Here is a 144,179-nt window from a genome sequence, read left to right on the forward strand (position 1 = left end):
GCGGGCTTGAAGTGAAGGAACCTGAGCGACAGCCTGCCTCCCCAACCCCGACACCCGCCCCCCGCCCCCCGCCCCTCGTTAACACACTGACGTAGAATCCCACAGTCTCTGGGGCTTCCCTCTCGCCCCGCGCCTCCGACGGCTCCACTCGGATGGAGCAGCGCTCACGCCCAGGTCCCAGTGCGCCTCCCGGGCCCCACCCCGCAGCCTTTGCACTTCCTGCCCGTCCGGGGCTGCGCCAGGGCCGTCCCCCGCGCTTCTCGGGGAGGCCGGCGCCGGCGAGCTCCTCCCAGAGCAGCAGCGAGAGCGGCCACTCCCTGTGCGCCGCGGCGGCTCGTAGGGGCTCGGCTCGTCGGACTGCAAGTGGCAGTCCCTCAGCCGCCAGGCCTCGGCCCCCCTGAGCTCCCTCGGCTGGACGGGCCAGCGCCTCCGGTATCATGCTGCGCTGGCTGCGGGGCTTCGTGCTGCCCACGGCGGCCTGCCAGGACGCGGAGCCGCCGACGCGCTACGAGACCCTCTTTCAGAAACTGGACCGCAACGGGGACGGCGTGGTGGACATCAGCGAGCTGCAGGAGGGACTCAGAAGCTTGGGCATCCCCCTGGGCCAGGACGCCGAGGAGGTGGGTCGCTGCGGGGCGCGGCCCGAGGGCCGGGAGGGCTGCGGGGACTCTGGGCGCCCCAGGACTAGGGCGGCGGCCCGCGGCCCTGCAGGAAGAGGCCGGACTAGAGGCGGCCAGGTACTCCGGAACGGATGCTCGTGGAGATCTGAAAGGCTACTGGTGTTTTTCCAGAAAAATGAGTGCGGCGGATGCTCTAGCTCGCTCTTAACAGTTCAAAATCGTGTACGCAGTACTTTTGGTACCTCCCACCCCCTTTTTGTAGCTCTCAGCCTCTGTAAACATTTAATGAAGTTTTTTTTTTTTTTTTTAAAGCTCTCACACGTCTGTGGCCCCAAATTGTGTAAAAAGGATCACATTTTGTATCTTTCTTCGAAGCTGCTTTCTTAAATCAGATAGTTTGCTGTTTTAGAACTGTTTGAAAACCCATTGTATTTCCCCCTCAACTTCCCGTTGAGGAGAGGCAACATTCCATTGTTTAAGACATTCTTAATACCCAAAGTCCACAAGTTGACCTAAAGGGTTGGCCCGTCGTCTGAGCAATTTCGGCTTCTCTGAGTCATAATTGTGTCCCCAGAGCAGCTCCTATCAGCAGGGCGGAGATACTTGGAACCTCTCCAGCCCCACTAAAACGTAAGAGGACACCGGCTTTCTTTATTCCAGAGGGAAAGTGAACACGTTCTGAGAGCAACTGTTCTATAGTAGTTGTATTTTAAGCTACTTATTCCATGCCTGTAGTAGTTACAGGCCTCTTCAAGTGGCTATTTCTTCTTGAGTCAGATTTAGTAAGCTACAGCTTTTAGGAAACTGCTCATTTTGTCCAAGGTTCATAGTACTTATATTCACTTACAGTTTTAAAAAAGTTCTGACTGTATCTGTAGTTGTTTTTTTCTTCCCCTCACCTTCAATCTCACCAAATCTTTTTTTCTTGCCAGTCCTTCTCCCTGTCCCCACTGCCCCTCCCCCCCAACCCCCATCTATACTATTCATACACCGAAAGAACCAACTTTGGTATTTTGTGCTGATTGTCTCTGTTTTTAAATTTTCTTCCGTTAGCTTTTGCTTATTTCTTTCTACTTTCTTTAGGTTTACTCATTTGCCCCTTTTCTGATTTCTTGAGTTGAATGTTTGATTCATTAACTGACTCTGCGACCCCATGGACTGTAGCCTGCTAGGCTCCTCTGTCCATGGAATTCTCCAAGCAAGAATACAAGAGTGGGTTGCTATTCCCTTCTCCAGGGAATCTTCCTGACCCAGGGATCGAACCTGGGTCTCCTGCATTGCATGCAGATTCTTTACCATCTGAGCCACCAGGGAAGCCCATTTTGAGCTACAGTATCCCTTTGATCACTTCTTTTGTCTCATCCCATAAGTTTGTATTTTTGTTGTAACTTAGCTCCCAGCATTTTCTAATGTCCAATATGATTTCATTCCTGACCCATGAATTATTTAAATGTGTGCTTTAAATTTCAAAATATATGCTTTCTTTGTTGGTTCTTTGAAAGTATGAATAAAATAGATAAACCTCTGGCAAGATTGCTTAAGAAAAAGAGAGAACTCAGGAATAAAAAATGTCTTCAGTTTTCTAAAATTTATATAAGAATATATTATAAAGTAAGTTGTATAAAACTATGTGTATGCAAACATATAGAACAGGATGGCATGTATTTGTCACATACCTAAAATATGTATCTTATACATAAATGGCAACCCACTCTGGTATTCTTGCCTGGAAAATCCCATGGACAGAGGAGCCTGTGTGGGCTATACTCCACAGGGTAGCAAAGAGTCAGATACAACTGAGTGACTTCACTTCAAAATATATTTTACACATATATACATATACATACTATCACTGTCTGTGCTCATGCCAGATATTAACTATTCTCAGTATTCTTTTTTGATTCTTCAATAAAAGTTTAATAATGATTGCTTTTGGATGGTAGGAGTTAAATTACCTTTTTACTTCATAATTTTTGTATTATTTCAGCTTTAAAAAATGATCATACATTATTATTTTTATGATTAGGAAAAAATGGAAGATTTTTAAAAAAAATTAAATATCATATCTCTGGGATTAGCTTTTCCGGACCACAAGTTCATCACTGGTCTCTCCAAAAGGTATTTTTATTTATTGACTGTGTCCTCCACTAATACCAAACATCCTGAAGATGAGGATTGTGTCTCATGATCTAAGCACAGTGATACAAAATGATTTAAGGCTTGTGATTTGAAATACCCTAAACAAGGCAGTGGCTCACTTGAAATAATTAAAAGTTGGTTATTAAAAATTAATCAATTAAAAATTCAACTGCAAAGCAGTTGTTAATGTTTTATTTCCAGCATATGTAGGACAGAAAACCAAAAGTTCTCCTGTTGTAAGATGCCCAGAAATGCTGTATAAAATAAGATAAATATGTAAAAGTATTTTTTAGAGCAGTTTTTGGTTTTCAACAAAATTGAGAGGAAGGTACAGAGATTTCCCATACACCCTCTGCCCCTGGACATCACATACATAAGCCTCCCCCACTGTCAACATCTTTTAACAGAATGATACTTTTTTTTTTTTTTTTTTAACCAAGGATGAACCTACATTGACACATCATTATCACTTTAAGTTCATAGCTTACTCTAGGGTTCACTCTTGGTATTGTATATTCTATGGGTTTGGACAAATGTATAACGACATGTATTCATTATTATAATATCATATAGAGTGCTATTACTGCCCTAAAAGTCCTCTGTGCTCTGCCTATTCATTCCCACCCCCAACCACCTATCTTTTGTTTCCATAGTTTTGCTAGATAAACATCTTTTTACACACATAGATCAACTTGTAAGAAAAGTCTCGCCAAACTATCTGGGTTAAATTGCGATTGTGCTACTTACTTGATAACTTTGGGTCAAATTTTAAAATCTCTCTAGCCTCAGTTTCCACATCTTTGACAGAGGTGATATCAGTACTTATTTCATAGAGTTATTGTGAAGTATAAATGAATTAAAATATGTTAAATACTTAGAATAATACCTGGTACCTAATAAACAATCAACTAATTATAGGCTTTAAATTATCTAATACTGTTATTATAGTCACTATTAAAAAGAAGTGTCAGAATCTCTATAATTGTAGATTTGCCAATTTTATAATTTTGTCATTTTTCCCCTTTTATATTTTAAAACTAGACTATATAGTGGACTGTACTACTGGTGAATTCAGATTTAGCATTGTTATATCTTCTTGATGAATTGCTCCTTTTATCTTTATGGTTTCTTGCCTACCCTTGTAGCCTGGTTCCCCCTATATTTGGCAAATGCCTGAATCATTGCACTGACCAGGCTGTTTCCCACAAATAGGTTGTCTCCCAGGTCACCGCAGGAAAATCTTCAGAGTTTGGGCTCCCACCTTGTACAAGGCATCATCCTTGCCCCAAATTCCACTCAGGGCTCTTTGCCTTCTGGGTGGTGAATGAGCCAGTTCCCAAACCCCATGTTCCCACCTCTTGTCTTGGGCTAACCGTGATGCCAACTGCAACTGCATCACTTCTGGCCTTCCCTGGAGTGGAAACCAGGATGGGATTGGGTGTGCAGAAGAAGGGTAAGGGAGAGGAGACAGGGGTGAGCTGAGGGGAGTCTGCAGACCACGATGCAAATTTAATCCCTGTTACAAGAGGACAAGAAAGGAGGAGGTTTAGGAGGAACTTCAGACCCAAGAATGGTTCTTACAAAGTCTCAGCTAGGCTAAGGAGAATGGCTGAGGAAAGGCAATCTGTTAGGAGAGCTCTGTGCTGGCTGCCCCTTCTGTGCTAGTCATCGGGTGGAGCAGCCCGGGGCGCCTTGGCGTGAGTGCTCAGTGGGTCCAGAGGTCCACAGGTGTGGAAGTAGGCTGGCAGTCACCTCTGCTCCTATAGCAGGTCCCTCATAGGCATTCTGACATGGTGTCCACAGGCCACTCCTTGGCCCCCATGGAGCTGCTTCTTAGCCTAGGTTTGGGAAGCGCACCTCACTGTTCTTGGCCTCTCTTCCTCGGGGAGGATAGTGGGACAAGCTACAGTCCCCATTGCTTCACTTGGTCACAGCTGCCACTCCTGATTTCTCTTCCTGACTGTCTATTTTAAACACCACTCTCACTCAGCTGGAAACTGCAGGTCTTTGTAACTTTGCTGGTGGTATGACTTGAACTTTCCTTCCTGTGGGGCCTGAGCTTCTCAGGCCACTGTGGTTGCCTGTGCCCATTCACAGTCCTCAGTGAGCCAGGGAGTATTCAGTGGCTTTCCTGGTGTCCACGTGGGTCATCTGAGTTCCATAAACATTCCTCTCTGTCTCTGCGGTGTAGAAGCAGCCCTTCCTCCTGCTGATCAAGGCCAAGTTACACCTATTCAGAGGCTGACTTCTTTTCATGCCTGTTGTCCCTGAACACAAGAGCCAAACGTCCAGATGGAAGTTATAGCTTGTAATTCAGCGGGATCCTTATTGTGTTCCCTGACAAGAGTATAGCTATCCTGTTTGGGGACCAGAAGCTAACCCAGCAAAGCCCAGAGCTGTGGGGACAGGAAGCAAAAAGTCCCTAGCAAGTCACTGGGAGTGAAAGAAAGTGGAACTGCTGCTGCTTCCCCCTCTTAGTTCCTGGACTCAGGTATTCTTCCTTTAGGGGGCACAGAGCCACGTGGTAGGTCTCTGATTCAGTGTATATACTGCATCCCGTAAGGTGGCAGCCCATTTTTGCCAAATAATTGTCTCCTAGGGGTTGATTTGACTCTGCTTTCAGTAGGCCATTCCAGCATTCTGTGAAGTTGGCTGCTTCCGGATGGTGTGGATCCCATGGTCTTGGGCCCACTTCTACACCTCTTGCACTGTGAAGGGATCCCCTGGTCAGTTGCTGTGTTAGGTAGCGATTTCATGCTTGTGGATTAGGCATTTCACCAACACCCAGATAGTGGTGCCATCTGAACCACTGTGGGCAGGAAAGGGAAACCCCTACCTTCCTTCTTCCAGGAAGACACATTGTCCCTTCCATGACAGGCAGCACCCAATATAACTGACTTTCCACTGAGTGACCCATTGGTCTTCTTGAGGAATAGTGTCATATCTGGGCCAGGCAAGCATCAGATCATGAAATGAGGCATTGAGGACCTGCTGGATGGTTTGGATTTTTATCATATGAGTGATGGGAACACTTGGGAGGTTTTAAGCAAGAGGAGACACAAGCAGATTTATGATTTAGGAAGAGCACGCTGGTGGCCGTGTGGAAAGCAGATGGAGGAAGAGAGGGTGTGGAGGCAAGCCTGGGTCACAGCAGCCAATCAAATACTTAGGATTACATGGTCAGTCTTTATGGAGGAGAATTTCAGAGGCTTACATCAAGGGTCTGTATAATGTTACAGCCTGGGGAGATAATTCATTTGAGGATCTAGAAATGAGAACTATGGGGTGACTCTTCAAGGGAAAGGTTTCAAGATAATTTGCATCTATCACAAATACTCAACCTGAAGTGAAATCTCTATAAATTTCCCCCTGACTTGATTTCTTCTCCATATTGCCAAGCTTTTGTGATGTAGAAGCATGTAGAAGAGAGCAGATGTCTATTGAAGTTCCTTCAAGCCTTAGATGGAAAGATTGTGAAATATAAGAGTGTAGAATGCAGAAAATAGGTGTAAGGAATATGATAATTTAGGAATATTTTAAGGAACACAATAACTAATCATTACTACATTTTCCAAAAGTATCCAGGGAAAGGAAAAGACATCAAGACAAGTCCTGGGACAAAGAATTAACCAGAGGTGAACTTGGGCTCCCCAAGTGGCACAGTGATAAAGAACCCGTCTGCAATACAGAACACATGAGAGACTCAGGTTTGATCCCTGGTTTTAGGAAGATCTCCTGGAGGAGGAAATGGCAACCCACTCCAGTACTCTTGCCTGGGAAATCCTGTGGCTAGAGGAGCCTGGTGGGCTACAGTCCATGGGGTCACACCGTGGGGTCACAGAGTTGGACGTAACTGAGCAACTGAGCATGCTGCAGGCACAGAGCCTGACACACAGGACAGAGTGAATGCACTTCAGTTTCTTCTTCTGAATGACCCTGCTTTTACATGTCTCCAAATTGCCTCATTATGAAATTAGTGTTTTAGAAGAGATAAAATTCACACTAAGTTCTTCTAGGACTCAGGAATTGTTTGTAGAAGGTAGTATGAGAAACAAAGAAATACAGTAGTTATTACTAATATTTCCATAAGAATCTAGTAATCCTGTCTGCTTTTTCTTTTTTCTTAGAATATCCCTCCTCCCTTTCCCCCTTCCCCTCTCCTCCTCCCTCTCCTCTTCCTCCTCCTGCCCTTCCTCCTCCTCCTCGTTTTTCATCAAAGGCCACATTAGAACATTCTAAAAGGATATTAATATTTGGATATCATCTGAGATACTCTGAGGAAAAAAATTTCAGACCATCAAACAGGAAGAGAAATAATCTGAATTTTAATTTACTGAAATGGAAATCAGAAAAATAAACTGATGAAGAGTCAGCAATTTTAGCTAGAAGTTCTTATTTTGATTCAATTTAGGCTTGGAAGACTTTGTAATAGTATAGGACCAAAAACAAACAAACAAACAAACCTAGATATAGAATGAATAAGGCAATAAAATGAAAAAAGGAAGATCTTGACTTTTTAAATACAGATTTTTACAGATTTTTAAATTTCTCCTCAAATCGTGGCACCATTTAGTAGTAATTCTTTTACTAATAGGTGGAGGGAAAATGGGGCAGACTGTGTAGCATATGAAGGTATTCCTGTTCCCATGTTCACAGCTAACTGATCTGACAATTGTGTTCAACTGGCCTCTGAAGTCATGGACAATTTTAAAACTTAAGTTGTCTGCCATGTATTCACAGGCACAAACTCTTACCGTAACTTTCTTAGGAGAGACTTAGAATCATAAGAGGCCTAGGACTCTTAGAGCTGAGAGGATTCCCAAGAGCTAGAAGGGAAGCAGCTCAAAGAATTTCATGTTCGTTCTGGAGCCACTGCAGAAACCCAGTGAAGATAATGTCCTGGCCTCGGGGTGCGGGGGTGATCACAGAAGGAAAGGCCCACACTGGCAGATTTTCATTCAGGCTCCAAGCATCATTACAATAATTCCCAAGTTCCTTAACCTTAGAAGAAGGAGTCTTAGAAAGGTGTAACTAAACAACTTAAAAAAAAGAAAAGTTGGACCAACACCACTAGTCATTACGACTCCACAGTCCATGTCTCAAAATTCCTCTACCCACTTTTCTCTAAAAAGAAGTTGTACCTTTAGAGACAGACCTGTGCAGAAGTCTTTCAGGAAGCTTCTGGAGAAAAGACTCTTCCTGGAGTGAGGTGGAAACAGGCTTTCTGATTAGGGAGTGAGGCGGAAACTCGGCGACCTGGCCCCCAGCGCCACGCGCACCGTGAGCCTCTGCTCTGGAGCAGTTGCCTGCACGGTCGCCTTCCTGTTCCGTACCTGGCAGAAGGGCTTTGGCTTTGGTAGCAGAGAGACAGCTGCTACTTCAGGTCTCTTCCAACTCGGCCTGCAGTGGGCAGAGATCGCCATCTTGCCTTTCACATCCACCTCGAGACGCATGGGGTCACAGCGTGGATCACTTGAGTCGCTTCTCCCGCCAGAGACATCCCAGATGGACACCTCCTATGAAAAACTGTTTTCTCACCTAATGAAGACGGGACCCGGGACATCTTTGAGCTTCAGGAAGGTCTCCAGGGTGTAGGGGTCATTCAGGATGGATGGAAGGAGGGCTTCAGAGGGGCTGTGGTCAGAGAGATGCTGGGGCTGAGAGTTCTGGAGGAGCCTTGGGCAGAGAAGCCTACAGTCAAGTTTCCAGGTTCCTAAACTTGATCTGCAAGGAGATCGAACCAGTCCATCCTGAAGGAGTTAAGTCCTGGGTATTCATTGGAAGGACTGATGCTGAAGCTGAAACTCCAATACTTTGGCCACCTCATGCGAAGAGTTGACTTGTTGGAAAAGACCTTGATGCTGGGGGGGATTGTGGGCAGGAGGAGAAGAGGACGAGAGAGGATGAGATGGCTGGATGGCATCACCGACTTGATGGGCATGAGTTTGAGTAAACTCCTGGAGTTTGTGATGGACAGGGAGGCCTGGCGTGCTGCGATTCATGGAGTTGCAAAGAGTCGGACACGACAGAGCGACTGAACTGAACTGACCTGAGACTTGATCTGGGTTGCCACTGTAGTTTTCAGGTCAATAACCAACCTTACTGTAGGAAGACTGACAGTGTTACTAATAGTCTTCTCAAGCATTTTTCTCAGTTTTCCCCTTGGCTCTAATATGATAATTTAGGAATATAGTGAGGAATACAATAACCAATTATTACTAAATGTTCCAAAAGTATCCAGGGAAGGAAAAAGACATCAAGGCAAGTCCTGAGACAAAATAACTAACTAGAGATAAACTCAGGCTTCTGAATTCAAATTGTTCTCAAGATATTGGATGCAAACTGGTTTTTGGAGTCACCTTGTTCAAGGTACTCACCTGTTATTAGTAGCCTATGAGCATCAATCCCAAGAATGCTCCCTCCCCTCTTTAGGGAACTGGCATAATCACTATGTGTGTGTTTTGAGAGTTGTGTGTTAGTTGAAACTTCTCTAATATTGGATTTCGAAGGAGGGCAATCAGTCTGAATGGCTTGTAGTCTTGGGGTCTCACCCAAGCTAATATGTCCTTATAACTTGCTTTAATCATCATACTTTTAAAAATGAGCTTGGGCATTGTTTGCCTTGCAGATCTTTCCCCCAGCAACCTAGGTTAGAGGCTCCTTCTCAGTATGTGATGGCTCATGCATTTCTACCAGTGTATTTCCAAGTAATTTTCTGTTTGGAAGTTATTATTGAGTATAATTATTGTTTTCCAATTATATTTTCTCTTTGGATGTTTAACTCAGAAGACTGGGAGATCCACGAGAGGTAAAGATTGGCAAATTCATTTGAAAAATTGGCACTTCATGCTCAAAAAACTGTCAGTTGAGTTCTGTCATGTTAAGATTTGGTAAAACTCTTCTTCTAATAAGCTGTGTGAACTTTGGAAGTCTATATTTTAATCATCCATTCAGTCATTGGTCAGTTGTATTTTGAGCATGTTTTATATGCCAAGCACTGTGTCTTGATTTCTTCATTTGTAACATCAGAGGACTGGACTGGATGTTGTCTATAGATCAAGACAGTGCAAAATATTCTCTCTGTAAATTTCACTTGGATTTTTAAGTTGTGTTTTTCTTTTTAAACCTATTGCCCTTCATGCTTTTTTAAAGCTTTTCTTGTACTTAGATTTTCAAGGGTGACTTTTATTTATTTATTAGGAATAAACTAACTTTTCAAAAGAAATTCTAGATTATGCCATAAACAAGTTCAGTCTTTGAAACACATTACTTTTTTATCAAAACAAAATTTTTTCCATACTATTGTTCTTGGTAATAGATGGTATGAGCTGTATAAAAAGGCTTTTTGTGACTGATGAGGGCTTACTTATCAAAACTCCAGCGGACCCTGCAGTACCACATCAGTTCAGTTCAGTTACTCTGTCGTGTCTCACTCTTAGCGACCCTATGGACTGCAGCGCACCAGGCCTCCCTGTCCATCACCAACTCCGGGAGTTTACTCAAACTCATGTCCATTGAGTGGGTGATACCATCCAACCATCTCATCCTCTGTTGTCCCCTTCTCCTCTCGCCTTCAATCTTTCCCAGCATCAGGGTCTTTTCAAATGAGTCAGCTCTTCACATCAGGTGGCCAAAGTATTGGAGTTTCAGCATCAATATCAGTCCTTCCAATGAACATTTAGGACTGATTTCCTTTAGGATTCACGTGTTGGATCTCCTTGCAGTCCAAGGGACTCTCAAGAGTTTTCTCCAACACCACAGTTCTAAAGCATCAATTCTTTGGCTCTCAGCTTTCTTTGTAGTCCAGCTCTCACATCCCTACATGACTACTGGAAAAACCATAGCCTTGACTAGGTGGACCTTTGTTGGCAAAGTAATGTCTCTGCTTTTTAACATGCTGTCTAGGTTGGTCATAACTTTTCTTCCAAGGAGTAAGTGTCTTTTAATTTCATGGCTGCAGTCACCATCTGCAGTGATTTGGGAACTCCCCCAAAATAAAGTCTGCCACTGCTTCCACTGTTTCTCCATCTATTTCCCGTGAAGTGATGGGACTAGATGCCATGATCTTTGTTTTCTAAATGTTGAGCTTTAAGCCAACTTTCTCACTCTCCTCTTTCACTTCCATCAAGAGGCTCTTTAGTTCTTTGCCTTCTGCCATAAGGGTGGTGTCATCTGCATACCTGAGGTTATGGATATTTCTCCCAGCAATCTTGATTCCAGCTTGTGCTTCCTCCAGCCCAGTGTTTCTCATGATGTACTCTGCATATAAGTTAAGTAAGCACGGTGACAATATACAGCCTTGACATACTCCTTTTCCTATTTGGAACCAGTCTGTTGTTCCATGTCCAGTTCTAACTGTTGCTTCTTTACCTGCATACAGATTTCGCAAGAGGCAGGTCAGGTGGTCTAGTATTCCCATCTCTTTCAGAATTTTCCACAGCTTATTGTGATCCACACAGTGAAAGGCTTTGGCCTAGTCAATAAAGCAGAAATAGATGTTTTTCTGTAACTTTCTTGCTTTTTTGATGATCCAGCATATGTTGGCAATTTGATCTCTGGTTTCTCTGCCTTTTGTAAATCCAGCTTGAACACCTGGAAGTTCAGGTTCACATATTGTTGAAGCCTGGCTTGGAGAATTTTGAGCATTATTTTACTAGCGTGTGAGATGAGTGCAATTGTGTGGTAGTTTGAGCATTCTTTGGCATTGCCTTTCTTTGGGATTGGAATGAAAACTGATCTTTTTCAGTCTTGTGGCCACCGCTAGGTTTTCCAAATTTGTTGGCATATTGAGTGCAGCACTTTAACAGCATCATCTTTTAGGATTTGAAACAGCTCAACTGAAATTCCATCACATCCACTAGCTTTGTTCATAGTGATGCTTCCTAAGGCCCACTTAACTTCACATTCCAGGATGTCTGGCTCTATGTGAGTGATTACACCATCATGATTCTGGGTCATGAAGATCTTTTTTGTACAGTTCTTCTGTGTATTCTTGCCACCTCTTCTTAATGTCTTTTGCTTCTGTTAGGTCTGTACCATTTCTGTCCTTTAATGTGCATATTTTTGCATGAAATGTTCCCTTGGTATCTCTAATTTTCTTGAAGAGATCTCTAGTCTTTCCCATTCTGTTGTTTTCCTCTATTTCTTTGCACTGATCACTGAGGAAGGCTTTCTTATCTCTCCTGGCTATTCTTTGGAACTCTGCGTTCAGACGGGTGTATCTTTCCTTTTCTCCTTTGCTTTTGCTTCTCTTATTTTCACAGTTATGTAAGGCCTCCTCAGACAGACATTTTGCTTTTTTGCATTTCTTTTTCTTGGGGATGGTCTTGCTCTGTCTCCTGTACAATGTCACAAACCTCCATCCATAGTTCATCAGGCACTCTGTCAGATCTAGTCCCTTAAATCTATTTCTCACTTCCACTGTGTAACTTTTAGGGATTTGATTTATGTCATACCTGAATGGTCTAGTGGTTTTCCCTACTTTCTTCAGTTTAAGCCTGAATTTGGCAATAAGGTGTTCATGATTTGAGCCACAGCCAGTCAGCTCCCGGTGTTTTTGCTGACTGTATAGAGCTTCTCCATCTTTGGCTGCAATGAATCTATCTATCTGATAGATTTGAAATCTATCTGACTTTGTGTTGACCATCTGGTGATGTGCATGTGTAGAGGCTTCTCTTGTGTTGTTGGCAGAGGGTGTTTTGACCAGTGCGTTCTCTTGGCGGAACTCTATTAGCCTTTGCCCTCCTTCATTCCATACTCCAAGGCCAAATTTGCCTGTTACTCCAGGTGTTTCTTGACTCCTACTTTTGCATTCCAGTCCCCTGTAATGAAAAGGACATCTTTTTTGGGTCTTAATTCTAGAAGGTGTTCTAGGTCTTCATAGAACTGTTCAATGTCAGCTTCTTCAGCATTACTGGTCAGGGGATAGACTTGAATTACTGTGATATTGAATGATTTGCCTTGGAAACGAATAGAGATCATTCTGGCATTTTTGAGACTGCATCCAAGTACTGCCTTCAGACTCTTTTGTTGACTATGATGGTTACTCCATTTCTTCTAAAGGATTCTTGCCCATAGTAGTAGGTATAATGGTTAGCTGAGTTAAGTTCACCCATTCCAGTCCATTTTAGTTCGCTGATTCCTAAAATGTCAACATTCACTCTTGCCATCTCCTGTTTGACCACTTCCAATTTGCCTTGATTCATGGCCCTAACATTCCAGGTTCCTATGCAATATTGCTCTTTACAGCAATATCGTAACCACATAGAACCTTATATTTCAGAGAAAATGATGTGGCTTTTCCTCAGTTAAGGTGACATCTCTAGGAAGTTTTGATGTGAGTTTTTTCTCACAAGTCTCCAGCCTCCCTAGTCGAAAGTTTATTTATACAGATTTAGAATTCATTTAATTTTTTACATATAGAAGTGGTACTTATGTGATGCTAAGAAAGAAAAGATACAACTTTTTATTCTGGTAACTAACAGATTTTTTGAATGATATTTTGTTTTTGTTTTTGTTTTTTTTGCTATGAAAAGTGAGAGACTGAACATGCAAATGGTGGTTGGACCATATTTTAAAACTGAACTTTGTATTTCATAATATATGCAAGTGTGAAGTCACTGTGTTGTAAACTGAAACTAACATAATCCTGTATGTCAACTATATTTCAATTTGAAAAAATCTGAACTTTGACCTATGACCTGCTGAGAAGACGACCCTTTGTTTATGAGAAACAGTCCATGAAGCCAACCTACTATATGTCAGATTTTACTGGAAGACAGGATGCTATCTCTGGTGACAGTCCAAGAAGCTAAACAATAACTTTTGTAACAACCACAAATGGCCAGGAATTGATTCATTACCGACAGTTTCCCCAATTTTTGTCCCTGCTTCCAACTTAGGACCAACCAGAGATAACTGAATATGTCCCCCAACTAATCACACAGGATGACCCACTTAAGTCTGGACGTTTTCCCAGGCCAGCTGTCTTCAGTCAGGCCACACTGGAAAACTTCTTTTTTCCTACTATAAAGTTTCTCACTCTTCTTCCTGCCTTTAAGTCAAGACACAAGTGACATTCACTGACTTCCTTGCTATAGTAAGCCCAGAATAAATACCCTTTCCTTTTCTCCTTTGATTGGTCTTTATTTTCACAGAACAATAGACAAGAAAACTAAGAATTCATAGTCAGTAGACAGTTGTAACTCTGGAAACCTTTATTTACTGTTCATAAATAATCTGTATTTACTGTGCATGCATCCTTAGTCACTCAGTTTTGTCTGAGTCTTTGCTACCCTTTGGATTGTAGCCTGGCTGTACTGTCCATGGAATTATCCAGGCAAGAATACTGGAGTGGGTTGCCATTTCCCTGCCATTTCCAGGGAATCTTCCTGACCCAGGGATCGAACCTTTGTCTCTTGTGTCTCCTGCATTGCAGGTGGATTCTTTACAGAAAGGTTAATGAAATAGTCAAAACTACGGTTTTTTCCAGTAGTCATCCACAGTTGTGAGAGTTGGACTATAAAGAAGGCTGAGTGCCAAATAACTGGACATGGAACCACAGACTGGTTCTAAATTGGGAAAGGAGTACATCAAGGCTGTATATTGTCACCCTGCTTATTTAACTTACATTCAAAATATGTCATGAGAAATGCCAGGCTGGATAAAGCTTAAGCTAGAATCAAGATTGCTGGGAGAAATATCAATAACCCCAGCATGCAGATGACACCACACTTCTGGCAGAAGGCGAAGAAGAACTGAAGAGCCTCTTGATGAAAGTGAAAGAGGAGAGTGAAAAAGTTGGCTTAAAACTCAACATTCAGAAAACTAAGATCATGGCATCTGGTCCCATCACTTCATGGCAAATAGACAAGGAAACAATGGAAATAGTGAGAGTCTTTATTTTGGGGGTTCCAAAATCACTGCAGATAGTGACTACAGCCATGAAATTAAAAGACGCTCCTTGGAATAAAAGCAATGATCAACCTAGACAGCGTATTAAAAAGCAGAGACATTACATTGCCAACAAAGGCCTGTCTAGTCAAAGACGGACCAGTAGTCATATATGGGTATGAGAGTTGGACTGTAAAGAAAGCTGAGCTCTGAAGAATTGGTGCTTTTGAACTGTGGTGTTGGAGAAGACTCTTGAGAATCCCTTGGACTACAAGGAGATCCAGCCAGTGAATCCTAAAGGAAATCAGTCCTGAATATTCATTGGAAGGACTGATGCTGAATCTGAAATTCCAATACTTTGTCCACCTAATGCAAATAACTGGCTCATTTGAAAAGATCCTGATGATGAGAAAGATTGAAGACAGGAGGAGAAGGGGACGACAGAGGATGAGATGATTGGATGGCATCACCAACTTGATGGACATGAGTTTGAGTAAACTCTGGGAGTTGTTGATAGACAGAGACGCTTGGTGTGCTGCAGTCCATGGGGTTGCAAAGAGTCAGACATGACTGAATGACTGAACTGAACTGAATATTGAAGAACTGATGCTTTCAAATTGTGATGCTGGAGAAGACTGTTGAGAGTCCCTTGGACTACAAGGAGATTAAAACAGTTAACTAAAGGAAATCAACTCTGAATATTCATTGGAAGGACTGGTACTGAAGCTCCAATACTTTGGCCACCTGATACGAAGAGCCAACTCTTGGGAAAGACTTTGATGCTGGGAAAGATTGAAGACAGAAGAAGAGAGCAGCAGAGGATGAGATGGTTAGGTAGCATCACTGACTCAATGGACACGAATTTGAGCAAACTCCAGGAGATAATGAAGGACAAGGATGCCTGGCATGCTGCAGTCTATGGGGTTGCAGAGTTGGACATGACTTAGCGACTGAACAACAACAACAAATGAAATATGGGTAAAAAGAAAAATCAAGCTGTTTAAAGATTGGGTTAGAGATGTCCTTTAATTTGTAATTTCTAAAATGACAGCTCTTCACTGTTACTTTCAATGATCAAAATATAAACTTCATAGTTGAAACTTCAGAACTGAAATGGGGCCCCAGAATGCTGTGACATTTTCTCATGGATTATGCAAATCTCAGTGTCTGCATTGAGTAATCAGAAAATAATTTCTAGATGAAAATCATCCTCAATCTAATTTTGAAAGTGATTAAAGAGCAGTAATTATTTTTCAGTGACAATAAAATGCATTTGCTTTTAAAATGTTATGATTGGTGGCATTTGAATCAAGACTATTTAGGTTGCAGATAAGAGAATTCTACTGATACTAGTTTAAACCAAAAAGGCCAGAATTCTTTGTAGAGACCCTTTATTAGTTTGAGGAAGCACCACTCAGAGTTTTTGGTTTGCTCAGGATTTTTAGTCATAAAGATGTAGAATCCATAAAAAAATTTTCCACATTTACTAGGGTGATCATGTGACTTTTTTATTCCGTTACTGTGGTAAATTATAAGATTTAAAAAAACCATGTTAACCTGACCTGACATTACAGGTATACATTTATCTTTTGTATATAGTATGTCCATATATAGTGTTATGTATATACATATTAGGTATGATATATATATAGTATTATATGTGAATATATAGTATCCATTGTATGTTGTAATCATATAATTATATACATAGTATATATATTATATTATTTTATCCATGTACATTATATATATATAATGTATGTGCATGTATATTATTGTTTGTGAAAAAATATTTCTCAAAACAAATGATTTTTCTTGATAGAGATAGACAATTTGATATGACAGCTTTTTATAAGGATCATCTTTAGGAAGAGGTCGTGTAATTTTGGAAATTCAAAGGGAAAAAGACTATTTTAAACATTTAAATCTAGGTCAAGATTTTGTCTTCTATCTTGGAATTTATAAAATACATTTCTTAATAGGAAAATAGCCAATTTGCTTAAAGTTTTTGTACAAAATATTCAGTATTTTTAACCCATATAAAATATTTCTAATTCTTTTCTTTTTTGCAGAAAATTTTCACTACTGGTGATGTCAACAAAGATGGGAAGCTGGATTTTGAAGAATTCATGAAGTACCTTAAAGACCATGAGAAAAAAATGAAATTGGCATTTAAGAGTTTGGACAAAAATAATGATGGTTTGTCTTTCTTTTCTGTTTATCAACAGCTATGAAGAAGCACTTCTTATGCTTCCAAAAGTCGAAAAGAATGTATATTTTAGTCTGTCTTTTTTTGATGATAATTATTACTTGTGCTAATATTTGTTTTTCTTAGTATGATTTTTATATAGAACATTTTTGTGAGGAAAAGTTTTATGTAGCTTTGTGCAATGAATCATAAACTGTGAGTAGGGCCTTTTGTAAAATATTAATTATGGAACCTTATACTGATTTGGCTTAAAGTTAGAAAACAATATTTTATATTATTTATATTTATATAGAATAATAAGATACAAATATATTTATATTAGTATAAAATAATATATAAAATAATATTTATGTTTTCTTGCTCTTTGAGCAAGAGAGATTTATTTTTATTCATACTAAGCACAAGTGTTTTATATTCTAAACTTTAAGCAACTTTCAGATTATCTTATATTTGATAAGTCTTTTGAAAGAATTACCCGTGATCAGAGAAGATACTCTCTGATTATGAAAGTTAGAAAAGAAACTAGCAGATAGATATGTTTAAATATATACCTTCTGATTGTGATTATTATTTTTCTATTTATTAATAGCTTGGAGTTAGAGTCTCAGTTATGTACAGCAAAAAGCAAGGGCCACAGTAGGAGAAAGGAAGCAGCTATCAAACCCTTATCACCAGAGGCAACCTTTGATAAGAAGAGGGAGTTTATTTTAAAAATGTATAATGTAGCCTCAGACCCCTCCCCATGCATAAGTGGTCGAGGCCATTCTATTCACAGACTTATTATTCAAGAAACAAGTTAAACAAATAAACAGAAAATATGGTTCATACCAGGGTAGGCAAACTTTTTTTTTTTAATAAAAGGCCAGGTAGGAAATATTTAGCTTAGTGAGCCATGTGATCTCAGTTGCAGGTACTCATCTCTGCTGTCATCCTGCAGAAACAGCCTTAGATAATATGTAAATGAGTGGGCATGGCTGTGTACCAATAAAACTTCATTTGTAAAAGCAGGCAACTGGCCTTATTTGGCCAGAGGGTTATAGTTTGCTGAAAAGTGAAAGTGAAAGTCGCTCAGTTGTGTCTGACTCTTTGCCACCCCATGGACTGTAGCCCACCAGGCTCCTTTCTCCATGGGATTCTCCAGGCAAGAATAGTGGAGTGCATAGCTGTTCTCTTCTCCAGAGGATCTTCCCAACCCAGGGATTGAACCCAGGTCTCCCATATTGCAGGTGGATTCTTTACAAGCTGAGCCACAGGGAAGCCCAAAGTGAGTCACTCACTCACTTCTGATTCTTTGCAACCCCCTGGACTATAGAGTTCATGGGATTCTCCAGGTCAGAATACTGGCGTGGGTAGCTGTTCCCTTCTCCAGGGGTCTTCCAAACCAGGGATCGAATCCAGGTCTCCCACATTGCAGGCAGATTCTTTGCCAGCTGAGCCAAAAGAGAAGCCCAAGAATACTGGAGTGGGGCTATTTGTTCTTCAGCAGATCTTCCTCACCCAGGAATTGAACCAGGGTCTCCTGCATTGCAGGTGGATTCTTTACCAACTGAGGTATCAGTGAAGCCCTGGTTTATACTGAACCTTAACTTTAATTATATTCAACTTTAAGCAAACAACTAAATCCTTTGAATGGTTTTGATGATTGTTCAAATCTGTGACTCTCAGCTAGGAAGAGCTAAGTTTGTGGTGGAAAGTAGTACTGTTAGAACATTTATTAGCACCCATGAACTTTACATTATATGCCCCAAGTCTACCTTAGTCTAATCTTATAGCAAAATTCAATTCTTACAGTCAACTTAGTTTCTTCCCATAAACTTTCATCCCACCCTGAACTCTCTGCATAGAAGGGACTGTCTATATAGTGTTAGGTCAGGCAGTTGCTGGGAGATGGAGCTAACTAAGGATCATCTCCAGATAAGCAGAGGCTGATCATCCAGTACGTATGGTGTGCACATATCAATGGTTAATTTCAGAAAGTTCTAAATGAACTAGAAGAAATAAAGGTAAAGTCTTTCTATTCTATTTTTATTTGAAGTATAGTTGACTTAAAATGTGGTTATAAAGGTGAAACTTATGATACATTTGTAGTAGATCAAGCAGTTTCCCCTCAACTTATCTTGTTTGTATATTTAAAAACACTTTCTCATTATAGGTTCATATTTTTGTTTATTAGACTTTCATAAAGGAAACTGGGACTTCCCTGGTGGCTCAGTGATAAAGAATCTGCATGCCAATACAGGAGACACGAGTTTGATCCCTGGGTTGGGAAAATTCCCTGGAGAAGGAAATGGCAACCCACTCCAGTATTCTTGCCTGGGAAATCCCATGGACAGAGGAATCTGGCAGGCTATAGTCCATTGGCTTGCAAAAGAGTTAGACACAACTTAGCGATTAACCAACAACAAAGGAAAGCATGTATAATCTATCCTAATTATTCGTGAATTCTGTATTTGAGAATTTGTCTACTTGATAAAATTTAACTCCAGAAGTAACCCCCAAATTGCACTCACAGTACTTTTGCAGTCATTCATGGATTTGCATAGAGAAGCCACAAGCTTCATTTGCTTGGTGAGAACATTTCTAGCTGAGACAGAATAAGGTGACGACGCTCTGCTTCCCTGTTGTAGCTTTTGTACTGTAAATAGGTCCTTCTGCAGCCTACTTGGTGCTGTGTCTTTTGCAGTTTTGTGTGTTTTTTTTGATGATTTCGTTATTTACAATGGCCCCCAAAAGCAGTGCTGAAATGTTGGTGCACATTCCTAAATGTGGGAAGGCTGTGAAGTGTCTTTGTAGAAAAATATATGTGTCAAAACACTTTACTCAGACAAGAGTTATAGTGCTGTTGACCATGAGCTCACTGTTAATGAGTCAACATTAACATATATATATCAGAGAAGGCACTGGCACCCACTCCAGTACTCTTGCCTGGAAAATCCCATGGATGGAGGAGCCTGGTGGGCTGCAGTCCATGGGGTTGCTAAGAGTCAGACACGACTGAGCGACTTCACTTTCATTTTTCACTTTCATGCATTGGAGAAGGAAAAGACAACCCACTCCAGTGTTCTTGCCTGGAGAATCCCAGGGACGGGGGAGCCTGGTGGGCTGCCGTCTATGGGGTCGCACAGAGTCGGACACGACTGAGGTGACTTAGCAGCAGCAGCATTTATGTGTGTGTGTATATATATATATATATATATACACACACACACACATACACACACACACACACACACACACACACATATATATAAAACAGGGTGTATTTAAACAGAAACACACAGCAAACAAGCTTTTGTATTGATCAGTTGATGAGAAAATTGGTGAGAACACCAGAGGCTTACAGGAACCTATCCCCATATTTCCCTTAGGAACGATGGTTCCGTTTCCCTCAACTCTGTGTTCACAGTGACCTTATAGAAAGTAACCAGCGTGAATAATGAAAATCAACTGTATTTCTTTGAGAGGGCAATTATAAAGGTGATTATTCAGAGTGGTGTTTGAAGACTTTCATTGCTGAAAAGTCTGGCTATTTCTGAAAGCCTCTGACTGTTCTTACATTGTCCAGATTCTCATGCTGCTCCTTTCTTCTCCCTAGAAAGTTCTCTCCCAATCCTGTCATCCCTTCAATGTCCTTCTCTTAAATGTAGTCTTTTCCTCTCACCACTAACAGTAGTTTTTGTCTTCCTCTTTTCCTGGAGAACTTTGCTATTAATCCTGGTTTGGCATCAGACCCTCTCTTATTTTGTTTTGTTTCATCCTTTTCTATTCAATAGTCTTAGGATCATCACGAGTCTGTGAACTGCTTCAGGGAAATGCAGTCTTAGAATTTATTGCTTGTATTTTCTCTTTCTTCTTCTCTGTTTCTTCTCCTTTCCACAGCATGCTCTAATTGCTCTCATCATAATAATTTTCCTTCTCCCATCATCCTGCTATCTCTGCTTTCTTCACTTTTATTGCCAGATCTCTCAATAGTCCACACTCTTTGGCTTCATTTAGTCATTTTTCTACTTTCTTTTAACTCAGTGCAGCACATCTTTATGCATAATAAATGCTTCATCATTTAGTAAATGCATACTTTATATTTAAGAGATCCTACCTTAACTGAATTTCCTTCAAAATTTGAATGTCTTGATTTGTACCTCATCTCTGTTGCTTCTTAGTGTGGTTTCTTTATAGGGCCATGTAAGCTCAGCCTCTTCTTTCGATGGGATATCATTATTTACCTACACGGCTGTTATGATTTTTGGATGAAATAATATATGTGTACTTACTTAATATATTTGTTAAAATTTGAGTTGGTGTTGCAGTATGTATTTAAGCAAATCTGTAACTCATGTAAATTCATAATTTTACCTTAATCAGTTCAAGGCTTTTCCTTACAAAGTAAGGCATTTGAAAGTCCTATTTCTAAGGTCCTTGTCAGTTCTGAGTTTATAATTTTTATTTTTTAAAGGAAAAATTGAGGCTTCTGAAATTGTCCAGTCTCTCCAGATACTAGGTCTAACTATTTCTGAACAACAAGCAGAATTGATTCTTCGAAGGTAAGCTCTTCATCTATTGACAACTGTTTTTTTTTTTTAATTTTAATATCCTGTAATAGAGATCTGCATTTATAAGCATGGCTTAAAGCAATTGTCTGCACCTTATCATTCCTCACAACATCTTCCCCCACTTTTCTCCCTTTTCATTTTGTGTGTGCTCATGCACCTAAAGTGTAGGAATGGGAAAACTCTCTCAAGGCCTCCAGGACTGGTGGAATGACAGGAAGGTGCTAAACCTCTACAGAAGGAGCCTGAAAGTTTTAGTGCTGTCTCTTTTCCTATTTGGTTTTTATTTTTTATTTTTTATTTTTTTCCTATTTGGTTTTTAATGTGACAGTAGAACTCATTGTTTCAAGATGAGGAGTCAAGCAGATTCATCACTTCTTTATCTTATGCATGACATGACTAGATAAGAGGGAAATCCCAAAGGTCTCCTCACTGACTGACAAACACTGATTTAAAAAGAACAAACAAGTCAAATAAAAAGAAATGGCAGAAAAACCGAACAGACATTTTTCTAAGAAAGATATACAGGTGGCCAACAGGAACATGAAAAAATGCTCAAACATTGCTAATCATCAAAGAAATGCAAATCAGAACCACAGTGAGGCAGCACCTCACACCTTGAGAATGACCATCATCAAAAAGACCACAAATAAGGAATGTTGATGAGGATGTGGAAAAAAGGGAACACTTCTACTTCTTTGGTGGGAATGTAACTTGATGCAGACACTGTGGAACATAGTATTCAGGTTCCTCAAAAAGCTAAATATAGAACTACCGTGTGATCCAGTAATTTCACTCCTGGGTATATATCCAAAAAAAAAGAAAAGAAAAAACTATTTCAAAAAGATGCATGCACCCCAGAATTCATAACAGCACTATTTACAATAGTCAAAAAGAAGCAACCTAAGTGTCCATCAACAGTTGAATGGATAAAGAGGACATGGTAGATATACATAATGGAATATTACCCAGCCATAAAAAGGGATGAAAATTTTCCATTTGCAGCAACATGGATGGACTTAAAGGGATTATGTTTAGTGAAATAAGTCAGACAAAGAAAGATAAATACTGTATATTATCACTTATATGTGGATTCTAAGAACCTAGTGAACAGAAGGGAAACAGACTCATAGTGAACAAACCAGTGGTTACTAATCAGGAGATGAAAGTGGGGAGGGCAAGACAGGGAGATGAGAGGTACTATGTGTAAAATAAATAGGCTACAAGGATATATTGTGCAGCACAGGGAATAAAGCCAATGTTTTTATAAACACTAAGTGGAGTATAGTCTATAAAAATTTTGAATCACTATTGTACACCTGGAACTGATATATTATAAATCAGTTGTACCTCAATTTAAAAAAAAGAAAAAAAGAAAAAATATCCCCCGCACATAAAAAGAAATACCTTTTTCTTTCAGAAAATAGAGATACAGTTTGAATATTATTGCCCAGGGCAGTCATATTTAGTGTGTTATTTCACAGGATAGAGTGATAATTTCTGAAGTCTAAGTGTCCTTGAAAGCTTTTTTGTTACAAATACAATACAGTGACCAATTAAAAAAAAAAAGGTAGCAAAACAGAAAAGGATGGTTACATTTTATTAATATTTTTGTCAGTGTTTTCAGTCTTCAACATTACCTAAAAAGTTTCTTCCAAATGGCTTTATTGTCTTGTTTATCTCCTTTTGTATCTGCACTGGTAGCATTTTCCTCCTTTTTGTCTATTCAGAATTTCTTCTGCAAGCAACTGCTTAATAGGAAGGCTGCAAATCTCAGAGCTATGCATTGGCATCACTTTTGTTAACATTCGATCAGAACGGTTTTCCTGAGGAAATGTAAAGCTAAAACATGAAAAGGAGATAAATTGCGTTTTTAAAATTTTTATTTTTGTCCTCACTGTGTGGTGTGCGGTTTCCCAACCAGGGATCCGACCCATGCCCCTTGCAGTGGAAATATGGAGCCCTAACCATTGGACCACCAGGGAAGGCCCTTCAGTAGCATTTTTAAAGTGGAATATAGGGTATGTAATGTTCTGCCCCCAAAGCCACATTTTCCCAGGAAACTGAGAGTATTTCTCTGATTTTTTGGCCAGAAATCCTATTTCTGTATTCCTTTTGATAGCTTTAGGACCAATGCAAATTCCAGCCTAAGCTCCAGAATAAATCACAGGTAATAGAGAGGGTGGATTTTTAAATGATGCTATGTAATTGTATATATAAATATTTTATAACAACTTTATTGATAAGTAGTTCACATGCAAAAAATTCACTCTTTTAAAGTGTACAGGTCACTGGTTTTTACTATTTTCAGAGAGTTGTGCAACCATCACCATTATCTAATTTTGGAACATTTTCATCAGCCCCCGGAGTAACTCTGTATCCACTAGCAGTCATTCCTTACTCCTTGCCCTGCAAGCTTCCAGCAGCCACTGATCTTTGTCTGTTCTGGACATTCATAAAAAAATGGAATCATTCAGCATGTGACATTTGTGTCTGGCTTTTTTCCCTTATCATGTTTTCAAGCTTTATCCATGTTGTGGCATGCATCAGTACTTCATTCCTTTTTTAGACCAAGTTATATTCCATTTTATGTATATATCACTTTATTCATCCATTCATCAACAGATGGACATTTGGGTTGCTTCTACTTCCAATATTTTTTGCTTCAAATATTCAGCTATCATGAATATTGCTGCTATGAGTATTTGTGTACACATTTTTATGTGAACTTGTTTATAATTCTCTTGGATATATACCTAGTGAAGAATCGCTGGGTCATATGGTAACTCTGTGTTCAACTGGTTGAAGAACTGACAGACTGTTTTCCATAGTGACTGCACCATTTTACAATCCCAGCAGCAGTGTATGGAGGGTCTGAATTTCTCCACATCTTCCCTGACATTATCTTTCTGTCTTTTGATTTTAACCATGGGTATGTGGTTTTGAAGTGGTATTTCATCATGGTTTTTTTTTTTTTGTTTCCCCAGTAGCTAATGTATATTATTTTGCACTCCTAGGCTATTACTATTATTATTAGCATTTATACTTTTTCAGTAAAAATTTTAGAATATGTTTGGGTTAGAGAAGAAGTTTCATTTTCCATTTTATGAGACTCCTTTGTTACTTGCACAAAACACTTTACTTCCGAAGCTCTGGTCACCAAATATGTGGGTTTTCCTCCCACGAGAGGCAATTCTCAGTGATGCCAGCTGGATGTCATACAGTGTAATTCAGTTCTAACATTGTCGACCTGGAGGTGGTGTCAGATCCCACACGTTCAGGGCTCAGTTTCACAAGACCGCTCTCCACTTCAGATGCCAATCACAAGGAGTAGGAGGTCCCTAGGTTACCCACAGATTCTGTCTGACTTGGCTACAGATCAGAGGTTCCCATGACCTTCTCCCCACTGGATTCAGTTACTTGCCAGACAGGTTCACAGAACTTGCGGAAATGTGTACTTGTGTTTATCAGTTTATGAACAGATATTATAAAGGATACAGGTGAACAGCCAATAAAAACATACACACAAGAGGAGGTCTGGGAGGGTCCTGAGCACACGAGTTGGGATGTGTCACCCTGCTGGTGTGTGGATGTGTTTATTAACCAGAAGCTCCCTGAATCCTGTACTGTTTGGATTGTTATGGAGGCTTCTTCATGTAGGCATGAACAGTTATTAACTCCATTTTCAGTCCCTTTCTCCTCTCTGGAGAATTGGGGGGTGGGATTGGGAGGGAAGGGGCTGAAAATTCCAAGCTTCTAATCATGGTTTAGTTTTTCTGATGACCATTCCTCATCCAGGTGCCCAGCCAAAGTTGCCTTATTAGAACAAGAGATGCCCTACAGCTTTTATCACTTACAAAGTAGAAGGGCTGTAGGGACTCTGAGCCAGGAGCAGGGAACAGAGACCAAATTATACATTTTCTATTATCTCACAATTGTGTTTTCGGTAGTAGAAATCACAGATTTCCCCTTGAGGGCTCAGCCATCAGTGTGACTCATATACCTCCAAATGTCAGTTTCTTTTCTGCCATTTCACTGTCTCTTACTGTTTCCAAGACTGAATTCATGGAAAAGAAATGTGAAAGGTGCTGTTTGAAGCAGCTGTGGCTGAATCATCAGAGTATTAGACAGGAACCATAGCCTACTGAAATATAGCCTCCTCGTTCTCCTTTTTCAGTAGAAGATATGGTGGGGAGTAACTGAAATAGGTGTCTCTCCCAAATATGTGTGCTTCATGTATCTTTATCTTCTGCTCTCAAGTAAAAAAGCCACTTTCCTTTTAGGCTCTTGACTCCATCCATCTTTCCTCTCATATCTTTACCTCTAGTTCCTTCTCTACATTTATTGAGGACATTGGCACTTGTCAAATTGTCATTTTCTCTTTGTCCAAAGTCCTATGAAACCTCAGTATTCATGCTGGCAGCTCCCCTTACTTTCTAGCATTAATATTCCTCACTTTCCTCAACACCTGAGCCTTCTATTTCATTTTGCTTCAGTAGCCCACTCTCTCTCCAACTGTATCATAACTTGAAGCTGCTCCTCCTCCAAAGTCTTAAATACCTGTATCCTACCTTATGACCCCTTCTTCCTTTAGATTCTACACTGTCTTGCTCCTCTGGTACTTGCATTTTGACTTACAGACCTCAGGCCCCTTCATTTCCACCAGTTCATCAATCTTCTCTTGATTCTTTCACCATTCCTACTTGCTTTCTCTCAATCCTGAGAACTATCCTCTCAATTGTTCTCTTTGCCCCAGCATTTGGACTATGAAGTATTTCCAGAGAAAAATGAAACTGTGCAGATCCAGCAATAACCAGAACATTCTTGGAGAACCATAAGGAGCCGGGGACCTGCTTCATCAGATTATCAAAAGTTGTTATAAGCTATAATTAAGATATAGTGAGTGGTGTTGCTGCACAGATAGACAAGTTGACAAATGGAACTCACCCTCCAGTAACAGACCCATCCATGTTTGGGATTTGTCACATGAGAGAAGTAACTTTGCAAATCCCTTTGAAAAGAAGAGACTATGCAATAAATGGTACTGGTGCTTCTGGTTATCCATGCAGGCAGAAATGCAGTTGGATACCTGCCTTACGTCATGCATAGAAATCACAGACATAGAAGGCAAATTATGGTTACCAAAGGGGAAAGGGTAGGGGGAGGGATAAATTAGGAGTATGGGATTAACAGATACAAACTACTAAACATAAAATAGATAAGCAACAAGGATTTATTGTATAGCACAGGGAACTATATTTGGTATCTTGTAATAACCTATAAGAAAATAATCTGAAATATATAAAACTGAGTCAATTTGTTATATACCTGAAACTAACACAATATTGTAAATCAACTATATTTCAATTTAAAAAATGAAACTAAATGTGAAAGTTACACTGTAGTACCTCTAAGGGCAAAAGAAGCAGATGTCTATGTCTCAGTATAGGGAAGAGTTTATTTTAAAAAATACAGAAGTCAATAACCATAAATGAAAAGATTGATAAATTCAGCTATATTAAAATTAAGAGCATCTAGGAGATCAGACCAGTCAATGCTAAAGGAAATCAACCCTGAATAATCATTGGAAGGACTGATGCTGAAGCTGAAGATGCAATATTTTGGCCACCTGTTGCAAAGAGCTGACTTATTTGAAAAGACCATGATGCTGGAAAAGAGTGAAGGCAAGGGAAAAGCGGGCGGCAGAGGATGAGATGGTTAGATAGCATCACTGACTCAGTGGACATTAATTTGAGCAAACTCTGGGAGATAGTGGAGGACAGAGGAGCCTGGTGTGCCACAGTCCATGGGGTCACAAAGAATTGGACATAATTTAGTGACTGAACAACAGCAATAATTCATGGATACTATACATAAAGTGAAAAGACAAAGTACTTGCTAATTTATAACTTGAAGGATTAAATCAATTTTATAAAGAACTATACACATTTAAGAAAAGGACACAGCCCATTAGACAAATGGGCAAAAATATGAACAAACATTTCACAAGAAGAAAAAAATGAATAGCAGGTGAATAGGATAAGTTGGTCAACTGCATTAGTAATTTGAAGAGAAATGCAGTTTAAACCCACCACGGGACTGTCTTAAGTTTGTTGACACTGAGTGTTCTGTGGCTGTAAGCTAGAGTTTGAAATTCATTTATTCATTCAGTTAATAATTTGCTCTGTGCCAGGCACTGTTTTAGACACTTTGGCCATATCAGTCAATAAAGAAAAACCCTTGCCTTGTAGAAGGACGTTTGCATGTGGAAGGTTGAGGGGTAGGATCAGACAATAAGAAATTGCATTAAAATAGAAAATAGTACTAAAAATAGAGTAATAAATATAGCAACCCTGAAGAATAATGTTATAAACATCAGTAGTAACTAGGACTCTTAGGCAAATATGAAATGTTAATACCTGTGTGCTAGAACAAATGAAAATTTAAGTGTAATTTCATGTATGCAGATCAAAGTTAAAAGTGGAACCAGAAAATATAAAAAATATCTGAAAATAGCATTTTATTTGTCTGTCATCTTTATGCATCACTTTCACACAAGTCATAGAATAAATAAAAAATCTGGAGGAGATGCTTAAGTGTTTTTTTAGACATATTCATTAATTAAACAAATAATTGAGCACTTTATTTTTGCTGACCATTTTATGTACTGGGTCTCACAGTAGTGAACAAAACAGTCAAAATCCTGGGCAGTTTAGAGTCACTTTTAGGGAAAAAATAGGTACAAATGACATTATTGCTAAGAAACTTCTAAAACAAGCAAAAAGTTAATGAAAAATATTCAAGGCTACAATATATTAACTGGAAATATTGAAGATAGGTACTAGGATTTCAGCTTATTTTTAATTGATTGATGATTGCTTTATAATAGTTTTTTTAATATATATAATCACTGCTGGTGTTCCTAGCATAGAGAAAACTGGAGAAGGAAATTGATAGTGTATTTTGAGTATATTCCAAAGTTACACCCAAATGTTAAAATAAAACATTAAGAACTATCTTCCTGAGCCAGTGTAAGAAAAATAAATCATTAGTTTATTCATTACTACCCACCCCCAATTTTAAAAAAAATTTTTTAAATTTATTTTAATTGGAGGCTAATTACTTTACAATATTGAGGTGGTTTTTGCCATACATTCACATGAATCAGTCATGGACTATCCCCCAATTTTATCTTTATTAGTTCATTGACTTGGAGTTTGATGCAGCACCAAAAATAGCTTTTAGTGAGATCTATAAACTTGGAGTCCATTTTTATTTAAAATGGTTAAAACTAACAGATCATCAAATGCTTGTTGCCATTTGCCATTTCCAAAAGCCTTAGAAGAATATTAAGCTGGAAGAAAAATTGTAATTCTGCAACATGGCCAATAATGTTATTTTTATTAAAAATTGTATTTTATTCTTTAATCAGCTTCTTTTTATTTTCAGCATTGATGCCGATGGGACAATGACAGTGGACTGGAATGAATGGCGAGACTACTTCTTATTTAACCCCGTTACAGACATTGAGGAAATCATCCGTTTCTGGAAACATTCTACTGTGAGTCCACTTTGTGTATTAGTTTACACTTATTTGTAGCTGTAAGCCATTGGTATAGTTATTATCCAGGAGTACTCTGCAGCACTTGTGGGTCAGGGTGCCTAAGTCTCTGTAGCTAGCTCATTGACTTGTAAGAATTCTACATACTCTTGTTAGTTGTAGGGACTTCCCTGGTAGCTCAGACGGTAAATCATCTGCCTACAATGCGGGAGACCTGGATTCGATCCCTGGGTCAGGAAGATCCCCTGGAGAAGGAAATGGCAACCCACTCCAGTATTCTTGCCTGGAAAATCCCATGGACAGAGGAGCCTGGTAGGTTATAGTCCATGGGTCCGCAGAGTCAGACACAATTGAATATCTTAAAAAAAAAACAAAAAAAACCAACCAAACCCCAAACTTCATAAAGATTGCAGATGTAGTTCCTATGTTTACTATTCACAAAACTTGGAAGAGCTACTGCCTTCCAGAAATCTTGTGAAGATAAGCTGCTCAGCTTTTATAGGCATTTAAGGATTCTGACTGGTGACAGAAGCAAGGTCTGATGCTGTAAAGAGCAATATTGCATAGGAACCTTTAGGTCCGTGAGTCAAGGCAAATTGGAAGTGGTCAAACAGGAGATGGCAAGAGTGAATGTTGACATTCTAGGAATCAGCGAACTAAAATGGACTGGAATGGGTGAATTTAACTCAGATGACCATTATATCTACTACTGTGGGCAGGAATCCCTTAGAGGAAATGGAGTAGCCATCATAGTGAACAAAAGAGTCTGAAATGCAGTACTTGGATGCAATCTCAAAAATGCTAGATGATCTCTGTTTGTTTTTAAGGCAAACCATTCAGTATCAAGGTAATCCAAGCTTATGCCCCAACCAGTAACACTGAAGAAGCTGAAGTTGAATGGTTCTATGAAGACCTACAAGACTTTTTAGAGCTAACACCCAAAAAAGATGTCCTTTTCATTATAGGGGACTGGAATGCAAAAGTAGGAAGTCAAGAAACACCTGGAGTAACAGGCAAATTTGGCCTTGGAGTACAGAATGAATCAGGGCAAAGGCTAATAGAGTTTTGCCAAGAGAATGCACTGGTCATAGCAAACACCCTCTTCCAACAACACAAGAGAAGACTCTATATATGGACATCACCATATGGTCGACACCAAAATTAGATTGATTATATTCATTGCAGCCAAAGATGGAGAAGTTCGACAGAGTCAGCAAAAACAAGACTGGGAGCTGACTGTGGCTCAGATCATGAACTCCTTATTGCCAAATTCAGACCTAAATTGAAGAAAGTAGGCAAAACCACTAGACCATTCAGGTATGACCTAAATCAAATCCCTTATGACTATACAGTGGAAGTGAGAAATAGATTTAAGGGACTAGATCTGATAGACAGAGTGCCTGATGAACTATAGATGGAGGTTCATGACATTGTACAGGAGACAGGGATCAAGGTCTTCCCCATGGAAAAGAAATGCAAAAAGGCAAAATGGCTGTCTGATGAGGCCTTACAAATAGCTGTGAAAAGAAGAGAAGCAAAAAGCAAAGGAGAAAAGGAAAGATATTCCCATTTGAATGCAGAGTTCCAAAGAATAGCCAGGAGAGATAAGAAAGCCTTCCTCAGTGATCAGTGCAAATAAATAGAGGAAAACAACAGAATGGGAAAGACTAGAGATCTCTTCAAGAAAATTAGAGATACCAAGGGAACATTTCATGCAAAAATGAGTTCAATACAGGACAGAAATGGTATGGACCTAACAGAAGGAGAAGATATTAAGAAGAGGTGAGAAGAATACACAGAAGAACTGTACAAAAAGATCTTCACAACCCAGGTAATCACAGTGGTGTGATCACTCACCTAGAGCCAGACATCCTGGAATGTGAAGTCAAGTGGGCCTTAGGAAGCATCACTACAAATAAAGCTAGTGGAGGTGATGGAATTCCAGTTGAGCTATTTCAAATCCTGAAAGATGATGCTGTGAAAGTGCTGCACTCAATATGCCAGCAAATTTGGAAAACCCAGCGGTGGTCACAGGACTGGAAAAGGTCAGTTTTCATTCCAATCCCAAAGAAAGGCAATGCCAAAGAATGCTCAAATTACCACATAATTGCCCTCATCTCAAACGCTAGTAAAGTAATGTTCAAAATTCTCCAAGCCAGGCTTAAGCAATATGTGAACCTTGAACTTCCAGATGTTCAAGCTGGTTTTAGAAAAGACAGAGGAACCAGAGATCAAATTGCCAACATCTGCTGGATCATAGAAAAAGGAAGATAATTCCAGAAAAACATCTATTTCTGCTTTATTGACTATGCCAATGCCTTTGTGTGGATCACAATAAGCTGTGGAAAATTCTGAAAGAAATGGGAATACCAGACCACCTGACCTGCCTCTTGAGAAACCTATATGCAGGTAAGGAAGCAACAGTTAGAACTGGGCATGGAACAACAAACTGGTTCCAAACAGGTAAAGGAGTACATCAAGGCTGTGTATTGTCACCCTGCTTATTTAACTTATATGCAGAGTACATCACGAGAAACGCTGGGCTGGAAGAAGCACAAGCTGGAATCAAGATTGCCGGGAGAAATATCAATAACCTCAGATATGCAGATGACACCACCCTTATGGCAGAAAGTGAAGAGGAACTAAAAAGCCTTTGATGAAAGTGAAAGAGGAGAATGAAAAAGTTGGCTTAAAGCTCAACATTCAGAAAACTAAGATCATGGTATCTGGTCCCATCACTTCATGGGAAATAGTTGGGGAAACAGTGGAAACAGTGTCAGACTTTATTTTTTTGGGTTCCAAAATCACTGCAGATGGTGATTGCAGCCATGAAATTAAAAGACGCTTACTCCTTGCAAGGAAAGTTATGACCAACCTAGACAGCATATTAAAAAGCAGAGACATTACTTTGCCAACAAAGGTCCGTCCAGTCAAGGCTATGGTTTTTCCAGTGGTCATGTATGGATGTGAGAGTTGGACTGTGAAGAAAGCTGAGTGCCGAAAAAATTGGTGCTTTTGAACTGTGGTGTTGGAGAAGACTCTTGAGAGTCCCTTGGACTGCAAGGAGATCTAACCAGTCCATCCTAAAGGAGATCAGTCCTGGGTGTTCATTGGAAGGACTGATGCTGAAGCTGAAACTCCAATACTTTGGCCACCTCATGTGAAGAGTTGACTCATTGGAAAAGACCCTGATGCTGGGAAAGATTGAGGGCAGGAGGAGAAGGAGACGACAGAGGATGAGATGGCTGGATGGCGTCACTGACTCGATGGACATGAGTTTGAGTAAACTCCGGGAGTTGGTGATGGACAGGGAGGCCTGGCGTGCTGCAATTCATGCGGTCGCAAAGAATCGGACACGACTGAGCGATTGAACTGAACTGAACTGAAGGATTCTGCCTTAGGGAAGTGTAAAGGTTACAGGCTGTTACTTTGTATAGATAATATATCCCCTAGATAATCTCAGTACTTCATGGTTGATATGGCCAAAGATCCCTTCTGAAACTTGCTTGTTCAGATTTATCTCTGGAATAAGGCATCTATCCTAATAATCATGGAAAGTTAAACAAATGTTTGGCTCATCTGCTCAGCATTGCACACCTATCTCTCTGTATTCCTCAAAACTTTCAGATTTTAATTAAGTTCCATTAATTTCCTGCTGAAATATCTTGACATAAATAAAATTCTTTTCAGTGTGCAATCTGTTCCTGGAAACAATGGAAACTCTTTGAGAGAATTTTAATTTTTCTAATAGGCTTGACTTCTAAACTTATTCCTGGATTTCAGTATATTTTATATGTACTAAATGAAGCCTAGCATTCAGATTGCCACTAGTAACAATGCCTAACCTTACCTAGAAAATTGTAAAATTAATGGTGACTAATGCCGGCAGAGGAGGAGGTGGTTAGATAGCATCCCTGACTCAGTGGACATGAGTTTGAGCAAACTCCAGGAGATAGTGAAGGACAGCAGAACCTGGTGTGCTGCAGTCCGTGTGGTTGCAGAGTCAGACATGACTTAGCGACTGAACAACAACAGAAAATGATGCCTTTTCAACTACGAGTATTAAATAATACTATATTAGTAGTTCAGTTGCCTTGATAAAATTTATGCTTAGGTGAAATATATTTACATAATCAAATTATTATTTTATCTTTGGAGATAGTTAATGCATGCATGCATGCTAAGTGGCTTCAGTCGTGTCTGACTCTGGGTGACCCTATGGACAGTTGAGGCTATAATCATGTATTCATTTTTTTGATAGTAAAAATAAAGAAGTAGAGGGTTTGTATTGTAGCATAGCTTCTTATCCTGACACTCTTACCTATAAAATCTTTTACACTAGAACTATTTAGATAATAAAGCTGTAAAAATATTATTATAGAATTTTGTTTCTTCCAAGTTATATTTGTAATCCATTGTAATGTTTAGAATAGATTGAAAGGTAGATAATTTTAAACAATACCTCCTTGTTAGCTAAATTTTTAAATGGCAAATTAGATTTATAAAAATATTTATAGACAGGAAATGAGTTTAGGAGTATTCACATTATAGTTTTAATTTAATTTTCATTTATATATATAGAGCACATATCATGATATAAAATATAATGTGGATATAATTTTGAGATAAAAGGAGTATCTTTGAAGAACTGACAAAATAATTCTTTCTATAGCTAGTAAGATTCTCTACGTCTGATAAAACACTGCTCTTTCATTCTAACTGAGACCTGGAAAAGTTATCCTGAATCTGTTAAGAAAATTTGTAATTATTGGTATTGTAAATTTGTAATTACTGTCAATTTTCATTTCTTGTGGACTGGTACTGTACTTTATTTAGTGTAAATAGGCTACTTATAACCCCAAATGCTCAAATTGGTTCAGTATAATACTTTCTAAGGATTGAAACTGATCTTTATAAAATGACACATAATTCTTCTCTAAAAGAAACAAACCTGGAATGATCTATCTTTAATTGAAGCAGCCTGGGGATTTTTCTTCTATTTTAACAGGGTATTGACATAGGAGATAGTTTAACTATTCCAGATGAATTCACAGAAGATGAAAAAAAGTCGGGACAGTGGTGGAGGCAGCTTTTGGCAGGAGGTGTTGCCGGGGCCGTCTCTCGGACAAGCACGGCCCCTCTGGATCGTCTGAAAGTCATGATGCAGGTGAGCTTTAGGACCTTGTGTCTAAGTGTGTCCAAAATATTCTGAAATAGTAAGAAATGTGGTACTTTGAAAAAAGATAGAAGACATCTCAGTAATAATCATACCTTTAAAAAGCAGTCTCAATTTTATTGCTATTAATCCTGAATTCAGTCCATGTAAGTATTTACTTTAAATTGTTGGTACATATGTATGTGCTCAGTCGCTCAGTTGTGTCTGAGTCTTTGTGACCCTATGGACTATAGCCTGCAAGGCTCCTCTGTCCATGGGATTTTCTAGGCAAGAATACTGGAGTGGGCTGCCATTTCCTTCTCCAGGAAGGTGTGATGAACATGTGTGGGATGAACTTTTAATCTTGGCATCCTGTGCCTATTCAAATGTTTAATTAGAAAGGAAAATCTCTAGCCATTGTTGTAGTACTCTCCTTAAACTACTTATATTTTCCTTCTATTTTATGTACTTTCTTAAAAGAGGGTTTTTGCCTGAAATCTAGACCCTTGGAACAAGGATGTAATTTAAAAAGTTATTCTAAATCTGAGGTTAGCAGAAAGGACCTGGTTTTATTGATTGACTTTACTGTTTACTAGCAGTGTAACCCTGGCTGGTCAGAGTGGAAAGAAAGAAGAAAAGGAAAGATTAATATTTATTTGTGCTCATTATGGTAACCCATTTAATCTTCTAATAATGCAGACAGGGGGATTTTATCCTCATATTATCTGGCTCAGAGAGTGGAATAACTTTTCCTGCACAACGAATTAGACAAGGAATGGAGTGTTTTTGACTGTATTTCTTATACTGCGTGAAATGCCTGAGGCTTCATTTTCTTTCATTCTAGAATGGGAGTAAGACTATCTAACAAGAGTGGTAAAAACATTAAACAGTGGAAGTTAGGGGAGAATGCCTGGTAGGCTGGGACACTCCACTAGAATATAGTAGTTGCTTTAAGAAGGTTTTTAAAAGTTGTGTTATTATTCCTGTGGTCAGTACTTTTGTATTTGTCCTTAGATTTCTGTACAGAATGATTTCTGACAATATTTTCAACTAGAATTCATCTAGAATGTATCTACATCTCAGAATATATTTAGGGGTAATGATACTGCTTTAAAGAAAAAGAAGAGAGAATGGGCATGTATTTTTGTTTTTAAGAATGGTAGTAAATTGACTTTGAGAAATTTTGAATAAGCATTCATCTTTCCTTTGTCATATTTTCCTGTGCAGTTTATTTAAAATAAAATGGATATATTTCAGATTTATTTCCTACAAGTGCAGGAAGTTTCTCAAAGTACCTTCAGATTTAGCAATTCACAGAACTCACTGGAAGCTTTTATATTTATGGTTATGGTTTATTACAGCTAAAGATACAGATTAAAATCAGCCAAGGAGCAAAGAGCATAGGGCTGAGTCCGTGGAAAAATCAAATGCAGAACTTCTGTTGTCTTCTCCCCGAAGAGTCACAATGTGTTATTTCTTGGCATCAGCCTGTGACAGCATGCCTAGAGTTGCACACCAGTTAAGGAAGCTCACCTAAGTCTTTGGTGTTGAGAGTTTTTCTTGTGATACATCACATACTGCCCTCATGACTAACTTTTTAATCTTCAGCCCCTCTGATCTTTTTTTTTTTTTTTAATGTAGTAGTGACTCATTTTGTGTGAGCGGAAACAATCAGAAGAATAGCTGACTTTTGACAGAGAAGGAGAAATATTGTATGACTTCCCTTAAATGTGGAATCTAAAAAGAAATGATACAATGAACTTGCTTACAAAACAGGAAGAGATTCACAGGCTTAGAGAACAAACTTAAGGTTGCCAGAGGGAAGGGATAGTTAGGGATCTTGGGATGAACATGTGGCACACTGCTATATTTAAAATGGATAGCCAATGAGGACCTGCTGCTCCTGGTAGCACATGGAATTCTGCTCAATGTTATGTAGAAGCCTGGATGGGAGGGGAATTTGGAGGAGAATGGATACATGTGAATGTATGGCTGAGTACTTTTGCTATTCACCTGAAACTATCACAACATTGTTAATTGGCTATATCCCAATGCAAAATAAAAACAAAAAAGAATAGCTGACTTCTTTATCTGGGGTTTATTATATGTAATCAGTTTTAGATAGAGGCGAGCATAAGGTCTAGTTTATTTAAACAACTATGAGATTGGTAGTATGAGTCAGGTAATTTATCAATGCTCACTGGGTCAGGAGTTTACACATGATACCTCCAGATAAGCCATAGAATGTACAGGTTTGTTTTTGGTGTCAGGCTATGTATACCCTAGTCTCTACGGTTCTGATAAACATAATATCCAAATTGTTTTCAGCCCCATTTATATTTCATGTCTGTATTATTTCTCAGGGAGGAGGAATAATATATTGCCTTCACTATATTTTTCTAATTTTTCTTACATTGAACTTGCTCATATGCCAAAGGGTGTGTCATAGCCTAGTAAGTATTAAGTTGGCTCATTTTATCTTATGGGTGCTGTTCATGATTTTAATTTCGATCATGTCGTCTCTGCTTTCCCACAACGAGGATATCAATTTTTCTTAGAGTCAGGCTTCTACAATGGTGGTAATAGTTCTTCCCATTATATGTTTTCTCAACCTCTATATTTAAAAAAAAATCTTTTTGTAGTAATAAATAGTATTGAAGGAAAGAGCGTGGTTGTATTGCTGCTTTAGAAATAGTAATGATAACATCTCATCAGTATTTTATATCATTTTGCTTTATTTTAAGGTCCATGGATCAAAATCAGCAAAAATGAACATATATGGCGGCTTTCGACAAATGGTGAAAGAAGGAGGTATCCGCTCGCTTTGGAGAGGAAATGGTACAAATGTCATTAAAATTGCTCCTGAGACAGCTGTTAAGTTCTGGGCATATGAACAGGTAATAGTTATCACCTATGGAATTTGTTAACAAGGAGGAGTCAAACTGATTGAATAACAATTAAAATACCATGCATTTTAGATTATTATTTTAATACCTGATATTTTTCCACATATACTCCATGAAGAATTTCTGTTACAGGAGATTAGATTAATTAAGAGATTCCGCATGACTAAATTCTGGGATTCTAAATTTCATATTACTTAAATCAGAAAGGTTTTTGTGTTTTCTAAGTAGCTCTTAAAGAAAATGCAAGATTTTAACTTACTAATTTTTGAATTCAGAATAGAAGTTGCACATGAACATAAGTTTTTCTGAAAGTGTCCCCGTCCAGAATCTGAAAGGAAAACTTAAGCTCAGGTCCTTTGTGTAATCTGACATTGCTATAAAACTGAGTTGGATGTAGAATGAAAGCTCCATCAGGCAGGGGCTTGGCTGCTTCTCCGTGCACTCAAGCACATGGACAGAGCCTGGCATGTGATAAGTTTTCAATAAGTATTAAATGAGTGAGTGAATGAGTAAATGAATGAATGCGATTTACTTCTGAATTAACCTTTCTATTGCCTTAGGCTGTTTAGGATGTTTGGATGTTAGGATTCCACATCAGCATAATTTGATGTTAAGAGGAAATACACTAGTGGATTTTAGAATTGGCTTCTCTTTATGGTCAGTAGCAGAGTTGTCTAGTTAAGCATGCACAAAAGTATTCTTTCCATGATTTCTTTTGTCATCGTTAACCATAGATAATAAGAACCTTGAAATTTAACTCCACCTTATATGTTGTATTATTTCAAATAAATTTTTGATTATTTTTGATTGTGTTTAGTTTTTTTAGTGTTTAGTTCTTGAGCAACAGAATACTCTTGAGAAGTGTCTTTTCTTGGCTTAAAAGATAGAGAAGCAAAGAAAAAAAAAGAAAAAAAAAATCTAGCCTCTATGACTTAAATTATAGCCTGTCATTGGGAAGGATATTTTCCCTCTATGAAATCATGAGTTATGGCTTGCATTTTAGATACCTATAGGTTATTCTGACCACATACTGGATTTTATGATTGGAAAGCCAGAGCCTAAAACAAATATTGAAGTATATTAATAAAACCATTATTCCATAGGCAGGAAGTCCATATTTTTGGAAGCTTGTATTATTGTAAGCAGATATGTGTATTACGCTTTATGCTACTTGGCTAATTCTTACCTTGGACGCCACCAACAGGCATCCTCTGCTTCCATCCAGCCAGACTCCTTTCTGGGTGCTCTTCACAGTATTCTAATTTCTGCATGATAACTTTTCTTAGAGATCAGGAGACAGCTCTCTGCACAAGGTGGCGCAGTGTCCTTGTGGTCTCTGGGGCCTGTTTTACCTGTTTATTTTCTCTCCTTGGTGTAGGTCTGTTTATCCCCCAAGGCTCTGTTAAGCCCAGCTTCCTATTAGAAGCCATTTCCTAAGCATCCCAACCAAAACTGATGCCTCACCTGCCTGATTTCCTTAGAATACTATATTATGGAATATTCAGTTTTCCACTAGATAATAGAAAACCCATTCTTTTCCCTAGTGAATTGTAAACTACTTTGGGATAACTATTATGCCATACGTACTCTCAGATTTCCCAGAGTACCTAGCTAACTCCCTTCTGGATTCAAATAGGTTTTTTTTCATTGAAAAACTAACAGTTTAGAAAATAAATAAAAGGATAGTGCCAGCCTGGGTATGTAGATCTCTTAAACACATCAACACAGGATAAAGCGGTGGTCCATTTGGGTTTTCACTGGCATAACAGTGCTGTTTTATCAGGATCAGGGAGGCAGTGTGGTGTCGTGTTCTCTTGGTTTCAGCTGCCATCTGTATTCTAACTGCCTTCCCTTCTAGCATTTCTCTATTCATCCTGGTACCTACACATCCACCTGTGCACTGCATATCTGTGCATCTCCACTTAGATATCCCAGGGGTACTTCACAGCCATCCCTCTACCACCCCCACTCTAGTCAAACAGACAGACACACGCAGACACATGCGCACACATCCTATTCCTCTTTCTCTAGGTCTTATGGTGGTAAACATGCTTCAACACTTTACTGGAGAGTTATTTCCTCCAGGAAACCTTCCTTTTGTTTTCCTCTGTTAGCACTTTCATCAGCATTCAGTATTGAATTCAGGACTGTAAGCTTCCTTAGGCAGTATTTGTTTTCAGTGTGTGTTCGCAGTGCGGAAAATCCCTGTTGAATGAGTGAAATCAAAGAACTGCCAGAGCTGGGTTTGGAGCCTAAGGTTGCCCTCAGTCTTAAGTCATTAAGATGAAGGGAAAGAGGAAGACATACAGATGGCTAACAAACACATGAAAAGATGCTCAACATCACTCATTATCAGAGAAATGCAAATCAAAACCACAATGAGGTACCATTATACGCCAATCAGGATGGCTGCTATCCAAAAGTCTACAAGCAATAAATGCTGGAGAGGGTGTGGAGAAAAGGGAACCCTCTTACACTGTTGGTGGGAATGCAAATTAGTACAGCCACTATGGAAAACAGTGTGGAGATTTCTTAAAAAGCTGGAAATAGAACTGCCATATGACCCAGCAATCCCACTTCTGGGCATACACACCAAGGAAACCAGATCTGAAAGAGACACGTGCACCCCAATGTTCATCGCAGCACTGTTTATAATAGCCAGGACATGGAAACAACCCAGATGCCCATCAGCAGACGAATGGATGAGGAAGCTGTGGTACATATACACCATGGAATATTACTCAGCCATTAAAAAGAATTCATTTGAATCAGTTCTAATGAGATGGATGAAACTGGAGCCCATTATACAGAGCAAAGTAAGCCAGAAAGATAAAGACCATTACAGTATACTAACACATATATATGGACTTTAGAAAGATGGTAACGATAACCCTATATGCAAAACAGAAAAAGAGACTCAGATGTGTAGAACAGACTTGTGGACTCTGGGAGAAGGTGAGGGTGGGATGTTTCAAGAGAACAGCATTGAAACATGTATATTATCTAGGGTGAAACAGATCACCAGCCCAGGTTGGGTGCATGAGACAAGTGCTCAGGCCTGATTCACTGGGAAGACCCAGAGGGATCGGGTGGAGAGGGAGGTGGGAGGGGGGACTGGGATGGGGAATACATGCAAATCCATGGCTAATTCATTTCAATGTATAACAAAAACTACTGTAATGATGTAAAGTAATTAGCCTCCAACTAATAAAAATAAATGGAAAAAAAAAAGTAATTGACATGAAACTAACAAAATGTTTCAAAAGTAAAAATAAAAAGAAAGGGAATCACTCCAAAAAAAAAAAAAAAAGATGAAGGGAAAGATGGGTATTTTGAACAGAAGTGGCTACTTGTGGGCAGAAATGTAGGCACAGGAGAGCATCATTCACTAAGAAAGCTGAAGTTTCACTGGGCTCAAGTGTCATGGAGTGTATGTCCAGGAAGATGATGATGATGAAAACAGGCTGGACAGATAGGCAGGAGCCAGATGTGGTGGGATTCTGGATTTTATCCTGAATGTGGGGAGGACACTATTGAAGTGTCCTATGTAGGCAAGTGGAATGAGTGTATTTGCATTTAAGATCAACCTGGAAAGTAGAGAGGTGTTGGAAGAAAGTGAGGCTCAATTGGAGGCAGGAAGACTCTTTAAGGAAATAATTCAGGGATTCAGGTAGGAAATAATGAGTATCAAAGGCAGTGGCTGCAGTGATTGGAGACAAACCGATGTGAACTGAAAAATATTTGGGGAAATAGAAACAACAGAACTCACTGAGTGGATGTGGAGGTGAAAAAGGAGAATTAAGAATGATTTCTGACTTCTAACTTGAGCAACCAAATACACAGAAAAGACAAACAGAAGAATCAATTTTGAGATCAAATGACAGGTTGCATTTTGCACAGGCTGGGTTTGAGCTCTTTCTGTAACATGTAGAGGGAGTAGTCCATAGGACCTTTGATGTCTGATAAGTTGTCACTGAGGTGAAGGCTTTGGAATGGGTCACTCAGGAAGATTTACAGAATGTGAAGAGTTCTGGGGATATGCCCAGGGAGAAGTAGAAGGAGAAACCTGCAAAGGTGACTGAGGAGGAGCAGCCAAGGGGACAGAAAGGAATTCATAGAAAGTGATGGCCCAGAAGTCAGAGGAAGGAGAGACTTTCCTGAAGGGTAGTCAATATGATAAAAAGCTTATCTTTTAGGATTTATCACTTCAGGGATAGGAAAGCTTGGTATAAATGTTTTAGGGAAGTAATGAGGTGAGAAACCGATTGAGATGAGCTAAAGGGGACAGGAGGCGAAGAAAACTGGATGGTAGACACCTTTGTTAGGAATTTACCTTCAATGAAAGGAAGGAGAAAAGACAAGGGAGAGAGTGACAGAATGGAAGGATTTTGGGTTCTGGTATTTTGTTTTCATGGCATGCCTGTGGCTGAAGGAAGCATGTCAGTAAAAGGAAGGAAGTTAAAAAATATAAGTGAGAGAGTTAGACAGGTGTTGCAGGTATTCAGGGAAAGTATGTGTGTGGGGTAGGGAGTGGAAGGGCGGGGGAAGAGATGTTATCCAGACTGTGGCAGGGTTCACCTTTGACTGCATGGAGAACTCTTCTCATGTCCGCTTAGGAAGAAGTGAATGTGGGTGATTTTGTGGGAAGTGGACAAAAATACCAAGATTATCTTTGCCTGATGGCCTCTTTGTTCTTCCTTGAGTTCCCAAGGAAGGACTTTTTTTTCAAGAATGAGGGAGGAAGGTACTGGAAGCTGGAGGAGAATGGAATGGAGAAGGTTGAAATAGATATTCTGACAAATGGAGAAAGAGTTGACATGGATGGGGTGGATGGAAAGAAAAACAAAATGGAAGAAAGAAAGGAAAGAAATTGAAATCCTGAAAAGGTTTTCGATCGCTTTGAGAGCCCATCTAAACCTCCTTTGAAGAAAGTCAAATTCTGTGGCCTTGAGCAAGCAAGCCTCTGTGACCTGACACCACATCCCTGGGGTAGAAACTAAGCTTGGTGACATAGGGTTAAGCCCTTGTCACTTTGCCTAACCCTGTACCTCTGTCCTCAACCCTTCCCTTTGTGCATGGTATGTTTTGGGGTGCAAAAGCCCCAAACCCGTACTCTTAAAATATTTATTCTCTACCAGTCACTAAGTATTTACTGAGTTCTTTTGATGGGTGCTTTGGGTTGGGGTACAGTATGTAAAAGATAATGTCTTCAAGGTTCCTATTCATATGCAGGATGGTTTTCGATAAATTGTATTTAATGATTGTGATGATCTAACATATAGGAAAATTAATAGGGCCTATGCAGAAGAGGAGTTTTGGTTATTAACATTATGATGTAGTTCAAGAAATAGAGCCCATGGAAACATTGACTTTGGGGGAGGCAGATATCTGCCATTTGGGGAACTTTTTGAAATTGTATTTAATTTTTATCACGAGCAGAGAAGCACAACTTTACTAGGACACAGTATTCCTGTAATTTTGCACTAAGTTCCTCTGATCTTAAGGAATGAACTCTGACTGGCTCAGGAAAGCCAGGTGGAGGTGGCGGTAGGGGTCACTGTGGGGATGCCTGGGGCGTTAAGGGGAGGAGCCTCAGGGCATGCTGAAGTGGAGCCTCGCTGACCTGTCCCTTCTCCTGTGTCTGCTGCTTTGTCACTTTGTCCGTTTCCCCTGCTGGTATCAGTGCCTAATCACACGTATAGACCCGTGTCACTATTCTAGGAGAAAGAATCTGATTTACTTGGCTTCTAATCACAGTCTAATTGGGGCAAAGGTTTTCTCTCCAAGCTGTATAAAGATGATTATGATAATAATAACAACAACAATGTTTATTGAACATGTGCCCAGCACTGTGCTGTGTTATATGTATTATCTAATAATTCTTTCAACAACCCTGTTTGGTATAGGTCTTGTTATCACAGATGAGGCACCTGCAGTTTGGGTATGTTTGTGAACTTACTCAGAGCCATATAGTCCTAGGGTTCCAGTTCAGGCCTGCCTGCCTTTGGAGCCCATGATATTAGCATCCCGCCCCATCAGTATTTTGGCTGCACTTGTGCCAGACTTCCGCCTGTGGCCAGATCAGCCTTGTCACTTGTTTTAGTTCTGGCAGGTCGAGGGGTCTAGGGTTGATTTGTTACTTTAATCATATGTATTATCTACAAAACCTTTTTCTAAGTTGTTTTATTATGTGTTTGTTACTGATTTGATTTATTTGTACTGGTGGAAACCATGGGGACAGTATCTGAAAGCTGTGAGCACTTTATTAACCTGTGCACCTGGAAAAGAATGCTATGATTCTGTTTCAGCAAAAGAGCTACAGGGTCACCTCTGTGGACCATCTGTGTTTTGTGGAATTCTAACTTGAAAATCACTCTCCAGTAAATGAGTCTATTAGCATTCAAGCCTTGATTTTCTGTTAGATACTGTTAATGCAGTGTGTGCATTTTGAGAAACATTGCGTTGTCAATTGATTGATTTCTAGGAGCTGATTTGTGTTTTGGTATTGTCTAAGCTTGGGCTGACATAACCACCATACGCTGGGTGGTTTAAAAAATGGAAGTTTATTTCTCATGGTTCTAGATCTGGGGAGTCTGTCATCAAGGTGCTGATCAGTTTGGTTTCTGGTGAGGGCTGTCATTTTGGCTTGCAGATGGCCACCCTTTCACTGTCTGTTCACATGGCCTTTCCTTGGTGGATTCATGTTGGGCGAGGGGGAAGATAGAGCGAAAGGAAGAGGCAGAGAGAAGTGAAGGGGAGGGAGGGAGGACGAGATTGAACATGTATGTGAGAGTAAGGGAAAGAGAACTCTGATGTCTCTTGTAGGAACACTAACCCTGTCGTGAGGGCCCTATCTCATGATCAGACCATAATTTCTCCCAAAGGCCCCATCTCCAGATACCATGCATTGGAGGTTAATACAGTTTCAAAATATGAACCTGTTGAGGGTGGGAGGGAGAAGTGGGGGGAAGAACACAGTTCATTCTATAGCAAATATTAATGCACATTTAAAACTTCATTTACACAGTACAAGAAGTTGCTTACTGAGGAAGGACAAAAAATAGGAACCTTTGAGAGATTTGTATCTGGTTCCATGGCTGGAGCAACTGCACAGACTTTTATTTATCCTATGGAGGTAAGTACTATTGTGAAGTCTGTTTATTAATAGTGTTTGTATTTTTATCTATTGCTGCGTAATAGGTTATCCCAAAATTAACAGTTTAAAACATATTTATCATCTCACAGTTTCTGTGGGTCAGGAATCTGGCCTCTGGTTCAGGATTTCTCACAACCTGCAGTCAGGGTGTCAGCCAGGGCTGCAGTCCCTGCAGGTATCAATGGGGGATGGACCTCTTTTTAAGTTTATTCATGTGTGTATTGCCAGGGCTCCATAGCTATTGGTTGAAGATATCAGTTCCTTATTGCATGGGCCTCTCCATAGGATGCTTGTGTATCCTCATAACATGGTAGTTGTTATTTTTTTCCAAATCAGTTATCAAAGAGAACACCCAAGATGGAAATTGCACTCTTTGGTCACATCTGCTCTACTCTGTAGGTTGCACAGACTGCCCCTGGTAGACTGTGGAAGGGGATACACATGGCATAAATAGCAGGAGGCTGGGAGAGTTGGGATTTATCTTGGAGGCTGACTGCAATAGTGTTAATAAGAATTAGAACACCCAATTCACTCTAAAGAGTTTCTGTACCATAAATTCCAAAATGGAACCTTAGATTAGATTAGGTGATGGTAATCCTAGCTGGGCATCCTTCCATTAAAGCGTAGATTAGCAAACCATGGATCTGTGAACTATTTGGTACAGCCTTTTTTTTTTTGGTTTTTGCATTTTTGCCTTTCTAAGATGGTTTAAAAAACAAAACAACAAAATACAAAACCAAGAATTTGCAACAGAGGCCTGGTATTTTAGTCTTGCAGAAACTAAAATATTCTTTATAGAAGAAGTTCACCAACTCCTCCTTTAGGGTAAAGATAATATCGTAGATGTGGCTATCTTTATTGATACTACAAAGTTTTTTTTCATAACGGAAAAGACCTAAGAAATACCTTTAATTTCCATCTTTATGGTATGTATGTTAATATAGCTTTCCTTTCAAGCATCTTAATATTATTGTTCATATTACTCCACACACCCCTCAAAAAATATCCTAATCTAAGCTTCCTCTTACATCCTCCATCTCAGTTAATAGCATCACCTTCCCTCTATCCTGCTGGCCACATCCTGAGTTCCATGCTAGAAACTCTTGAGTCATCCTTTACACTGCCATTTCCCCCACCCTCCATATCTAATTTGTCACAGTTTTGTTAAGATATCAGTAGATTATCTTCTGTTTCCTCTGCCACTGCTCTAATTCGGATTCTCTTTACAACTAAAGCATTTTCTTGACTCTGGTCTTAGACCCTCAAGAGAGATACTGTATAAGAGTTTCTTACACATCAACAAATTGGACAGTCATTTGAGTGACAATATATGCTAGGTATTTGTTCTTTGTAAAATTGCTTATTTCAAATTCTATGATGATAGCATTAGTGTGAATAATAATATTTGTTATATTCTTTCATAACCAGGTTCTGAAAACCAGGCTGGCTGTAGGCAGAACTGGACAATACTCTGGAATGTTTGATTGTGCCAAGAAGATTTTGAAATATGAAGGCATGGGAGCTTTTTATAAAGGTTATGTTCCCAATTTATTAGGCATCATACCTTATGCAGGTATAGATCTTGCTGTATATGAGGTGAGTTTGTAGCAATCTTTTGAATCCAACAATATAGTTAAGTAGTTCTCATTGTTAGAATTTGACTTTATATAGAGAAGTACATGTCTGCCAGGAAACAGTTTGCAAACGAAAATAGATTCAAGGGTGTATTCTTTGATCTTTCTGAGACCCTATATGCCTGTGATCTTTTGTGTTAGATTTCCCTGTTAATTATTTTTATTAATGAAGATAATAGACTCACATTCAGATATAGTTGTTTAATTCTCTAATACCATATACAAAAATAAAATAAAAATAGATTAAAGTGCTAAGGGCGGATACCATAAAACTCCTAGAGGAAAACATCAGCAGAACAACTCTTCAACATAAATCACAGAAATATTTTTTTGGACCCATCTCCTAGAGTAAGGGAAATAAAAACAAAAATAAACAAATGGAACCTAATTAAACTTAAAAAGCTTTTGCACAACAAAGGAAGCCATAAACAACATGAAAAGACTATCTGTAGACTAGGATAGAATATTTGCAAACAGTGCTACCAGTGAGGGGTTAATTTTCAAAATTCACAAACAGCTTAATATCAAGAAATAGCCCAATCAAAAAATGAGCAAAAGGCCTAAACAAACATTTCTCCCAAGAAGACATATAGATGGCCAATAGGCACATGAAAATATGCTCAATATCACTAATTATTCGGGAAGTGTAGATCAAAGCTACAGTGAAGTATCACCTCACAGCAGTCAGTTGGCCATCATTAAAAAAGTCTAAAAATTAATAAATGCCAGACACAGTGTGGAGAAAAGGGAATCCTTGTACACTGTTGGTAGGAATGTTAGTTGGCACAACCACTATGGAAAGCAGTATGAAAGTTCCTTAAAAAAAAATTAAAAATAGAGCTACCATATGCTTCTGCAGTTCCATTCCTGGGTGTGTATCCAGAGAAAACTTTAATTTGAAAAGATACATGCACCTCAGCGTTCATATCAGCACTATTTAGCCAAGACATGGAAGCTACCTAAGGTCCATCAACAGATGAATGGATAAAGAATATGTATTTATACACAATGGAAACTCAGCCATAAAAAATGAAATAGTGTCTTTTCCAGCAACATGGATGGACCTTGTTTTGTTTAGTTGCTCAGTAGTGTCTGACTCTTTGTGACCCAGTGGACTGTAGCCTGCCAGGCTCCTCTCCCCATGGGATTTCCCAGGCAAGAATACTGGAATGGGTTGCCACTACCTTCTCCAGGGGATCTTCCCAATCCAGGGATCAAACCCATGTCTCCTGCATTGGCAGGTGGATTCTTTACCACTGAGCTACTGTATAGCACAGGAAACTGTATTCAATGTCTTGTAATAACCTATAATGGAAAAGAATCTGAAGAAGAAGACTGTATAACTGAATCACTTTGCCGTATACCTGAAGCTAACACAACATTGTAAATTAGTTATACTTAAAAAAAATTATTGCAGATGTAGTTGTTCAGCTTGGAAGATGATACTAGGGATTTTGAAGAGAGAGATAATAAGTAAAAATGGCATATTTTCTTTGGTTTGTAAAAATTTCATATTGATAAAGCCAAGAGACTGATGTGGGTAGTACAGATTTATTCTTTGTACTTGCCAGCCTGAAGAAACCTAGGAGGAATGAAATAAACACAAGTCATTTATTTGGGATCAAAGAATTGCAATTCAGTGCACCTGGATTTGGGTAGCAATCTCAACAGTGTCTGCTAGGGAGTAAAAGGGGTTTTTAATGGCAACAAAGGGAGGTCTGCATTACAAAGAATTTTAGAGGGAGCTGAAAGCAGAATTTAGTTGGCTAAACATGGTTGATGGCTAGGCTATCACTGGAGGGAGATAAGAATTCATTACTGTGACAAGTTGTCAGTGTTCTTGCAGAGTCCTTGGACTGTCTGTGGTGTGGCCCAGTTCTTAAGTTCATGGTTCCACTTGGTGAGACGTACATAAGGCCTAACTCTTGAATGGCCTTTTGGCTTAGTTTTAAAACCCCTTGACATAAATGACTCCATTTTATTCCACAGATTGTCCTTTTGATCAAGATCGTTCTCTAAAAGCATTGCCAAACAACTTAGAGGTTTGCTTTGTCTCATATCACTGGGATTGACCTGTGATAAAGTCCTGTTTCTTGTTGGGGAGAATTTTTATTCTTCAACGCTTACTTCAAAGAGTCAGTGTCATAGGGTTAGACAACATTTGAGCAACAGGGAGATATTCAGGAAATGACTCTTGGGCAGATTTGGTGACTCATAAGGAAGTTGTCCTTGTGGCCTGATCAACCAAGTTATTTCCTTTGGTTTCATCTGAATTTAAAAAGTTTTTTTTTTTTTTTTAATTAGAGGATAATTGCTTTACCGTGTTGTCATCTGAATTTAATTTTGGATGCCCAGGTACCCTAATGGTGGTTAGGACAAATGGAAGCTGGATTGATTCCAGCAGTCTTTTGACCCAATTTTTATTCTTAATCTGGCTTCTCCCTAGGTTAAGAATCCTTTTGTTTCTAAAGCATACCGAAGCCAAGAACTACCCTCATGGCAAAGTGACTATCTGTATAGGTATTCATAGTTTTAGTTTCTGCTAGGGTGCAATCTCCAGTTAAAGCAGGGATTTCTGTCTGCTGGGCTGAAGTAGTGTTCAGCAGTGGCACTGCCTCAGTTACTTCAAAGGAATAAATGACTGCATACCCCGCACTATTTTCTTTGCCATTTTTGAATCTAGAACCATCAGTAACAAGGATTTCTTGTAAGTCACTGCTAAGGGTTAATAACTGACCAGTTAGGATCAGACAGTCATGAGTAGTTTTGCCACCATGTAAAGGGAGAAGAGTTGCAAGGTTGAGGTTGTTGTAGCAGGGAAGAGTTATGTCACAAGTTAGTAATGACATTTCATATGGGGTAAGATGGCTTGCAGAAAGGTATTGAGTGCGATGAAATTTGAGCAAACCTCCTGTTGCATGGGGAACATAGATGATAAGTGGAGAGACTGTAACCATTTCCTCAGTTATGTTGTAAGGGCTGCTGCTTCTGAAATAACTGTTATGCTTGGAGGCAGACCTCTGGCCACAGATCCGATTGTTGAGTGTCATAGCCAAGGGATTGGTGTTGACCTCTGTGCCTTTGAATAAGCAATCCTAATGCATTTCTCTGCTCTTGTACATGAGGTAGAAAAAGGGAAGCTGATAATTAGAATGTCCTAAATGGAAAATCCCATGGACGGAGGAGCCTGGTAGGCAGCAGTCCATGGGGTCGCTAAGAGTCGGACATGACTGAGCGACTTCCCTTTCACTTTTCACTTTCATGCGTTGGAGGAGGAAATGGCAACCCACCCCAGTGTTCTTGCCTGGAGAATCCCAGGGACGGGGGACCCTGGTGGGCTGCCATCTATGGGGTCGCACAGAGTCGGACACGACTGAAGCGACTTAGCAGCAGCAGCAGCAGCAGCAAAGCAAGAGACAACAAAGTCTACTTCTCAGGTTCTGGAGCTATAAAGATGTTTTCTTCCTAGTCTCAAGGATCTTGTCTTTGAGCTTTGAGCAATGAATAAAGAGGCTGGGCAACTAAAAGTGTTTGGTCAGCTCAAATGTCTATAGTGTTTGGTCAGCTTAAGATGTTTTATTTATTTATTTTAGGCTGCTGGACTTTATTTTTTAAAATTAATTAATTTATTTTAATTGTAGGCTAGTTACTTTACAATATTGTGGTGCTTTTTGTCATACATTTACATGAATCAGCCATGGGTGTACATGTGTTTCCCATCCTGAACACTCCTACCACCTCCTTCCCCATCCCATCCATCAGGATCATCCCAGTGCATCAGCCCTGAGCACCCTGTCTCATGCATCAAACCTGGACTGGCAGTCTGTTTCACATATGATAATATACATGTTTCAATGCTATTCTCTCAAATCGTACCACCCTTGCCTTCTCCCACAAAGTCCAAAAGACTGTTCTTTACATCTGTGTCTCTTTTGCTGTCTCACATATAGGGTCATCCTTACCATCTTTCTAAATTACAAATATATGCATTAGTATACTGTATTGGTGGTTTTCTTTCTGACTTACTTCACTCTGTATAACAGGCTCCAGTTTCATCCACCTCATCAGAACTGATTCAAATGCATTCTTTCTAATAGCTGAGTAATATTCCATTGTGATATGTACCACAGCTTTCTTGGCCATTCATCTGCTGATGGACATCTAGGTTGCTTCCATGTCCTGACTATTGTAAACAGTGCTGTGATGAACATTGGGGTGCACGTGTCCTTTCAGATCTGGTTTCCTCAGTGTGTTTGCCCAGCAGTGGGATTGCTGGGTCATATGGCAGTTCTATTTCCAGTTTTTTAAGGAATCTCCACACTGTTCTCCATAGCAGCTGTACTAGTTTGCATTCCCACCAACAGTGTAAGAGGGTTCCCTTTTCTCCGCACCCTCTCCAGCATTTATTGTTTGTAGACTTTTGGATAGCAGCCATTCTGACCAGTATGAGATGGTACCTCATTGTGGTTTTGATTTGCATTTCTCTGATAATGAGTGATGTTGAGCATCTTTTCATGTGTTAGTTAGCCATCTGTATGTCTTCTTTGGAGAAATGTCTGTTTAGTTCTTTGGCCCATTTTTTGATTGGGTCACTTGTTTTTCTGAATTGAGCTGCAGGAGCTGCTTGTATATTTTTGAGATTAATTCTTTGTCAGTTGCTTCATTTGCTATTATTTTCTCCCATTCTGAAGGCTGTCTTTTCACCTTTCTTATAGTTTCCTTCGTTGTGTAAAAGCTTTTAAGTTTAATTAGGTCGCATTCATTTAGTTTTGCTTTTATTTCCATTGCTCTGGGAGGTGGGTCATAGAGGATCCTGCTGTGATTTATATCAGAGAGTGTTTTGTCTGTGTTTTCCTGTAGGAGTTTTATAGTTTCTGGTCTTACATTTAGATCTTTAATCCATTTTGAGTTTATTTTTGTGTATGGTGGTAGAAACTGTTCTAGTTTCATTCTTTTACAAGCGGTTGACCAGTTTTCCAAGCACTATTTGTTAAAGAGATTGTCTTCTCTCCATTGTATATTCTTGCCTCTTTTGTCAAAGATAAGGTATCCATAGATACGTGGATTTGTCTCTGGGCTTTCTATTCTGTTCCATTGATCTATATTTCTGTCTTTGTGTCAGTACCATACTGTTTTGATGACTGTAGCTTTGTAGTATAGCCTGAAGTCAAGCAGGTTGATTCCTCCAGTTCCATTCTTCTTTCTCAAGATTGCTTTGCTGTTCGAGGTTTTTTGTATTTCCATACAAATTGTGAAATTATTTGTTCTAGTTCTGTGAAAAATACTGTTGGTAGCTTGATAGGGATTGCATTGAATCTATAGATTGCTTTGGGTAGTATACTCATTTTCACTGTATTGATTCTTCCCATTCATGAACATGGTATATTCCTCCATCTGTTTGTGTCCTCTTTGATTTCTTTCATCAGTGTTTTATAGTTTTCTATATATAAGTCTTTTGTTTCTTTCAGTAGATTTATTCTTGAGTGTTTTATTCTTTTTGTTGCAATGGTGAATGGGATTATTTCCTTAATTTCTCTTTCTGTTTTCTCATTGTTAGTGTATAGCAATGCAAGGGATTTCTGTGTGTTAATTTTATATCCTGCAACTTTACTATATTCATTGATTAGCTCTAGTAATTTTCTGGTGGAGTCTTTAGGGTTTTCTATATAGAGGATCATGTCATCTGCAAACAGCGAGAGTTTCACTTCTTCTTTTCCAATCTGGATTCCTTTTATTTCTTTTTCTGCTCTGATTGCTGTGGCTAAAACTTCCAAAACTATGCTGAATAGTAGTGGTGAGAGTGGCCACTCTTGTCTTGTTCCTGATTTTAGGGGAAATGCTTTCAATTTTTCACCATTGAGGATAATATTTCCTGTGGGTTTATAATATATGGCTTTTATTATGTTGATGTATGTTCCTTCTATGCCTGCTTTCTTGAGGGTTTTTATCATAAATGGATGTTGAATTTTGTCAAAGGCTTTCTCTGCATCTATTGAGATAATCATATGGTTTTTATCTTTCAATTTGTTAATGTGATGTATTACATTGATTGATTTGCAGATATTACAGAATCCTTGCATCCCTGGGATAAAGCCCACTTGGTCATGATGTATGATCTTTTTAATATGTTGTTGGATTTTGTTTGCTAGAATTTTGTTAAGAATTTTTGTGTCTGTTTTCATCAGTGATATTGACCTGTAGTTTTCTTTTTTGTGGCATCTTTGTCTGGTTTTGGAATTAGGGTGATGGTGGCCTCATAGAATGAGTTTGGAAGTTTACCTTTCTCTGCAATTTTCTGGAAGAGTTTGAGTAGGATAGGTGTTAGCTCTTCTCTAACTTTTTGGTAGAATTCAGCTGTGAAGCCATCTGGTCCTGGGCTTTTGTTTGCTGGAAGATTTCTGATTACAGTTTCAATTTCTGTGCTTGTTATGGGTCTTTTAAGATTTTCTATTTCTTCCTGGTTCAGTTTTGGAAAGTTATACTTTTCTAAGAATTTGTCCATTTCTTCCAAATTGTCTTATAGTTGCTGATAGGAATCTCTTATGATCCTTTGTATTTCTGTGTTGTCTGTTGTGATTTCTCCATTTCCATTTCTAATTTTGTTGATTTGATTCTTCTCCCTTTGTTTCTTGATGAGTCTGGCTAATGGTTTGTCTATTTTATTTTTCTTCTCAAAGAACCAGATTTTAGCTTTGTTGATTTTCACTATGGTCTCCTTTGTTTCTTTTTCATTTATTTCTGCCCTAATTTTTATTATTTCTTTCCTTCTGATAACCCTGGGGTTCTTCATTTCTTCTTTTTCTAGTTGCTTTAGATGTAGAGTTAGGTTATTTATTTGATTTTTCTCTTTCTTGAGGTAAGCCTGTATTGCTATGAACCTTCCCCTTAGCACCACTTTTCCTAAATCCCATAAGTTTTGGGTTGTTGTGTTTTCATTTTCACTCATTTCTTTGCATATTTTGATTTCTTCTGTGGTTTGTTGGTTATTCAGTAGCGTGTTGCCTAGCCTCCATATGTTTGTATTTTTAATAGTTTTTTTCTTGTAGTGGACATCTAATCTTACCACATTGTGATCAGAAAAGATGCTTGGAATGATTTCAGTTTTTTTGAATTTACCAAAGCTAGATTTATGGCCCAGGATGTGATCTACTCTGGAGAAGGTTCCATGTGCACTTGAGAAAAAGGTGAAATTCATTGTTTTGGGGTAAAATGTCCTATAGATATCAATTAGGTCTAACTGGTCCATTGTATCACTTAAAATTCGTGTTTCCCTGTTAATTTTCTGTTTAGTTGATCTGTCCATAGGTGTGAGTGGGGTATTAAAGTCTGCCACTATTATTGTGTTATTGTTAATTTCCCACTTGAAACTTGTTAGCATTTGCCTTACATATTGTGGTACTCCTATGTTGGGTGCATATATAATTGTTATATCTTCTTCTTGGATTGATCCTTTGATTGATTCTTTGGAATTCTTGAATTGATCCTTCTTTGTCTCTTGTCACAGCCTTTATTTCAAAATCTATTTTCTCTGATATGAGTATTGCTACTCCTGCTTTCTTTTGGTCTCCATTTGCATGAAATATCTTTTTCTAGCCCTTCACTTTCAGTCTGTATGTGTCCCTTATTTTGAGGTGGGTCTCTTGTAGACAGCATATATAGGGGTCTTGTTTTTGTATCCATTCAGCCAGTCTTTGTCTTTTGGTTGGGGCATTCAACCCATTTACATTTAAGGTAATGATCGATAAGTATTTTCCCGTTGCCATTTACTTTGTTGTTTTTGGGTTCAGTTTTATACACCTTTTCTCTGTTTCCTGTCTAGAGAAGATCCTTTAGCATTTGTTGAAGAGCTGGTTTGGCTGTGCTGAATTCTCTCAGCTTTTGCTTGTCTGTAAAGCTTTTGATTTCTCCTTCATATCTGAATGAGATCCTTGCTGGGTACAGTAATCTGGGTTGTAGGTTTTTCTCTTTCATCACTTTAAGTATGTCCTGCCATTTCCTTCTGGTCTGAAGAGTTTCTGTTGAAAGATCAGCTGTTATCCTTATGGGAATCCCCTTGTGTTATTTGTTATTTTTCCCTTGCTGCTTTTAATATTTGTCCTTTGTGTTTGATCTTTGTTAATTTGATTAATATGTGTCTTGGGATGTTTCACCTTGGGTTTATCCTGTTTGGGACTGTCTGGGTTTCTTGGACTTGGGTGGCTATTTTCTTCCCCATTTTAGGGATGTTTTCAACTATTATCTCCTCAAGTATTTTCTCATGGCCTTTCTTTTTGCCTTCTTCTGGGACTCTTATGATTTGAATGTTGGGGCATTTGACTTTGTCCCAGAGGTCTCTGAGGTTGTCCTCATTTCTTTTAAGTTTTTCCTCTCTGCTTCATTTATTTCCACCATTCTATCTTCCACCTCACTTATCCTGTCTTTTACCTCAATTATTCTACTGTTGGTTCCCTCCAGAGTGTTTTTGATCTCAGTTATTGCATTACTCATTATTGATTGACTCTTTTTTTTCTTCTAGGTCCTTGTTAAACATTTCTTGCATCCTCTCAATCCTTGTCTCCAGACTATTTATCTGTAACTCCATTTTGTTTTCAAGATTTTGAATCATTTTTACTGTCATTATCTCAATTCTTTCTCAGGTAGATTCCCTATCTCCTCCTCTTTTGTTTGGTTTGGTGGGCATTTATCCTGTTCCTTTACCTGCTGAGTATTTCTCTGCCTTTTCATCTTGTTTTTGTTGCTGTGTTTGGGGTGGCCTTTCTGTATTCTGGCAGTTTGTGGCTCCTCTTTATTGTGGAGGTTCCTCCTTGTGGGTGGGGTTGGATGAGTGGCTTGTCAAGGTTTCCTGGTTAGGGAAGCTTGAGTCGGTGTTCCAGTGGGTGGAGCTGGATCTCTTTTCTCTGGAATGCAATGAAGTGTCCAGTAGTGAGTTTTGGGGTGTCTATGGGTTTGGTGTGACTGTTGTCTGCCTCTATTTTAATGCTTAGGGTTATGTTCCTGCGTTATTGGAGAATTAGCTTGGTATGTCTTGCTCTGAAACTTGTTAGCTCTTGGGTGGAGCTTGGTTTCGGTGTAGTTATAGAGGCTTTTGGATGAGCTCTTGTTGATTAATGTTCCCTGGAGTTAGGAGTTTTCTGGTGTTCTCAAGTTTTGGATTTAGGCCTCCTGCCTCTGGTTTTCAGTCTTATTCTTACAGTAGCCTCAAGACTTCTCTATCCATACCGCACTGATGATAAAACATCTTGGTTAATGGAGAAAAGATTCTCCACAGTGAGGGACACCCAGAGAGGTTTGCAGAGTTATATGGAGAATAGAAGAGGGAGGAGGGAGATAGAGGTGACCCAGAGGAGAAGAGGGGGAATCAAATGGGGAGAGAGCAATCTAGCCAGTAATTAATTCCCTATGTGCTCTCCACAGTCTGGAATATGCAGAGAGAGAGGTTCACAGAGTTACACAGAGAAGAGAAGAGGGAGGAAGGAGATAGAGGTGACCAGGAGGAGAAGAGGGGGAATCAAAATGAGAGAGACAAATCTAGCCCATAATCAGTTCTGTAAGTGTTCTCCACAGCCCAGAATACCCAAAGAGATTCACAGAGTTGGGTAGAGAAGAGAAGGGGAGGGAGGAGATAGAGGTGACCTGGGGGAGAAAAAAGCAAGTCAAAAGGGGGAGAGGGCAATCAAGCCAGTAATCACACTCCTAAGTAAAAACGGGTACTGAAGATTGTATTCTTAAAGGTACAAAATTGATAACCAATACCAAAAAGCAAAGATTAAAAATCTAGAGTAGAGGTTAGACTCTCAAAAATACAATATTAAAACACAAAGCAAAATCACACAAAAATTATTTTAAAATATATGAAATTTGCTTTAAAAATAGGGTTTTTTTTTTGATAAGGTTATAAAAGTAGGTTAAAAGTAAAAATGAAAGGAATAATAAAGAATTTAAAATTTAAAAAAAATTTTAAATGATAATAGTAAAATATATCTAGGAATTTCTCTGGAGCTGTTGAGGGCAGTGTGGAGTCAGTTCAGTTTCAGATAGTTCCTTGTTCCAGGTTATACTTCTTCTCAAGGTCTATAGGCCTTTTCCAGTGTAGTTGGTGCTAACTACAGAGTTTTAATCTGTTGTACCAGTCACTTCCAAAGCGGTTCCCTCTTTGTTTATTTTGGCTTCCTCTGTTTGCAAGTCTCTACAGTGTCTAATTTCTGCCCTGACACAAAGGGGTGAAGGTGGTCACTTATTTAGGCTCACTTGCTCAGTCGTGCTGTGGGGAGGGAGGAACAGTGCAAACAAATATCACTGGCGAGTGTTGGGAGCGCTCGCAGTGTCTGGGCCACGCTGGATTTGCCTCTGCTCATGGTGTGTGTGCTTTCCCAGTCTACACTGCTCAGGCTCCAGGTTGCTCTGCAGGACAGCTGTCTAAAGTGGGCCCTGGGTTGCATGCACTTCCCAGGTCTAAGCTGCTCAGGTTCAGGTTCTCGGGTACTCCACAAAGGCACAGACTTGGTTGGGCCTGAGTTTTGTGCCCTTCCCAGGTCCAACCAGCTCAGGCAACCAGGTGCTTGGCGAGCACACTCTCCCCAGGTGGAGGGTACATCTTTTCACCTCTCCGGTCCCAGCCGCTTGGTTTCTTGGGTGTGCAGTGGGAGTGCATCATCTCAGGTGTGCCATGTGTCTCCTCTGGGGAGCTGATCTCTGGCTGCGGCCCTCCCGGCGGATGTCAACCATTCAGGATCCCAGAAGATTTGGTTAGCAACTGGGAGCCTGCTCGCAGTTTAGTAGAGGATGCTGTCCCTGGGGCTGAGATTGCCCCTCACCTTCTGGCTCTGGGTGTTGCCCACCTGCCTCTCTGCCTCCAGCAGGGGATGGGCTGGTCCACACCTGGCTAGCTCTCCTCTGGTATTCACTCAATCCTTTGTTCTGTGAGCCGGCCTGGCAGTGCCTTAGTTTAGAGCTTTTCGCGGGAAAGTTCTCTCTCTCTTTTTTTTCTCTCTCTCTGGCTATCCCACAGTTTGGGTTGTTATCTCAGGTTAGCTCCCTCAGATTGTCCTCAGGGCACTCAGGCCCGGTCCTTACCCTAAGCAATGCAGCCTGTGTCTCCCTGTTCAGCCCTCGCTTGCTGCTGGCAGATGCGAGCCTCTGAGCTACTTCTCTGCTGGGAGTTGCGGTTAGGCACGTAATCTGTGGGTTGTTGTTTTTTTTCCCTCCCAGTTATGTTGCCCTCTGAGATTCCAAAACTCCCCACAGACCTGCTGGTGAGAGGGTTTCCTGATGTTTGGAAACTTCTCCTCCTTCACAACTCCCTCCCCGGGTCAGGTCTCTGACCCTAGCTCTTTTGTCTCTCTTTTTATCTTTTATGGACTGCCCTGGTAGCTCAGTCGGTAAAGCGTCTGTCTACAATGCGGGAGACCTGGGCTCAATCCCTGGGTCAGGGAGATTCCCTGCAGAAGGAAATGGCAACCCACTCCAGTACTCTTCCCTAGAAAATCCCATGGCTGGAGGAGCCTGGTGTCCATGGGGTTGCAAAGAGTCGGATGACTGAGCGACTTCACTTTCACTTTATATTTCATCCTACCTCCTTTCGAAGAGAATGGGCTGCCTTTCTGGATGCCTGGTGTCCTCCGCCAGCATTCAGAAGTTTTTTTGTGGAATTTGCTCAGTGTTCAAATGATTTTTCAATGAATTTTTGGAGAGAACGTGGTCTCCCCATCCTATTCCTCCACCATCTTAAGACTGCCCCCTCCAGATGTTTTAAAGTTGTCTTTTGGTCTGTGGCTGTGGGAAATTTAAGACACTTTGAATCCTAGTAGGGTCTAAATGATGTCCTTAATCTGAGATCAGGTGTCCTAGGTGTTTGACCTGTGTTTGAACAAGTTGTAATTTCTCTTTGGAGACCTTCATGACCTTCAGTTGCTAACAGCTTGAGAAGATGATGCTGACTTGCTCACTTGCTTCCTTGGAAAAGAAGAAGAGAAGAACATATTGCAAAGGGTGGGCACTTATGGAAAAATGACAGATGCTAAATCTGCTTTTAGGATCTGTAAAAAGTAGGGCTTTCAGTCTAGACTTCTGACATGTCCAGGTGTATTGTCCTTCCCACATGAAAGCACATAACATTTGACTTTCACAATCCACAGAGGTGCTGAAAAAGGTGCTACAGAGATCAATTATGGTGAAAAACTACTCTGTAGGAATTGCCATTAAGAGAGCATGAAGGTCAAGGGTAACTGGATAGCAGTTAATGACAGTGTTATGAATAGCTTTCAAATCTTGGGCAAATCTCCATTCTCCTCCTTGGGGTTTCTCAATAGGGAGAATGGGTATATTACAGAGACCAGTGCAGGGGACTCTGAGGTCTTTTGTCTTATATTCTTGTATGATTGTTGAATTCTTGCTAAGGCTTCAGGATTTAAAGGACATTGTTTGATGTTAGGGACAGGCTTATCATGGTCTATTTGAATTTGAATTGGGGAACTCAGATGAATCTGCCCAATGTGGGTTGTGGATTTTGCCAAGTCTCTCAAGGACTTCTTTGAGTTTCAAGTTTCTGTTACCTTCCAAACTTGTCTTAAGGACAAAAACTACTGACAAAGTTGAGGAATTTGGAATGCCATCCATTGTTGAGGGGTTGAATTAATTTCAAGGATAATTTCCCATTTTGAGAAAAAGGGATACAAATATCTCTTCAAGTCCCAGATTTCAGTTTGTTTGGGTGTATACCTATCAGTAGAATTGCTGGGTCATATAGTAATTCCATGTTAAACTTTTTGTCAGTTCAGTCACTCAGTTGTGTCTGACTCTTTGGGATGCCATGGACTGCAACACACCAGGCTTCCCTGTCCATCAGCAACTCCTGGAACTTGCTCAAACTCATTTTCATGAAATCGGTGATGCCATCCAACAATCTCATTCTTTGCTGTCCCCTTCTCCTTCAATCTTTCCCAGAATAAGGGTCTTTTCCAATGAGTCAGTTCTTCGCATCAGGTGGCCAAAGTATTGGAGTTTCAGCTTCAACATCAGTCCTTCCAATGAATATTCAGGACTGATTTCCTTTAGGATGGACTGGTTGGACCTCCTTGCAGTCCAAGGGACTCTCAAGAGTTCAAAATACCATGGTTCAAAAGCATCAATTCTTTCATGCTCAGCTTTCTTAGTGGTCCAACCCTCACATCTATACATGACTACTGGAAAAACCATAGCTTTGACTAGACGGACCTTTCTCAGCAAAGTAATGTCTTTCCTTTTCAATATGCTGTCTAGGTTGGTCAAAGCTTTTCTTCCAAGGAGCAAGCATCTTTTAATTTCATGGCTGCAGTCACCATCTTCAGTGATTTTGGAGCCCAAGAAAATAAAGTCTGTCACTGTTTCCATTGTTTTCCCCATCTATTTCCCATGAAGTGATGGGACCAGATACTATGATCTTCGTTTTTTGAATGTTGAGTTTTAAGCCAGCTTTTTCACTCTCCTCTTTCACCTTCGTCAAGAGGCTCTTTAGTTCCTCTTTGCTTCAGCCATAAGGGTGGTGTCATCTGCATATCTGAGTATTGCTATTTCTCCCAGCAGTCTTGATTCCAGCTTGTGCTTCATCCAACCCAGCAGTTCACATGATGGACTCTGCATATAAATTAAATAAACAGGTTGACAATATACAGCCTTGATGTACTCCTTTCCCAATTTGGAACCAGTCTGTTTTTCCATGTCCAGTTCTAACTGTTGCTTCTTGACCTGCATATTGATTTCTCAGAGGCAGTTAAGGTAGTCTGATATTCCCATCTCTTGAAGAATTTTCCACAGTTTGTTGTGAATCACACTGTCAAAGGCGTTACTGTAGTCAATGAAACAGAAATAGATGTTTTTCTGGAATTATCTTCCTTTTTATATGAGCCAATGGATGTTGGCAGTTTGATCCCTTGTTCCTCTGCCTTTTCTAAATCCAGCTTGTACATTGGGATATTCTTGGTTCATGTATTGTTGAAGCCTAGCTTGGAGAATTTTGAGCATTACTTTGCTAGCATGTGAGATGAGTGCAATTGTGCAGTAGTTTGAGCATTCTTTGGCATTGCCTATCTTTGGGATTGGAATGAAAACTGACCTTTTCCAGTCCTGTGGCCACTGCTGAGTTTTCCAAATTTGCTGGCATATTGAGTGCAGCACTTTCACAGCATCATATTTTAGGATTTGAAGTAGCTCAACTGGAATTTCATCACCTCCACTAGCTTTGTTCGTAGCAATGCTTCCTAAGGCCCACTTGACTTCATATTCCATGATGTCTGGCTCTAGGTCAGTGATCACACCATCGTGGTTATCTGTGTCATGACGATCTCTTTTTGTATAGTTCTTCTGTGTATTCTTGCCACCTCTTCTTAATATCTTCTGCTTCTGTTAGGTCCATACCGTTTCTGTCCTTTATTGAGCCCATCTTTGCATGAAATGTTCCCTTGGTATCTCTTATTTTCTTGAAAAGATCTCTAGTCTTTCCCATTTTATTTTTTTCCTCTATCTTTGCATTGATCACTTAGGGAGGCTATATTATCTCCTCTTGCTATTCATTGGAACTCTGCCTTCAGATGTATGTATCTTTCCTTTTCTCCTTTGCCTTTCAACTTCTCTTCTTTTCTCAGCTATTTGTAAGACCTCCTCAGACAACCATTTTGCCTTTTTGCATTTCTTTTTCTTGGGGATGACTTTGATCATGACTTCCTGCACAGTGTTACAAACCTCCATCCGAACCTCCATCTGTAGTTCTTCAGGCACTCAGATCTAATCTTCAGTCTATCAGATCTAATTTAAGCTTTTTGGGGAACAAACTATTTTGCAAAGAAACTGCACCCTTTTTCATTCCCACTAACTGTATACTTTTCTGCATCTTCACTAATATTTGTTAGTTTCTGGTTTTTTGATAGTATCCATCCCACCAGTTGTGAAACAATATCTCATTGTGCTTTTGACCTGCCTTTCTCTGATGATGAGTGTTGTTGAGGATCTTTTAATATGCTTGTTGTCCATCTATTTATTTTTTTGGAGAAATGTCTATTCAAGTCTTTAGCCCAGTTTTTAATTAGGTTTTTAAAATTATTGTTGTTTAGTTGTAGAAGTTCTTTATATATTTTGGATATTAACTACTTATCAGATATATGGTTTGCAAATATATTCTCCCATTCCATAGGTTGCCTTTTTTTCTCTCTTGTTTCCTTTGCTGTGCAGAAGTTTTTAAGTTGATGAAATCCATTTGTCTATTTTTGCTTTTGTTGCCTGTGCTTTTGGTATCATCATATCCAAGAAATTGTTGCCAAATCCAATGTCCTAAAGCTTTTATTACCCTGAGTTTTCTCCTAGGAATTGTATACTATTAGGTCTTATGTTTAGACCTTTAACTTATTTTTGAGTTAGTTTTTTGTGTATGTTGTAAGATAAGGGTCCAACTTTATTTTTCTGCTTATGGATATCCTGTTTTCCCATTTGAGAAGAGACTGTCCTTTGCCCAATGTGGAGAAGTTATTTCTGGGCTCTCTATTTTGTTCTATTGATCTATGTAGCTGTCTTTATGCCAGCATGGCACTATTTTGATTACTGTTGCTTTGTAGTACACATTGAAATCAGGAACTGTGAGGCCTCCAACTTTGTTCTTTTTCAAGGTTATTTTGTCTAGCTGGGGTCCCTTGAGATTCCATTTGAGTTTTAGAATTTTTCCTTTTTATTTCTTCAAACAGTATGATTGAAATTTGAATAGTGATTGCATTGAATATGTAGATTGCTTTGGGTAGTGTGCTAGTTTGTTTGGACTGCCATAACAAAATACTAGATACCAAGAATTTTGAGGTGGTCCCGTGGTTGGGACTCTGCGCTCTCACTGCCCAGGGCCCCAGATTGAATCCCTGATTGGGGAACTAAGATCTCACAAGCTGTACGAGATGGCCAAAAAAAAAAAAAAAAAAAAAAAAAACCCAGAAAAAACAAAAACCAGAACACAAAAACCCCCCAGAGACTGGGTGGGTTAAACAACAGAAATTACTTTTTCACAGTTATGGAGGCTAGAAATCCAAGATCAAGGTTCTGGCTGATTTGGTTTGTAGGGAGGCTGTCTTACTGGCTTGCAGACTGCTGTCTTCTTGCTATGTTCTCAGAGGGAGAGAGAGTGAGTGAGTGAATTCTATGGTGTTTTCTTCTTATAGAGACACTAGTCCTGTTGAATCAGGACCCTGTTATGACCCTGATGTTGCCAGAGAATCTTCATAAGGTGACAGAATTTTGAGGGGTACAGAGCTAATGAAGGAGAGACAGACAGAAATAAAAATAAATAAGTAAAAAAATTTAAAACATATAGTGAGACCTGAGAGAGAGGGAATGATTATGGCTCTTAGCATGAGAAGAAAATGGATTATGGAATAAACAGAAAGGACTTGGAAGATCATATATATTTTATAGAACTTTAATTGTTTCAAGAGTATGCTTTCCTCTCTTTTTTCCTCCTGTTCTAGTCTTCACAGTGTAAACAGTTGATTAGTTTCTAGTCAGTTACTTCTCTTATTTCTGCAGTTCAGACATGGTTGTCTTCATGACTCTATTTATTATCGTATATTACAGTACTAAGTGAATATTAAATAAACACTTAAATGTAATTTTTGCTTCCAAATATATAAAGCTATTTGTGTTATATAATTGTAAGGTCCAAGTATGCAATTAAATTTTTCATTAAAATATTTAAAGTAATGTATGATTTCCCCCATATATTAGCATATATTTTGATACTTAAGATATTTTTATTTAAAAAGTAAATTAGCATATATATTTTATATAGTTTCTCTCAGTTATGGCCTGCTCATGGAAATACAGGGACCCAGGATAATAAGGAAGAAGCATGGCCTGGGGATCAGTACACTTGATTCTACACCCTTGTTTAAAAAACTCCACTGAGTCATTTCTAAAATCAGAAGAATAGCTCCACCTTTTGTAGAGCTTTTGTAGAAGAACTGAATGAAATAACATATGTGTAAAGAAAAAACAGATGCACTTCACAGTATTATGTTATTTTCATTGATACTACAGGAAATGTTGTTTAGATCCTACATTGGTGTGCAATTGATCCTCACCTTCACTTAGAAGGAAGGGAGCACCCAGTGCAAGTGGTCGGTGTTTTGAATCCCTTGTGACTTCCCTGCTTCTCTACAGACCTGTTGCCTCTGCAATCGCTGCTGCTCCTGGGAACGGGTTGCCCAGCATTGCAGAAGTGTAGCCTGTTGATCCTATCAGGATGAGCGTTGCCGTGCGAATGTCCCTGTTGAGTGCAAGCAGTTGTGAGTAGCTGTTTATTATTTTTCCTTTCTGTTTCTCTGGCAGCTCCTAAAGTCTCATTGGTTAGATAATTTTGCCAAAGACTCTGTGAACCCTGGAGTCATGGTGTTGCTGGGCTGTGGTGCCTTATCCAGTACCTGTGGCCAGCTGGCCAGCTACCCCTTGGCTTTGGTGAGAACACGCATGCAGGCTCAAGGTGAGTTTTGAATGAAAGCAGGACACTGATAAAAAGTATGGCATCAATAACGTGCTTCTGGAACTCTCAAGTTCCACTGAGACAGCAGAGTGTGGTTTTAAGATAATATTTCTTAACTATTTTTTTACATATTGTCTCCCTAAGGAAGCTTTTTAGAAATTCTTTTCTAAATCAGTTCTTCTTCATGAAATCTTAATAGCACAGATACACTATGCATATACTGTATATGTATCTGTGGTTTTTGCACAAATAGAGTAAGATTTTCTTGCTTATGTTGAGAATGCATGCCTTAAGAGTACAGTTGGCTGTCCCCATTTGTGGGCTCTGCATCTGAGGACTCAACCTACCGTGGATTGAAAATACTCAGGGAAAAAACTCCCAAACATCCAAAAAGTAAAATGGGAATGTGCCACGCAGTCTACTCTTTACATTGTATTTACAAATCATCTGCATTGGAAGTGTTGGTTATGTAATGATTGACTGCTTGGTTGGGGGAGGTGTGGTTGGTACTTGGAAGAGAGGTTGGGGATAGCGGTGCAGATGTTCAGGGTGTACTGTTTAAAGAAATGATAGTGGATGAGATAGGCCAGGGATAAAACAGAACAGAGAGGCACAGAATGCATGCTATTTAATATAGCAATGCAATGCATTCATGCATGTGTGCTCAGTCGTGTCTGATTCTTTGTGACACCATGGACTGTAGCCCTCCAGACTCCTCTGTCCATGGGATTCTCTAGGCAAGAATACTGGAGTGGGTTGCCATTTCCTTCTCTGGGGGAATCTTCCCAACCCAGGATCAAACCTGCATCTCTTGCATCTCCTGCATTAGCAGGCGGATTCTAGTCAACAAATCATGAACAAAGAGAACAATTAGTGAGATGACAAGAGATCCAGGAGGCATGGTGTAATCAAAGTCAAGGAGACAGTGTAACAGTGGGGAGGAATCACAATTCAAAAGTTTTAGGTCCGATAATTATAAAAACTCTAGCCACCATTTACTGAGAATTTGATAAATGCCAGCTGATTTACATAGTTGTTACTGATTCTTAAAACACTGCACTGTTTTCATTCCATTTGCAGAAGAGAAAGACCATCAGCTGTCAGCTCTCCCACTTGCTGACTAAGTGTGTTGAGACAAGTTTCTCTATCTTTCTAAGATTCCTTACTTACTAGATGGGTATAATAACTCTTACCTTGGAGGATTGGTATATAAAGTAATTAGCCCAACATCTAACACAAAGTGATAGTACCATTGTTATTCTTACCAGAGCACTCACTCTTAGGTGCTATCCAGGAAGAATTATATAAAGGGGCACTTTTTGAGGACCCTTGGAATAAATTTTATCTGTTTATTGTGTTCTAGAGTATTGTTCTGAATCATAATTGTGTATAGTCATAATAAAATGTGTGAATATTAAATTAGCCTGATTTCATTTTTTTTTTTTAATTTTCTAGCCATGATAGAAGGAAGCCCACAGCTGAACATGGTTGGGCTTTTTCGACGAATAATTTCTAAAGAAGGACTACCAGGACTTTACAGAGGCATCACCCCAAACTTTATGAAGGTGCTCCCTGCTGTAGGCATCAGTTATGTGGTTTATGAAAATATGAAACAAACTTTAGGAGTAACTCAGAAATGACATGTTGAATTTTTTGCTTTAGCATGATTACTGAAACTTTCAACTGTCTCCAGAGTGACATTTTCTCCTAGAGTTGAAACAAATCTATGACAGAAAGAAGCTTTATTTATTTTTTTTTCATGAAAAGGAAAGCATATCAATGATAATTTCAGACATTTGGACTCAATTTTATATATTCAGAAATGTCTAAAAAAAATCATAGTTTTGATAAGCTCATACAATTTTGAGAAGGCCACAAAATTATAGTTTATCTTTTCATATTAGTTCTTTCTACAATCTCTGCCCAGAATCCTAAATCTGAAGAAATGTACTTGCTTGAACTAAATTTGCTTTGTGTGCTAGAATTATAAATCTTTAGTCTTTATTTTGGTTGATTCAAGTTTGTGCCAATTCTTTTATATTTAAATATCATTTTCTCAAAAACAAAATGATCAGAAAACTTGGAAACTTAAATTGTTCATATATTTTGAATTTCTTAAAATTTCCTTGTAGGATCATTAATGGAGAATCATTGCATGAAAACATACCTTACAGCAGCCAAATAGGTATAGAGTTTATATTCTTTCTTTAAGCAGAATAAGAATGAGTGTTAAATGGCAGAATTTCAAGGTGTGTGAATACCCTTGTCCACTCATATAATTTTTGTGTAAGGAGGAGTGATAAAATAATATTTATTTCAGTGACCACTTCTCCATTTTGCTTGTACTATTGTTTGGTTTTCAGGACGACACACTGCTTATTAGCGTATCACTGGCAAATTGTTGATGCAAGGCAACTTATTTGAGAGATTCTGTTTATTATCATTGTTTTGAAAAGCATCAGGAAAGAAAACCCCTTTACTTATATCAGTCTCTGAAGAGCGTCTTTCTTCTCTTTGTCCTTTCTCTCCTATTTGAATCAAACTCCTGTTTTCACCAGGAAGGCTTCTGGAGGCCATTCCTGGTTATCTGAAATTTCTTAATTACGTGAAGTAGGTTGATCGTGGGTGAATGGCATTCTCATTACCCCCTCACCATTTATTGGACACTGCAATTCCCAACTTGGGCAGTGTGAACCTAGCAGAATAGTATGTATTAAAAACAGTGTATATTAATTCTGCATATCTGGTGCCTATAATGAAATGGAAGGCCCAGTTTACAAACAAGTACATTCATATTTTCTCTTGCCCCCAGTTTTAGGAACATGTTTTGATTTAGAAAACTTAAAGTGAAGCGAGAGCATGATTTTATTTTACTGAAGCCATTTTTATAAACAACTGTCTTTTCTGATTTGTATGATTAGGACTTAGACAACTATTTAGTAGTTGAAATTATTCTTGCCACTTTTCAGTGTAATTCTTAAACTCAAGTTTGATTTCTAGTAATTTCTGTCATAAGTTGCCAACATTTTAGTGAAAATCTGGTGACATAATTAGGCATTTACTTTATTTGAACCTACCTCTCATGTTTTCTAAACCAAAGAGAAATGTTGAACTTGTGTTTGTGAAATGTATCCTAACATATAGTTTTCATTATATTTGTTATGCCTGATAAGTATCTCAATGTTTTTATAATACATATGATAAGTGTGAAACTCTGTCTTCAGGGTGTTTGTACTTTTGAGTAATGCGTAAATGACAATATTAAGGTACTAGATTAGCTCTTTCTTTCACTCATAAAATTATGGGATGAGTAAAATTTCAGGCTACTGAAAACATTCATTGTTCATTATGAATTTAAGTTGTTTTATATTTAACATTTGTAAGGTATGAATGTGATTTATCTGTGTATCTTGTGTCTTTTGAAAAAATCTTGAATTTTTTGAAAAGAGCCCAGAGTCAAGAATAGTTTATTTCTGGCATTACTGCATATTTGCTTTACATTTATAATTAAAAATACATATATGTTTGTTTTTGAAATGTCTTGTTTCCTCATTTTAAAAAAATAGTGTGAGGCAAAAAAAAAAAAAGACTGTGATATAGTTGTTATCACTGGCAGCAGTTTGAATAATGTTTATAGTATTATTGGGTAAGACTCATTATAGTCTTTCCAAATATTTTGGCCTTTTCTGAACACCTGCAACAATTGTTAAATCTGTCATACATTTTGGTATAAGATGATGTTTTTTGTGATGTCCACATTCCACATTTACCAATAAGGGTGATACCCCTGGGGGTCACAGGCTTCCCTGGTGGTTCAGATGGTAAAAGAATCTGCCTGCAATGCAGGAGACCTGGGCTTGATCGCTAGGTTGGAATGTTCCCTAGAGAAGGGAATGGCTCCCCACTCCAGTATTCTTGCCCGGAGAATTGCATGGACAGAGGAGCCTGGCGGGCTGCAGTCCATGGGGTCACAAAGAGTCTGGTATGACTAAACAACTAATACTTACCTACCTGGGGGTAGCAGTGCCAAGGAGAATCTGCAGTCTTCTTGGTACATTTGGTGGAGTATCAGTTTGTCTTGAAGTTGTGGGAAACAAAAGCGAAGTGTGTTTGTGTGTGTGTTAGTCGCTTGGTTGTGTCCAACTCTTTGCAACCCCATGGAGTGTAGCCAACCAGGCTCCTCTGTCCATGGAGTTCTCCAGGCAAGAATACTGGAGTGGGTTGCCATGCCCTTCTCCAGGGGATCTTCCTGACCCGAGGGATCAAACCCAGGTCTCCTGCACTGCAGGCAGATTCTTTACTGTCTGAACCACCAGGGAACCCCCCAAGTAAGTTTACTGGTAAGTATTTAAAGCAATTATATAATTGAGATGATAAATTTTGCTAAAAAGATAAAACATAAGACTGCAAAGGAATTCTGTGTTCCAACTTGAATGCTCCCCAGCCTCCAGGAAAAACACATTAGCCCTCTTTGACTCTCAGGGACCCTTTATTAGAAAAATGCCACCAGTTTGTTTCCTACCTGTTTGTCTTGTATCGCCATCCAGAGAGTAAGTTTCACATGAACAGACATTGTATTTGGACTATTTTGTCCTTTGAGCTTTACATCAGGTCCCTTGTGTAAAATCATGGCGTGGTTTCCCTATCCCCAGATAAGAATTTCCCTGGTTCTTTTGTTCTCACGGAATTTCTCTGTTTTGCGAAGAGCACCAAGGAATAATTAGGTGTAGAGGGGAGCGACCAACATCCTCCCTTCACCTCTTTTGCCACATGCCCCACCTGGGGGACACACAGAGCAGGCTGAACTTGTTTAGACCATTCTCTGGGATGGCACACCCTGCCCGGTGCCCTCTGCCCTCCTGCTTCCCTGCAGGACAGAGCTGTGCCAAGGTCCATGCTGCCGAGGCCTGGACCTGCTGCTGCCCTCTGACCACAGTTGAAGACACCTCTTCACAACCTTCTGTGCATGAGTTTTTGGTTTTGGTTTTGGGTTTTTTTTTTGCTTGCTTTGTTTGTTTGCTAATTTGCCCGTTCTCTGGTTGTCGCTGGGCTCCACAGCCCTATATTCAGATGCGCGGCCACAGCCCCTGCAGCACTGTTTGCTGTGAAAGCAGAAACGCTCCAGGCCTGGGCCACTTGGCATTTATTCCATCAACATTCACTTGCTCTTTGATGCTTTCTGGGAGTGTTTGTTAACTGCCTACTGTATGTCAGACACTTTTTGGGACTGAGGTCACAGCACTGAACAGGACTTTATACCTTTCCTAATGGAGATTATCTAGTGGAGACAGACAACAAAGTAAGTAAAATACATAATATGTCAGATGGTGTAAGTGCAGAAGGCAGGGCTGAGGCTGAGGTGGTGATTTTGGGTAGAGAAGAGCTTGCTGAGAAGGTGCTGTTTGAGCAAAGGGCTGAAGGGGCACCGGAATGGGCCACACTGATGCCTGTCCAGGAAGGGCATCCCAGGCAGAGCGGACACAGGAAAAGGCCCAGGGTGGAGGAGAACACCCAGGAGGCCAGAGCAGCTGGAGTGAGGGGAGCAGAAGGGAGGGTAGTAAGTGATGGAGCCACAGAGGGCTGGGGGGAGGCCAGTCGGCCGAGCATTGCCACTGCCGCAATGCCGCAGTTCCGTGGTGACGCTTCGTAACCAAGTTTCAGGTGTGTCTCCTCTAGGGGTAGGAGTCTCATTATTGGAAACGTCATTGGAAGACACCTGCACTCTTGTAACCATTGTGTCCATCACACACAGAACGGTTTTCCCTGCAACTGCTGTCCCAGCCTAGAGACCGCTTCCCCAGGTGGCGGGTCTGTTGGCTACTCTCTGCCTTACCCTCTCCAGGGAGGATTCTGATTTTTTAAAAAGAGAAATCAGAGACCTTAAAATGTTTCTAGATGGTTTTCTAAGAGTTAGAGAACTTGAATCTTAGCACTTAGCAAACACACAAGACTATATTGTTGTGTTCACTCCCTTCTCTGACCACCTTGTATCTGCCCAGGATTTGCTTATAATTTGTACAAGCTGTACAATATGCAAATAACCCTTTTATTTTTTGTGAGTTGATATTGTCCTGCTTTGAATTACTTTCTGGAAGTCAAGATAATAGTAACCAAAGACATGATTGGTATTTCGTTACTCTTAAAAGAGGGCCAGGGATTCTAAAGCATTCTAAAGTACTATTTCAAACGGAAACTTATCGCAAATCCTTGGTGTTTGCTAATCAGGTGTGTTTTTGAAGAGTTTACACTCATCTCTTTACACACTGTTCCACACAATGCAGTCATGACCGTGGGTTCAGGATGAATTGGCTTCAATTCCAGCACTTGTGATCAGTGTCAGCCGCAAATATGCATCACTCAGCCTTCATAGGGAGTCCCTACATGAATCTTGGTGTGGCAAAAACTGGCATGTGAAAAAAAAACTGTGACATTTCTGAAGTTTATATAAACTAGCTTAAATACAGCTGGAAGCTCTGTACTATGCAGTGTTGTACCAGTGACCTGGGATCTTGGCCCCTCTAGGTGGCCCCACCAGTTGCTGCTAAAGGGCCCTTTGTTGCAGCCTGCATGGTCCCTTGGATCCAGAGGCTGTGCTGAGCTTGGCATGGTAGTAGTTGGTAAGACATGGGACGTCTGAGCCTGGGGTCTGGCCTATGCATTCTGCAAGGCTGAGGAGTTGCATGTGATTCTTGTTACCTTGGGATCCACCAACCTTTGTCTCCTTCCCAGTCCCTGGGTTGCCCCTTTATCTCTTTGCTCTTAAAAGCACCTATCTGCTCTTCCCCTGGGACTCCTGGCCTCTTATCTGCAGGTAACTTGCAAAAGACAGAAGAGCCTCTGGTTGAAAGTGACTTCTGTTTTCCACTTTTAAAAATCACTGAGGGGAGGTGATACTGAAGCCTGACTTCCTTGTCTGAAATGGGATGAAAGGGAACATACAGGGGGAAATGAATATATATTAATCTCTCAGTTATTTTACCGTAGGCTCTGTAACCGCCTCCTACCCCTTGTACTCTGTCTCAGGAATGAGTGTCATTGTGCCACAGAGTGGCGGGCTCTGCTCACTTGAAACAACACATCCTTTGCCTACTGAGTCTCTAAATCCCCAGAATGTTACTGGTAAGTGGCAATGCAACTTCATGGCCAGGTGGTTCAGTAAACAGTGTGCTAAATGAAAAGCCAATATTATAATTCACAGTTGATACTTTTCAAGGGCTTAGGAGGTGATGGAAAGTAGAGGGCAAAATTAATTGTAATGTGGGAAAGGATGATAAGATCCTTCAGAGTTAGAACTGTTTCTAAATCTGTTTTGTTTCTGGATGATTTAAAATATGAGTGTAAGCCTTCACTTCTGAAGTGGGTGATAAAGTGCTAGTGTAGACTTACCGGTAAGAAAAATGACTTGGGCTTGAGTCTCTTACAGTAGAAGGATCTGCAAGAAAACAAGGTGAGGAGAAGTTTTAAAGTCCATCCACCTGTGATTTGTTCCTCCTCTGATTTTGTTCTCTCCTTCTTTACTCTTTATAAAGATGTCCCTCCTGGACAAATAAGAGAAAATCATCCATAAGATAATAAAACTATATCAAGGCAAGGAGAAAGTAAACAACTGAAGAGTTTTGCTATAGTTTGAAAGTTCTGCTCTTTTGTGTATTTGTCTTCTTTGACTAGTAAAAATGTACAGCTATTGTTTTAGGGAATTCTGACCAGATTATAGGAAATGCTCCTATCTCTGCCAGGCATTAATAATTCCCTGATTGTTCTTACAAAGCAATCAGCACAAAGATTGACAACATCATGAGACATACATTGATTCAGCAAAATTCTATTTTTTTATGGTACAATTAACTAATAATCAGATGGTGACTGCTGGTGAGATATTTCCCTCCCCCTCTCAGAACACCCAGCAGTGGAGTTCCTCTGCGTCAAGAGGGGCAGGAAGAAAGACCTGGAGAGGTTGGTTCAGTACAGACCTGTGGACATGCCCTTAAGGTGAGAAGTGAACCGGCAGCCTTATTTTCACTATGATAATTGCTCATTGTTGTTCAGTTGCTTAGTAGTGTCTGACTGTGACCCCATGGACTGCAGCATGCCAGGCTTCCCTGTCCTTCACCATCTCCTAGAGTTTGCTCAAACTCATGTCCATTGAATCAGTGATGCCATCCAACCATCTTATCCTTTGCCACTGCCTTCTCTTTTTGCCTTTAATCTTTCTCAGCATCAGGGTCTTTTCCAATGAGTCAGTTTTTTGCATCAGGTGCCCAAAGTATTGGAGCTTCAGTTTCAGCAGCAGTCCTTTCAATAAATATTCTGAGTTGATTTCCTTTAGAATTGACTGGTTTGATCTCCTTGCAGTCCAAGGGACTCTAAAGAGTCTTCTCCAGCGCTATAATTCCAAAGCATCAATTCTTTGATGTTCAGCCTTTTATGTGGATCAACTCTCACATCCATATATGACTACCGGATAAACCATATCTTTGACTATATGCATCTTTGTCAGCAAGGTGATATCTCTGCTTTTTAATATGCTGTCTAGGTTTGTCATAGCTTTCCTTCCAAGGAGCAAGCATCTTTTAATTTCATGGCTGCAGTCCCCATCCAGTGACTTTGGAGCCCAAGAAAAGAAAATCTGTCACTACTTCCACTTTTCCCCTTCTATTTGCCAAGAAATGATGGCACAAGATGCCATGATCTTAGTTTTTTGAATGTTAGGTTTCAAGCCAGCTTTTTCATTCTCCTCTTTCACCTTCATCAAGAGGCTCTTTAGTTCCTTTTCACTTTGCCATTAGAGTGGTGTTATCTGCATATCTGAGCTTGTTGATATTTCTTCCAGCAATTTTGATTCCAGTTTGGAATTCATCCAGCCTGGCATAGAAAGTCCTTTATTATGTATATACTTTGAAAATATTTTCTCTCAATCTGGTGCTTGTCTCTCTCTTCTGTCAGTTATGTCTTTGAAGAGAAGTGTTTAGTTTTGATGTAGTCCAGTTTGTCAATTGTTCTTTTTGAATCATAGTATTATATCCGAGAAAAATTTCTTAGATTTTAAGATTTTCTTACAATTTTAAGAACACTGTCTCCTAGAAATTTTGTAATTTAAAGGCTTTGAATTTAGGTCTATGATCAGCTTGGAGTTAATTTTTGTGTATGATGCAAGGTGTGGATCGAAGTTCAAGCTTTTGCATATGAATATTCAATTGTTCCGGTACCATTTGTTGAAACGACTGTTGTTTATCTATTGAGTCATCTTTGTACCTTTGTTGAGAGTTGGTTATCCATATATATGTGGATCAGTTGCCGGACCCTATTCTGTTTTGTTCATCTGCTTGCGTGTTTTAATTCCACACTGTCTTCATTACTGTAGCTTCATAAGTCTTGAAATCAAGTACTGTAAATTATCCAACTTCGTTCTTCTTTTTCAAAGTTGTTTTGGATATTCTAGGTCCTTGGCATTTCCATATGAATTTTGGAATCAGCTTGTCAATGTGTACAATAAAACCTGTTGGAAATTTGACTGGCATTACATTAAATCTGTAGATTAATCTGGGGAGAAGTGACATCTTTCTGACCCATGAAGAAGGTATCTCTTTCCATTTATAAATTTTTAAAAATTTTCTTGATAATATTTTGTAGTTTCATAGCAATATGTGTGAATCTAACAAAAGCCATAATTTTGAGTAAAAAATGCAAGTTGCATAAGAATTTATAGTATATTGCCTTTCATATATGTTTAAAAAACTCAGCACAGTGAGTTACCAGTATAGTATTTAAGGTAATATATAGTTTATTATTTTATTTTTTATTTTTTTATTTTTTTTCATTTATTTTTATTAGTTGGAGGCTACTTACTTCACAACATTTCAGTGGGTTTTGTCATACATTGACATGAATCAGCCATGGAGTTATATGTATTCCCCATCCCGATCCCCCCCTCCCACCTCCCTCTCCACCCGATTCCTCTGGGTCTTCCCAGTGCACCAGGCCCAAGCACTTGTCTCATGCATCCCACCTGGGCTGGTGATCTGTTTCACTATAGATAATATACATGCTGTTCTTTTGAAACATATATATAGTTTAAAATTATAGTTTTAAGAAAAGCAACATTCAGTTTAGTGGTTGTTGATGGGTGGAAGGGGGTTATGATTTAGGGGACATTGTGGATACTTCAGCAATACTGTTACATCTTAGGCCACGTAATGGAGGCACATTTTATATATACAGATATATTTTATATAGAATATTTCATTGGGATATTGAATCAAAACTGTAAAATTGCTGTATTATTTCTAATCTACTTAAAGAAGACCAAAGAAACTTGAGAACCTAACCAGCCTAACAATTGAGCAAAGGGGTTGTAAAAGAAACAGAATGTCTTATGTACATATCACATGTGCATGCGTGTACAAAGCTTGGAAAGGCACAGATAAGGATCTCTATTGAAACAGTGTTATTCTCTGGGGCAGGGAGTATCATGGGTGGGCTTTGCATGAGACTTTCACTATTTAATGTAGACCCGCTTATTGTTTGAATTTGTACAGCTACTATGCTTGACTTTTATAACCTTTAAAACCATAAAATAACAAAATGAGGTTGTGTTCTGTATGGCTGTTTGTCATCTTAATTGTCCTGATCCTGGGCCTGTCTGCCTTCAGATTTATTCCTTGCTCTTCCCCTCCCTTGCTCTATGTTCCCGGGTATGACTCCTTGCTCTCAGGCTGCTGCTCCCAGGCCTAGCTGGCCAGTGGGGGCGCTGGCAGGAGACGGGAGGGCAGAGGAAGGGGGAAGCCAGGGTATTTCTTCTCCTCCCTCCTTTAGAAGCCCCTTTGGCAGCTGCTGCCCAGCACGATACATACCTACAAACACACGCACGCATCCTGACCTGCCATTGCAAAGTTCAGGACACCAAGGAAAATGAGAAAAGATCCGAATAGGTTCCAAAATGGAGAAAGAAACACCTCCATCTGCAAAGGAACAGAACCAAAATGCATCAGACTTAGCAGCTGTATCCCTAGAAAGTAGGAAAGTGATAATTGAGAATCTAAAGCAATACAACCGTTTACTAAGCTGAAGATGAGAACAATAAATTTCCAAAGTGAAAGGAAGTTTACTTCCCACACATTGTTTCTTAGGATATAATCAAGTAAGGGAGTAAATATACCAGGAGAAAAAGGAGAACAGGATATAGGCAACAGTGGATCCAACCAAGGAAAGCAGTGTCAGGGAGTCTGAGGCTGGCAACAGACACAGAGAAGACTCCAGATCGCAGCATCCCCATGAAGGGCACTGCAGAGAAACTCTGTGCAGGAGAAAGGGGGCTGGACAGAACCCCTGGTCCCTGATGAGTCAAAGAGGCTAAGGAGAAACATCAGTAGGAAATAGAGGCAAAGATGCAAGAACACTGAAAGACAGAAACTTCAGGACAAATGAGGAAGACTGAATAAAAAGGAACTCAGAGTGAATACTAGGCATGCAGTGAAAACTACTGTGCAGTCACATAATTGCCCTTTTAAAACTAAACTGAATTCCCAGGACTTAGTACAACTGTAGGACAATGTGACTGAGAAAGCAAATACAATCAGAAGTTGAGAGGTAGGAGACTGCAGGATGGAGTGGGGTCTGAAAATCTGCATCTTAGAGAGCAATGGTCCCCAACATTTTTGGCCCCAGGGACTGATTTCATGGAAGACAACAAATCCCAAGGAAAAGACACACAATTAGTAACTGCTGTAGAAATTAGGTGGGATTTGTTAAGTTTTTAAAACAGTCAGTACTTTACCTACAGGCACTACTTTATGTGCTTGTATAGGGAACTGCTATGTAGTTGTCATTTGCAAGAAGGAACATTTTGTGTCTTGGGTTTGAATATAGCATCTTGTTGGGATTCTCCTGATAATACACCATGTGTCCAGTGGAACCTATGACCCAGGACTCTGTAGAAGCAGTTCGTGTGTGTGTTAGTTGCTCAGTCGTGTGTGACTCTTTGCGACCCCATGGACTGTAGCCTGCCAGGCTCCTCTGTTCATGGTATTTTCCAGGCAAAAATACTGGAATGGGTAGCCATTCCCTTCTCCAGGGTGTCTTCCCTACCCAAGGATAGAACCTGGGTCTCCTGCATTGCAGGCAGATTCTTTGTCACCTGAGACCCCAGGGAAGACGTTCGTGATGCCCCAAAAGTCGCGGCACCAAACTATTACAGTATTATACCATCCCATGGTATAATAGTAAGTGTAATGGCCTCAATCCTCCACCGGGTGGCAGACTTCTCCCAGCCTTGCAGACCTGCAGGTACCTGGAGCCTCAGCTTCCTCTCCCTTTGCCTGCAACTGGAAAATCACTGAGCTGCTTCAGGCCAGATTTGAATTTCCTGCACAAACCATCATTGCCTTGTTTAAAGGAGGGGAGGTAGGTTCGGTTTGTTACCATTCCAGGAGAGAAGGTGACAAAGAAGTTCATTTATGTGTAGCTCTGAAGAGAAAGGCTTGTTTACTTTTTCTTAGGCAATTTTTCAAAAATTGAAAAATGCCATGTTTTGCAAGTCAAATTAGAAGTGATTGAAAAAAAAAAACCAGCATTACTGCTCATACACAGTTATATTTAAATGTTCCAATATGAAAATTGTGACCTTAGAAGATATTTTGGAACATTTGTTTTCATAGTGTGATGAATATTTTTTCATTTGCTTAAAATATTTCAAGAAGTGTATTCATAATTCAAGTTTGAAGTACAAGGGGGTTAACATAAGTATAAAAATAAAGTAAAACAAACAAGTAAAATGCACCACAGATTTGAGTTTTGCCCCATTCTCCTTTGGGTGGTTTTGTTTGTTTTTAAACAAGAAGCTGCTTTCCTTAATTGCCCTTTGGTTGATGTATTTTAAAAAAAATACAGCTTAGGTTTCAGATTAAGACAAGCTTGCTTTGATAAATCCCTGGAATAATTAGCATCATGGGAAGCATTTAATATTACCATTAGACAATTCAATCTGTATTATTGGATTAATCTAAAGTATCCTTCAATTCTAGTAAACAGGGTTTTTTTAATGCTAAAAATTTGTATTTCAATGTTATGCAACTAGATAAATATAAACATTTGTTCAATATACAGTTCTGACATCCATAGGAAATTTCTTAGGGGAAATATGACTGCAGACACTTTATTGCACAGACCTTAACAAACATAAATTTTGACCAGAGAAAAACAGAGATTAGGATGGTGAGCAGAAATACTCAGCTCTGATGCGATGATGGGCCCCTCTCACAGCGTCCACCAGCGGCTCACCTGTTTCCCACATCCCACTGATAACAGGAACTGAGACGTACTGGCCCCACCTCCTTTGCCTCTTCCAGCCTCCTTCCTCTCACCCACCACTTTTTGAGCCGTTTTTCCCTATGATTTTTAAAATTCTCAGTTATCTCTTTCCCCTTGTTTGTTAATTTACTAAAAAACTGCAAGCTGGTCACTCCACAACCTGATGGCTTTGGAGGAAAATGCTCGAGAACTGGAAAAGAAAATCAAGGTAATAAAATTGGCCTTGTTAAATTGTTCGTCTCTCACCCTGCCTAAAATTGAGATGACTTTTTCAGCTCATTTCCCTCAAAATTTGGAAAAATGTTGGTGCTTGAAAAGAAAACACGGAAAGAATCTGGAGCTGAGACTTGATGATATTCTGGTCAATTTTTAGCCAAGGGTTAAATTTTCTCTTCAAATGATCAGGGTTTAGAACTAATAAAACAGATTCTTACAAAAAATGAGAAAGAAAAGATTGTAAATAATTGCCACAAGGCTTGTTCAAGAAGAATAGAACATACTGATAAAGATTCCCAGTTTTAAGTATTATTATTATTTATTTTAATTTGGGGAATATTGTTTTTAGTATGTGACACTGATTCTGAAGTCTACTTGACATTTAAGTAATAAAATAGTACAATTAAATTAAATTAAATAGTGCTTGATTAGTACTAATGATTTTCACCAGATCTCGCTCGCTCGCTCTCTCTTTAAGCCTTAAAACTTGGCTGCACATTAGAATCATTTGAGGGCCAGGGAGTGGTATTTAAAAATCTTGGGCCCCCCCCCCCCCCAGACCAATTAAATGAGACTCCCTGGAGGTGAAACACAGGCCCAAGGATTTTTTAAAGCCTCACCCCTTCCCCATCCTCGATGATTCCAGAGTGCAGTTAAGTTTGAGAACCAGTGCAAACTGGTTTCCTTCTGATCACTGCATATAAAGGACGTTATTAATGGTTGAGAGGAGAGTCCTATAGATAAAGAGTAATGTTCTCCAGCCTCCTACCCAGAGGAGAACTGGACAGAGAGCTGACAGGATTTGTTGACAGATTAGATAGGGGTTTAAAAGAAATTGTTGAGTACAAGATGACTAAGTTTTTGAACCAAGAAAGATAGGACAGTGAATTTGCCTTTTATTGAGATGGGAAGAGTATGTCAACACCAAAAAAGGTGGACTGAGTGTGAAGGTGGAGAATTGGATTTGGAGCATTTAAAATGTGAGATTCCTATGAGATATCCAAGGTAAAATTCAAGAAGGCATATCTGGAATACAGGGGACGTAGACACAGACTTTTGGGAGTCATCAGCATCCAGGTGGTATTTAAAGCCAGGAGATCAGATAGTTACAGAAATGAGTACAGATAAGGAGGAGAAGACAAGGGCTGAAGACTGAAGCCTCCCTCTAGTAAGAGTTCAGAGAGATGAGGAGGAAGCCGTCCAGGTGAGAAGGAGCAGCAGTGGAACCGGAGGGAAATCTGAAACGTGGGCGGCATTGGATGCCAGGTAAGGGGAGGACTGAGGAGGGACGGAGAGCTTTCCCTCCATGAAAGTGGCTTGGGCAGGGAGAGGAGGGAGATAAGAAAAGCCCGTCCTCCCACACTTGATTTTCTCCGGTACTGACATCTCTGATGTAAGCACCAAGACAGCAGATAGCTTGGTTAATTGAGTAGGTGCTATGAAGGCACAGATCAGAAAGGAAGGGCAGATACTGGAGAAGGAGTTGTTGACGTCAGGGTCGCGGAGTCAGAGCAGAGTTAGGGGAGAGGAGGAGACGGAGGCACAGAGGAGTGTGTGGGCTGACGGTCCGGAGGGCCTGGGGAGCTCGGAGAACAAGGTTGGTGGGATGGTTGGTACATAAATTGAGAGGAGAGAGGGTGGGTCACACGGAGATTTTGAGTTATACATCTGGCAGAGAACCAGCTTGGGGAGCTGACAATTTCTCATGCCCCAGCTACCTAAAGTCTTTAATGAATGAGAGCACGTGACCAGGAGATAGAGAAAAGTGTTGACTGCCAAGGGAATGAGTGGTCAGATGGCAGAGCCTTTGGTGGGATGGGGTTTAACAAGAGATGCCTATGTGGGGAGTGGTCTAGAAGTTGAAGTGGACAGTGAGAAGCACACATATCCCACATTTCACTTTGTGGAGGGCAAGGGGTGTGTCCTCATGGGAGTAGGAGAGGGGAGGAAGGGAGAAACTGAGGGTGACCTTAGACCTCGAGGAGGTTAAAGATTACAGGAAACTGATGAAAGGGAGGATTTTAAAAGTGTGGAGAGAGGACTGTGCTCAGAAATGACAGCTGTCAGTCTCCGTGCCCAGTTGTGGGGGAAGTGCTCCTTGAAGCTTCTGCTTCCAGGGGTCCTCCTCTGTGGCCGGAGGCAGGGGACCGCGTGGTGGCGATCACAGAGAGAGGCAGCTCGTCCAAGCAAAATCATCGATTCATGATGCTAAGAAAGTATGGGGCCATGGTACAAACCCCCAAATGCAGGAGTTATGATGGCATGAGAAATAACGGGAGGCACAGGTGGGTGGGGGAACAGTGAGCATCCTGGAGGCAGAGCAATGACCTGCTTTTTCTTGCGGTGACTTTTTAGTTCAATCCCAATGAGGTCTAGTGTGTGTGGGCATGGTTCATTTACAAGGAATAAGATGAGCGGAAGACAGGGTTTTCAAAGAGGGATATGCAGTAATTACTGCACAATGACAAAATTAGAAAGAATGAGAGGAAATTAAACATTGTAAACTATAGAGGCTTTGCCTTTTAAATCAAGAATAGCCAATTAAGCTGTTTTGTTATGTAATATCTCATTCATTTGTTGTTGAATTACCTCTGGCTGTAGGTACTGTTTCCATGAAGTTAATTTTTATACCATTATGAATAAATAAATCCAGTGAAAAGAAGTCTGTCCTCATTGCTATCTATAGGAGGAGGGGCTTGAGCCAAAAGTCTTTCATGGTTTCATATTTTTGGTTTCAATTTAATAAAGAAGAAGAGCCTGAGGGATAAGAAAAGAGGTCAGGTTTTGCCGTTTCCTCTTGAAGTACATAAATAGAACAAAAGGAAGCAGTGAGATGAAGACAATGGTAAAGAACATGAAATCAGCCCAGGACATATTAAATGTTGACGGGAAGCCCAAGGATTTGTGGTACCACTGAAAATAGAGTAATTAATTCAGCACGTTTTTATTGATGTCTACACTAGTAACAGTTTACCAGGGACTATGCTAGGCATTAGACATGTGTGAAAATAAATAATGGGTAGCTTTTGTTCTTAGAGCTCACAGTCTATTGAAAAGGCTGACATGAAAAAACAATTTCAATTTAAAGTGATAAGTGCTGTAACGAGTTTGTACAATGTACAGTGGGAACAACAGATGGGGTGTTGACAAGGCATCTTAGGGGAGATGACATTTTTGCTCAGTCTTTGAAAGATGAAGAGAATTTTGCCACACAGAGAAGGTAAGTAGGGGTGTTTCAGAGAGACGGGGGGAGAGGTAGTGTAAAGACATATAAGCATGAAGTGGTGTGTTTGGGAAATTGTGAGTTGTTCTTTGTGACTGGAGTGTTTGCTGGCGATAATAGCTAGACAGATAGATTAAAACCAACCAGCTATGTGTCATTCTGAGGAGCTGTGTTTAAAAAGACAGCCACTGGAGGAATTCCATCGGAAGGGGGTAACAGGACCTACCAAATCTTTACAGATGGTGGATGGGTGGGAGGGGAGTGAATTGGTGGCAGGTACAGACAAGGCTTCTTTAGTGGCTCAGTGGTGACGAGTCCGCCTGCCAATGCAGAAGATGTGGGTTCATTCCCTGGGTTGGGAAGATCCCCGGGAGAAGGAAACGGCCACCCATTCTAGTATTCTTACTTGGAGAATTCCATAGACAGAAGAGCCTGGTGGTCTACAAGTCTGTAGGGTCGCAAAGAGTTGGACACGACTGAGCAGCTGTCTCATTCACAAACTGAAGGCAGAGAGACTACATTCTCATCTTTCATGTCTGCGTCCCCAGGGTCAAAAACTTTATTTGCCACATGGTTGGTGCTCGACAGATGTTGATTGAAGAATACATGAAGGGAGACAAGGCAGGACTGCTGAGTTGGGGTGTTGGATGCAGGATGTCAAGAAAAGCTGTATACGAGGGTGGTTGTGTCTCCCTTGTCAGATCCTCTCACCCATGCCCCACCGCCCTGCCTACTCGTAAAAGCAGAGAGCCCGTGAGGAGACTGAGGGAGAAGGAAGCACCAAAGAGCTGGCATCACAGAACCTGGGATGAGAGTGTCACCAGGGAAGACATGGCCAACACCATCACATGCAGCAGGAAGCCCAGCACAGACACGTCCTTGGGCATTGCCAGGACTGAGGTCCTGAGTGCCTGGAGAGAGAGGAGTTCCCAGGAGTGGCAGCAGCAGGCTCCAGGCGGCCCTGGAAGAGTGACTGGGGGGAAGGAAGAGGAGAACCTGAGGGTGGACATTTGCTCAGAAAGCTGGTCTGTGAAGGGAGGAGGGGGGAGGGAGGAGCTTGAGGGGCAGGCAGGATTAGAGGGATGCTGTTTTGTTTTGAAAGGGTGGTAAGTTTATGAACTTGAGAAAACCCAGCAGAGAGCAGAGGTTCAAGCTAGTGGGTAGAGACAGAATGAGGCAGATGGATTTGGCTAACTAGGGATAGCGAACATTTTGAGTTTTAAAATTGAAACATGCATTTTTAAAGAATGAAAAATGTCAGTAAGGGCAATAGGCTGGGGTGGAGGAGAGAATGCTGGATGTATGATAGAAGTCCCAGGTTCTAGTCCTTTCTTTGTGACGACCCAACTGTGTGAGCTTCACTAACCTGTCCACCTGCTCTGAGCCTTCGTTTCACTTTTAAAATGAGTGACACTCTGTGGAATGGTCTCTTTCAGCCATGAACTCTACAATTCGAAAGTGTTTTATCCTTGGTTTTATATATATATATGTAAAATAAGGCTTTTCCCCACATAAAATTTGACTCAAGTCTAATTTAGGTATTTTGAAATTTTCACTTTATATTATCTTTAGAAATAAATGAGATTGTGTGTAAGAAGGACTTTTGGAGACATAGGGAGGCCTGGTGAGCTGCAGTCCGTGAGGTTGCAAAGAGTCAGACACAACTTAAAGACTGAACAACAATGAAGTAAAATAGCTAAATTTCTGTTCACTAATAATCATAGTATTCCTGACCCAGGGACCTCACATGTTTTCCCTTTTTTGTATATATTACCCCAGAGTATGATAAAATCTTAGCAGAAGGGGAACTAAAATTAAATTAGCTCCTTATCTAAAAATTTAGATGCCCTGATACAAACCTCTCAAGAATAATAAACTAATAATTTCCCTGTGGATGGTGAAATTATGGTTTGCATAATTATTTCCTCATGATTTAATTGAAAATATTAAAGATTAGGCACATGCATACCAGGGACTCTAATACAGGATAACACATTTCCCTCTGGCTCTGCAATCCTTGCAGCCAATAAGGTTTAAATGAAAGCAGAAATGCTCGTGAAAGACATTTCTGCATTTAGATGTGAGTTGTGCCATTCGAGGGTATATTTAAGCACTTGGTCATGAGCCATGAGGAGGAGCCAACTTCCAGGGTTCTGTGGAGAGCAGAGGCCAGCAGCTGTCTTGTCCAGCGTCAGGCTACAGGGTCTGGTAATGCACCCAAGCGTTCACACCTCAGACCTGGCAGCACAGCCATCGACTGGCCTGTTCTTAAACCGAGCTTGTAAACAGACCTGCTGCATGGCTCTCTCCACCACCACTTGAACCCTGTGTTTTAGAGGTGTGACCAGTCACTGGCTAGAAACCCGATGGCCATCCTCAGCTTCTTCCTTTTTCTCTTCCCCTGTGTCTAATGAATTTTGCCACCTGCGTAGCTTCTCTTCTGGGTCCCTTTGTTCTTACTGTGTTTGTTGCTCTAACTTCAGCTCTATCTCCCTCCTGTTCCTCCTACTTCCCAGCTTTACTCCCTTCATAGCTGCCCTCCACCTGGCTGCAAGGTCTTAAAGATGGCATTCAAGACCTCCCTGTTTGTTTGGGCCTCTGATGCCTCTAGAGTCTTCTCTCTCACCCCTGTGACTGCTTCCATGTCTGGATGCTGGCAAACATTGGTGGTGCCTTTTTCATCTCTTTACATATGACTTCCACTTGGCCATACTGCCCTTATCCTGACTTTTTCTGCCTTTTATTCATATTTCTATTCATGTTTTCTATCATCTTCCCTTTGAAAGCTCTCTCTGTTCCAGTCTCTCCAATGAACTATAGAAGGCATGGCCAGTTTCTCTTGTTGCACAGATTAGAGGTTCTACATGGTATCTACAGATTCAGTGTCACTTGTCTCCACAACTAGATTCTGAGCTTCTTAGTTGCAGGAGACTAGGTCATACTTATCTAGCACATAATAGGTGCTTAATGCATGCAGGTAAAATGAAAGTAAATTTTTTTACTTTCCTTCTTTGCCAGCTATATAACTCTTTCATTTTTATTTTCACAAACATGGTTCTAGTAAAATAGAGAGCTTTTCTTTGGCTTACACACATATCCTAATAATAATAATAGTAATAATAATTGCTTCCAGTTATTGAATGCTTTTCAAATGACAGGCATCATTCTAAGAATTTTATATACTTTCTCTCCTTTATTCTTCACAACAGTCATGTGAAGGAAGCATTACTTGCGTATTTTGTGCCTGAAGAAACTTAGCCTCAGAGATGAAGCAACTTGACTAAGGTCTGGCAGCCGACTTTGGAACGTGCCTGCAGATGTGGGTCTCCTGAGAGCAAGGCATATGTTCTCGGTTACCTTGCATCTGCCTCTTACCAATAGTAATTACCATTTGTTGAATGGGTTTGGGAAACATGATCTTTGTCAACTGTAATTTTTTTTTTGCCAATTGTTTTTAAAAAATATTTTTTAAAATGCATGATATGTTAATACCTTCTCTTACTTAAAAGAAAAACATTGCAGAAAGAGTTCTTCGACCACTGATCCTAAACCCATCCCCCAGCAGGGAGGAAACTATTATAGGCTTTGTGTGTAGTCTTCCAGATCCTTCTCTGTGTTTTTACACACACTGCACATACCCACATTGTACAGTTGACTCTTGAACAATCTGGGTTTGAACTGTGCAGGTCTACTCATATGTGAATTTTTTTTTCACTAAATATGTAGCAAAGAGTCTGTAAATATGTACATAAATCTCTGGATGTTTAACCATGGATGTGAGGTCCTGCAGGGGGAGTGTGCACCTTTAACCCCTATGCTGGTCAAGGGTCAACCATATTAATGGGGTAAAAGCAAGCTACTTCAGCAAAGAGGATCCCAAATATAGCTGATTAAAGAAAACCAGATGTGTATATTCTCTCACATAATAGTTGCAAAGTGAACAGTTCAGGTAGCAAGGTGGCTTTGTCCACACAGCCAATAGCAGACCTTCCTTCTGTTTTTTCTGTCTTCATGGTTGAAGTTAGGTCAGAGATAGCTCCAAATCCCATTGTCAGGAAGATGCCTAGAGGAGCTTACACCTGTGTTCTCAGGAACAGACCTACAAATTTACACCTTCACTTCCACTGATGCTCCATTGGTGGATTATGACCATTCAAATCTAAAAAAAAATTCTGTCAAATAACTTTCTCTTCTGGGGAGCTGTACCTAATTACATGGTTGCCAGCTATATATGAGAGTCTTGTTTCCTAAATTCTATTACCACTTGATACTATTAGATTTTTTAAAAATTTTACCAATCAAAAGAATGAGGAATCTTTTTCTTATTGATTTGTAAGTCTCTCTTCACATTAGACTCTAATCTTTTATAGGGGATATATATACCAAACAGCTTTTCTCTTTCTCCAACTTGCCTATTGACATTGTTTATGGTTGGGTTTTTCAACCTTGGCAGTATTGCCAGATTGGGCTGGATAAGCCTCTGTTGTGAAGTCTGTCTTGTACGTTGTAGATTGTTTAGCAGCAGCCCTGGCCTCAATGCATTTAGATGCCAATATTATCCCACCTCACTTCCCAAGTTTGGGCAGATGAAAATGTATTGCCGAATATCCCCCTACACAATTAATTATTAGTACATTTAAATTGAAAGTGCCTTTTATTATGGTTTTGCTTTTTTGCATCTTAAGTAAGCCTTTGCTACTCCCAAATAGCATAGCTATGCTCTTTTATTTTCCTCTAGTGTTTTTATAGTTTATTATTCTTTGAAGAATAGTTAAGCCTTTAATGCCCTGGAAATTGTGTAAAATGGGATATGGAAGTCTGTAGCAGAGCCAGCTCTGTGCCATTCCAGGTCTCCCTGGCTTGGCCTGGAACTGGCCACCTGCCCCATTTTCCTGGCCAGAGTGACCCTGGTGATGGTGCTCTTTGCTTTTATGGTCATAAGGCCATGGCCACTGAGGCCACAGACGAAGGTGTTCTTACTTGGCACTGACTGAGGAAAGTCCATCATACCTACACCCTGATTAGATGGAACCTGGGAGGGGGCTTGGACTTCTCCAGGGGCTGCCTGGCAGGACATACAACCAGGAAGTGTGAGGGAGTCAAAGCTCCAGCAGGTGGATTTCTACCAAGACAGAAAAGAGAGGAAGGGGAAAGTCAGCCTTTAGATTGCTTGCCCATCCTCCTCCAAGGAGTTCTAAGACACAGTGGTTTCATACTGCCTTTTTGGAGACCTCCTGCAAGACCAAGCAGTGAGATATATTGGTTGCAAAGCTGAGGCTCTCACCACCCTGTATTTGTTCTCTCTTTCCTGAAATACAGAGTTAATGTGTAGGCATTTCCCAGGTCCATCTGAAGTTAGAATTCCACTAGCATTTAATATCCGTAGCCAATTTCCCTACTAAAAGTAGCAGGGCTGGGACTTCCTTGGAGGTCCACTGGTTAAGACTTTGCCTTCCTATGCAAGTGATGAAGGTTTGATCCCTGTTTGGGGAGCTAAGATCCCATATGCGTTGTGGCCAAAAAACCAACACATAAACCAGAAGCAAAACTGTAACAAATCCAGTAAAGACTTAAAAATAAATAATCCATGTAAAAAAATATCTTAAAGAAATAGCAGGACTATGACGGGTGAATTAACTGAGGGACTTGCCTGGGGTGTAGATTTGGAGAGGGCACCAAAAGAAATAATAAAATCAGTAATAAAGAGTAATATCATTTAAATGCAATGTTTTTATTTTGTCTTTTTCACTTCATTTATTTTTAATTAATTTATATATTTTTAATTCATTGGTAATTGGTTTACAGTATTGGTTTTATCTCTGTCTTACATCAACATGAATTAATCATAGGTGTACATATGTCCCCCTCCCTCCTGAATCTCCTTCACACCTACCACCTAATCCCATCCCTCTAGGTTTTTACAGAGCCCCAGTTTCAGTTCCCGGAGTCATACTGCAAATTCCCTTTGGCTATCTGTTTACATATGTTATTGTATATGCATCCTTGCTACCCTCCCCATTTATCTCACCCTTTCCCTATAAAACCACAATGAATAAAATATTGAAATTTTAAATGAAGTCAGAATCTGATCTTACATTTGCTCAATTTACATACTTCCCCTAATCCTGGGAGAATTTTGTAATGAGTAATATGTTTTTCTTTGTGACCGCATGGACTGCAAGATGCCAGGCTTCCCTGTCCTTCACTATCTAACAGTGTTTGCTCAAACTCATGTCCATTGAGTTGGTGATGCCATCCAACCATCTCATCTTCTGTCACTCCCTTCTCCTCCTGCCTTCAATCTTTCTCAGCATTAATGTCTTTTTCAATTAGTCAGTTCTTTCACCATGCGGCCAAAGTATTGGAGCTTCAACTTCACATCAGTGCTTCCAATGAATATTCAGGGTTGATTTCCTTTAGGATTGATGGGTTTGACCTCCTTGAAGTCCAAAGGACTCTCAAGAGTCTTCTTCAGCACCACAGTTCGAGAGCATTAATTCTTTGGTGCTCAGCTTTCTTTATGGTTCAACTCTTGCATCTGTATGTGACTACTGGAAAAGTAGCTTTAACTATGTGGACCTATGTTGGCAAAGTAATGTTTCTACTTTTTAATATGCTGTCTAGGTTGGTCATAGCCTTTCTTCCAAGGAGCAAGCGTCTTTTAATTTCATGGCTGCAGTCACCATCTGCAGTGATTTTGGAGCCCAAGAAAATAAAGTCTATCACTATTTCCATTGTTTCCCCATCTATTTGCTATGAAGTGATGGGACCAGATGCCATAATCTTAGTTTTCTGAATGTTGAGTTTTAAGCCAGCTTTTTCACTCTCCTCTTTCAATTTCATCAAGAGGCTCTTTAGTTCTTCGTTTCCTGCCATTAGGGTGGTGTCATCTGCATATCTGAGGTTATTGATATTTCTCCTGGCAGTCTTGATGCCAACTTGTGCTTTATCCAGCCTGGCATTTCACATGATGTACTCTACATATAAGTTAAATAAGCATGGTGACAATATACAGCCTTGATGTACTCCTTTCCCAATTTGGAACCAGTCCATTGTTCCACATGCAGTTCTAACTGTTGCTTCTTGACCTGCATACAGGTTTCTCAGGAGGCGGGTAAGGTGGTAGGGTATTCCCATCTCTAAGAATTTTCTACGGTTTGTTGTGATCCACACAGTCAAAGGCTTTAGTGTAGTCAATGAAGCAGAAGTAGATGTTTTTCTGAAAGGCTCTTACTTTTTGTATGATCCACTGGATGTTGGCAATTTGATCTCTGGTTCCTCTGCCTTTTCTAAATCCAGCATGTACATCTGGATATACTCTGTTCACATACTGCTGAAGTCTAGCTTGAAGGGTTTAAGCATAATCTTGCTGCCATGTGAAATGAGTACAGTTGTGTTATAGTTTGAACATTCTTTGGCATTGCCCTTCTTTGGGGTTGGAATAAAAACCGACCTTTTCCAACTCTGTGGCTGCTGCTGAATTCTCCAAATCTGTTTTCATATTGAGTGCAGCACTTTCACAGCATTTAGGATTTGAAATAGCAAAACTGGAATTCTATCACTTCCACTAATTTTGTCCATAGCAGATGCTTCCTAAGGCCCACTTGACTTCACACTCCTACATGTCTGGCTCTAGGTGAGTGATCACACCATTGTGGTTAACTGGGTCATCAAGACCTTTTTTGAACAGTTCTTCTGTGTATTCTTGCCACCTCTTCTTAATATATTCTTGCCACCTCTTCTTAATATCTTCTGCTTATGTTAGGTCCATACCGTTTCTATCCTTTACTGTGCCCATCTTTGTATGAAATGTTCCCTTGGTGTCTCTAATTTTCTTGAAGAGATCTCTAGTCTTTCCCATTCTATCGTTTTCCTCTATCTTTGCATTGATCACTTAGGGGGCCTATCTTATCTCCCCTTGCTATTCTTTGGAACTCTGCATTCAAATGCGTGTATCTGTCCTTTTCTCCTTTGCCTTTAGCTTCTCTTCTTTTCTCAGCTATTTGTAAGGCCTCCTCAGACAACCATTTTTCCTTCTTGCATTTCTTTTTCTTTGGGCTGGTTTTTGGTTACTGCCTGCTATACAATGTTATGAACCTCCATCTGTAATTCTTCAAGCATTCTGAAGAACTATTTGTTGAATTATTCTTGAATCTATTTGTCACCTCCACTGTATCACCATAAGAGATTTGATTTAGGTCATACCTGAATGACCTGTGGTTTTCCCTACTTTCTTCTTTGTAAGCCTGAATTTTGCAGACTTAAAAAATCATGATCTGAGCCACAGTCAGCTCCCAGTCTTGTTTTTGCTGACTGTATAGAGCTTTCCCATCTTTGGCTGCAAAGAATATAATCAATCCGATTTCAGTACTGACCATCTGGTGATGTCCATGTGTAGAGTTGTCTCTTGTATTGTTGGAAGAGGGTGTTTGCTATGACCAGTGAGTTCTCTTGGTAAAACTCTGTCAGCCTTTGTCCTGCTTCATTTCTTACTCCAAGGCCAAACTTGCCTGTTACTCCAGGGATCTCTTGACTTCCTACTTTTGCATTCCAGTCCCCTATGATGAAAAGGATATTTTTTTTAATGTTAATTCTAGAAGGTCTTGTAGCTCTTCATAGAACCGTTCAACTTCTTTGGCATTAGTTTTGGGGGCATAGACTTGGATTACTGTCATTTTGAATGGTTTGCCTTGGAAAGAAACCAAGATCATTCTATCATTTTTTGGATTGCATCCAAGTACTGCATTTTGGACTCTTTGGTTGAGTATTAGGGCTACTCCATTTCTTCTAAGGGATTCTTGCCCACAGTGGTAGATATAATGGTCATCTGAGTTAAATTCACCAATTCCCATCCATTTTAGTTCACTGATTCCTAAAATTTTCATGTTTACTCTTACTGTATCTCCTGTGTGATCACATCCAACTTACCTTGATTCATGGACCTAACATTCCAGGTTCCTATGCAATATTGTTCTTTATAGCATCAGACTTTACTTTTACCAGCAGACCCATGAGTAATATAATAATAAGAAATTACTGTATTACATGACAAGAAATCCATAGGAAGAAAAGTGTAGGCTCCAGGCATGTTATAGTCATCAACTCAGTTATGTCATTGAGGCCCCAGATTCCTCTCTCCTTCTATTGTGCTACCATCACTGTCAGCTTCAGCCCAAGGCCAGTGTTCCAAGGGATTGTAATTTGCAGCAACATCCCAGAAATTACATTCAGAGAGGACACACCTGCCCGTATAATTCTACTAAGTTGTTTTTTGGACAAGAAAAGGAGAGCCTTTGTGTAAATTAACTCAATGATGTTTTCTTCCTGATATCTGGCTTAGCTTCCTTCAGGGAGCTTGAGTTTGGGATCAGGAATAATGATGGGAAAAGTAGAGACTTAATTTTGTGATTTTGGGCGGACTCTCCAGAGAGAACAGGTCTGGGGGGCCTCTGGGAAGCTGAAAGTGCAAGAATACTGGGAACTTTGGGCAGGAGACGAGGTGCCAGAAGGAGGGAAGGGAGCGAGAAGGAGGCTGAGGACTGACTGCTATAGAGTATGTAGGACCTGCCTACTCCCTCTTTGCCTTCAGGACCTCAGATAAGGGTCTTGGGTGTAGACAAACTTGACCTTCAGACTGTGGCCACTGTTTCACCTGATCCAGTGAGTGGCTCCATTGACATTTACTTGGGAATCTGGGGACGCTTCCCAAGCTAGACAGGGGCCTGGAAGCTCCTTCTCTGTGTGTGTATGTGTGCCTTTCTGTCTCTGATGGCACTGTGAACGGTATCAGCCTGGTTCACAACATGAAAACCTCATTTTTCTTGTTTTTTGACAGCTGCGGCAGCTCAGGCCAGGTGTGGAGGGCCCTCTCTTGGTCACCTGTCACTCTGAGCTGGGCTGGCCCTTTTTAAGCTAAGCATCATGACCCCAGCCTGGGGTTCACCACATTGTTGGCTAACTGATTGCTGATCTGATGGAGGTGGGTCTTTCCAGGATGAAATCGTGTATCTGGCCTTGTACTTAATCCATGGCTCAGCTCATTCCTCCCCACATGTGGGGAATGGGAGGAAGCAACTTATTTGATTGACTTCAGAAGGAACTGAACATGTTGGCCCCAGCCAGCCTCCCTCCACTTTTACTCTTTTGGAGTTGCTCATCCATAGAATAGGCTTATTCTGATCTGAATTCTGCCATACACCATGTGGCCTAATCCATTCAGGAAGGCCTCTGATTGTTCATCTGGGGGTGAGGAGTGGGTAAGTCTCTGGCAAGTCACTGGTAAGTCTCTTCATTCTGGAGGCCTTAGAAAGTCCATGTAGTTACACATCCACACCCTATGCTCCTGTCCAATTACATCAGAAATAAGGCTGTCTGATGACTTCCCCCTCACCTCAATGGCTCTGAACTATTGACCCCTAAAATCCTAACCCTAAAATGATATTTATTCCAAAAGAGAGGTACATAAAGCATCTTCTTCCACAGGAAACTTTAAATTTGCTCATTCATTCAACAGATACTTATTAAGTCCATACTAGGTGCACAGTGTGGTGCTTGGTGCTGGGTATGTTGTGACGACCAGCATCACAGGGGTAATAACCAGTGTGTGTGTGTGTGTGTGTGTGTGTGTGTGTGTGTGTGTGTGTGTTGGGGGTGGTAAGGGGGATTAAGGTCAGTAAAGAGAGAAATCCCTAAATTAGTTTATGACAAATGCTAAGGAATTTTACTATGAAGGAAAAGTGCTATAAGAGTCACTAGCTCTCAGCCAGATCAGCCTGCCCACACATAGCCTCAAAGACACCCTCTCACACCCCATTTCCCACCAGGCAGAGGGCAACAGACACGCAAGCCCTGGAAATACCCTTGTGTGTCCCCGGGGTAGATACACAAGTTATAGTTGTTCAAGGTTACAGAGGTATCTTTAATTAGAGATGTTAAATTGCCAAATTAAGAGAAGAGGGAACACCCACCAAAAAGAAAAGAGCATTGCATCAAGAAAATAATTGCTTAATCACCCCATGCTGTCCTACACTTTTAAGAATAGGAACATGAATGTTTTTTGGTTCAGAGCAGGCGTCAGTCTCCTCTTAGAAGTCAGGAGCAGTTCTTAAGCTGTTCTTTAAAGTGTGTGGGTGTGGAGTGAGGCCCTAAAGATGCAGGGAGACCTCCTGTTGAAAAATATCTTTCCAGTGTTCCCACAAATGAGAAATTTTTCCTGATTTACAAATAACTGATTCTGAAGGTTAAATATGTTAATAACTTTTTGTATAAATTAAGATAATCTGCATTGGGATACTAGCAATTTTATTTGAGAAATTGAGGCAGTAATAAAGAGTATTGTTTACTGAGAACTGAACTGACTGATTTCCAGAAATTATCTGGTAAGAAGTATTTGAGGTGTGATTATTCCAATAGGTTTTGAGAAGGTAAGTGGCTTGCTGAAGGTTGTACCTCTGTCAATCAGCATAGTTGTGATTGGAACCCAGAACATTAAAAAAAATTTTTTTTACTTGGGTATGCCAAGTCTTAGTTGTGGCATGTAGGGTCTAGTTCCCTGACCAGGAAACAAACTCAGACCCCCTGCACTGGGGGTGCAGAGTCTTAGCCGCTGAACCACCAGAGAAGTCCTAGAATCCAGGACAATCTGACTCAGAGTCAATGCTTTAGTCTCTGGAGCATTTCTGGGAAGGAAGGGAGAGAGTATCTCTGCGATATGAGAGGGAGGTGAAACAGTAATGATAGTATTAAGTCAGGTGTGTGTGTGCGTGTGTGTGTCTGTGTGTTTGTTAGTCACTCAGTCATGTCTGACTCTTTGCGACCCCATGGATTGTAGCCCGCCAGGCTCCTCTGTCCATAGGATTTTCCAGGCAAGAATACTTGAGTGAGTAGCCATTCCCTTCTCCAAGGGATTTTCCTGACCCAGGGATCAAACCCGGGTCTCCTGCATTGCAGGCAGATTCTTTACTCTTTGAGCCACCGAGGAAGCCCATTAAGTCAGGTAGCTGCAGTTTACTGGGTACATACTCTTCTCAAACCACCTAATATATGTAGTAACCTTTACCCTCTCAACAACCCAAAAAGGGGGCAGGGTAGTGTGTGATCCTCACTCTACAGATGAGAAAAGGGAGAGGGAAGAAGTTTGCATGACATGCTCAAAGTTATGCATCTTCTAGATCCAGAAGGCGGCTTGGATTGCCAGATAAAATGGTACCGCTGCATTCCATCCCTAGGGCTGAAAACTGCTGGTGCTTTTGAGAGGACATGCTGTTAGAGGCAGGAATTAGCCTCAGGTTCATGATTCTGGGCATAAAGTACCTTGGGAAGCAATTGAGACCCAAGAACTAGAATTCTGTTGTTTATTTTCCTACTCTGAATGTGTTATATTTATATATGGAATTAGCTCAAAATCACATTTAGAGTTTAATCCATACCTCTTCCATGGGGAACTTTGGGTGTATTGCAGGAATTCAGTTTATACTGGTAGTTCTTAACCCTGGAGGGAAGAGAGGGCGAGAAGTAGCAGGAGGAGGAGATTCTGATAGAGTCAGGTGGTCTCTCCAGCTGCCTAAGAATGGGCTAGTCTGGATACATATTAGCTTTGCTTCATCTTCCCCAAGCCCCTAAGACATATGGAGGGGACCGTCAGTCTCTTTTTAAAAATGTAGTAATCTTCTGGGGAGGAATAATCTGTGTTGTGGAAGCTTTTCATGGGGACTAAACCCAGAAACACAGGGTCAGGGTGGACTCAGGAGTTTGCTGCCACAGGCTGGAGCAGATGAGCTCCTATCACTGTTGCTGTTGAGTGTGTGTTAGTCACGCAGTCCTATCCAACTCTCTGCCACCCCATGGACTGCAGCCTTCCAGGCTCCTCTGTCCATGGGATTCTCCAGGCAAGAATACTGGAGTGGGTTGCCTTGCTGCTGAAAGCTAAGCCCAATTTACATTGCTCCAACTACCACCTCAATCCGTTCTTAGTGAACTCCCCAGAAAGCCCCAGGTGCTTTGTCATACTACTCAAGTCCCAGGAAATGGTTTGGGTTCCCCAACTTCCCTTGGTGTGTAGATGCAAACTAAAGGTGATTCCAGGCCGTATGCACAGATTTAGAAGGTTAATTAACTGTTTCAGGAAGTAGAATTAGGCATGCTAATAAGACCTTAAGTGAAACACAAGTTAGGCTGTCTGATGAAAAAGGGCTTTGCTGACAACTTCATTAAACTTATGTGAGGAAGTGAGTCAAGCATTTCAGCAGAGGAAATCCAGTAGACAGTGGGCAGGAAACTATAGGAACACCAGCAAAGCTTAGAGATATGTGAACACAAAGCATAGTTCATAGGATTAGAATAATTTACTTTGGGATGGATGCATGCCATTACATAGAGTTAATGAGGCTTTGTTTATTCACTCATTTATTTTTTATTTTTATTTTTTTATTATTCACTCATTTAAAATAATTTGTGGAGCTATTTTTTCATCCCAGGTCCTGTACTAGATAAGGAAAAGGGTATGAAGAAAAAGATTTAGAGCCAACTAAATCTCAGTACTTACATAGTTTAATGGGTTAACATTATCAGGAGTTTTTATGAGAACTCTATAGGCTGATGGTCAATTTGAACTAATATTCTTGTTTTTTTGAATTCTGAAACATTTAGTCAAAGTGCATAAACACAAATGTATCTTTTAATGAGAAATAAGAAATATAGGCAGAGCTATGGCCCAGATTAAGGAACAGAACATTACTAAAACCTCAGAAGCCTCCAATACCTTGGGAGAAATACCTTCCCAATTCAGTTCTCTTCTCAGCCCCACCCAAACATACATACTCAAAAATTTGTGTTAAGTATTCTCTTCCTAGTTCTTTTCCTTTTGTATGTTTCTCTGAACAGTATTTTGGAAATCTGTGAAATGTATAAGTGATTCTAAAGGTCATTTTGATAAGAATTATCTTCAGTATGATATTAAATCTTTCTCACTAGGAATAGGGCATGTCTCTCCATTTCTTTAGATCTTTCACACTCTTGCAATAAAGTTTTACATTTTTTTCTATAAAAAGATGTGTATCTTTTGTTAAGTTTTTCCCCTAGCTAAATGTACTTCTTAAAAAAGTATATTAAAATGTATCTATTAAAAATTATGATTTCTGACTGGTTGTTGAGGGTGCAGAGCAATGTGATTGACATTTTCATGGGGATTTTGTCTGGTTTGTAGCTGTTTTTGAATTTATATGTGGACAGTCATATGATATGCAAATATTGGCCTATTTATTGCTTTCAAATCCCTTAAAAAATATTTTTCTTATCTTACCTGTAGTCTAAGATTTCTCAGTTCAATTCAGTTCAGTCGCTCAGTCATGTCTGACTCTTTGCGACCCCATGAATCGCAGCACGCCAGGCCTCCCTGTCCATCACCAACTCCCCGAGCTTGCTCAAACTCATGTCCATCAAGTTGGTGATGCCATTCAACCATCTCATCCTCTGTTGTCCCCTTCTCCTCCTGCCTTCAATCTTTCCCAGCATCAGGGTCTTTTCGAATGAGTCAGCTCTTTGCATCAAATGGCCAAAGTATTGGAGCTTCAGCCTCAACATCAGTCCTTCGAATGAACATTTAGGACTGATCTCCTTTAGGATGGACTGGTTGGATCTCCTTGCAGTCCAAGGGACTCTCAAGAGTCTTCTCCAACACCACAGTTCAAAAGCATCAATTCTTCGGCTCTCAGCTTTCTTCACAGTCCAATTCTCACATCCATACATGGCCACTAGAAAAACCATAGCCTTGACCAGATGGACCTTTGTTGGCAAAGTAGTCTGTCTGCTTTTTAATATGCTATCTAGGTTGGTCATAGCTTTCCTTCCAAGGAATAAGTGGCTTTTAATTTCATGGCTGCAGTCACCATCTGCAGTGATTTTGGAGCCCCCAAAAATAAAGTCTGACACTGTTTCTACGGTTTCCCCATCTATTTGCCATGAAGTGATGGGACCAGATGCCACGATCTTAGTTTTCTGAATGCTGCGCTTTAAGCCAACTTTTTCACTCTCCTCTTTCACTTTCATCAAGAGGCTTTTTAGTTCCTCTTCACTTTCTGCCATATGGGTGATGTCATCTGCATATCTGAGGTTATTGATATTTCTCCCGGCAATCTTGATTCCAGCCTGTGCTTCTTCCAGCCCAGCGTTTCTCATGATGTACTCTGCATATAAGTTAAATAAGCAAGGTGACAATATACAGCCTTGACGTACTCCTTTTCCTATTTGGAACCAGTCTGTTCTTCCATGTCCAGTTCTAACTGTTGCTTCCTAACCTGCATATAGGTTTCTCAAGAGGTGGGTCAGGTGGTCTGGTATTCCCATCTCTTTCAGGATTTTCCAGTTTATTGTGATCCACAGAGTCGAAGAATTTGGCCTAGTCAATAAAGCAGAAATAGATGTTTTTCTGAAACTCTCTTGCTTTTTCAATGATCCAGCGGGTGTTGGCCATTTGATCTCTGGTTCCTCTGCCTTTTCTAAAACCAGCCAGAACATCTGGATGTTCATGCTTCACGTATTGCTGAAGCCTGGCTTGGAGAATTTTGAGCATTACTTTACTAACATGTGAGATGAGTGTAATTGTGTGGTAGTTTGAGCATTCTTTGGGATTGCCTTTCTTACGGATTGGAATGAAAACTGACCTTTTCCAGTCCTGTGGCCACTGCTGAGTTTTCCAAATTTATAGTACAATGTTAAATAGAAGTTATGGTACATAGGCATCCGTGTCTTGGGCCAGTCGGTGACTGAGAGTGAAATGCTGAAAGCAGTACATTTTAAAATTTTATCTTTATTTATATATTTGTTTTTATTAACATATAATTGACTTACAATATTGTATTAGTTTCAGATGTACAGAGTAGTGATTTGATGTCCTTTTACATTACAAAATGATCACCATGATAAGTTTAGTTACCATCTATCACTATACAGAGTTATTATAATATTATTAACCATATTCCCTGTGTTGTGCATCGTATCCCCATTACTTATGTATTCTATAACTTGAAGTTTGTACATCTTAATCCACCTGTTTTGTCCATTGCCATACTATCCCTGCTCTGGCGACCACATCTCTTCTTTGTATCTATGAGTCTGTTCCTGTTTTGTTATGTTTATTAGCTTTTAGAGTTCACATGTAAGTGAAATCTTACAGCATTTGTTCTTTCTTTAAAATTAAAAAAATTTTTTTTTTTACCATACCACATGGCACATGGAATCTTAGTTTCCTGAGCATGGACTGAACCCATGCCCCAAGCACTGGAAGTGTGGCATCTGAACCACTGGACCACCAGGGAAGTCCCAGTATTTGTTCTGAAACCACTGCTTTAAGTGTGGTTGGCTATTGGTTATTTTTAGATACCTTTCAATAAGTTAGAGACTGTTTCTAGTGTCTTAAGGTTTTCAAAAATAATAAATGGATATTGAATTTTATTAAATTCTTTTATCTGAAAGTGAAAAGTATTAGCTGCTTAGTTGTGTCTGACTCTTTGTGACCCCATGGACTGTAGCCTGCCAGGTTCTTCTGTCGATGGGATTCTCCAGGAAAGAATACTGGAGTGGGTAGCCATGGCCTCCTCTAGGGGATCTTCCTGAACCAGGGGTCGAACCCAGATCTCTGGCATTGCAGGCAAATTCTTGACCACTTGAGCTAGTTGGGAAGCCCCTTCTTAAATCTACTGAAATAATATTTAGGTTAATCATATTTAATTTTAGTTCAAACTTTCATTCCTGAGAAAAAATTAACTTGATTATGTTACATTATCATTTTATAAATTTTGGGATTCAGGGTTACAATATTTTCCCTAGGATATTCTTTTGTTCTTAAGTAGAGCCTAACTTGGTGATCAGCTTCCTTTCTTGTACTGTCTTTGTCTGGGTTAGGTATGGAATTATGGTAGCCTGAAAATATGAATTGTGGAGGGGGAATAAATTTTTTTTATGTGCTTTGGAAGAATTAATGTAAGATTGCAATTATTTTTTATAAGAATGTTTGATGGAATTTGACTGTGAATTTCTCTGAATCTAGTTTTCTTTGTGTATGTATTAATCGCTCATGTTCTACACTGTGACCCAGTGAACTACAAACTACAAAGTTTTCTTTGTAGAAAGGTTTTAAAATATTGATTAAATTTATTTGATGATTGTAAGAATATTCAGATTTTCTATTTCTTTAGTTATTATTGGTAAGGACTTTTCCCCGTAGGGCTTGATTTATTCCATATGGTTTTCAAATTTACAAAAAGCTGTTTATCACATTCTCTTTTTGGAATCTGTGTTTAAAAAAATAGCCCCAAATCCCAGGCAAGCACATTATCTTTACCCTGAGCCATTGTTCCAGTGAGAGGATTTATTGGTTATTACACTGCTGATTCAACCTCTGCTGACAACCTCTACTATCATTTTGAAAGTAGTGATGACTAATTCAGATGTCCCTACCTTGACTAGGTATTTGCCCCAAAGCTGAGTTTTAATTGGCCTTTATTGTACCAAGACTTCCTGAATGTTGTCTTATCCCAAGATTGAGAGACACTGTCCAAATCCCTCAGTTTGTGGACTCTGTTCTTTCTTGCCCTTTTCTGCAAACCTGCCAAATTTCTGTGAGCACCTATCTTCCCCTGGCAACTTGTTGAAAGCAGCCAATTGTAACTAAAACATATGACTAACATTTTGCTTTCTGAACTCTTCCCCTAGGGTTATAAATTCACTAGATACATCTTCCAGATTACTTCAGTGACAGTTCTACCAAAACCTTCCCATTGTATGCAACTGATTGCCATTCTAGTTTCTAACTAATTTCCCTGTTACTCAGTTCAGTTCAGTCGCTCAGTCGTGTCTGACTCTTTGTGACCCCATGGACTGCAGCACGCCAGGCCTCCCTGTCCATCACCAACTCCCAGAGTCCACTCAAACTCATGTTCATCAAGTCGGTGATGCCATCCAACAATCTCATCCTCTGTCATCCTCTTCTCCTCCTGCCTTCAATCTTTCCCAGCATCAGGGTCTTTTCGAATGAGTCAGCTCTTTGCATCAGGTGGCCAAAGTATTGGAGCTTCAGCTTCAACATCAGTCCTTCGAATGAACATTCAGGACTGATCTCCTTTAGGATGGACTGGTTGGATCTCCTTGCAGTCCAAGGGACTCTCAAGAGTCTTCTCCAACACCACAGTTCAAAAGCATCAATTCTTCGGTGCTCAGCTTTCTTTATAGTCCAGCTCTCACATCCATACATGACCACTGGAAAAGGACACTACTCAGGAAAGGACATTACTAAGCCAACGTCCCCTATTGAGGGATTTTTGTTATTAGCAGAGTCCTCCTAAGTGGTAGAATACCAATTTCTGTGTCTTCCAAGGTAAGCCTGGGTTGTGCTGTGGTACCAAATGACTTCAAAATGTCGGGCTGCTTCACACAGCTTTGAGAGGTCAGTGTTAGATGGGCAGAGGCTTTCCCCCTCACAGTCACTCCTTGACAGGCGCTGCCAGGATGACAGCGGTCAGGGGAGGGGTGGCTGCCCTGGTCACTTGCATCTTTGCTTGTGGCCCTTTTCTTTGCCCCTCCTCTGTTTTGCTTGCACATAGGGAGCTGACACCTAAGGCCCTGTTTCATGGGTTCCCGTGTCAGCTGGCTTCCTCATGGCTTTGTCGGTGGGAGACACTAGAGAGCAATTCCTGGGTATCTGAGATTCTGAAAGGCAGAGACTACTGTCTTCTTCCACCTCACAACGTGTCATTTTTGCACCAAGATTTGTAGCCCATGAGAGTTCCTCATAGTTACACTCATGCTCGGGTCTGCTTCCCAGCTTTCCACTTGGGTGGGAAATCTTTGGTGGTGAGCATTTGCTAGCATCTTTAGCTTGTCCAATTTAGTTTCAGGGTGAGTTTTGGAGAGAATCAATAATTTCATGATGCTGCCATCATTCTTTTTCAGGAATTCCCCCTGGGGCTACTTCAAATTTGAGTTTTTGGATCACAGAGTTGATGTGAACTTACACTGTGAACCCATGAGAGAGAGCCCTCTGGTTATGAGATCTTAAGCGGATTTTTTTTTTTCCTCTTCCAGCCAGCATACAGGTGGAGGTAGATTGCTCCTTCCAGCAGAGAGAGGTTTGGTTTCATTACTTTTTTCCTGGGGGTGTGGATCTTTGCCATCTCAGCTTGGTACAGAGGTCTTTATTTGATACCCTACCTTGGGTAGTATCTGGGGTTTTCCTTTCCACCATGCATCCTGCAGATTTATTGAATGTGTCTCCAGAATTAGCACAGACCCTCCAGGCAGAGTTTCATACTTGCTTACCACTCAGAGTTCCTGCTCTCATTTCATTTCTGGATTCTATAGACTCTTGTGAATGCCACTCAGAAGCATTCAAAGTATTTTAAGAAACATTTTATCCTGCATTTTAGTTAATTCAATTGTGAGATTGTTCAGAGTATCTAATCTGTCCATAATGCCAGAAAAGGAAGCCTACTTCTAGTCTTTACTTTTTATTCCTTCTGTAGCACCAGAAAGAGGTTGCTGGGACAATGGTCCCCATTTTAAAGTACTCTAAAAAGGCGTGAAAAATAGATGAGTGGGTTAGTATCGATTACTAGTTAAGTAACAAGGTAAATGGATGCATTACATATTAGTCATTTGGAGTTTCTCAGGTCCTCCTATCTGCTAGAAGGTTGGGAGAAATGTTTAATCATCTCAAATTAAAAAGAGAAACACATGCTTGCTACAATAGATCAAAAGATTCTTGGGTGGAGGAGGCTTGCTACATTTAGCAAATAATACACTACTTTTTAAAATATAAGTATGTTTCAGGCAATACTTAAGATATCCTTAGACCAAAAAAATTGTGATCTGAAATTAAAATTTGACTGGGTGTCCTTTATTTTATCTAGTAACCCTGCTTGCATTTCTCCTAGTCACCTCTTGCTTGTACATTCTGCTCACAAATTCTTTCTCTTCCTGTTTTAACTTTCATGAATATTCCCTTTTCTTTGCTCCTGGTTAACCTGAAGGGAACAGTTCTCTGATTTCTTTGAAACATATTGTAGCTGTTTTACTCATGATTTGTAGAGGTTGATGTCAGGTTTGTGTGATATTGCAGCAGAGCTCAGCAAGCGCTTTGAAATAGATATTAGGTATACTTGTTTTTCAAGATCCACAGCTATGCCCACGACCTTGAATTTATACACAGCCATCTGTTCTCTGGGCTTTTGTTACTTTACCAGCCTTCTCTCTCTATGATGAAAGGAAAATCAAAATGGAGTTGGTATTGCTAAGAGAGCTCTCTAAAATGGAGCTGGGAGGCCATTAAAGAAACATTACTTTTGCTCATCTCAGCCGGGATGGAATCGAACCTTTGACCTGATGAAGTCATCTGGAACATTTGCCAGAAACTCAGGACACTTATCAGATCCTTACCCTAAAATTACTTGTGACAGTCTATCTACTTACCGGATCCCTACCCTAAAACAACTTGTGATTCCTTAAGGACAAATATTGATGTTTATTTTTATTTTAAATTGAAGTATAGTTATTTACAATATTGTATTAGTTTCAGGTATATAACAAAGTGATTAAGTTTTATATATATATATATGTACTCTAAAATAATATAACAATATATTATTATTAATATATTTCAGAGCATTTTCCATTATAAATTATTACAAGATATTGAATATAATTCCTTGTGCTACACAGTAAATCCTTGCTGTTTATTATGTAGAGTGGTTTGGGTCTATTGATCTCATATTCCTAATTTATCTTCCCTCTTTCCCCTTTGGTAACCATAAGTTTGTTTTCTATGTCTGTGAGTCTATATCTGTTTTATAGGTCAATTCACTTGTACTATTTTTTAGATTACACATATAAGTGATATCATATTTGTCTTTCTCTGACTTATTTCACTTAGTATAATATTCTCTAGGTCCACCCATATTGCTGCAAGTGGCAATATTTGGTTCTTTTTCATGGCTGAGTAATATTCCACTGTGTCTGTGTGTACCACATCTTCTTAAGCCAGTTATCTGTTGATGGGCACGTGGGTTGTTTTCATGTCTTGGATATTGTAAATAATGCTGTTACAAACTTTGGGGTGCATGTATCTTTTCAAATCTGAGTTTCTGTCTTTTATGGATACATGCCCAGAAGTGAAATTGCTGGATCAAATGATTGCTCTATTTTTAGTTTTTTTTAGGAACTTCCATACTGTTTTCCATAGTGGCTGCACCAATTTACATTCCCACCAATAGTGTAGGAGAGTTCCCTTTTCTCCACACCCTCTCCAGCCTTTATTATTATTATTTTGGGTACACCATGTGGTGTGAGGTATCTTAGTTCCCAGACCAGGGATCAAATTCATGACCCCTGAAGTAGAAGCATGGAATCCTAACCCCTGGACTACCCAAGAATTCTCTGCAAATTTTTATTTGTAGACTTTTTGATGACAGTCATTCTGACCCATGTGAAATGATACCTCATTTTGGCTTTTGATTTAATTTCTCTATTATTAGTGATGTGGAGCATTTTTTCATGTGCTTATTAGCCAGTTGTATATCTTCTTTGGAAAAAAAAAGTCTATTTAGTTCTTTGGCCAATTTTTTGATTGTTTATTTTTCTGATACTGAGTTACATGAGCTATTTGTATATTTTTGGAAACTAATCCCTTGGTGGTTGCATCATTCACAGATATTTCCTACCATTTGGTTGTCTTTTTGTTTTGTTGGTGGTTTTCTTTGTCATTCAAAAGCTTTTAAGTGTGACTAGATTCCATTTGTTTATATTTGCTTTTATTTCTTTTGCCTTGGGAGACTGAGATCTAAGAAAATGTTGCTATGATTTATATCTGAGAATGTTTTGCCGATGTTCCCTTCTAGGAGTTTTATGGTATAGTGTCATATTTATATCTTTAAGCCATTTTGAGTATGATGTGAGGGAGTGTTCTAATTTCATTGTTTTACATATAGCTGTCCAGCTTTTCCAGTACCACTTGTTGAAAAACTGTCTTCTCTCCATTGCATATTCTTGCCTTCTTTGCTGTAGATTAATTGAGCATATGTGTTTGAGTTTATTTCTGGGCTCTGTTATATTGATTTATACATCTTTTTTTTTTTTTTTTTGCCAATACCACACTTTGGATTACTGTAGCTTTATGGTATTGTCTGAAGTATGGAGATGTTACTTCCCCAGCTTTGTCCTTTTCCCTTAGTATTGCTTTGGAAATTCTGGGTTTTTTTGGTTTTGGTTGCTATTCCATATAAATTTTAGTATTATTCTAGTTATGTGAAGAAGGTCATGAGTATTTTGATAAGAATATCATTAAATCTGTAGATTGCATTGGGTGGTATAGCCATTTTAGCAATATTAATTCTTCCAATCCAAGAGCATGGGATATCTTTCTGCTTCTTTGACTCATCTTCAGTTTCCTTTATCAGTGTTTTACAGCTTTCAGCTTATAGGTCTTTCTTCTCCTTTGTTAAATTTATTCCTAGGTGTTTTATTTTTTTGGCACAATTTTGAACATGATTTTTAAAAATTTTCTCTTTCTGATATTTCATCATTAGTATATAGAAATGCAGCAGGTTTCTTTATATTAATTTTGTGTCCTGCTACTTTGCTGAATTAATTTATTCTAATAGTTTTTGTCGGGGGAGTTTAGGGTTCTCTAGATAGAATATTATGTCATCTATGAATCTTGGCAGTTTTATCTCTTCCTTTCCAATTTTGATACCATATTTTTCTTTTTCTTGTTTGATTGCTGTTGCTAGGATTTCCAATACTATGTTGAATGAAAGTGGTGAGAGAGTGCATCCATGTCATGTTCCAGATTTTCATGGGAAGGCTTTCAGCTTTTCACCATTGAGTATTATACCTTAGCTGTGCATTGATTTTTTTATGTTGACATATGTTCCCTTTATGCCCAGTTTGGTGGGAGATTTTATCATGAATGGATGTTGAATTTTGTCAAATGCTTTATCTGAGTCTATTGAGTTGATCGTGTGGTTTTGTCTTTCCTTTTGTGAATGTGGTATTTCACTTTTATTTGTGTACATTGAACCATCCTTGCAACCATAGAATGAATATTTTCTCACTCAAGTCAGAGTTAATCACAAGTCTCACTGGGCACCTTAACATCCTTGTGGCTTTTTGTCTTTATAACCCTGGGTCTTTCTCTTCCTCAGAACACTCTTTTGGGGGCAACCCAAATCAATGCCTCTGGAATTACAGTTTGTAAGAGTCCAAATAAACTCTCTTCCTATTTGCAGCTTCTTGCATTATTTGTTTGGTTGACACCATCTTCATTTAGCTCCTCCCTCAGTTTCTACATTGTTCTCAGACTCCACTCCCTACTCCCCCTTCCACACAAACTTCTTATTACATAGGGCAATTTGACCCTCTTTTCTTCCCTTTTTGCCCATCCTGCACTCATAAGGAATATCTTTCTACAGCCAGAGGCCAATCAAGATGCTATACATATAACATATTTTTCTCTTATAAGGATTCTGCCACTAGTTTTTAAAACCAACATCTTTTCTCCTCCTTCTCCCCACCCTGCGTGGGCTTTAGTGCTTATAGATGTGAGCATAAAAGAAAAGGCAAGAAAGAATAATCTGTAATTAAAGTACTGAGACTAAGCTGTCTTGAAAGGAATTAGGAACACCAAGTGTTGTGAAATTTAGTCTCACTGATAGCAAAATTATTCAAATGCATTTACAGCATTGTTGGGTCCAACAAATGTTTTTATGCCTGCTTGCTAAGTCACTTCAGTTGTGTCCAGCTCTTTGTGACCCCATGGACTATAGTCCACCAGACTCCACTGTCCAGAGGATTCTCCAGGCAAGAATACTGGAGTGTGTCACCATGCCCTCCTCCAATGAATCTTCCTGACCCAGGGATCAAACCTACATTTACTTATATCTCCTGCATTGGCAGGCAGGTTCTTTAACACTATTGCCACCTGGGAAGCCCAAGAATGCTGGAATGGGTAGTCATTTCCTTCTCCAGGGGATATTTCCAACACAGGGATGGAACCCGTGTTTCCTGTGACTGTTGCACTGGCGGGAGGATTCTTTACCACTGAGCCATGGGGTTTCCCATAATGTATTTATATTTTTCTTTTAATTGATATCAAAATAGTGATTATAAATACAACATATAGCATCAAATTTATAGTTGCAAATTTATGAAGACATAGTTAAAATATCTGGTTTTCATAATACTGTATGGTTAAAACATTTTTGTTAGCAATTTTTTTTAGTTATGGCATCAAAAAAAATTTTTTTTTTACAGTACCCTATATACTCTGGTACTTATTATTACCAGTAAGTTTTATTTGGTTTTTAACATGATCAAAATGACAAATTTAAGCTTATTAATTTCCTTCATAAATAGTGCTGAGTAATAGTAGCAAATTGGTGCCTTTACATGAAAGTGATTGTTGTTGCACGCTTCTGATGTTATGGTGAGTGCCTTGCTGAGAGCAAATAGAGCTTCTCCAAGTACCTATGGCCCTTATCTCGGTCACTTTAGTATGACCATCATTCACCGTAGCTTCGAGTTCTAAGAATATCACTTCTTCAACCAGCAGATTTCATGCTCACCTTAATGCTTCTAGGATCAATCTGCACTTCTATGTGAATCTACATTCATAATTGACAAACACCAGTGTCTTACAATGTAGGTAAGAAGTTTTCAGAGTTCTTGGCAACAAAAATTAGAGATTACATGTAATTTTGACAATGATCCTGGATGAGGACCTGTGATTTGTTGCATTTTTATACTCAATTCTTCATCACTTCTTGCTTCTACACTGTTGCCGTAGCCTTATTGTGGCTGAAAGTTGTTTCCCCACTCCTAACTTTGGGCTCAACTTGGTTCTTTTAATGGCTTGTGCACAGAGGTGGTAGTATACTCATTCCAAACTGGGGCAGGGAATTTCCATAGCACCTCTTATACCCTTGTCACTGCCATGAGAAGAACATGCCTGGACTAGGCCACTGTTCCAAGGAGGATAAGGCACCTGGGGAGCAGAGCTTTCCCAATCATGCCTAATCTAGATTAGTCAACATGAAGATGCATTAACAATAGTAAATGAGTGTTGCTTTAAATCTCTGAATTTGAGGGAGAATTTTGTTTTGTTTCCTTACCATTTTTATGGCAATAGATGATGGATCAGGAGTTTCCTAAATTTTTAAAGGTAAAATGTTACAAAGATTGAATGAAGTATGACAGTTTTCAACTTTCCTGTTAATTCTGATTGATGTTACTAGTTGCCTGATGCATTTTTCTGAAAAGACGTTTGAAATTGAGTCTAGATTTAGCACAAAAGTGATGGGATTGATTATTAGTGTCTGCCACAGGAGTTGGGAGGGGAAAGTGGAAGAATGTATGCTATACATCTTCCCTCCTTACTCAGACTCACCTCAAGTGTGACTGGCTATTAATGGCTGACGGGGTAAATGGATCACCAGCAGCTTTCTGAAGTAGATTATAACTTGGCATTGAACCCCACTCAACTCATTCTATTTGTATTTTGTGTGTTGTTAGTCACTCAGTCGTGTTCGACTCTCTGCAACCCCACGGACCATAGCCCTCCAGGCTCCTCTTTCCATGGGGTTCTCCAGGCAAAAATACTGGGCTGGGTTGCCATTCCCTTCTACAGGGTATCTTTCCAACCCATGGATCAAACCTGGGTCTCCTGCATTGCAGACAGACTCTTTACCATCTGAGCCACCAGGGAAGTATTGTATCTATGTGTGTGGAGGATGCTGTGTTTGTTTGGCCTTCTCCATGGCCACTGTAATGTTCTTCTAGCATGCATTCCTGTGCAGTGGAGGCTAGAAAGCTAAAAATCACATTTTTAAGACTCCCTTAAGGTTATGGCTGCAATTTAGATTTTGCCAAACAGATGTACTTGTGCAACTCAAAACTGAGTTAAGTGGGAAGAGGGTCAAGGACTGAAATGTCATTGGGCTGAGCAGGATTGTGAAAGACTAGCAGTGTCTTCAGTCAGCACAGAAATGATTTTCCTTCCTCAATTTCTTCCTGCCTTTCTTCCTGTCCTTCATCTTTGGTTCTGAATGACTCCATTCCACATGGCCTCTCTCCTTATTCCAGTGGCAAGAGGTAGGTGTGTCCTCCTAGCACCTCCTTAGACAGTGACTGGCTTTGTTCCTTCCCAGCCCTCCTTACATTATTGATGACAGCATTCCTTTGAAACAGTAAAGTATATGATTTTCATTTTCCCTGGGAAAAAAATCAGGAGTAACTTAGGTTACATGAGTCATGTAGATGCATTTCTGAAAGGAAGCCACACAATTGAGCATGGTGTTGGAACTGGGCTGCTCTTCAGGGCGGAGTGGGAGGAGGATTGGGTTTCTTGCCTAAGAAAACTCTAGCAGTCTGATCCTGGGACTTAATGACCTTATGTAGGTTGAGGGAAAAAAATCCAATCATCATTGCCCAGTTATATTTACCATTTAATTAATGGGTGAAATTTCTTAGCCTTTAAAAATCAATAATAAAATGAAATATTGGAGGTAGAACATATCAGATTTCAGGCATGAGGAAATCATCAATAGCCACAGAATAATGGCATGTTGAGTTGAAAGTGACTTCAGAAGTAGTTTAATCTAATGCCTTGCTCAATGGAGAAATGTCTTTTTACACCATCCATAAGAGGGCTAATCTCTTCTAAAACATGCCAGCAAAAGGGTAATCACTACCTCATCAGAAAATTCCAACTCACCTCAACATTTCTCAAAGTGTGTTTTATTTTGGGAACTGATACTTTGCAGGAAAAAGTTCTGAGGTCGAACACATTAGGGAAACATTTTATAAAATTGTCCCCTCTTGGAGAGATCATGTAAAGTAGTGTAATAAGAGCTCTGCAAAAACATTAATGGGGAATATTTTCTATTTTGTTTAACTCAGAATTTTCCAAATACTTGGCCATGAAACTACTCTGCCCCCTGCCCTTCACTAAGGTCATGTTTGGGAAAATGCTGCAATAATCATAAAGCTCTTTCTAATGAGACAAGTTTTCTTGTCCTTGTATCTTCTCTCACACTTATACCAATTTGTCTTAATCACAACCTAGAAGCACAGAAACAAATGAATAATCTTATTCCCACATAAAAACTTGATGTACTGTGGTTCTCTCAGGACTTCAAGTGTGTGAGGGGTGGCAGGTATGCATGGAAAGAGAAAGCATCATGAGGAATGGAAAAAGAAGCCAGTCTGTCAATTTTTCTGTCTGGCTTGTGACACATATTCTACCCAAATTTCTTCTTTACTTTACCCGATAGGGTGACCTTTCTAATCTGACCATGTTCTACCTTTTTAAACTTCAGTGCTTCCCATCTTGGTATAGGCTTCCCTGCTGGCTCATCAGTAATGAATCTGCTTGCAATGCAGGAGATGCGGGTTCGATCCCTGGGTTGGGAAGATCCCCTGGAGAAGGGAATGGCAACCCACTCCAGTATTCTTGCTTGGAGAATCCATGGACAGAGGAGCCTGGCAGGTTATAGTCCATGGAACTGCAAAGATTCAGACATGACTGAGCAACTAACACTTAGTTTGACTTTCACTTCTTCATCTTGATATGGATAAATTTCTTTTTTAAAAAAGTTATTAACTTTTAATTGGAAATTAACTTTTAATTGGAGGATAATTGCTTTACAATATTGCATTGGTTTCTGCCATATATCATCAGCATGAATCAGCCATAGGTATACACATGTCCCCTCCATCTGGAACATCCCTCTTACCCCACCTCACCCCTCTAGGGTCAGAGGGGTCTAGCACAGAGCACCACACTGTGCTTCCTGAGCTATTACAACAATTTCCCATTATCTATCTATTTTACACATAGTAATGTGTATGTTTCCATGCTACTCTCTCAATTTGTCTCACCTTCTCCTTCCCCTGCTGTGTCCATAAGTCTGTTCTCTTTGTCTGAGTTTCTGTTCCTGTCCTGCAAATAGGTTCATCATTACCATTTTTCTAGATTCCAAGTATACAAGTTAATATATAGTATTTGTTTTTCTCTTTCTGACTTACTTCACTCTGTATAATAGGCTGTAGGTTCCTCCACCTCAACTAGAACTGGCTCAAATTCATTTCTATTTATGGCCGAGAAATTGAAATGGATAAATTATCCATGCCCCAAGCCAACATCACCATATCTGTAGAGTTTTCGAGTTTTACCTGAATTCTCCCCAACCTAGATCCCCAGTAGAGTTAACCACTACTTGGTACTACCCTTGAATTCAGTGCATAATTTTTATTTCTTGGTCTTATTACTCCATGTTGTAAATATTTGTTTGTATGTTTTTCTCTTATTAGATATGGGTTTCTGAAGAGAGGGATTGTATTAGTTTTCCTAGAGCTGCAGCAAGAAAGTACTACAAACTGGGTGGTTTGAAAACAAAAGAAATTTATTGACTTGTAGTTCTGGAAGCTAGCTGTCTGAAATCAAGGTGCTAGCAGAGCTGTGCTCTGTCATGCTGACTCTTTGTGACCCCATGGGCTGTAGCCCACCAGGCTTCTCTGTCCATGGGATTTCCATGCAAGAATATTTGAGTGAGTTGCCATTTCCTTCTGCAGGGGACCTTCCCACCCCAGGGATCGAACCCAGGTCTCCTGCACTGCAGGCAGATTCTTTACCGCTGAGCTATCTGGGAAGTACTATGTGGCCAGGTGCCAGCCTATATTTTGAGTCTTTATTACTAAGGAAGAGAATTCAAAGAACATATATTGGAGGGAAACTAGCAATCTCCAATATAAGTCCTTCTCTCCCATTGGGATTTTGATGGAATTATATTAAACTTATAGATGAAGATGGGGGTAAATTCAATTATTATGATATCACAATTCGCTAACCAGAATCATAGCCTGAATCTCCATCTATTTGGGTCTTCATTTATATTTTTTCAGTTCAGTTCACTTCAGTCGCTCAGTCATGTCAGACTCTTTGCAACCCCATGGACTGCAGCACACCAGGCCTCCCTGTCTGTCACCAATTCCGGGAGTTTACTCAAACTCATGTCCATTGTGTTGGTGATGTCATCCAACCATCTCATCCTCTGTTGTCCCCTTCTCCTCCTGTCCTCAAACTTTCCCAGCATCAGGGTCTTTTCAAATGAGTCAGTTCTTTGCATCAGGTGGACAACGTATTGGAGTTTCAGCTTCAACATCAGTCCTTCCAATGAACACCCAGGACTGATGTCCTTTAGGATGGACTGGTTGATCTTCTTGCTGTCCAAGGGACTCTCAAGAGTCTCTCCAACACTACAGTTCAAAAGCATCAATTCTTTTGCACTCAGCTTTCTTTATAGTCCAACTCTCACATCCATACATGACCACTGGAAAAACCATAGCTTTGACTAGATGGACCTTTGCTGGCAAAGTAAATCTCTGCTTTTTAATATGCTGTCTAGGTTTGTCATAACTTTCCTTCCAAGGAGTAAGTGTCTTTTAATTTCATGGCTGCAGTCACCATCTGCAGTGATTTTGGAGCCCCCAAAAATAAAGTCTGACACTGTTTCCACTGTTTCCCCATCTATTTCCTATGAAGTGATGGGACTGGATGCCATGATCTTAGTTTTCTGAATGTTGAGCTTTAAGCCAACTTTTTCACTCTCCTCTTTCACCTTCATCAAGAGGCTCTTTAGTTTTTCTTCACTTTCTGCCATAAGGGTGGTGTCATCTGCATATCTGAGGTTATTGATGTTTCTCCTAGCAATCTTGATTCCAGCTTGTGCTTCCTCTAGCCCAGCGTTTCTCATGATGTACTCTGCATATAAGTTAAATAAGCAGGGTGACAATATACAGCCTTGATGTCCTCCTTTTCCTAGTTGGAACCAGTCTGTTGTTCCATGTCCAGTTCTAATTGTTACTTCCTGACCTGCATACAGGTTTCTCAAGAGGTGGGTCAGATGGTCTGGTATTCCCATCTTTTTCAGAATTTTCCACAGTTTATTGTGATCCACACAGTCAAAGGCTTTGGCCTAGTCAATAAAGCAGAAGTAGATGTTTTTCTGGAACTCTCTTGCTTTTTTGATGATCCAGCAGATGTTGGCCATTTGATCTCTGGTTCCTCTGCCTTTTCTAAAACTAGATTGAACATCTGGAAGTTCAATATGTGAACATCTGGAGGTTCACATATTGCTGAAGCCTGGCTTGGAGAATTTTGAGCATCATTTTACTATTGTGTGAGATGAGGGCAATTGTGCAGTAGTTTGAGCATTCTTTGGCATTGCCTTTCTTTGGGACTGGAATGAAAACTGACCTTTTCTAGTCCTGTGGCCACTGCTGAGTTTTCCAAATTTGCTGGCATATTGAGTGCAGCACCCTCACAGCATCATCTTTCAGGATTTGAAATAGCTCAACTGGAATTTCATCACCTCCACTAGCTTTGTTCGTAGTGATGCTTCCTAAGGCCCACTTGACTTCACATTCAAGGATGTCTGGCTCTAGGTGAGTGATCGCACCATCCTGATTATCTGGGTTGTGAAAATCTTTTTTGTACAGTTCTTCTGTGTATTCTTACTACCTCTTCTTAATATCTTCTGCTTCTGTTAGATCCGTGCAATTTCTGTCCTTTATTGAGCCCATCTTTGCATGAAATGTTCCCTTGGTATCTCTAATTTTCTTGAAGAGATCTCTAGTCTTTCCCATCCTGTTGTTTTCCTCTATTTCTTTGCATTGATTGCTGAGGAAGGCTTTCTTATCTCTCCTTGCTATTCTTTGAAACTCTGCATTCAAATGGGTATATCTTTCCTTTTCTCTTTTGCTTTTTGCTTCTCTTCTTGTCACAGCTATTTGTGAGGCCTCCTCAGACAGCCATTTTGCTTTTTTGCATTTCTTTTTCTTGGGGATGGTTTTGATTCCTGTCTCCTGTACAATGTCATGAACCTCCATCCATAGTTCATCAGGGACTCTGTCTATCAGATCTAAAGAGAAAAAATACAAAATGAAAATAATGACCAAAAAAAGAAACCAACACAACAGGGGCATATCATTGAAACTATAGCTTTGAAGAGAGAAGTGCTCTCCTAGAAGTAGCATAGACTTGGACATCAGATGGATTTGGCTTCAAGTCCCAACTCTGCTGGGGCTTCCCTGGTGGCTGAGATGGTAAAGAATCTGCCTGCAATGGTAAAAAATCTGCAATCTGCTTGTGACCAGGGTTCGATCCCCGGGTCAGGAAGATCCTCTGGAGAAGGAAATGACAACCCTCTCCAGTATTCTTGACTGGGAAATTCCATGGACAAAGGAGCCTGGCAGGCTACAGTCTACGGGGTTGCAAAGAGTCGGACATGACTTTCACTTTTTTTTTCCACCCAGCTCTGCTACCTAGTAGCTGGGGGACTTCAGACAATATCTCTGCTTCTCAGGTCCCTCACTCAAAGAATGGGGATGATAAATACATACTCCACAAGGTTGTAAGGATGATGTTCAAGAATTTTGATAATGTCCTCAACAAAACTCCCACTCACCCTTTAAATAACATTTCAAATGCTGCTTCATTTAAGAAGTCTTCCCTGACTTCCCAAGGGTAAGTATAGGTACTTCCTTCCTACTATACTTCCTTCATAGTTCACATACACCTCCAGAAAGCAGCCATTAATTGTATTGTGATTGCACATTTGTCTGTCTTCTAATGTGGCTTCTTGAGGCCAGTGAGTGTCTTTTTCTTGGGTATCTCTGATATCTAGTGCTATACCCCACATTTAGAACATGCTTTAAAATATTTTTTAATAAATGAATGAAGCACTTAAAATTAAAATTTCTGGCACTTAACAGGTGTTAATTAATAATTAATTATATTATTAATATATTTTATATTATAATATATAATTATAATATAAAATATATATTTATAATTTATAATATATAATATATTATATAATATATAATATATAATATATATAATATAATATATAATTATAATTAATTAATAATTAAATTAATAAAGATTAATTTCAAACTTCTTTCCATTGTCCCTTTTTAAATTGTGGGTATATCATTCAAGGGGTATGAGGAAAGATGAAGAGCATATTCAGATAGAGAGGTGGGTTGGGTAGACTTATACATAAACATAAAAACATTTTGGTTTCCCCATCCTTCTGACTGCCTCTCTGGGTCGCAGCTCATCTGCGTGATGAAAGGAAGCGGGGCTTTTCCCTCACTGTCTTAGAAAACAGATTTGATTTCGCTGGGTCTTGCATTCTCTTCCTACAGGAACACTCATTTATTTCTCTAAGGGTAAATATTTGTGGCAGGCACTGAACACAATAAAATACAGTTAATTTATCTACTGATTTATTTTTTGTCTTAGATTCCTGATTTTGAGGTACTTCTTGAATATGATATACAAACAGATGCAAAGGGACGCAGAGTCTTTTGGGGAGGGTATGTGGTTCTATTTGGCAAGGGAATTAGGACTCATGCTGGCTTTCACACTAGACCTCCAAGAGCAGCATCTAGCTGATAACTTGCTCTCTGAAGCCCCTGACCTTGCACGGATGTAAAACAGTTCCTTGCAGTCCTATTTATTGACCCAATCTCTGGGCCTTGCTACTTGCTATAGTGAGAAATGGTGTAAGTTGCTTCTTATAAGGTCAGTGCTCTGGGTTCCTAATATTATAAACAGATGTAAATATGAAAAATATTACAAACTTTTTCTAGGGCAAGTCTTCTGGCCAGTTCATCATCTCTGGAGGATTCCTGTATATCTAAGTACACTGACATCCAAAATGGTTCATTCATTCTCAGTTGATTTAGTCTACTAGGGTTGAATGACTATTTCTCATTTCCAGAAAACTCTTATCGTGAAAGGCATAAGTACTTTCTATGTACTCTTTGACCATCAGGTTTGGCATGATCCAATGAGGAATGTGTACATCTTTGGGAGTAAGAGTGAAGGACAAGGAAGCCTAGTGTGCTGCAGGTCATGGGGTCACAAAGAGTCGGACATGAGTTAGCTACTGAATAACAACACCGAAGCACAAGAATAGAGGGTTTAGTAGTGCTGAAAAGCAGTGGAGGGATTTGGAATGGTGCTAGGCTAGGAGACATGAGACCACAGTTACAGGTTTGCCCCTTCATTTAATAATCAATTGTACTGAGTCACATTTTAAAAACCCATTTCCTTTAAGAATCGTTTTTTTCTCACTCAGATGTACATCCTATTTCCTGACACATTTGAAGCTAGTATCCAACATTTAGGGGATGGGGTAGTGGGACTCACTAAGATATTAGCATATAATCATTTGCCAAATCTAACATTTTTATGGAGAAAGTAATCTTTCTAAAGACTTAGTATTTCTAAATTCTTTGATAAAAGATTTCTGAATAAAACTTGTTCTGAAATATCAGTGACTCAGAACTCTCATGATTAGAAACATATAAAGACAACAAATTTTGGTTTTAAATATCATATGTCTCTAAGTGTTAAAAACAATTCTTTCTTTCTCTGTATCTTATTTTTTAGTTTTTGTCTTTATACTTGCATATTTTTAGATTGTTGTATTAACAGTACACATACTGCTTTGTATCTACTTTTGTTTCAGTGATAGATAAAATAATGGGCAATCAAAACAGAGTTATTTTGAATATAATCATAACTAAAAATATCATTTACAAAATCACACAAGTAGGAGGAAAAAGAAAGAAAAGAGTGTCTTATTTGTAGAACCAGTATTAACAAAGCCACATCAGAACAATATTTTAAAATTTATCCTTCTTGCTCTTTCTGAATTTACACTGCTTGAAAGAAGCTTACACATCTGTTTATGGAACCACTGGGACAACTGGTAGCTGTTTGAGAACCCAGCAAGCTCAGGTGCCTCAGTGTCTGTCTCTGTCCTCTGAGACTGCTGTAACAACGTACCACATACTGGATAGTTTTTAAACAACAGAAATTTATTTTTCACAGATCAGAAGTCTGTGAATTCCAAGATCAAGGTGCAGGCAGATTCAGTGTTTGTTCATAGACAGTTGTCTTTTCACTGGGTCCTGATGTAACAGAAGGGACAAGGGAGCTTTCTGGGGTCTCTTTTGTAAGAGGGTTAATCCCATTCATGAGGGCACCACCCTCATAACCTAATTATTTCCCAAAGGCCTCACCCACAAATGCCATCACTTTTGGGATTAGGTTTCAACACAGGAATTTGGGGAGGTCACCAACATTCAGTGTATAGTGTCCCCAATGCCATTTTCTTCTGTTGCTCTGGATATACCTGCTCAGCTGAAGTTGACCAGCAAGCCCTGGGGAGATACTTCCCTGCTTCTGTGATGCAGGCTCCCACAGCCATCTGCCTCACTTCGTTGGTGTTTTGTTGTGCTGAGGTTATTCACTTGTTCTCGATGAGACAACAGTTCATCTCATTTACATCAAGTGGAAAGAATTGCTTCCCTGACTTGGCATCACCCATTCTTAGCAGAGCCCTAAATCCGGTGCCTTCCCTCTTGTGTTCTACTACCTTCCAATGAGGGCTTCCCTGGAAGCTCAGATGGTAGACAATCTGCCTGCAATGCAGGGAACCTGGGTTCAATCCCTGAGTCGGGAAGATGCCCTGGAGAAGGGAATGGCAACCCATTCCAGTATTCTTGCCTGGAGGATTCCATGGACAGAGGAGCCTAGTGGGCTACAGTCCATGGAGTCGCAAAGAGCTGGACATGACAGATCGGCTAACACAACTACCTTCCAGTAATATCCAGCTTGACACTGGTCACAGACATTAGAGAATGGTTGTCATTCCACATCAGAGAAGCACTCCATAAACACATTTCTGACTCTCAGCTGTGCTTGTACCTTGGCAGCAGAAAAGTTAATTTATGATCATCCTATTGAGTTTCAATCTTAGACTAGTTGGTAAAAACCTTGAGCTTCTCCTTTAAATTATCTGGACAAAGCACAGCTCTGAGCCCTCAGCGATAGAGTTAGGGTGTAAAATAAAAGTCTTGAGGGCGGGTGTGTCAGTAAATGCTGGCTCAGGAACTCAGATTTAGAATTTTGCTGAGGCTTTGAATGCACGTGCATAAATCTTCCCCCACAATGCTCCCAGAAGGGCTGGGGCAGCAGGTTTCCTCTGGGAGCTCCTGTCCCTGGGCTGCCCCTTTTGTCTGTCTTTCCGCAGTAGTGTCACAGTCATGACTTGATTGCTCCCACTCAGACCCCTGAACTTGAAGGTTTTTCATTCTCTATCACTGATGAACCTGGGCTGACAGCAGTGGCAGAGCTATTTTCATCACCACTGCAATTCTATGATTTCCTACATTTTTTTTTTTTAAACTGAGGACCCAGCAGGACTAGTATTTGTCATGGTGTAACTATAAGCTCATATCTCCCAGATGGAGAGCAGTTCCATTCATGAACAGCCAAGGTCTTGCCAATAAAATTAGGTCATATAAATAAACTTTCATACATTTTATGTCATTAATCATTTTATTATCAGTTTCTAGAAAATAGCAGTAGCCCCAAGATCCCTTGGGCCATGCTTTTAAATTGGACCCTTACGAGATAAAGAATACTGTTCTTTATTTATCCTGGTAAGTCTTATGCATTTGATAACACTCACTTCTTAAAACAGTTCTTGAAAACAACTGGCTTCCTAGCATTTGGTCTGGAGCAATCTCAATTTATGGCTTTGGTACACAGGTCTATTTCAGTACATCTATTCAGAATGCAGTAGTTCAAATACCTTTAAATTTTTTCTTGTTTTTTGCAATCACCCGACAGGGCCATATGGACTACAGGACTTAGAAACAATTAGGTGACCATATATTATGGTTAGGATAAAATTAGTACTATAGATATACTAGAGGCTTCCCTGGTGGCTCAGTGGTGAAGAACCTGCCTGCCAAGGCAAGAGACACAAGAGACTCAGCTTCGATCCCTGGGTAAGGAAGATCCCCTGGAGGAGTAAATGGCAACCCACTCCAGTATTCTTGCCTGGAAATTCCCACGGACAGAGGAGCCTCGTGGGCTAGAATCCATGCCATAGAATTGCAAAGAGTCAAACATGGCTGAGTGACTGAGCGCGAGCACACACACACACACACACACACACACACACACACACATTCTGGTTGGTCTAAGGCAAACCCAATTTTTTGGTGTAAATATTAATAGGGTCTCCTTTCATGCTCAAATTATCCTGATCTGGACAATGAAGTACATGTTCGCCCCTGAGATGATGTCATTAACCACTGGCTGTAGCCAGATGTTAACTGAAGGCAGAGCACTCTATCATGTTATTTTCAGAATCAAGTTTCTTATATCTGTCTTATGCTCTTTCCCTCAACACCGATGCTGTTACACTCAGGAAGGACATCACCTTATTCCTTGGTTGTATCCTCCTTCTCAGTTTCTTCCTCCATTCTCTGGGGACTGAAGAGTCTTTAAATCAAAAGGTTTCAAGAATTAAATTAAGTGTCCCAGTTGTGACACTCTCCTTCAGGAGAGGAAACTCTTTCTAATTTTTGGTATAATCTCCACTCAAGATAAGGATGAGAAATATCCAGAAGCTCCCCAGTCTCTCACCTTTAGTACTGGCAAGTCCTTCAGATGGGCTGGGTTGTCCTCTATTGGTGAATCACCCCTTACACACCCATCACCAACCCAGGCATGCAGTTGCTGCTGTAACCATCTCCTGGTTATGCCCACCCCTCTGCAGGAGATCCACCCTCTCATACCAGGAAGAAGAGGAAAGCATTTGGCCTTGGGCATGGAATCCCCATTCATAGCATGCTTCAAATGGGAGGGGCTTAGGTGATCATCAGGATGATTTTTAAATTATGGTCATTTGTCCCAGTTAAGACCTTCAGAATACCAGATCCCTTCTGTTTTTTCAATAGTGCTAAATGCTCCCTTATTTCTCTTGATCCTCTTATAAGGAAACATTTGAGAGCTGTCTGTAATATTCCTTTAACTTCATTTTCAGTGGAGTCCACCCATCACCTCTGAGAGTCCATACTTTCTTCTGTACACTAAAAGTGCATCCAATTGTTCCAAACGTCAAACAGTTCTTCTTTCAGATAGAGTAATTAACATGTAGGGCAAAAGTAAATGGGACAGAGATGCATCATCATTCTAGTGCCCTCCTAGTCCCCTACCCCCATTCTGGTCATTCTCACATTAATAACTCAAAAAGATGATCCCCAGATCCCATTAGCCAAACTAGCAAAAGTCCAGCTTTCCCCAGCCTCATTCTTCCCTCGTATTTCTGGAATTACTGTGGTGGTTAGTGGCACTGACCCTCTAAACTGTTCAATATCTGCATGGAGTTTATATATGCTTCCTCCCTACCCAGAGTTCTGCATCTGTGGATTCAACCAATTAGGGATCTTGGAGTGCTCTAGTGTGTGTGTTGGTCACTCAGTTGTTCTGACTCTTTGTGACCCCATAGACTGTAGCTCTGGACTGTAGCCCACCAAACTCTTCTGTCCATGGGATTACCAGGCAAGAATACTGGAGGGGTAGCCATTCCCTTCTCCAGGGGATCTTCCCAACCCAGGGACTGAATCCAGGTCTCATGCCTTGCGGCCGGATTCTTTACCATCTGAGTGCTGGGAAGCCAGCACTGTAGCAGTTACCATTTATCTGTATATAAGTGGCTCCCTGCAGTCTGTGTATATGCTCAGTCACGTCTGACTCTTTGTGGCCTTATGGACTATAGCCCGCCAGGCCTCTCTGTCCATGGGATTCTCCAGGCAAGACTACTGGAGCAGGTTGCCACTTCCTTCTCCAGGGGATCTTCCTGACCCAGGAACTGAACCCGTGTCTCCTGCACTGGCAGGCAGATTCTTTACCACAGAGACACCTGGGAAGACCCCTTGTAATTCAAACCAGTGTTATTCAAGGGTCACCTGTACCTGCAGGTAGTTTAGGAACTCAGACCCCTCCTTGAGGCTTCCACTGGCTGTAGGAATTAGCCTCCAACTGAGAATAGCTTGCTCTGAAGTTGGCAGAGCCCGGATGTTGGTGCTGCCTGCTAACCCAGAAATCCAAATTTCACTCTTATGGGGACAACTCCTTCTATGATAGACTCAATTTAACGAGATCTGGGTGGTGATAGAGAGAAGCCTTTAAGCAAGGTTGTTTGTGCCCACTGAATTTTGTTTCTGTAGTGAAGTGGCTCTGGCCACTACCACTGGGGCAAACTGGGTGGCCACGACCAGCTTTGTGGAGGTCCTGGCAGCCCTGCAGGAATCTGGTCAGCTGAGCTTCCATGCCCGCAGACCCCACTGCCCCTCTCCGTTATCCACCGGCAGGAGGGAAAATGACAGCAGTGGAACCTCCTGGGAGAAGGACTCATCTTCTCTCTGCCTGTCTTTTGGGTCCTACAGAAATGCACCCTGGGCCCCAAGGGTTAAGGCCCTTCTAACACAAGTCTTCTCCAGGGTAGCTCAGCTGGGGAGGAGTTCTGAGTCAGAGGCTGCTATCCCGAGCCTTAGCCTTAATGCCAAGACTAATCCACTGCTCTGGATTCCTTCCACCTACACGGTTAGTTCCTTTTAGGATTTTCACTACCCTTTCTTAAGTTCAAACTCAGACTGTCTCACTCTCAATCCATCAGACAGTTTACAAATACCTTGATTTTTCTTTTACAATCATTTATAAATCTTTCAAAAAGAGGGATTTGGGGGTCTTTCAGAAGTCTTTAACTCTCTTTCTTAATTTATAGCTACATAAAGATTGTGATCATTCATTAATTCTCAAGCTTTAACACAAATGAACATACTGAGCAAGACATAATGCAAATCAGTCATTTTCCTGAGTCTGGCCCAGGACTTGCCCAGCCAAAGTATCTTGTAAAATATGATCACACTGAATATTCTTTTTTTCCTTTTTTTAAAATAGCTTTCATGTTTTTACTTCATGAACATTCTTCCATGAAAATAAATGTTTTTCTACAGCATCATTTTCATGGCTGCATAACATATTTTGCTAATCCTTTAATATGAGACATTATTTCAACTTTCTCACTATCAAGGACAATGATAAGATGTATGCCCTGTTATAAACATCTCTGTGCACATCCCTGATTGTTTCCTTAGGATGATCTCCGAGAAGTAGAATTTGCTGGGGAAAAGGACACTCCAGTTACACCAACATCAGTAGCTTCAGGGGCTTTGCAAAGGGCTGTCAGTACTCACCTAAAACAATTCAAGAGACATTCTCTGGTGGTTTTTCTTTTAAATGGTCTGTAAGAGAAAGCAATCAAGGCTTAGAATTTTTCACACACACATACATGTGGCTACTATTGAATCTCTGAATAACAAGCTAGGATTGTACAGTTTAGTTAAATGCTTTCTCTCAAAATATCTCTTATTGAATGTATTTTTAATATTTGCTTTTCAGCAAAACGTAATGACAGCTGTAATACTAATAACTTGCCAGGACGGGCTTTCCCTAACTCTGAGTATTTCTGTGTCAAAGGAAGAGCCTTTATATCCTTTCAAAAGTACAACAAATATGATGGGGTGAGGGTGCGGACAAAAGGGCATCTGAAAGGCCTTCCTGTTGGGGAGATGTCTGTGAGAGGCCGGGAAGAATTTATTGGTGGGGGTGGGGCTGGTTTTCTCCCCCTCCGGCCCATCAGATGGTACATAGCCTTAAGAATCCTCTGTCTTAATGAAGAGTGGTGTTTGTCATTGTGGGTTTCAGAGTGTCTCCTGGGACCCTCTCCTATCCTTCTTAGAATTTCTGTAGTATGTTGGCTCTAGAATTGTGACATTTTGTCTTTTTCCCTGAAGGCCCAGGAAGAATGGGGAACCATCTGTGCTTGTCCTCAATGCTGTGTTTAAGAGATAAAGAAGCAATTGCCTCTCTCCTCAGGCAAGCTCTTTTTCTGTCCAGCCTCTGCCTTGATCTCTCTTTAGTAAACAGTAAAAGGCAATGTAGCAATTCCACAGCCAGGAAAAGCCTGTGGCTGGCTGCTGCCCCCAGCTACTTCAGACTGCATTACTAAACATACAGCATATGGAATGAATAAAACACCCATCCCTGAGTGCTCTGCAAGCCTTCATCCTGCAAACATTTCCTATGCAATATGCACTGGTCACTGGGCCAAATGCTGAGATTCACGGCTAGAATGACAGTCCCACATGTAAGGAACTCAGGGGAGGGAGACAGATGTGGCAACAAACAATTGTCATATGAAGATATAATTATTTTAATGAATGTTTGTTCAAAGGGCAAGAGGTAGTTAAGGAGGTGGAACATCTGGACAAATAGCCCATGAGGTCTTAAGAGTGCAAATAGATGGAGGATAAACTGGCCTTGGAGGAGGGAATTCCAGGCAAGGCAACATCATGTGCAAAGTCATGAAACTAGACTGGTTGGAAGGTTGGGTTGTAACGTCAAGTATTCTAGTTTTGCTATGAAAATACTCATATTTGAATGAATGAATGTGCAGGAAATGCAGTTAGAGAAACAGGCAGGGGTAGGTGATGGGTGTGTCTCATGTGAGAGAAATTGTCCCCCAATACTTGTTTTCTCTTCTCTTCAATTAGCTATAGGCATATTTTTCTGGACAGATAGCTGCTAGGATTAAAGGCTACATTTCTTAAGCTCCCTTGAAGTTAGGTGTGACCAGGTAACTAATGCTGTAAACTGTGTCACCTGCCCAGGAAGTCTACTCTTAGGCCCTTAAAGACTGGAGCACATTGCTTTTTGTTTGTTTAGTCTCTGTTCCTTCCTCCATCTAAATTCTGAAAAGCAAATTATGTCACCCATATAGAACAAGATAAATTGGTCCTTGGTTTTCTGATACCATGGAAAACCTTACAGCCCCAGACCACCTATCGAGATGTCTACCTGGGACAGAAATAAATATCTCATTTGTTTAAACAAAAATTATTTTGAGTTTTTCTTCCTGCAAACATACCAAATCCTGACTAACACACTAGGAAAGTGAGTTTAGATTTTGTGCTATTGCTGATGGAGAGGCAGTGGAGAATTTCTGAAGATGAGGTAACAACATAGTTGGAATTGCATGTGAGAACCATCTCCTAAAGACCCAGGGAAGGATGGATTGAATGGGATAGATTTATCATGGGCGGAGCCACATAATTATATAGTGGTTTTATACTGAATCAGCTTAGTTAAACTGGAATTTGGCTTTCCAGAATTTCCTCCTCTGTCTGGTTCTCAGTTAGGATTGGCTTCAAGAGAAAGATTTGAAAGGGAAAGTGAAGCAGGAGCCATGTTTACATAGAAAGTCGATTTGGGGTCAGGTGCTGCTATAGTTCAAACACGCAGTCTCAAATCTGCTGGTTCACCTTCTTTGCATGAGGTAGCAGCTGGGATGGCAACTATTTCACTTACTGACGATCTCTCAGCTCCTCCAACTTCTGGGCCAACCATGGTTTAAGTTCTAAGTAAAAAGTGAAGGCTTTCAGGTGATGGGAGACTGACAAACACCCCAATTTCCCTCATAAGTTCCAACTTACCCCTGTGGGTTCCCATTTGTCCTTGCTCTCCCACTTCCTATCCATTTTTCATTCCCAACTTCCTGCCCTGCTGACTTCAAGCCAGCACCAAATGAAGGAGCATCGACTGTATATAAACTCTGTCATCAGTTCCCTAAACTGCATATGGTCAAATTCCTGTCTCTTGTTACTCTGAGCAGTTCTACTTTTCTGGTTGAATCCCGACTGATATTATATATAAAGATGGTGAGGGCAGGGCTGTAACTTCCTTATTTCCTACTCTGTGTGTCTCCAGAGTCTAAAACAGTGCCTGGAAGATAATAGATGTTCAGTAGCTATTTTTGGATGAAACACTGAAAAGGATGAATATGAGAGAGCTTGGGGAAGCAGAATTAACAGGGCTTGGTGATTACTTGGACAAGGAATTGAGACAGAAGGGTGAAATCCTCAGCATCCCCATGTTTTTGACTTTTGGCAACTAGGTGAAGATGATGCCATATGCTAAGTTAGGGGACCTGGGAGGGGGATAAAGAGGGGTGTCTTTTCCAAAAGCACGCTTCCTAGGATAGTACTGCATTGAATCACCAGGTAGCTCTTATGCACGAAGGCTTGTGTTCTTAGAGAGTACTTGAAGTTGTGGGATTGGAGACTGAATCAGACAGATTATACAGTTCCTTTCAGCCTTAGAATCCTGATGTAGTGGGGAAAAGACAAAAAATTCTGTTCTGAATACACTGAATTTGAAAAGACTGTGGGATGTTGCTTTTGGAGGTATGTAGTAAACTGAAATTCAATTCATACATCAGAAAAGGGACCTAGGTTTGGGAGTTGTTGGTGTCAAAGCAGTAGTTGAAGCAATGGACATGATTAAAACAGCTTAAAGGTGATTAAGGGGCCAAACTGAAGCCTTAGGGGTGGGCGAAAACAAGAGTCTGACAGGAGAAGAGCCTGCAAAGGACCGTTAAGATAGTCATCAGTGAAATAATGGGTAAGCCAGAGACTGCTCAAGAGACTGAGGAAGGAAATGGTTTCAAAAGAGAAGCATCGCACATTGAGAAGCATCCTAAGCACCAAATACTGCAAGTGGATGACTTAGAAGTATTCCTAGAAAGAGAAGGAAATGGCAACCCACTCCAATATTCTTGCCTGGAGAATTCCATGGACAGGGGAGCCTGGTGGGCTACAGTCTATGGGGTCGCAAAGAGTCATAGACTACTGAGTGACCATCACTCACTCACTCACAGGACAGAGTAGCTTCTCGGATGCACTGGGATGAGAAACCAAAGTGAAGTGATTTGTGGAGTAGATGGGTGTTGATGAGTAAAAACTCTGTTCTTCTGAAGCTTGATTGTGGGGGAAAAAAAGAGAGACTGGGATAGGAGTGAAAAGAGAATATGAAAACTCGATAGAGAATGGTTAGAATAGGACAGTGGGCTTTTAGAATTTCAGAGGGAGAGCTGCTGTGAATGACAGCAAAGTCTGAGTGTGGATTTGGGAGTGGGTGGCTAAGGGTGAGTAGGATGAAGTCACCAGAGCTGAAATCAAGGAAGTGGAGACCAAGACGTAGAAACACAGTCAATGTGGGCATTGATGCCCTAGCAGATGATGACAAGATTGGAGAAAAGTGATGACCCCCAAGTTTATGATGGACTTGAGAGTATTGACAAGAGATGGCCATATAGCAGGGATGAAGACGAGAAGAGGTTGTTATTCTTGGTGGGTGTGGGTCTCAAAGGAAAATGAGGTGATTTGTTCCTTCAGTATTCAATATTGAGGGCCTCTAACTGTGACCTGGGAGCATGGGTGGAGCATAACTTGGGGAACCCCCCTGCTGCTGAATGGTCAGTGGGATGGGGGAGATCAAACATGTTCACATAGGAAGAAGACAGATTTCCTAAGCAATTTTTTAACCTTGGCTGCACATTGGAACTCCCAGGAGAGCTTTTAAAAAGTACCATGCTGAGCTCATATGCCAGCCCAACGCTATCAGAATCTCTGACAGCATCATCAGTAGGGCAGCAACGGCAGCAATTTTTAAAGGACCCCCAGGGATTTCTATTGTGCAGTCAGGCGAATCACTGGTGAGCAGGGATTTCTCGAGAATAAAGAGGTTTGCTGCTGAAGCTGACAGGGGCCTCTGGAAGATGGAGGTGGGTGTGGGGGATAGATGCCGAGTGGTATCTGCATTTGGGACTCATTAGGCAGGATGTATAATGGGCCCCCCAGATCTGGAGAGCTCAGATTGTCTGCAGCTGAAGCCCTTGGCTGGGGGACAGGAAGCGAAGCGGGGACCAGGTGCAGAGCATCTTATCTCTGCCTGCAGCTGTGTGCTGGTGCCGGAGGGAGGACAGGAAGAGAGGCGGGCTCCAGCCGTATTTCCCACCGGGAGGTTACTTCTAGTAAGTTCTGTCATCAATCCTCACTACTACATTTGAAAAGTACCATAAGAAATTGGGGCCTGTCTTGAAAGGGCAAACAGGAAGGAGACAGTTCTGGAAGTCATGTCACATTAGGAATGAAGGAAGAAACTGGGAACTGGGAGAAGGAAAAAGCTTTGAGTGGCTCTGACAACTGTCATCAAGGAGTTGAAAGCTATCCTGTAGAAGAGTGATTAGACACTGTGCTTCACTCCAGAAGGCACACCAAAGAGTAGGAATTCAAAGAAAGAAGATTTCATCTCCATTTAAAGGATGACATTTCTAACAACTAGTTTCCACCCACTTGAAAGGGTCACCATGTGAAGTGGAGCTTTCTTCTAGACTTCACCAAGAGGTTAGGTGGCCAGATCTTGAAATGGTTTAAGAACATTATAGCACTACTTTGAGCAGGAGACTTGATATCATGATCTTTATGATCTCTTCCTAATCCTAGAGTCTAGAAAATTCTTTGATGTGAACATTAAAAACAAAACAAAACAAAAAAAAAACAGACAAACACAAAAATCCTGAGAAAATTCTTGGTGTATATTGGTCATTGTCTTGGGGGAAAACAAAGTGTTTTCTTTTTCTTTTAATCTAGCATTGCACTTGGCAAATACAGGTAACTATTAAATTATTCAAGCTGGCAGGTCCTTTTTTGAAATTAAAAAGCAAATGCTTCCTTCATTGTATATATCTATAGTTTAACACATTAATAACATCCTCACAGTGTTTCTATATAAGTAGGTCAGTACTTTTACAGGAGAAACTTGAAAAAGAGAGAAATCTATGTGACTTGAGGAAGGTCATAGCTTAAGTCAGCACTGTAGCCAAAAATAACCAATTGCCATAATTTGACAGGTATACAGCTCTGAGAGTTATACCAGCTGAATACATAATACAGAGCATATAGATAAATATAGTTCCTGTTCAAATGGATTTCCACATAAACCAAGGCAGATGACAATTAATACAGAAAGAAGATGGCTTATGTTTTTCAGGATGGGGCAGTAGATAGAACCTTGTTTTTCTTTGCTGGAATCTTTAAGACCTTGTAAAGAAACTACATTGTAACCCTTTACAAATGGCTCTACTGTAAACACGTTTAAAAGTTTGGAGAAATTAAAAAAAAAATTTAAGGGATAACTGGTCAAAACTGGAATATAAACAACCACCCAGGGGTGGCTTTAAGAGGATGTTGTTGTTACTGTTTAGTTGCTAAGTCATGTCCGACTCTTTGTGACCCTGTGGACTGTAGCCCACCAGGCTCCTCTGTCTATGGGATTCTCCAGGCAAGCATACTGGAGTGGGTTGCCATTTCCTTCTCCAGGGGATCTTCCCAACACAGGGATCCAACCCACATTTCCTGCCTTGGCAGGCAGATTCTTTACCACTGAGGCACCAGGAAAGCCCTTAGGAGGATATAGCAGAGCTAATTACTAGATAATTTTGTGGAATTAGGTGCAAAAATTCTCACAGCTGCACAGAACTGCAAATCATGGGGGATGGTAACTGGAAGAGTAGGAACTTCACCTCTAAGAATGCAAAGCTTCCCTTTTGGGGAGTGGAAGGAGATGGCAATTAGTGATAACTGCAGATGTTAAGGAATGCATAATTGTTTTGTCATGCAAACTGTTGTTATTATTTTGGTCTGTCCTGACCAAGTGGCGCTAGTGGTAAAGAACTTGCCTGCCAATGCAGGAGACATAGAGATGTGGATTCAATGCCTAGGTCAGGAAGATCCTCTGGAGGAGGGCACAGCAACCCACTCCAGCATTCTTGTCTGGGGAATCCCATGGACAGAGGAGCCTGGAGGGGTACAGTCCATAGCGTCTCAAAAAGTGAGACACAACTGAAGCAACTTAGCATACAACCTCAATATTTAAAGAAAGTAACTAGAGAATATAAAACAAACTGCTAATTCTCTATGAGAAGATATGGGCAGGTGTAAGAACACCCTGTTATGGATTAGGAGAGGTAAAGAAATGAAGGACCCCTTTCTAGAAAGATGATAATGTCCCTGATGCTTCTGAAAACACAGTATGAAATGATAAGTCTCCTGGAAGTTTGGGTTACACTCTGACTTCTGACTGCAGAGAAAGTAGAAAGTTTCTTCTTCAAATAAAAAATAGAAACAGCGTTGATTCAGTGGTCATTGCTTAAGAATTGGTGTTTATAATGTAAGAAGAGAAGCTATCTGCTTATTCTTAAATTTCAAGCCTTATTTTAAATTGTGTGTCACACTGTTTACGAATGGGCTTACACATTGCGTTACAACTCCACAAAAAGAGCGTGTGTCCTGAATTGTGAACTGAAAGCTATAGTACCAGATATCCTCACCTGAGAGGATCCTGGCTGGGGAGACCAAGTGGTGATGGCCCGAGGGTACAAAGTCATCAAAGTATAGAAATTAGTGTGCCTCTAAGTAGCAAGTACTAACTAAGAAGCCATCCTCAGGCACAAGCACCTTCACGTTTACCTCTATCTCAGGCCTTTGGGTATAGATCACTTTTCACGTAAGTGATGAAATTTCAAAGACAAAACATGTTTAGCTGTGAAATCAGATAAAAGGAAACATATCCCTGTTGTTATCTAGGATGACTATAATGGGGACAAAGAATTTAAGTAGAGGTGAGTGGCAAACGATGGGTGGCAAATGAATGAAGGCCCTATAACTGTGGTCTTCATCCAAACCACTGAAAAATCTTGTTAAAAAACACATACATTCCCAGACACTACCTAAGAAGATGTGCAGATGTCAAAGAAACATGAGAAAAGATGCTCAACAATATCATTCACTGTTAGGGAATTGCAATTTCTAACAACAAGGAGATATCACTACAACAGAGCTTTAAAACTAAAAAAACAAAAACAAAAACACCTCATGATGCCAAATGCTGATGGGGATGAGAAGTAACAGGAATCCTCATTCATTGCTGATGGAAATGCAAAATGTACAGTCACTTTGGAAAGCAGTTTGACAGTTTCTTACAAGGCTAATATGGTCTTAGAATATGATCTAGCAATCACACTCCTAGGTATTTACACAATTGAGCCAAAAATTTATATGCATATAAAATCTGCACAAAGATGTTTACAGCAACTTTAATTGTAATTCCTCAAAACTGAAAGCAGCCAAAATGTATTTTAATAGGTGACTGGATGAACAAGCTGTGATATAACCATACAATGGAGTATTATTCAGCAATACAAAGAAGTACGCCATCAAGCTATGAGAAGACATGGAGAAACCTTAAATGTATATTGCTAAGTGAAAGAAGCCCATCTGAAAAGGCTACATATTACATGATTTCAATTATTTGATATTCTAGAAAAGGCAGACCTATCTAGACAGTATATAAGATCAGTGGTGTCAAGGGCTTGGGGAGTGGGAAGAAAGGATGAATAGGTGGAGCACAGCGGATGTTTAGGGTGATGAAACTATTCTGTCTGATACAGTAATGATTTATGCATGATATTATGCATTTGTCAAAGCCTGTAACAGCTTTACAACATGAAAAGTGAACCTTAATATATGCAAATAGAAAGACCCTTTAGGAGGTCAGGAGATCCCAGGAAAGACTGCAGACTTTGATGAGAGAATCTAACTGTATCATAAGCCTGTGAAGTGCTCTCATTGAAGGAATGACGGAAAAGATCCTGATTTAGGTTACTTTGGAAATGGATGGAGTCTGTAAGACCAAAGGAAAAATGGCATGCATATGTGTACTCTAGTCAAAGAAGTTGTTTCTCATGGAGGCTAAGTGTTAACAGTTCTGATACTGCTGTACACGCATGTTGGAATCAGTTAAGTAAATGAATGGTATGTGGTGGGTTCCAAGTATCTTCCTGTTAAGAGTGGGAGATTTCATAAAAAGGAGAGAATGACCCATATGGTAATGGATTAGAATTGGAAACTCTTGTAAAAACTCATGTTAACATTGATACAAATGGTTAATATAGAAATATTTATAGATATGTACACACACACACACACACACACACACACAGAAGGGATATATTAAATGTGTACAGAAGTCAACAAAAAGAGCTCCCAAATGCCAAAGCTTGAACATTTTAGCAACAATATAAAGTGCCTTTACATTATAATCCAAACTATAAAATAGATTAAAATGAATATTGACAGGTCCATACTGATGTAAATAATTGAATAAATTGGGGAGAGACAAATTTCCCACCCAGACAAACTCCAAATAAACTATAAATCCTTCATCATGAAGGTGGGGGGGGGGCATTAACCCTCACTCCTTCCTTACAGGCTGCCCAAAGTGACTTCCTTCCAAAGAGTGCTGCGTGGAAAGGGGAAAAAAAGTAACCGTTCACTAGAGAAGCCTGACACGCTATCTCAGCAGATGATAAAGGTCAGCAGCAGTCATAAATCTTGTTGATTGTATGTCCCCTTGATATGCTATAATGAAAATGGAACTTCACCTCTGTGATTCTCCTCCCCAGACTCATAACCCACTTTTAGTCACAAGAAAAAATATCAGACAAATTCCAGTAGAGGGCCTGCCTACCAAATACGTGACCAGGATGCCTCAAAACTGTCAAGGGCATCAAAAACAAGTCTAAGAAATCGTCACAGCTAAGAGATACCTAAGGACCCATGACAACCACATGCATAACGTGGTATCCTGGAACAGAAGAAGGGAATTGGGTACAAACTAAGGAAATCTGAATAAACTACTGATATTAGTTAATAATAAGGTATCAGCATTGATTCTTTAATTGTGACACAGGTACCAAAATAGTGTAAGATATTATTAGGGGAAGTTGTGTATATGGGAAACACATGTGTATGTAACTCTCTGTATTATCACCTTAATTTGTTGTAAATCTAAGACTGTTCTAAAAAAAATATAGTCTATTAATAAATCAATTAAAAAATACACACTCCTAGCTTCTACAACCCAGGTAATTCTGATACACATTGATGTATGAAACCTACTTATATAAAAAATGCTTCAAAGCCAAGAGAAGCCTTAAATTCTAGATCTCTTAATGGTCAGTATATATTTTATAATTGTATGTGCGTGTTAGTCCCTTAGTTGTGTCCAACTCTTTGTGACCCCAGGGACTGTGGCATGTCAGGCTCCTCTGTCCATGGGATTCTCCAGACAAGGATACTGGAGTGTGTTGCTATTTCCTTTCCCAGGGGATCTTCCCGACTAAGGGATAGAACCTAGGTCTCCTTCATTGTAGGCAGATTCGTTATCATCTGAGCTACCAGGGAAGACTTTATTTTTGTTTAATTGAAGGATAATTGCTCTATAAAATCATGTTGGTTTATGCCAAACATTGAGTCAGTATTTTTTTTTAATATACTAAAATGCAAACATGAGATCTTAGCGAATTTTGCAGCGTGGTTTTTCTGACATCTGTCTACTTGGCTGGATAGGTCAGGTATAGCAAGAAGCTCTCTGATGCTAGGTTGAGAAGCAGATTCCTTGTCATGGTTACCATGATGCATTTTTGTCCATTTGGAATATACTTAAGAATTATTGGCCAAATAGATTTCTTCATAATGTAGTTGTCAAGGTGTTTATCAGGGTTGAATGCAATTAAGTATTGATATTCTTAGGTAAGTGCCATTACATCAATGATAAAATCATTTTGGATTTTAGGACCAGCTGTGAATGGCTTTAGAGAACTGTCTGATTATAGTTGAGTATGAGTTATGGTTTGTGTGTGTGTGTGTGTGTGTGTGTGTGTGTGTGTGCCGGGGGGCAGGGGTGGGCAGGCACATACACTCAGCAAGCGGACAACAGCTGTTTGGTTATGGGATGAAGCAGGCCAATTGGGAATTATAGAATTATTATTTATTTGCCCAGACCTTACTCAGAACTTCCTGGTTTCTGCGAGATTGGCCTGTGATGTGAATGAAGAGGAATGGACAAGTTTCTACCCCATAGAGACAAGGCTCTTTTGACATGGTCTCTCCAGTTGGACTGAGCCACACACGGTTTTGAGTATGCTTTTGATTTCACCATGAAAGATGTTCTTGAAATGCTGAATAAGGCTGTCCATTGCATCTGCAGCATATCAGGGAGTAGGTACAACAGAAGCTGGGTAGAAGAAAACATGTGCACACCTGGATACCAGCAGTGATCATCTCCAGCCTACAACTAACTAAAAATTGGGTTATCTGGAGCTAATTAATGACCCTGAGTCCCAGACCCCAGTGGGAAGCAAGTAATGACAATGCCTGGTTGTGGGACTCAAACATCAGTCATTTTTTGAAGAATCCAAGTGATTCCAATGGGCACCCAGGCACAAAAACCACTGACTAGTAACTGATTTGCAGGTTCCCTTCCGGACCCGAAGTACAAATTGAACCTGAATTTTGACAGATGACTGACCACCAGCTGTCTCAGCTCCTTCTCCTAGTTATTTTATTTCTTTTCTTAATTATTTCTCTAATTAGGATCATTAGCTGCTGCATCATAAGACATCTGCAGCCTTAAATCCAGAATCTGGAATGATGCATTCAGCCTGAGGCTGGCATGTCCCACCTCCCAGGACTAGCTGGAACAATGTGTCAGCCCCTCAGTGCTCTTTCCTTATCATTTTAATGAACTTCTTGTTATTTAAAAATTGGTGCTGGCAGTGTGCCCTCTCTAGGCCCATTTGCTAACAGCTGGTTATCACACTAATTAGCATGTATTGACTTTCTTTTCAGTGCTATAATTTAGGGTGCAGAAGCTGCCAAGTTGAGGTCAGTTTTGTTTGTGGGATCTGAATCTTACTAAACTGACCTTGACAGCTAAAACCTAAAACCTATTAGAGGATATTTTTACCACATTGACAGTTTATTAAGGGTTTCCCTGTGGCCCAGCTGGTAAACAATCTGCCAGCAATGTGGGAGACCTGGGTTCGATCCCTGGGTTGGGAAGATCCTCTAGAGAAGGGAAAGGCTCCAGTATTCTAGCCTAGAGAATTTCATGGATTGTTTAGTCCATGGGGTCACAAAGAGTCAGACATGACTGAGGGACTTTCACTCACTCATTCACTCCCAGGTGGCTCAGTGTTAAAGAATCTACCTGCCAATGCGGGAGACCTGGGTTCAATCCCCTGGGTTGGGAAGATCCACTGGAGAGGAAAATGGCAACCCACTCCAGTATTCCTGCCTGAGAAAGCCCAAGGTCAGAGGAGCCTGGTGAGCCACATGGGGTTGAAAAGAGTTGGACATGACTTAGTGACTAGAATAAAAACATATCATATAAAATAATATTTTTCTATTACTAAAATTATCCATTGTAATTCAGTTCAGTTCAGCTCAGTCGTGTCCGACTCTTTGCGATCCCATGAATCACAGCACGCCAGGCCTCCCTGTCCATCACCAACTCCCAGAGTCTACCCAAACCCATGCCCATTGAGTCAGTGATGCCAACCAGCCATGTCATCCTCTGTTGTCCCCTCCTCCTCCTGCCCCCAATCCTTCCCAGTATTAGGGTCTTTTCCAATAAGTCAACTCTTCGCATGAGGTGGCCAAAGTATTGGAGTTTCAGCTTCAACAATCAGTCCTTCCAGTGAGCACCCAGGACTGATCTCCTTTAGGATGGATTGGTTGGATCTTCTTGCAGCCCAAGGAACTCTCAAGAGTCTTCTCCAATACCACAGTTCAAAAGCATCAATTCTTTGGCTCTCAGCTTTCTTCACCGTCCAACTCACATCCATACATGACTATTGGAAAAACCATAGCCTTGAATAGACAGACCTTTGTCGGCAAAGTAATGTCTCTGCTTTTAAATATGCTATCTAGGTTGGCCATAACTTTCCTTCCAAGGAGTAAGCGTCTTTTATTTTCATGGCTGCAGTCACCATCTGCATTGATTTTGGAGACCCCCAAAATAAAGTCTGACACTGTTTCCACTGTTTCCCCATCTATTTCCTATGAAGTGATGGGACAGATGCCATGATCTTAGTTTTCTGAATGTTGAGCTTTAAGCCAAATTTTTCACTCTCCTCCTTCACTTTCATCAAGAGACTTTTTAGTTCCTCTTCACTTTCTGCCATAAGGGTGGTGTCATCTGCATATCTGATATTTCTCCCGGCAGTCTTGATTCCAGCTTGTACTTCTAGCCCAACATTTCTCACGATGCACTCTGTTTGGAAGGTGAGTACTTGCTCATTGGTGACAACAGAGATCTTTATATTTCACAGAAAAATGATGAACCTATAATTCTCCTAAGTGTTCATAATTCTATGCCCTGGATGTTATGAAATAAAAATAATATAAATATTTGAAATACTTCCGATGGAAATATGTTATCATGCATGACGGGCTGGCTGCTCTATAGGCAGCTAATACAGCTGTCATCCCAGGACTTCCTGTTTCCATTATCTTGGAAAATTCTTTGCCTCTCTTCTGTCCTGAATTTTCTATTTTTAGGATCTTACTTTCTCCTCTTTTTTTTTTTTTATTTGATCTTTCATTTTTGTGGGGCATATCCTCCAAAAGCTTCTGGAAAGATATATGTGTCAGATATATGTCTATCAGCTTTTAGTTCCATTCTCTCCTTGTAGGATACAGGCCAGAAGCCTGAGAACTACATTTCCCAGAATTCTTTGCCAACAGTTCTTGTTTAGTGTAGCCTAATGAAAGGTGCCCATGTAACATTTGGAAGGAAAGAGTGAGAAAGGGTTTTTCTTCTTCCATCAGAAGTGGCAGCAGATTAACATGAGCTTCTGCAAGTGGCTTTCTCACATTCACTATTAGACCTAGCAGTTGCAGCTTCATTGGCAGATTTATGTGGTTTCCTGATTGATGGGTAGCTCCAGCTCACCTCTTTAGACCTTTCAACAGTGTGAGATCACTATATTAGATCATTTCCTGCTTAGACTACCTATAATAGATTTTTCTTTCTTGACTGAACACTTAACAAGAGTGGCTCCAAGAAAGAGACCGTCAAAAATAGGAATTTAAGCTTTGTTATTGGAGCTGCTATCTTTGAAACAGTGATGGCCTACTTAGTAGTGATATCAATTAATGATCAAATGTTATACAAATTATCACCCGTATTGAATAGAATGAAGTGTCTAATAGTAAAAGTGCAGTCTTGGAAGACCAAGTAACTGCTGCAATATGTGAATATCATTGGAGTTGGAACCACAGATATTTCTGAGGGCACTGGAGAGATTACTGAAAGAAATGATCTCAGGGTTTAAAAATGTCTGCTTAAGACATCCTCGGAAAACCAGAATATTTCTATGACTGCCCTAGTCATAGAAATCTTATCTTTTAGAATTACAGGACCAAAGTAACCAAAAACCAGACCAAACGTTCACTCTTTTACACACTGAATAATTGTAAAACAACTGAATTCACTACTTTACAAAGTCTACTATGTGAAAGTTAACACATAGTAGGAAAGAGTGTGTTATGGACTGCATTGTGTCACTCCAAAATTCATGAACCCCTAACTAATCATGTGTCTGTACTTGGAGGCAGGGACTTTAAAGAGAGTTAAGGTTAAACAAAGTCATAAGAGTGGGGCCTGAATCCGATATGATATTCTTATACGAGGAAGAGGTATCAGGTAGAAGTGAGTGCAGAGTAAAGGCAATGTGAAGACACAGAAGGCAGCCATCTTCAGGGCGAGGAGACGGACCACAGGAGGAACCAGACCTGCAGATACCCTGGTCTCGGACTTCCAGCCTTCAGAACCATGGGAAGTAAATTTCTGTTAAGTCACCCCATTGGTGGTATTGTGTTACGACAGCCCTAACAAGCTAATACATCCTCTTAGAGAATACTGCCTTTATCAAAACTTGAGGAAAGACTTCGGCCACAGGAGCATCAGCTTTCTTGGAAAGTTCTTTACTGGCTGTCCTTAAAGGCTGGGGCTGAGAGCTGAAGGTGTTATTGTTGTTCAGTCACGAAGTTGTATCTGACTCTTTGCGACCCCATATACTAAAGCACACCAGGCCTCTTTGTCCTGTACTATTTCCTGGAGTTTGCTCAAATTTGTGTCCATTAAGTCGGTGATGCTATCTAACCATCTCATCCTCTGCTGCCCTCTTCCTTTTGCTTTCAATCTTTCCCAGCATCAGGGTCTTTTCCAATGAGTTAGCTTTTTGCATCAGGTGGCCAAAGTATTGGAGGTTCAGTTTCAGCACCAGTCTTTCCAGCTGAAGATACTGGCATAGAAATAGGCTCTTTGATTTAAATGTGAATGATGGATCTCAGAGTGATGGTCCAAGTAGATACTGCCAAGCCAAGATAAGCTGAATAGTGATAATTAGAATGGTTTAATTACAGACATTTCTGAATATGGCCAAGTGATCATGGTGTCCCTAAGACTAAAATAGATGGGCAGATTTACTTTTACGTGACAATGTTTTTTTTTACTTTATATATAAAATATAAAAGTTCTAGGTCTGTAATTGGAGGCTTAATGTTTATCACCATGAGGAATTAATGCTATTTACTCTCTTTCTCAGACCTGAACTGGTTCTCAAATATTGAACCCCATGAATAGAAGGAAAGGCCTATCTCCTGGAGGAAGAATCCTGTGACATAGCTACAATCATACATTGTAAGTCATCTACAGAAACATCCCGACATTTCTGGGATTTCTGTGCACTGCCTCTGAGATGACATTGCTTCCTAGGGTTCTTTGGAATGAAAGAACCATGAAAAATGCCATGATGTTCTTACCGGTTAGCATGGCGATCCATGCAGATCAAATGATGTAGTATATTTTATTACTCTTTGTCAAATACTCCATTTTCTCTCCCTGAAGTCCTTCAAGATGGCAGAATTATAACATAAAAAACTCCAGAGTGGCATGTAGATTTGCTCTGACTATGAAATGCAGGCAGGAATGACATATGTCACTCTGAGCAAAAGCTTTAAGACACAGACACAATTTTTTTTTTTTTTTTAATGTTTTGCATGTTTCTTTTTCCTGTCTCATAAAGTAGGCAGTGCTCCAGAGAGCAGCTACTAGCCTGAGTCCTGGAGTGAAATACTGTGGGATATAGTCATACCTAATCAATGATGATATGGAAAATAAGTAATTATGCTTTGTTTTTCTAAGACATCCATATTTGTGGTTATAGGCTATTGTTGCATAACCTAGACCATTTTGACTGATGTAGCTGTTAAATGGAATTTACCCAAGTCTTCATCACGGTGGGCTCCCTGGATCCACAGAGTCTTGTTGTTATTTCCCTAGGACCTAAATGAATATTTGGAATAGATGTGTTAAGAAAGTAGCAAAATATTCACTCTGATGTGTAGTTTAGTATAGTAGAAATGACAAATTTGTGAACCGAAAGTAATATTGAATCCCTAGAGGAACTGTAGGGATTAATGCTACTATCAAAGACTTGAAAGATGCATGGATGGTGATGCCTGCAGGCGTACCTCAGAGATATGAAAGACTCCAAAATGACGTGGTCACTTCCTGTCACATCCAATCACCAACCACATTTCCCTTATTTGTCAGAATAAGGTCTGTAACATCGGTTTCTTTTGTGGCTTCCTGTGGCTTCCAAGAGATGAAATTACCAGCAGGGCAAGGAAAGATTGAATCTGATACTTGATTTCAGCAGAAGGGAATTTTTAGAAGCTGTTGATGTCATTGGTACAATTGAACTCTACCCTGAATTTTTTGTCTCTTTTAGAAAAAGAGTGACTTTCATCTAGCTTTGTGCTCTATGGAGCATGCCCACAACCATTTAATTTGTGCTCTTTCTATTTTTATCTCTAACTAAATACTTTCTAATTTGCATGTATTATCAGAATCCTGGATTCCAAGACAGCACTTTACTGATTTACTCTGGACTGTTGCCATTTCTCTGCCTCCTTTCTTGTGTATTTGCTTTTTATTAATAAGACAAGCCCTTCCAATATTGGGCTATGAGTTCCATTTTTATAAGCCTCAGATTGTGTTTATTACACTCCATGAAAATTCCCTGTTTACCAAGCCTGTTCCCTATTTATTGTGCTCTAAAATATAGCATTTTTTATTAAAATATTATAAATCAGTAGATTCAAAGTTACATAGTCAAATTACCTGGGGTAAGAAGTACTAGATGCTATATCAAACAAACCACCATATCTCAGTGGCTTGATAGAATAAAAGGTTAATTCTTGCCCAGTGAAGTCCATAGCAGATATTTCTACTTAGTAGAGGGGCTACCATACGGTTGTTTGGAAACCTAGTCACCTCAGTCTTGTGGAATATTCTTAGAATCCTGTCCATTTAGCCTGTAGATAAGGAAAGAGAAAGTAGCAAAGAATCCCACAGACAGTTTTTCTGAGTCAGATTTGCAAGTGGAGTAGATTACTTTTGCTCTCATTACTTTGGCCAGAACTCAGCCACATGGCTATACCTAACTGCAAATAAATCTGGGAAATGCAGACTGGCTATTAAGTCCAGGAGTAAAGAAAAACAGAATTGGTAAAAAGCCAGCCAGTCTCTGCTATTCCTCTGACCATGGGATTTTCCAGGCAAGAATACTGGAGTGGGTTGCTATTTCCTTCTCCAATTGTGTGTATAGTGATATAAATGTAAGATTTGTTGAGAGTTCTGCATTTTGCTTTAATTTTCAGAGTTCAGTCGCTCGGTTGTGTCCGGCTCTTTGTGATCCCATGGACTGCAGCACACCAGGCTTCCCTGTTCATCACCAACTCCTGGAGTTTACTCAAACTCATGTCCATCGAGTCAGTGGTGCCGTCCAACTATCTCATCCTCTATTGTCCCCTTCTCCTCTTGCCTTCAATCTTTCCCAGCATCAGGGTCATTCCAATAAGTAAGTTCCTCACATCAGGTGGCCAAAGTATTGGAGCTTCAGCTTCAGAATCAGTCCTTCCAATGATATTCAGGACTGATTTCTTTTAGGATTGACTGATTTGATCTCCTTGCTCTCCAAGGGACTCTTAAGAGTCTTCTCCAACACCACAGTTCAAAGGAATCAATTCTTCAGCACTCAGCTTTCTTAGTGGTCCAGCTTTCACATCCATACATAACTACTGGAAAAACCATAGCTTTGATTAGATGGGCCTTTGTCAGCAAAGTAATGTCTCTGTTTTTTAATATGCTATCTAGGTTGGTCATCACTTTTCTTCGAAGGAGCAAGCGTCTTTAATTTCATGGCTGTAGTCACCATCTGCAGTGATTTTGGAGCCCAAGAAAATAAAGTCTGTGATTGTTTCCATTGTTTCCCCATCTATTTGCCATGATGTGATGAGACTGGATGCCATTATCCTAGTTTTATGAATGCTGAGTTGTAAGCCAGCTTTTTCACTCTCCTCTTTCACTTTCATCAAGAGACTCTTTAGTTCTTCGCTTTCTGCCATAAGGGTAGTGTCTTCTGCATATCTGAGGTTATTGATATTTCTCCCGGCAATCTTGATTCCAGCTTGAGATTAATCCAGCCCGGCATTTCGCATGATGTACTCTGCATTTAAGTTAAATAAATAGCGTGTCAATATACAGCCTTGACATATTCCTTTCCCAATTTGAAGTCAGTCTGTTGTTCCATGTCTGATTCTAACTGCTGCTTCTTGACCTGCATATAGATTTCTCCCGAGGCAGGTCAGGTGGTCTGGTATTCCCATCTTTTTAAGAATTATCCACAGTTTGGTGTGATCCACACAGTCAAAGGCTTTTGTGTAGTCAATGAAGCAGAAGTAGATGTTTTTCTGGAACTCTCTCACTTTTTCTATGATCCAGTGGATGTTGGCAAGTTGATGTCTGGTTCCTCTGCCTTGTCTAAATCCAGCTTGTACATCTGGAAGTTCTCGGTTCATGTACTGTTGAAGCCTAGCTTGGAGAATTTTGAGCAATACTTTACTGGTGTGTGAGATGAGTGCAATAGTGTGGTAGTTTGAACATTCTTTGGCATTGCTTTTCTTGGGAATTGGAATGAAAACTGACATTTTCCAGTCCTGTGGCCACTACTGAGTTTCCCAAATTTGCTGGCATATTGAATGCAGAACTTTTAACAGCATCATCTTTTAGGATTTGAAGTAGCTCTGCTGGAATTTCATCACCTCCACTAGCTTTGTTCGTAGTGATGCTTCCTGAGTCCCACTTGACTTCACATTCCAGGATGTCTGGTTCTAGGTGAGTAATCACACCATTGTGGTTATCTGGGTCATTAAGATCTTTTTTGTATAGTTCATCTGTGTATTCTTACTACCTCTTCTTAATATATTCTGCTTCTTTTGGGTCCATACCATTTCTGTCCTTTATTTAGCCTATCTTTGCATGAAATGTTCCCTTGGTATCCAATTTTCTTGACGCAATATCTAGTCTTTCCCATTCTATTGTTTTCCTCTATTTCTTTGCATTGATTGCTGAGGAAGGCTTTCTTATCTCTCCTTGCTATTCTTTGGAACTCCACATTCAGATGGGTATATCTTTCTTTTCTCCTTTGCCTTTAGCTTCTCTTCTTTTCTCAGCTATTTGTAAGGCCTCCTCAGACAACCATTTTGCCTTTTTGTGATTCTTTTTCTTGGGGATGGTCTTGATCACTGCCTCCTGTCATGTCTGAATTATGATGACAATGTCATAATAATAAGCAAGGCTTCTTTGCTTGTAGTTTATAGTTCTGCCAATATATCATAAAGGGCCTCAGTAGATGTATCTTCTTCAAATACTGTTTTTATTGTGTCCTTTTCCTATCTTTCTTTAATGACAAGCTCATCATAATATCTCTATAATTTGGCTCCAGGGCTTCCATGATGGCTCAGTGGGTAAAGAATCCACTTGCATTGCTGGAGACACAGGAGACATAGGTTCAATCCCTGGGTCAGAAGGATTTACTTGATGAGGAAATGGCCACCCACTCCAGTATTCTTGGCTCAAAAATCCCATGGATAGAGGAACCTGGCAGGCTACAGCTCAAAGGTTCACGAAGAATTCGACATTACTGAGTGACTAAGCATGCATACATGCAATTTGGTAAAGGTCAATTTTCATTCCAATCCTAAAGAAAGGCAGTGCCAAAGAATGCTCAAACTACCTCACAATTGCACTCATCTCACATGCTAGCAAAGTAATGCTCACAATTCTCCAAGCCAGGCTTCAACCGTACGTGAAACATGAACTTCCAGATGTTCAAGCTGGATTAAGAAAATGTAGAGGAACCAGTGATCAAATTGCCAATATCCATTGGATCATCTAAAAAGCAAGAAAGTTCCAGAAGAATATCTACTTCTGCTTCACTGAGTATGCTAAAGCCTTTTACTGTGTGGATCACAACAAACTGTGCAAAATTCTGAAAGAGATTGGAATACCAGACCACCTGATCTGCCTCCTGAGAAATCTGTATGCGGTCAACAAGCAACAGTTAGAATTGGACATGGAACAACAGACTGGTTCCAAACAGGGAAAGGTGTATGTCAAGGCTGTATATTGTCACCCTGCTTATTTAACTTAAATGTAGAGTACATCATGAGGAACCCTGGCATGGATAAAGCACAAGCTGGAATCAAGATTGTCGGGAGAAATATCAACAATCTCAGATATGCAGAAGATAGCACCCTTATGGCAGAAAGCTAAGAAGAACTAAAGAGCCTCTTGATGAAAGTGAAAGAAGAGAGTGAAAAAGTTGGCTTAAAACTCAATATTCATAAAACTAAGATCATGGCATCTGGTCCCATCACTTCATGGCAAATAGATGGGGAAACAGTGGAAAAAGTGATAAAATTTATTTTTTTGGGGATTCCAAAATCACTGCAGATGGTGACTGCAGCCATGAAATTAAAAGACACTTGCTCCTTGGTAGAAAAGTGATGACCAACCTAGACAGCATATTAAAAAGCAGAGACATTACTTTGCCAACAATGGTCCATCTAGTCAAAGCTGTGGTTTTTCCAGTAGTCATGTATGGATATGACAGTTGGACCACTAAGAAAGCCGAGAGCTGAAGAATTGATGCTTTTGAACTGTGGTGTAGGAGAAGACTCTTGAGAGTCCCTTGGGCAGCAAGGAGATCCAACCAGTCCATTCTAAAGGAAATCAGTCCTGAATATTCACTGGAAGGACTGATGTTGAAGCTGAAACTCCAATACTTTGGCCACCTGATGCAAAGAACTGACTCATTTGAAAAGACCCTGATGCTGGGAAAGATTGAAGGCAGGAGGAGAAGAGGATGACAGAGGATGAGATTGTTGGATGGCATCACCGACTTAATGGACATGAGTTTGAGTAAACTCCGGGAGTCAGTGATGGACAGGGAGGCCTGGTGTGCTGTAGTCTGTGGGGTTGCAACTATTTGGACACGACTGAGTGACTGAACTAAACTGAACTGAAGCATGCATACATGCAACTTGGCTCCATTATACTTAGCCAATATTTTCTCCCATTAACTCTGCTCATAGTTGTAAGTGTATGGATTGAGTGGTTGTATTTGGCCTGGGATCCAGACACCTAAATCCTGTGATGTTGTACTTCTCTTCCTTAACCCCACTGTACAATCCACAGAACAAGACCAGGGAAATGATACTCTTCACTGTTGTGAGCATCAGTTAGAGTTTTCGCTCCATAAAAATGATCCCCAAACTTAGTGACTTAAAGCAACACACACTTATTATTCCTTGGGATTCTGTGGGTTGCTGGTCAGTTCTTTTGCTGTTGTGAGCATCAGTTAGAGTTTTCGCTCCATAAAAATGATCCCCAAACTTAGTGACTTAAAGCAACACACACTTATTATTCCTTGGGATTCTGTGGGTTGCTGGTCAGTTCTTTTGGTCAAGCCTGGCTCAGCTGGAGTGGATGTTCTGGAATGGCCTTGCTCATGTATCAGGATTTCAGCCAGGGTGCCAGGGAATAGCTAAGTCGTTAACATTGTCTGTGTTCCTCCAGAGTCTGACTTGGGCTGTTCGAGTGATGGCAAAGGGGTTCCAAACAAGAGGTGGCGAGCTCCAGTGCACACATTCTTCTCATGCCTCTGTTGGTATCATCTTAACAATCAGATAGAGGGAAAGTAAAGGAAAGTTTCTTCTTGACTGACAGAAAATTGAGGTGGAAAAAGAATCCTGGAAATTTCCTTTGAGCAGGGGATTTTGACATGGTGGGGAAGTAGAAAGTGGAGGTGCCTTCTTGTTGGCATTCAATATCACAAAGAGTAAAGGTACTTACAGGAAATTAACAGACTTGAAAACAGTGCCAAAAAGGAAAATCTTGTATTGGAGGACAGTGCTAACAGTCTTCTCTCTCACCCGCTTCAAAGTTTACTTCTGCCTGAGTCTGTGATGCACTGTCTTGTTTAGAATGCCATGTTGGCTTCTGGTTAGAACTTGTAGGTCCTTTCTTCAGATGCCTCTATTTGCCTACCTAATATGCATTAGCCTCTTCTTCATTACTAGCAGGATACTAGTTCTATTTGGGACGTTATTTTACATTTTGTCAGCTTTTTTTAGAGCTAGGTTTTCCCTGGCTCAGATAGTAAAGTTTCTTCCTGCACTGTGGGAGAACTGGGTTCGATCCTTTGGTTGGAAAGATCCCCTGAAGAAGGGAATGTGTACCCACTCTAGTATTCTGGCCTGGAGAATTCCATGAACAGACAAGCCTGGCAGAAATGGTTAGGTGACACAGTTCTGGCTTATCTGCTGAAGATTTCCAGCAAATTTTTGCTTTCTTGATATAGGTATCACCTTTCCCCTCTTTGTTGCTTTCTTCTTCCTATCGAGGATGAAGATGTTAGGCTGGAGATGGAGCAGCCATATCTTGTGGCTATAAGGCAACCATAAGGCTGAAAGTCATATGTTAAGAATGGAGAAGTCAAAAATTAAAATGATCTCAAAGACTTGATGTCATGGATTTGCTATAATCGGTCTTGCTTGCCCACTTTCAGACTCTGTGTTGTGAAAACAGTAAGTGGTTATATTTGCTTGCATCATTGTAATAGCTTTCTTTTATATGCAGACAGACAATCCCAACTAACATATACTTTAGATCCTTTCAAATAATATCTCATCTCCCCCATGAAGCCCTCTCTATTTGATAAATATTAATCTCTCTTCTTCTTGACCACTGCAGCACTCCCATTTATAATATGTTTTAATTAGCTTCTGTTGCTGCTGTAACAAATTACTATGGATTTAGTGGCTTAAAATATCAGAAATCTGTTATTTGCAGTTCTGGAAGAAATCTAAAATGAGATGGTAAGTCTGTATTCTTTATAGAGATTCTAGGGAAGAATCCATTTTTTTGCCTTTTCTAGTTTCTAGATGCTGCCACATTCTTTGGATTGTCTCCCCCACATCATTCCAACATCTGCTTCTTTTTTTTTTTTTTACATTTTCTTTTCATGTGGACCAGTTTTAAAAGTCTTTTTTCTTAAAATTTGTTATGATATCGCTTCTGTTTTATGCTTTATTTTTTTTAGCCCCCCAAGCATGTGTGGGATCTTAGCTACCCGCCCAGGGATAAAACCTGCATCCCCTGTATTGGAAGATGAAGTCTTAACCACTGGACTGCCAGGGAAGTCCCCAACATCTGCTTCTTTTGTCACATCTCTGCCTCTCTTTCTGTTTTCCCATAAGGGCCTTTGTGATTACAGCTGGCCCACCAGAATAATCTGGAATAATTTCTTCGTCTCAAGATCTTTAATGTAATCACACCCACAGAGTTTCTTTTGCCATTGAAGGTAAAACATTCCCAAGGGTTTGGAGATCAGGATGTGGGGATCTTTGGAGGGACCATTATTTTGTCTTCCAGATATGCCTTATATTTGTGTATCTGTAATACAGTTTAATCCTCATATACAATTTAGCTCTATATTTTATAGTCTTTCTAATTATTTTGTGTGGAAATCTCATTTTCTTGTCCAAGTATAAATCCCCTAGAGGTATATAACCTCCACACTGCTGGCCACATACCTATTGGTTTTAGAATTTGTATTCATTGACAAGTACTGTCTCTTTGGTATAAAGACAAACACCAAAATATCCTTATTTTATTATTATTATTATTTTTTTTATTATTAGTTGGAGGCTAATTACTTTACATCATTACAGTAGTTTTTGTCATACATTGAAATGAATTAGCCATGGATTTACATGTATTCCCCATCCCAGTCCCCCCTCCCACCTCCCTCTCCACCCAATCCCTCTGGGTCTTCCCAGTGCACCAGGCCCGAGCACTTGTCTCATGCATCCAACCTGGGCTGGTGATCTGTTTCACCCTAGATAATATACATGTTTCAATGCTGTTCTCTTGAAACATCCCACCCTCGCCTTCTCCCAGAGTCCACAAGTCTGTTCTATACATCTGAGTCTCTTTTTCTGTTTTGCATATAGGGTTATCATTACCATCTTTCTAAAGTCCATATATATGTGTTAGTATACTGTAATGGTCTTTATCTTTCTGGCTTACTTCACTCTGTATAATGGGCTCCAGTTTCATCCATCTCATTAGAACTGATTCAAATGAATACTTTTTAATGGCTGAGTAATATTCCATGGTGTATATGTACCACAGCTTCCTCATCCATTCGTCTGCTGATGGGCATCTAGATTGCTTCCATGTCCTGGCTATTATAAACAGCGCTGCGATGAACTTTGGGGTGCACGTGTCTCTTTCAGATCTGGTTTCCTTGGTGTGTATGCCCAGAAGTGGTATTGCTGGGTCATATGGCAGTTCTATTTCCAGCTTTTTAAGAAATCTCCACACTGTTTTCCATAGTGGCTGTACTAATTTGCATTCCCACCAACAGTGTAAGAGGGTTCCCTTTTCTCCACACCCTCTCCAGCATTTATTGCTTGTAGACTTTTGGATAGCAGCCATCCTGACTGGCATATAATGGTACCTCATTGTGGTTTTGATTTGCATTTCTCTGATAATGAGTGATGTTGAGCATCTTTTCATGTGTTTTTTAGCCATCTGTATGTCTTCCTTGGAGAAATGTCTGTTGAGTTCTTTGGCCCATTTTTTGATTGGGTCATTTATTTTTCTGGAGTTGAGCTGGAGGAGTTGCTTGTAAAAAAAAAATTCTTATTTTAATTAACTTCTATAAAAATGTATTTGCTCTACTTATTTCCCAAGGGTCTCAATTCTCATTATGTAACAAAAATATATAAACTCTTATAATAAGCCTGAGGTGGCAAGTAGTCTTTATTAGCACCTTGTAATCAAGTTTTAGGAAGGATCATAATGGTATTCAGGTTGTTTTTGCACCAGTAATGGGGTGTTTGGGCTTCCCTGGTGGCTCAGTGGTAATAATCCACCTGTCAATGCAGGAGATATGAGTTTGATCCCTGGGTTGGGAAGATGCCCTGGAG

General features: G+C 40.1%; 1 protein-coding gene across 1 annotated transcript; it reads left to right on the forward strand.

Moving 5' to 3' along the window:
• The first annotated feature begins 336 nt into the window (after positions 1–336).
• On the forward strand, positions 337–66,841 carry LOC110122170 (mitochondrial adenyl nucleotide antiporter SLC25A24). Its single transcript, XM_020869583.2, has 10 exons — positions 337–620; positions 16,724–16,850; positions 21,314–21,401; positions 28,857–28,968; positions 33,977–34,135; positions 36,868–37,020; positions 44,057–44,164; positions 45,614–45,781; positions 63,154–63,304; positions 64,760–66,841. The coding sequence occupies exons 1-10, from the start codon at positions 438–440 to the stop codon at positions 64,942–64,944; spliced, it is 1,434 nt and encodes a 477-aa protein (XP_020725242.1). The 5' UTR covers positions 337–437; the 3' UTR covers positions 64,945–66,841.
• Positions 66,842–144,179: the final 77,338 nt, after the last annotated feature.

The sequence above is a fragment of the Odocoileus virginianus genome, chromosome 5 (assembly GCF_023699985.2).
Source record: "Odocoileus virginianus isolate 20LAN1187 ecotype Illinois chromosome 5, Ovbor_1.2, whole genome shotgun sequence".
Lineage (NCBI taxonomy): Eukaryota > Metazoa > Chordata > Mammalia > Artiodactyla > Cervidae > Odocoileus > Odocoileus virginianus.

Excerpts from the sequence above, each read along its gene's own strand:
- LOC110122170 (XM_020869583.2), top strand. The coding sequence starts at position 438 with ATGCTGCGCTGGCTGCGGGGCTTCGTGCTGCCCACGGCGGCCTGCCAG. Across the intron at positions 34,136-36,867 it reads GTCTGAAAGTCATGATGCAG|GTCCATGGATCAAAATCAGC; the intron begins GTGAGCTTTAGG and ends CTTTATTTTAAG. Across the intron at positions 44,165-45,613 it reads CTTTTATTTATCCTATGGAG|GTTCTGAAAACCAGGCTGGC; the intron begins GTAAGTACTATT and ends TTTCATAACCAG.